This window comes from Pelodiscus sinensis, chromosome 7, assembly GCF_052426305.1.
Source record: "Pelodiscus sinensis isolate ZL-2025 chromosome 7, ASM5242630v1, whole genome shotgun sequence".
NCBI lineage: Eukaryota > Metazoa > Chordata > Testudines > Trionychidae > Pelodiscus > Pelodiscus sinensis.
The window spans coordinates 46917197-47061375 of record NC_143058.1 but is presented as its reverse complement, the minus strand read 5'-3'; the positions used below and the strand labels follow the sequence as shown (position 1 = coordinate 47061375).

Sequence of the window (144179 nt, the reverse complement as noted above, 5' to 3'; positions counted from 1 at the left end):
TTATGGATCTAGTGTGGATAAGACTTGAGAAACAAGGTGAAAGGAGTAGCCCCCAGTTCACCCTAGATCCTCCTAGTACCCAGCTCTTCTCTGTTGCCAATAGATCACATGGGTCTCGTCCATAGCATCAAGGTTCAGTCACAGGATTACAAACACGCTAAAAAACAATAGAATATGACAGAAAATTGCTTTCTTACCTCACTGCTGCAACAAGCTGCTTCTTAAATTCTCGGGAATTACAATGAGACATTTTTTTGTGTACAAAAAATACCACTTCTCTGTATGAATAGCCAAGTTATGTATGGCTAAAACATTCCACTCAAAATGTTATCCTTTGCTAAAATGAAAACTTCCCTTTTTTTTAAAAAGATCACAGGGAAAATCTTAACCTTCTGAACACAATAATACCAATAAGTTAATATTTATATACTGCCTTAAAACTTTTCTCCCAATCATTCTTCTTCCAAATAATATTTGCTTCAAACGTGCCAAACCTCGAAAGACCTTATTTTTCTTAAATATTTTAAAATCTACTCACAAGAGGGAATGCTCATAAAATTCACTTTCAGCCACAATCTGGACTACGGCCTGCCAAGCTCCACAGAAATAAATCATCAAGTCATTTTGGCATCCTGTGGGCCAGAAGGGCTATCTTCCGAGGTAGATTTAAAGCGACATTTCTCTGCAAGCTATGCCCTCTGTGAGAGAGATCGAGAAATAGGTTGAAAGGCTGTATTTTTTACTCTCATTTACTTGAATTTCTGCAAATGATCATTCTAAATAAATCATGGCATGTGTGTGGTAGGGGAAGGATGGTTAATTACAAAAAAAAAAAAATCACAGCTCCTGGGGCTGGTCATGAGAGTCCCAGTTCAGTAGGAACTTGAGGGACACTGCAGTGACCCCTCTAGTTAACTGAGGAATGGCAACAATGGATCCAAAGGAATCCTGTTCATCTGACTCATAGGAAAGGAAGATTTCTTGGGGAGTGGTCTAAAATATAAATCAGAGCAACTTGTCTTCTCCATTCAAAAAGGTAAGTGACAAGAGACCACAGTCTTTCACTAGTTTGTCAAAAGGGCCAGACCCTTTACTGAGTTCAGTGAATGGCACCGGAGTTGTGGCATAATGATAGACACAGGTAACTTGGCTTATTGTATTTGCGTTGTGCGAAACTACTGAACAGTAACAAATGCAATCCAGAGGAAAACTTGCTAATGTTGAATAGTGATAGAAATGTAGCCGTGTTAGTCTTCGGTAGTTGAAGCAAAAGGAAGGAAGGTAAGTGTCTGTGAATTGCTGACACTTGCCAACAAGGACTTAACAAGACTTTGAACTTTCTCACCCATTACCAAGACAGTTTCCCCAATTATCACCTGTAATACCATTAACTCACAAACATCCCACTCTCCCTACCTTTAATATCAGCAATTCACAGACACTTACCTTCCTTCCTCCCCCTTCCCCCCCCCCCCGCATCCCCCTTCTGTTCTGCAATGTGATTTGTCCTTTTCATATTTGTTCATTTTTTTAATTGTATCCTTTGGTATATATGGTTGTGACTACTTTCTTCCACTATTTGATCTGAGGAAGTGGGTCTGGCCCACGAAAGCTCATCATCTAATAAACCATCTTGTTAGTCTTTAAAGTGCTACATTGTCCTGCATTTTGCTTGCTAATGTTGGGTTTTGTTAGAACCTAAAATTTGGGGCTCGTTCACCAACAGATTCAGAACCGATAATCATGCATGGGCATGTTTACTTTGTTGGGACGAAAGCAAGCAAAAAGTGATGGCCTTGAATCCTGGCAAAAGACAGAAGTTTAGTCCGAGTTTTGCTTTGATTGTGGTTTTGCTGCAACTCCAAGCAAAATACTTTGGTGTGCAAACTTGCATGAACTAAAAAAGGAAAATATTTGAACTTCCTGGAAAATGAAGTAGTAGAACATTGCAATGCTCCAGCTGAACTGTCAGTGTAGGAATAAGTGTTTTAGGCCAGCTTTGGTCGGATGTAGCTGACACAGCCAGAACCTAGGAGCCATTTTTAATGGTCACCTGTGAGATGCGATCACATTAAAATAATAGTGGTCGTGCCTTCTAAAATCCTAATGGAAAATTTCCCCTTGAAGTTAAAAACAATATATGCTATGTGAAGACACTGTTTCCTATTTCTGATTAGCAGAGTTGAGCCTATGCTCCAAAACTTGGGCTTGGATCCAGATCCAAAATCAAATTTCAAATACCAGAGAGTTTTTGGTAGTTCAGAGGCAGGGTTTTGGCTGGGCCATTAAATATGCACACCAATATTTTAAAACATTGGGATCTTTTTTTCCCATCAACTCTTCTCAAAGCTGAAGTTTCAGATCATCCTAATTTATATCAAGCATCCTGTTAAATATTTTTGGAGATAACTGAATCCAAATAACATTTACCAGGTTGCGTAACTGCAGATTGTGTATCAGGTTACAGCAGTATGGCCTAATTCTACTGAGACATGACAGTAGGTACAGGTTCGACCTCTATGGTTTGGATGTCTCCAGGGTTGCAGAAAAGCTGCCCCCCCCCTCCACCTATCGACTGCTTCCCCACCCTCCCAGAGCTTCCGGTGTGCCAGAAGCTCATGGAGGGGGAGAGGCAGGATGGTGCTCTTGGGGGAAGAGGCAGGGTGGCTGTGGAGCCTGCCGCTGGGGTCAGGAAGCGCAACCCCATGGACAGTGGTGTGGGGCAGGAGAACAGCCTGGCTGCTGCGGGACTCAGTGCGCTCCCACGGGACTCTGCTCCTGGGGCTCTGAATCCACCCTAACTCTTCCCCTGAGTGCCCACGTCCTCATTCAGTCAATAGCAGCCCCTCTGCTACCACTGTAGCAGAACCCCACAGCAGGTGGCAGCAGAGGGGCTGGCTGGCTGAGGCACTCAGGAGAAAAGGCAGGATGGCTGTGGAGCCCCATGGCTGTGGGCCAGGAAGTGGAACTCCACAGCCATTGGCCAGTTCTAGGAGCTCAGCCCAGCTGCCACGGGTCTTGGTGCGCTCCAGTGGGGCTGCACTCCTAACCCCTGTCCCTGGGGCTCCTCAGCCACCATGCCTCTTTCCCTAAGCACCCCCTCCCAGGCCTCGCTTGGTCAATGGTGGCTCCTCTGCTGCCACTGAAGCAGAGCCCAGCAGTCAGGGGTAGAAGAGGCGCTTGCATTGACCTCCACTACTGTGGCAAATTCCCTGGTTCGGGGCCAAGGGTGCCGGACCAGGGAGGAACAAGCTGTATAGATATCACATAGGCCCTCCTTGATATCTCTTCAATTAAACCTCTATCTCTGTAGAAGTGGCAAGAGGATTTCTGTATTGCTTGGTTGTGAGAGCATTTATGCACTTATTTCCTTCATACATTTTTGAGCTGCAAAGAGGTACTGAGAAATACATACCAGGCAGTTAGAGGTTAAGGATCATTTGCATAAATTAGCAAGTTTTGCAAATGAATTCATCTAGTGAAAAGTAAGACACGGGACACTGCATTTTAATAATTGACATTCCACATGAAATGCAATGTTCTTGAGGAGGAAATTGAGCTCCAGGTTGCTATTAGACCCAGCGGAGCAGCAAGAGCTGGAAAGAAATGCCATCTCGCATTATGAGAGTTACTGCTCCTGCATAACAACTATCTTCCATTCCAATGGACTTCTTTTAATAAAATTACCAGTAGGCATTTTACATAGAGAGGGAATCAGGAGAAATCCAGGCATCAACAATACTGGACAGGAAAGTAAAATGAAAGAGGTCTTTACGATGTGGTCTCAGCATCAAGCCATGAATTTATTACTCTGCCTCAAAGACAACCTTTCATTTTCCATTTTATTTGACAGCAAAAATTGCTTTACTTTATAATTTTACTAAATACTGATAAGATTACTTCCAAGTATGGAGGTCTGAGTGGAAATTATAAGTTATTTAATTTTTTTGTTCCCTGTCACAACATAGGTTAAATTACAAAATAAAGATAAGTGATCCACTTATCTGCCTCCTGCTGTCCTGATCAGTTTAAGAACACATTATGTTACAAATATTGGTCTGGCTACAAAAGTAATGACTTTCATAAGGTGCTAGTCAGTCAGTCAATGTCACAAAACCTACAATGTGTGCCATAAGTACAAATTATATTCAGGAAGAGTTGGAAACAAATCTGGCCTTAATGTTTCCTAGCATAATTTAAAATGAGCTTAAAGTGAATTAAATCATTTTACTCAATGATATACTTTCCTAGGTTCATGTAGAGTAACTATGTCATATTAATTAAATCTCAATGAACTGCAGCAGTTGATATAATTTTCCCCATTGACTTGCAATATTCCTAGATATTGATGGGAGAGTTCTTGTCATTAATCTGAGTATAAACCTGAAATCATGTAGGGAGAGTGCTCTGATAAACTTCCTGCATTGGAAACATAAGCTGATTAACTATACTAGATATACACTATCTTTACCATGTTGCTGTCCTTTCCTACTGTGAAAATTGTATAATGCCAGCCTTTTACTTTTATATATGTATTGTGTTATCTCCATATCTGCAGGTAATCTGCTAGTCAGTTAAGAATGGTAGGGTGAGAGAAAGATTCTGTCCATCCAGAGTTTTGGAAATATACTGCAGTGAATAATGCATTACTGTTAGCAGGATGGATAAGTTCACCTAAAAGGTCTTTTGCAACTCTAATTTCTAGGATACTTTGGTTTTAAAGAATTCTTGAAGGCTTTTATTCTTGAATATGTTATCTTTTCTTCAGCAATGACCCCTCAACCTTGTTAATGATATTTATTATGAAAAAATTAAGACTTTTAAACTTTGGAATACAGATACTGAGATTCCTAATTGAAATGAGTTTTGTGGTCTCAGTACTCTGCTGAGTTGTTATGAGTCTCTTTAGACTCAGAAATGCCACAGATATTATGTAGACAAATTACAGTGCATGCTGAAGAGTGAATCCATTCAAAGTGAAATCTTAGTCCCCATTGAATTCAGGGGGAAAATTGCCTCTGACTTCAGTGGGGTTAGGATTTCAACCATAGAGTGAATCCTGTAGCTCTCAACCTAATAAGTATTTTCTGTCTTTTGGGTATATGGCAATGTTTCTTAAGGACAGTTTACCAGCCTATGGATAAATAGAACTTCAATTCTTAAATCCCCCACAAATATTAATAGGCATGTTCATATAGTTGTTTTTCATTTTCTTGAAAAACAAAGGGAATCTCAGATTTTTCACCGTAGAATAGTTTCATATCTTTTCCTCATCAAAGTAACACTGTACCTTAGACCAATTTAGCACTACAATGTGTCGTGTGCAAAAGAAGCAGTCAGCTGGCTGGCCAGATGCCCTTAGCTCCATGGATACTTTAAGATCGTGGTAGCAGCATAACGAGTCTTTTCGCCAGTGTATTGCTGATGGATCTGAGTTGTTTTTCATGTATGCAAGCTACCGACTCCTTAAATTTCTACATTCTAATAACAGTGAACAGCATAAATTATCTCTGATTCTTGATTCTGCAAGGAAGCAGCCATCTGGTCTAATACCACTGTGACAGTGATATAGGACTGAACACTCTGTGCTTGGTCTGTTGCACAGAAAAGGACAATAGGACATATTTTAAAATGTCAGGATACATCAGAACCATATTCAGGAAAGTTTGCATTTATGAAAATTGATTGTATTGGAGATATATCATTATGCAGATCTAATCATGGATGCTAGTATGGCGAATTAAATTAAGAGCTGATTTGAATTTTTCTAATTAAAGATGTTCTTCCTTCTCCCATCATGCTTTTATTCCCCATAAAGGAAGCTTATCTAAACAATTTTCAGGAAAGCTTTGTGGGACAAAAAGCAACAACAGAGAGTACTGGATTCAATGGTCACATAGGTGTAATGAGTTTGGTTGCCTTAATGCTGTATTCAATGGGCACTTGTTCATATCCCAGAATGATCACTGGTATTTGCATAAAGCTTTTTAGTTGAACTGAACAGGATTGGTAACAAATATATCACAGGTACTGCAATGTAGTATGGAGGTACATAGGCAGAGTGGTTCGGAGAGCCTGCATAGAATACAGGAATAGCTTTCATCTTAGAAAAATCAGTTTAACCTTTGTCCCAGGAAAGATAATAGCACAAGTAAATAAGGAATTCATCTGCAAACACCTGGAAGATAATAAGGTGATAGATAACAGCAAGCATAGATTTAGAAAGAACAAATCATGTCAACCCAATCTGATAGCTTTCTTTGATAGGAAAATGAGTCTTGTGAATAAGGGAGAAGTGGTGGACGTGATATATCTAGACTTTAGCAAGGCATTTGATACGGTCTCGCATGATCTTCTTATCAATAAACTAGGCAAATACAACTTAGATGGGGCTACTATAAATTGGGTGCATAACTGGCTAGATAACCATTCTCAGAGTGTAGTTATTACTCATTCACAATCCTGCTGGAAGGGCGTAACAAGTGGGGTTCCACTGGGGTCCGTTTTGGGACCGGTTCTGTTCAATATCTTCATCAACAATTTAGATATTGGGATAGAGAGTACGCTTATTACATTTGCAGATGATATGAAACTGGGAGGGGTTGCAAGTCTTTTGGAGGATAGGGTCATAATTCAAAATGAGTTGAACGAATTGGATAAATGGTCTGAGGTAAATAGGATGAAGTTTAATCAGGATAAATGCAAAGTATTCCACTTAGGAAGGAACAATCTGTGTCACACGTACAGAACGGGAAGCGACTGTCTAGGAAGGAGTACTGCAGAAAGATATCTAGGGGTCATTGTGCAAAAAAAGCATTAACAAGAGTGTTGTGAGCAACACACAAGAAGTAATTTTTCCATTCTACTCTGCACTGATTAGGCTTCAATTGGAGTATTGTGTCCAGTTCTGGGCACCACATATCAAGAAAGATGTGGAGAAATTGGAGAAGGTCCAGAGAAGAGCACCAAGAATGATTAAAGGTCTAGAACATGACCTAGGAAGGAAGACTGAAAGAATTGGGCTTTTTAGTTTGGAAAGGAGAAGACTGAGGGGGAACACGATAGCTGTTTTCAGGTATCTAAAAAGGTGTCACAAGGAGGAGGGAGAAAAATTGTTCTCCTTGGCCTCTGAGGATAGAAGCAATGGACTTAAAATGCAGCAAGGGAGGTTTAGGTTGGACATTAGGAAAAACTTCCTAACTGTCAGGGTGGAATAAGTTGTCTAAGGAGGTTGTTGAATCTCTATCTCAGGATATATTTAAGAGCAGGTTAGATAGACATCTATCTTGGATAGTCTAGATGGTACTGGGTCCTGCCATGAGGGCAGGGGACTGGACTCGATGACCTCTCAAGATCCCTTCCAGTTCTAGAGTTCTATGATTCTATGAAATCATGGAAGTTGGGAGAGATTTCAGAAGACTGGAAAAGGGCAAATATAGTGTCGATCTATAAAAAGGTGGTGAAACTATCTGCATCAATGAAATCACGGATCTTCCAAGTATTGAAAGAATATCATAAAAAAGCAGTTTGAACTTTCTTTGACTACCAAGAGAACTTCACCACTTATACAGCTTAATTATTAACTCCAATTCAGTGTGCTCTCAGATTTTTTTTAAAGCATACAGTTTTGAGAGGAGGAAATGGAAATAAAAGGATAGTTTCAGTATATTTTCTAATTAAAAGATTTCTGCCACTCTTGGAAGTAGTTAATACTACTTCCTTCATACAGAGGAGGAAGTATGTGAAACACAATGAAGTTTACTGGATGTAAGAGGAAAGGAAAACATTATGAAACATGTAATATGGGAAATGTAGAGAGCAGAACAATACAGAGGCTGGATGGTTTTATGCTATATTATATCTCCATATTTTAAAAGTCTGAAAAATATTTTTTCTGGATTAGTGACATAAATAATACATTTTTGTGTTCGCTCAGTAGACTGTTAGCAAACATTTTCCTTTCAATCAATCACTCAAGCAGTCAAAATCTTTAGCCACATAAAAGTCTATCGAGAACAAGTTTTATTTACAGTGGTGACCTGGCCAAGAAGGTGCAGAAACTGCAATATGTATCATTACTTATAGACATACAAGCACTGTTATATATTATTAGAAAGACCCAAAACATATCACCATACATAAATCAATTATATAAAATACCACAAACATCAAATAAAACAATAAAATAGAAAAGGTCATAACACCACCAGACATGTCATGAATAACTGCTACTAGCATCAGCCAGTGATTGATCCAGACTATGAATAAAAAGACCAAGAAATATACAAGTTGCTCCTGTTGGATCCTTTTGTGCTGTGTTCAAAAAAGTGCTGCAACCTTTCATGTTGTCTGTGGCCTTCTTTACTTTCGTCTATGTTTCATTATAAGACATTCATTTTAAACCTTTGGTATTTCTCAAAACTGGGTTTCACATGTTTTGTATAACGCTCATTTTTAACAGGTACATGTTGCTTTACAATTCATATGTTTTAGGCTATCTTTATGAAGATTAATAATACCCGGCAAGTAGTAATACTGTCTGAGTGCTTGTAGAACCATTTATCCAAGAGAATTGGTCAAGGAACATTGTTGGTAACACTTTTCTAGATAAACACATTTTTCCATAATTCAAAGTAACTGCTTTCAAGAACACTGACAGTCTGAAATAATATGGAGAGGTTGAAATGAATGGAAATGGTGGGTGCTCATGGCCTCGAGGGCTGTGTCTAGACTACATGGCTCCATCGATGGAGCCATGTAGATGAGGGTTGTAGGCAAAGGGAAATGAAGCGGCGATTTAAATAATCGCCGCTTCATTTAAATTTACATGGCTGCCGCGCTGAGCCGACAAACAGCTGATCAGCTGTTTGTCCGCTCAGTGCACTAGTCTGGACGCTCCCCTGCCGACATCAAAGCCCTTTGTCGGCAGCCCCGTTATTCCTCATGGGATGAGGTTTACCGGGGCTGCCAACAAAGGGCTTTGATGTCGGCAGGGGAGCGTCCAGACTAGCGCGCTGAGTGGACAAACAGCTGATCAGCTGTTTGTCGGCTCAGCGTGGCAGCCATGTAAATTTAAATGAAGCCGCGATTATTTTAATCAACGCTTCATTTCCCTTTTTCGAGTACACAAATCTACATGCCTCCGTCGACGGAGGCATGTAGTTTAGACGTACCCTAAGAATCTGGCTGTTTGTAATTATATGTATTTGTCTTAAGTACAGACAGACAAATAGGAGATATAACAAACATCAAGTCAGTGTTTAGAGAGCTGACATAATCGGCATGTTTGAGTTATTTGCAGAGATAAAAAAAATCATGGCTAATGCTATAAATGAAATTTTAAATACAGGACCAGCATTTTCTTAGCATGGATTGTATTAATTTGTATGTCCTATTCTCAGGTGCTGGTGCCAAATCTCCACAAGCACTAAAGGTGCTGTTGCCCACTGCCTTGTACCTTATGAACTCATTTACATCTGTGTAAACCAGTTGGTCTCAACCAAGGGTACACACACTCCTGGGAGGATGCAGAGGTCTTCCAGGAGGTGCATCAGCTCATCTAGATATTTGCCTAATTTTACATGAAGAACACTAGCAACTTCAATACAAACTAAAATTTTATGTAAACAATGACTTGTTTATATTTCTCTATAAACTACACACTCAAATTAAGTATAATATTTCTATTCTTTTTATAATTGGTAAAATATGGTAAAATGAGAAAGTAAATAATTTTTCAGTAATAGTGCACTGTGGCACTTTTATTTTTTTCTGTCTGATTTTGTAAACAGGTAGTTAAGTGAGTTGAAATTTAGGGTACACAGACAAATCAGATTAATGAAGGGGTGCAGAAATCTGGAAAGGTTGAAAACCACTGTAAAGCATAGGCATAGTTTGACTTCTCTGTTTGGCTGGGCCAGTGGGCTGCCACGTGGTGGGAAAATTCCATGCCTGCCCAAAGCTTACAGTTTTGGAGGGGTGCCCCATTTCACACCAGCTATGCCTGTGGTGTAAACTTTGCCATTCTCGTTAGTAGCATCTTACTCTTGCTTTGCTCAAGCATAAACAACCTCAGATCAAGACAATAGAGAATCAAGTGCTGATATTAAATTGTTTGGTATCTTGGAGTTTTTCAAAATTAGAAAGCTGCATATGAAATTCAGAATGCAGCATGTATAAAAAGATTTATTTAGCACTTTCATTGCACAGTATGAAAATCATGTAAACATGCACCAGATGCTAATCAAATGTGCCAGTAAATCACGTAGCATGTTGCATCACTAGGTTGTACGCTCTCAGCAATAAGACCTGACATAAGTCAAAGCTCAGACCTTTCCAGTGAAAAGTCCAGCTATTTATATTCTAATAATGTGCAATTCCTGTTCTCCTACCCTGGACAAAGTTCTTTGCTAAGCTAGAAACTGAAGTGCCCTGCTTGAAATAGTATTCATTGATTTTTAAATAAAATCAAACAAAAACCTACCATCTTTGTTACTGCACCAATGGTTTGTTGAATGGAAGGGTAAATGTGTCTGAAAACAATAGCTCAGATAAATTCCACCTCTTTCAGCTCTAAATATGACCATATATTTTATACTGAAATTCAGAGAAACAGGATCATCCAGATGCTGATTCCATATCTCCAGGCTTCAGCTGGTTCAGGGGAAAAAAAATTAGAATGCTAAGCGTTTTGGACAAAATAGTGTTGCTTCATCAACGGCATATGCATTTAGAAACAAATGCTGCCCATTTAAAAACAACAATGATCTCCTACAGTTTACCAATATGGAACCCCCCCTTACATACAGAGCTTGAGCAATCTGTTTTGCAACATGACATGCAATATGATTAAGAAATGTAATACATACAAAGAAAGTCTTAGATAATTTACACTATGTATTAAAGTGTTTTGCATGACAATATAGTATGATGCAGACAGCAAAAGAATTACGCCTTTCATTAAAAGGTTTGAAACTCAGTGTGCTATGATATAACTATAGCAGTTTTTCTGTCTCAGTGAAGGCTTTTTATTGAAAACCAAGGGATGCATATGCAATAGAACTACTTTAGTGATATGTTTAACTGAATATCACCTCTTTGTAATTACATGGTGTCAGTTTATCTCATGTCCTGGGGTTATGGGTGAACAACTATTTCTATGAAACTTTCAGATATAGGGAGGGGAAATAGAGCATGATTCACCTGAAAAGATAGCTCACATGTTGGGGGAGATCCTGGCTCTTATGCCTACTTACTCTGTACTGCTTGAGTGGTACAAAGCAGATGAAAATTTGATTTACCTGCATAGGATAACCCCCCTGGAGTATACCACATGCATAACTTGATCATACCCCTATCCCATCTTTGTTGCCCTGCACAAGGATGGGGGAAGTAAAGGAATATGGCCATGATGTTGCTGCACTTACTGGCAGAACTGCCACCCATGCACCTCAATGTCTTGAGGGAAGTTGATTGGGTTGGTAGTGAAGAGGAACAGTCCCAGCAGTGAGGGAGGAAGCCACTCAGTGAGGAACACTGGTTAGCTCCTCCCTCACGTCTTAGAGTTATTGGCCAATCAGGGGAGGTAGATGGTTTGTGGGACTCTGGTCAAGGGTATGACTGGTGGTCCTGCAGGTGCCCATTCAGGGAACCATTCTGAAGGGGCCAGGTGGCATGCTCTGTCTCCTCTCAGGATGATGGGGGGTGGGCTGGGCACACCTAAGTTTTGTGTGCTGAGTGGTAGAGGCTGGTGCCCTTCTGTCACTGCTCCCGACTCCCTCAAACAAACAAATGATCAAAACCGCTCCACTTTACCAGAATGATCAGGGAAATGAAGGAAGATTTAGCAATTTGAGGAAGATTTCTGAAGGAGTTTAACAGGTGTCGGGATGATGCTCAGACTGGTTGCTCAAAGCCAGGCTTCAGGTATATAAGCCAACACCCTGAGGAGTGGATTTTTTGGTAGGGAGGGTATTTTCAAGGTAAGGGATGTGCTCAGAAGTGGTCAAAAAGTTGGGTAGCGCAGGGCATTTTAGGGATGTCACCTTGCTAAAAGCTGGAGACAGTCACTATTTCTGGGGTAATAACTTATCTGTGTAACGCTCCATATTGTAAGCACACCATTGGCTAAGAATGCTTGGCTCATGGAGCAGGTGAGGGCTGTCATTTTACATTGCCTGGCATTAAATATCTTTTCTTTTAATACATGTACTGCTGGTCCCATGAGTGAGTAATGGTGCTTCTGGGCTCTATCTCTATTTCAGGATGGCAGATTCTCACCCCACCTGTAAGCAAGGATGTGTGGATAATGCCTTTAGATCCTGGGCAGCTGTGGCACTAGTGAGGGCTCAGTTGCTCTGTGGACTCAGTGGGCCTTATAAGAAAGAGTTCATGGAATTTAGGCTACAGTAAGGGTTTCATCACAAATGGCTTATACTTGTGCACCGGGTATATAATAAGTGCATATGTGGTGTTTTTGGCTCCCTCCACTATATCCCACCATCAACAATCGGTACCCCATGTGGGCACCTCACTGAGCAGACACTCTTAATAGGTTGTCTAGAGAGAACAACAGGTATGTGCAACAGTGGAGACCGTGTATTAAAAGCTCTTGTGTGTGCAACTGTGGTAGGGAGGCCATTTTATTTAGAGTGGCATTTGTTGCTGTCTCTTTTTGCACTTTCAGAATCAGTGAGCTGGAACTTTGGGATCCTTGTGGGTAAATGGAGAGTATGGGTGAAAGGATTGATAGTGCCCTCTCCTACGTCTAAGTTAATGCATTAAAAGTTCTGAATTGCTGCTTAAAATCCATCTATGTGTCTGGTCATTTCACTGTTGTGCTTGGAGCAATCTTAGAAGAGACAGCTATAAGTCTCTGGCCTTTTGTGTGTATTTTAATGCTATTCTGGAAATCAAATCCATTGGCATAAATTCCATTTGCAGTAGCATTTTTTAAAGTAGTACATTGCCATTCAGGTGATTTCCTCTCTTCCCCATTCCAGGCAACTCACTGCTGTAGCTTCTACGTTCTCTGTTGTTTTTGCCTTCTCTAGTCAGCCTCCTACTTTGAACATCTCTCCTCAAGTTACAACTTGTGTGTGTAATGCCTAGAAGTGTCTTGTGTTTTTATGATAAATACTTGGAATATAATTAAGAAAAACTTTCCCCTTACTTACTATCAGGAAATGCATATGGAAGTCATTCTTTGTCTTTCTCATGTGTCATCTCCACAGAGAAACTGGGCATGTTTCCATCGGCTGAGGGCTCCAGGGGCAAAAGCCAATCTTAAGGCTGGTTTTGGGCACTGGAATTAAGAGCAGGGATCCTGTCTCTCTTTTACTCAAATAGTATGTAAGAGGAATCCCTGTGATTTGAATGTGAAAGGATAAAATCTGGAGTAGAAGGAGGGAAAGTACTGGATTTGAGACAAGGAGTCTGATAAAACCAGGACTGGAAGAAGGTAAACATACTGGCTAGGCAGGGAGATTGGGAGTGGGGAAGGGAGACTGGGACTGGATGGGCAAGAAGACAGGCTATTAACTGGTAAGAAAAGGGGAGTGACTGGGGGCAGTTGGCTGATGGGGAGAAAATGGGATTGGGGAAAGAGCTGGGATGGGAAGACCGGGAAAAGGAAATCGAAGGGTGAGACTGAGGCTGGATGAGGAGTGTAGGGAGGGCCAGTGGGGTGAAGAATAGAACAGACAAATCTGACAAGGCACTGGGAGCAGTAACTGGGAATGGCTAAGCAAAAAGATTTTGACTGGATGTGGAAATGGGGAGAGACTGGTACTCAGCAAATCTGAAGGGAACTAGGACTGGCTGGAAAAGGAGACTGGGTAGTCAAGGAGAGTGGGACTGTGAAGAACAGAGGGTGCGGAAGAGACAGAGCTGTGAAAGGGACAAGTTGAAGGGATGGGCAGAAGGGGATCCACCTTAGGGTGAAATGGGCAGATGAAACTGTGCCCACTACTCCCCTTCAGAGCCTGAAAAGGAACCCAAGATTCCCGAATCTCACCATTCCTCTGCTTTCAGTAAATACCTGTGAAACCCTCTGGCAAAGTGAGTGCTTCATTCCTCTCTAGTGCTGGTCCACATAAAGAATGACAACATACTAGTGTTATTGGTTACTCTGTGCGCTCAAGAAGCAAAGATCTTCTAGTGTTGTTTGATCTAAACATTTTAACTCTGTTGTGACCATGTGGGTGTCAAAATGATGCCAAATAGTGGAATTTCTATTTGTTCATTTTTTTCCAGTTTGTACTCCTAAAAACCTAGGAAATTATACATACATAAACTACATTGGAAGGACATTATTAAGGTTGGAAAGTCAAGCACTCAAAAGTTAGGATATGCGAGAATTAAGATTGTCTGTATGACCTTAAATTAGTCTCCTTGTGCATATGCATTATCATGCTCTCTTTAATTACAAGATCATAAGCTATTTTCCCGATATGTCCCCTGCCTCATTCAGTGTGTAATTAACAAACATCTATTCAGTATATTATGATAATTGTACATGCAATTCTGGCATTTTCTAACTTTGTTGACTATGTGGCTTTGCAACCTTAGAGTATGACTACGCCGTATAGTTGTTTCAGAAAAACAGCTGTTTTTCCGAAAAAACTTCACTTATGTCCACACTGCAATTGTGTTCTTATGGAAAAAAATCAAAAGAACAGAGGGGGTTTCCCGACATTGGTAAACCTTTCTCTACTAGGAAGAAACTTTTTTCTGAAAGAGCTCTTTCGGAAAAAGGCATGTGTGGACAGGGAAGAGGGAGTTCTTTCGAAAGAAAAGGAAAGAGGAAAAAGCACAGGTACCCTGGTGGCCACTCCGTCCATAGTAATCACAGCTGAAATGCAAGATAGCATCCATTCAGTGTGAACTCTATCTTTCGAAAAAGCAGATCACTTTTTTGATGTGCTTTTGTGTGTGGATGCTCTCTTTCAGAAGTAGTTTTTTCAGAAGATCTCTTCTGAAAGAAGCCTGCAGTCTAGACATAGCCTTAATGTAGCTTTTTAGTGTGATTATTATTTCTCTACATATTTGTTGTGACCTTGAAAATCGAACTTGATTTCTTATAATTAAGGCTGTAATCAATTTCTTTTGACAGAAAGTAGTAGGGAACTACTAATATTTCACTTAGTCTATAAATGTAACCAGGAGCAGTCTATGCTTCTACTGATGATTATTTGTATCCATAACTAATTATGAACAATTATCAATAAAATTTAGGGAATGTTTCTTCTTCTATGGTGTGAAGTTTTATATAAATCATTCAGCTGAAAAAAGAAGATTCCCTAGAGATATACAATATGTTGAATTTTCAGAGGAAAATTATGTAAGTGTTTCCCATTTGATTCAGTGATCGCCATGGCAAATGAAACCATTTTAGAAAAATCTGTATTTTACATAGATTATTATTCTTATTTACTTTTTTCCACATCAAGGAGTCTTAACTTTGTGAGAAGGAAGTTTCTCTATACTTCGATTATCCTTATTTAAGTTTCAGGCCTTACATGTATAACAGTTTGCTTTCTGCTTTCTGGTAGGTTGAATTATGAAGATTCAAGATATTGAGGTGTACAATATTGAGTGGAGACAAACTTAGGGTTCTGAATAGTTGGCCCTCAGTGTTGTTGTCCTGAGATGGGAGATCCCTTTTTTCTTTTTCAGGACTTGGCTTTTTCCTCTTCTGAGGTCTATAAACTTCTCTCTACTGGAGAGGAGGTTTTTATGGAATGAAGGGATGTTCACTTCTGCACTCAGTTTCCTATGCCAGTTACTCATTACTGGAGATTTTTTCATCTAAACTGATTATGTTAATCCTTTTATCTGGTATAGTACTGTATTTCTCAAACTCTTGTATAAATGGTGAATGATGGACTATCAATCCCACTATGGAACCAAATATACACCCTGTGGCATCTGCCTACTTTTTTTTTAAATGAAGAATCACTTAAATTTCAGAGACATTAAGGGCATTAAGGGCATTTGTGCATCTTGATTGGTATTATTCTGCACATATCCATTGCCACCCATCCTAAAGAAACCACTTCACATCATCTGACAAATCACATACAATGTTCCTTTTTTGTCTCAGTCAAAGGAAATGACATAAAATGTATGACTGATCCATTACATGGGGAGATGAATATATAATGCTGCCTCAAAATAAGATTGAATTTCAAAGTTTCACTAATAAAATCTGAAAATCAAAATTAAGGTTTAAGTTTGTTTAACTGATTCTGCTGTCATCCGTTTTTATCAAGGATGTTTATAAGTAAAAATCTATAATATAAGGCCTTTTATGGAAATGTGCTGAGCACCTGAAACTGAACAGGAATTGCAGGTATTTAGCATGCTATAAAATGTTATATGTTTCAGCACAAAGTTTGAAGCAGAACACTCTGTAGTACTTGACTTCCTGCTGACTGACTCAGAGACAGGAACCAGTTGCTCAAACTGGGACAAGAAACAGAGTCAGGCTAGATCATAGCAACACCAGTAATGTGTTTACTTCAGCAGTTATTTATTGCTATTAGCTAATTCATAAATTATTTTAAAAGCTGGCCTCACTCATTACTGAAATATTATGCCCCAAATTAAGCCAATTAGAGCAAAATAGCCCACTATTCTAAGATTTCTGAAATACATAAGGGTATGTCTACACTAGCCCCTTAGTTCGAACTAGGGAGGCTAATGTAGGCATTCGAAGTTGCAAATGAAGACCGGGATTTAAATATCCCAGGCTTTATTTGTATGTTCCCATCCGGTCGCCATTTTAAAATTCCACTAGTCCGAAGTAACTGCCCGGAGCTACACGCGGAAGTGAAACGTTAATTCGAACTAAGTCCTTAGTTTGAATTAACTCTTACGCCTCATGGAATGAGGAGTACCCTAAGGGTGTGTCTAGACTACATGCCTCCTTCGACGGAGGCATGTAGATTAGCCAGATCGGAAGAGGGAAATGAAGCCGCGATTAAAATAATCGCGGCTTCATTTAAATTTAAATGGCTGCCCCGATCTGCCGATCAGCTGTTTGTCGGCAGATCGGGGCAGTCTGGACGCAACGCGCCGACAAAGAAGCCTTTCTTCATCGGCACAGGTAAGCCTCGTGAAACCAGGTTTACCTGTGCCGATGAAGAAAGGCTTCTTTGTCGGCGCATCGCGTCCAGACTGCCCCGATCTGCCGACAAACAGCTGATCGGCAGATCGGGGCAGCCATTTAAATTTAAATGAAGCCGCGATTATTTTAATCGCGGCTTCATTTCCCTCTTCCGATCTGGCTAATCTACATGCCTCCGTCGAAGGAGGCATGTAGTCTAGACACACCCTAAGAGACTATGGTACAGTGGCCTTAAGTCTATATTTCTTTGTGTGTAATCACTTTGTTAGATCTTTAATTTTTATTCTTTGTTCTTGCTCTTATATATTCTTGTTCAGCTTGCACTGAGATGCCAATGTCACCTTGATGGCAAAAATTTGCCTTGCTATTAGGTTGGCTTTGTACCACCTCTTAATTATTATCAGACTTCTATACACTAAGAACTATGGAACAGGTTTTGAGTTTGCCTTATGCCTATAATTTATGTATTTATTTGAGCAGACCTACAAATTGGACATTACAGTATCATAACAGACATTAGATATACTGAGTTCCCCAAATTTCACTTATCATATAAATAGAAAAACTGGGTTTTGTTTTTTAGAAACTGGTATCATTCTTCTGCCAGGTATTGTTAGCAGCAGCAGCCAGGGCCAGGTTCAATATCTTGGGATTCCTCTCCATCCATCCAATATAGAACTGGCTCGAGCCTCCACTCAGTAACTTGGGAAATTCACACACCACCCCTGGGCACCTCTGAGAGGCAATGATTCCTCACCCACAACCACTGAATCTGAGTGAGGAAAAGACACTTTTAATAAAAAGTGAGGGAAATAACGTTGCATTAATTTGGAGAAGCACCACAGAGTTAATAAACAAAACCATGTGTAAAAGTCCCATCCCATGTAGATTGGGCAATGTCCTTTTCCTCTCAGGTTTTTAAGTCCAGAAATGCAAATGTCCCCTTCACATGCCCACCCTTCTGTGCACCCACTCTCAGTTGCTACCCTTGGTCAGGGCTGTCCCAGACTTCAGAGATGCATCTGCAGAGTTCACCTCCCACCCCAAGTGCGGGTCACTCTGCTGGTCACTCACCATCTGCCTGCTCGCTGCTGATACCCTTCTGGCCATTTGTCTCACTTCTTTGCTGCCGGCCTGCTGGCCACTCATTACACATCTCCATTGCTGCTCTGCTGGTTGCTCATTGTGCTGCCTCTGCTATGCTGCCCGCTCGTTATGTCACCACCCCTTTGCTGGCTGCTCCTCACATCACTCTGCCACCAACCTGTTAGCTCTCAGTCACCTTCCACTGCCATCCACTTCTGGGCTGTGACTTCTGCCCATCAGTCTCAAATGCCAGACCAGAATAATTTTCCCTCACCCCTTACTTGTACAGAGCTTTGAAAAGTCGAGCTTCTGCATTTGCATTCTTTCTTCTAACTGAGCCCTTTCATTTGGAACAATGTAGCACAGTCCTACTTTTCTGTATTCTCACAAAATTACAAACACTGGTAACCATATTTTAACTATCCCTGCGTTTAATGCAAACATAACTGGATTTGGGTCACAAATTAATTACAGTAAACAAAATACCATTTCATCTGCTGACTATCTAACACATCTAAACAAAGCAGGGGCAAACTGTATTTACAAAGACACATCCGGCATATCTCTCCCATTCCACCTAGCTGTAATGGAGGCATTCCTTTGCAGCCTGCTCAAACTGGTAAATATGATATACGGTCAAATATATTGTCTTAGGCAATTAGAGAGATCCCTAAAAGACATGCTAAAGCAAGCCTTGGTCTTTTCACCATTTAGAATCTATTTCAGTAGCACAAAAGGAAAAATAAAGGCCTCTATTTCTGATAGTTGGCAATATCCCTCAGATCCTGAAGTCTGCCCTAGGGCCTTGCGGAATCTGGTGCAATGTAATCTGCTAGTTTGAAAAATGAAACAGAGGAGACTGATGTAATAGTTCTATCACACATCTCAGTGTACTGTACATTAATATTTATGTGCAGGGAGTCTATACTGCACTGAATTGCAGCTCCATTGACTTCCTGTCACAAGGTGGCTGGCCTCAGTAAATGAAGTAGGTACAGCTCCCCTATAACCGTGCATGTCTATCCATGTGGCCAGTTAGGAGATGATGAAGCACCTTGGGCTTATAAAAGGTCAGGGAGAGACCAGTGAGTCCCAGTTAGAATAGCGTTTGTCAAATCTCTGGGGAAAACTGCAGAGTACGCCACAGGCACTCCTGGGGAAGATGCAGGAATGGGATAGTACACTGGGACCTTATGAGAAGACAGCAGATATACAGGAGGAGTTTCCTGGCTAGCATCCCAGAGCCTGGGCCAGAGGGCCAAAGATAGGAGGAACAACAGCAGGAGGAATTGCTCAGTGGCTCTAAGCTGGAGAGCTGGGGCCAAGGGATGAGGGAGGGTTGAAGATGGGGGACTAGCAGAAAAACTGCTGACATAACCATGGCTAGAGAGCTGGACCTGGAGGAACTTTGAGAGGGAGCCGGGTGAGTAAGAGACACTCCATCGGTAGCCATGATCCCAGCAGACAGGCTGTGGGGGTTCCTGCTGGGAAGAGTGGGGTTGCCCCACAGTTGGAAGGCTTGCGATGGTTGTCCTGGAACAAGGACAGGAGAGATCTGTGCTGGAGAGCCAGGGTAGGGTAAAAGATGCCAGCGCTGTATAGTGCATGTATTAAGACTATGCTGAAGGGACTCTGGAATATGATTATGTAATTTCTGTTATGATTTATATGCATGGAACTGTTGTAGTAAATAAACTCCGTGAGGGCTGACCTTATACTTCGGAAGATTCTGTGGACTAATTCTGGCAGCTCCGAAAACTGCAGTGGACATGTCTTTCATGCTGTAAACAGCTGTAGGAGGGTGCTCTGGATGAGGTGACCCTGTGACACTTCCAAACTTTCTGTAATAATTTGGCCTGGTATTTACCAGTGGGTTATTTACACCATTGGCTCTCAATACTTCCAGACTACTCTACTGCTTTCAGGAGTGTGATTTGCCTTGCATACCTCAAATTTCATTTCACTTAAAAAGTACCTGCTTACGGGATCAGATATAAAAATACAAAAGTGTCACAGCACACTTTTACTGAAAATTTGCTCACTTTCTCATTTTACCATATAATTTATAAAATAAATCAATTGGATTATAAATATTGTATTTACATTTCAGTTTTTATTATTTAGTGCAGGATAAACAAGTCAGTGTCTGTGTGAAATTTTAGTTTGTACTGATTTCACTAGTGCTTTTTATGCAGCCTATTGTAAAACTAGACAAATATTTAGATGAGTTGATGTACTGTGAAGACCTCTGTGTATCCCTAAGGGGACGTGTACCCATGTTTGAGAACCACTGATTTTACACTATCTATGGGTACGTCTACACGGCAGCATTATTTCGGAATAACTGAGGTTATTTCAAAATAACAAAATGCGCATCTACACAGCAAGCCATTATTTTGCAATAATGCCAAGTAGGAGGACCTCTTACTCCTGTAACCCTCATTTCATGAGAAGTGAGTAAAGTTGAAGGAAGAGTGTTCTTCCTTCAACTTCCTGCTGTGTACATAGCACCAAAAGCTGAAGTAAGCTATGTTGGCTTCTACTACACAATTGACGTAGCTGATGTTGCGTATCTTAATTTGACTTTTTCCCTGCTGTGTTGAAGTGCCCTATTTGATTATCTATAACTATAAACAATATTGTTCCCTTCAGTCCAAAATATGCTGAGGCCACAGTCTTGCAAACACTTGCACATATGCTTGAGTTCAGTGGGCTTAAAGGTAAGTATATCCATACATATAGCAGAAGGGCCTTACTATGTCAATAGGGGATGGACTATTTCTGTTTGTTTGGGAAGAAGCCTGCTCAGAATCCAAATGGAACTTTTAAAACTGGAATGTCTTTATCCACAATGAAAATCTTCGCTTTGAAGCAAACCATGCTTTTGAAGTTCTGCCTTCGGTTCCATATGTGGAACTCCCAGTGGTGTCCAGGCATGGTGAATTAACTGAGGACGGTCAGCCTCATCCAAGCCCATGTAAGCCAATGGAATAATTCCCACTGACTACCGTGGACACTGGATTGGGTCCTACAAGGCTCAAAGAGATCATTATAAAGAATTGCTCTATAACAGTGGACCAAAAGCGTTAAAAGGCAAAATTCTTCTCTGTCATGTGCATTGATATCTGCTTATCCAGGCTACTGATCATATAGTTCTGTGTATTCTACACAGAATTATCAGTGTCATCAATATGTGAAATGAGTGCATGAATTGTGAATAGAAATTCCACTAAGGACATGTTATTTTTCTTTCTTTCTTTCTTTCTTTCTTTCTTTCTTTCTTTCTTTCTTTCTTTCTTTCTTTCTTTCTTTCTTTCTTTCTTTCTTTCTTTCTTTCTTTCTTTCTTTCTTTCTTTCTTTCTTTCTTTCTTCCAAAAAATACTCAAAAACCTATACTTTGGAGTCAGACAGCACTCAGAATAAAGCCTTGTTTAATGTAATGCTTGCAGGGTTATTTGTTTTATGTTGAAGGTGTACATCAATATGTTGTAGTTGATTGAGGAAATGTGTCATAGGCCGTGTCCAGACTCAGGGGTTCTTTCGAAAAAAGTAGCCTTTTTTTGAAAGAACTTCCCCTGCGTCCAGACTCAAGCCGCGTTCTTTCGAAATTATTTCGAAAGAACGTGGCTTTTCTTTCGATGGCGGTAAACCTCAATTTACGAGGAAGAACGCCTTCCTTCGAAAGTTCCTCTTTTGAAAGAAGGCGTTCTTCAATGTAAAGAGGCCGTCTTCGAAAGAGAGCATCCAGACTCGCTGGGTGCTCTCTTTCGAAAAAGCGGATTTCTCTTTCGAAAGATCCGCCTGCAGTCTAGACGCGATCTTTCGAAAGAGGCTCTTTCGAAAGATGCTTTCAAAAGAGCCTCTTTCGAAAGAAGCCTGCAGTCTAGACATAGCCATAGTGAATTCAGAGTTTTTCTTCCAGAACACCTTTTTGTGTTGGCAAACATAACATTTAAATGTGCCTTCTCTCATAAAGTTTTCTTTGTCTTGGATCATGCATATACAACATTACAAATAAATTCACTGAGAAAAAATAATTATTGATTGATTCAGTGCTAGGCTATGTCTAGACTGCAGGCTTCTTTCGAAAGAGGCTCTTTCGAAAGCATCTTTCGAAAGAGCATCTTTCGAAAGATCGCGTCTAGACTGCAGGCGGATCTTTCGAAAGAGAAATCCGCTTTTTCGAAAGAGAGCACCCAGCGAGTCTGGATGATCTCTTTCGAAGACAGCCTCTTTACATTGAAGAACGCCTTCCTTCGAAAGAGGAACTTTCGAAGGAAGGCGTTCTTCCTCGTGAAACGAGGTTTACCGCCATCGAAAGAAAAGCCGCGTTCTTTCGAAATAATTTCGAAAGAACGCGGCTTGAGTCTGGACGCAGGGGAAGTTTTTTCGGGAAAAGGCTACTTTTCCCGAAAAAACCCCTGAGTCTGGACACGGCCCTAGAATAAGAAAAATGTGGGGATTGGAAGGGACCACAAGGTCATTGAATTCATCCCACTCCCCCTGATGTGAAGCTGGTTCAAGTATACCTTAAATATTCATTGAAGCTAATGGACTCTTTCCATTGGTGTCAATGGTCCCCACTAGGCACTAAAATCATAAAAGGGTGTGTGTGTGTCTGATTCACTCTTTTTCATCTTCAGAAATACAGCACATTAATTGTCTAAAGGCTTGTTTTTAATCTTTATTTATCATGCTATTTGGGCCACCTTGCTGATATTTGTAGTACCATCCAGTCTTAAATTGTGTGTGACCCAAATTAATTATACAAATCCTGAACATGGGTATAGTTTGGAAGGGAATGGGGGAATGTTGCCCCCACCCTAGATGGCAAGCCTTAAGCAAGTGTGAATTTTGCCCCCACCTGCGGCCCCATTGGCCTGACTGGCACTGATCCTCTAAATCAGTGGTCTCCAACTTTTTTAAGCACAAGATCAGTTTTTTAATGTAAGAGGAATCCAAGATATACCTCAAACCCAAATACCCTTGCCCCGCCTTTTTTGTGCCTCTTCTCCGAGGCCTCGTCCCTGCTCATTCCATCCTCCCTCCCTCCCCCATCCTCTCTCAGTTTCACTAGGCTGGTGCAGAGGGTTGTGGTGCAGGCTCTGGTCTTGGATTAAGGGATTGAGAGTGTGAGGGGCTCTGAGCTGAGCTTGTGGCAGACAGTTGGGGTACTGGAGGGGGTTCCAGGTGCAGGGTCTGGGGGTATATCTAAACTGCAGAGTTTTTCAGAAAAATGTCTGTTTTTCTGAAAAACTTCACTTATGTCCACACTACAACCTCATTCTTTTGAGAAAAAAAAAATCAAAAGAACAGAGGGGTTATTCCAACATTGGTAAACCTCTTTCTATGAGGAAGAAGCCTTTTTCCAAAAGAGTTCTTTCAGAAAAAGGCATGTGAGAAGGGAAGTTCTTTCGAAAGAAGAGGAAAGAGCAAATAGCACAGCTGCCCTGGTGGTTACTTTGCCCATAGTAATCACAGCTTAAATGCGAGATCACGTCCATTCAGTGTGGACGCTATCTTTCGAAAAAGCAGATCGCTTTTTCAATGTGCTTTGTCTGTGTGTACATGCTCTTTCGGAAGACATTTTTCAGAATCTCTCTTCTGGAAAAACTTCTTCCGAAAGAATCCTGCAGTCTAGACGTAGCCTGGAAGCGCATGTGGAAGCAGGGGTGCTCAGGAATAGGGCAGGGGTTTGGGGTGCAGGAGGGGATCCATGACTGGGGTAGGGTTTCAGGATGTGGGCTCCAACTGAGCCCTACTTAGCTCAGGTGACTCCTGGGTGATGGCACAGTGGGCCTAAAGCAGGCTCACTCCTGCCCTGGCCCTGCATCACTCCCAAAAGCAGCTAACAACTCCCTCCATCTCAAGCCCTGTTGTGCCCCCTGCTCTGTTCTGTGCAGATAAGATACAAAGGGGGAGGGGGCACCCTGATGTCAGCACTCCCCTTCCCTCCCCTGCCCTGCCCAGCAAGCTGGGGAATCCCGAGAGGAACAACTCCAAGGCAAAGGGCAGGAGGTGCGAAGCGGTCAGGAAAGGGGCAGCTGAAATGCCAGCACTTAATAGCCTCTTGGCGAAACCAGTCAGGATCACCTGTCAGAGGCTCCAAGATCTACCAGTAGATCCTAATCTACTGGTTGGTGACCACTGCTCTAAATATAGAAGTCGAACTATGCTTATGCTTACTAATGCAAAACTCCCAAAGAGTGTAGTGGGAGTTTTGTCTTAGGATGGCAAGACCAGACTCATAGTAGTTTCTGAAAGATGGGGCAACCCACAATTACTGGAACTGCAAAGTAGCTCCATGTTAAGTATACCAAACTTGCTTCAGCATTGCTTCATTGTCTGTTGATAATGATGCACTTAACTCAGATCACTGGTTATATAACATGCTACAAATAAAGAGCTTTGGAAAAACATACATTCCAAGTGTGAAATTTTGGCCCCATTGATTTTGATGATGAAGCTCTCAGGAAAACAAAGCTCTCTGTGTTGTAAAATCTTTTGAGTCCTTTTGCAGTCAAAACTTCCCTTGTATTTAATCAAATTTAAACGCATGAAATGGTCTGCAAGATCAGGCCCTTAAAATTTTGCTGTTCCTGAAAAGATTAGTATCTATAGACCCAGTATTCCAAAATCCAGCATATCTATATTCTAGCTTGTCAGCATGTAAGACCTTTTATCCAAAACATGTTGAATGATCTTTCCAAATCTGAAGTGAAATGTTACTTTTATCTAAATTGCTTTTCCCACTCTACCTTGAACTTCATGTATTTGAGTACACAGATATAAATTCCCAGATAAATTAATGCATTGGAGAGAGTTCTAATTTTTTTGTTAAGTCTTAAGGCTGTGCATGGTTTGCCTGTGTTTTTATTGTAATTTAATTATTTAATTTAAAATGCAATTACTGTTGAAATTCCACTTTCTTCACATATATAAAGGGAAAAACGCCAGTTTTATGGAATTGTTTTTCCAGTGGTGATAGAGAACTGAGTACAACTATGACCACATATATACATGATCTTACGCAAGTAGTGTGTTAGCCTTTAGAATCAATCCTTACTAGTGAAATTATAGAAGCTTGGATGGTCAACAGACTCCAAAGAAGATAATTACAACTTTATCAGGCTGTGCTCAAGTAAATACAATCGCTGCCTGAACCCGGGAATAAATTGCATTGATCACATAGGTTACCGAATCTCTTATTGGTATCAAACAAAAGACATTATATTTTGACAGTGGTCCCTCCTTTGTCAGCTTCTGGAATTGTTGTACTGTGCTACTTTGAATGACTCATTTAATAAATGTGTGTACATTTTAAAGATGAATATTATTACAATCCATGTAAAATATTTGGACCATTTTAGAACATTTAATTTTAAAGAGCAACTTCAATTAGGTAATATTTCTTAACTACAATCATGATAATATTATCAATATTTGTTTGTTGCAAGGCTTTTGCTAAGTACACCAATCATACAAGAGTGTCATATGCAATATTATGTGATCAGTTACTGCGAGTTTGGCAGGAGCAGTGAAGAGAACAGTCTAGGGGTGAAATCCAGGCATTGGAGTCAATGGGAGTTTTCCATGTTTATTTTATTAAGGTGCCATTCCTTTGTAGACTTGGGTTCATTAACATTGTTGTGCTTGTGCAAGGAGATATAGATTAAGTGAACAATCTTAGTTTTTAATCTGATAGCATATTATTGATCTTGTCACACAGGACTAGTACTCAGAACACAGTTATGTGTGGCTAAAATATTATGTGATTATATGTATTATATAACAGTAGGCCTGGCTTAACATAGTTTCTTGCTTCATTTCTTAGTGAGCATAATTGGGCAAATGAATGGACAGTTAAGTTGTAAATATTAATTGGTAAACAGTTAGGCTGCGTTAGCTAAAATAAGGTGCAGCACCTGGATGCTAGGGAATATGGATCAGATAAATATAGAATGTAAAGATCAGATTCCAGGTGAACAGGAATTGATTACTGCAAAGTAATCAAGCCAGTTCAAAAATGTGTAGTCTAATGCACAGCAAATGCAGTCTGACATGTAAATAAAGGAAGAAGTTCTCTGTGTAATTTTGGATGTGTGCGGTATGCCATATCCTATACTCAAGTCTGATCAACTCACAATGGCTACGTCTACATTAGCAAGATTTTGTGCAAATACTTTTAACGCAAGAGTTTTTGCATTAAAGGATTTGCGCAAGAGAACGTCTACACTGTCATGTGCTTTTGCGCAAAAGCATCCATGCCAGTGTAGACGCTACCTTGCACAAGAACGCTCCAATGGCCATTTTAGCCATCGGGCTTTCTTGCGCAAGAAATTCATGTTGCCTGTCTACACTGGCCTCTTGCACAAGAACAGTTGCGCAAGAGGGCTTATTCCTGAGCGGGAGCATCATAGTTCTTGCACAAGAAGCACTGATTTCACACATTAGAACGTCAGTGTTCTTGCGCAAGAACTCCCCACCAGTGTAGACAGGCAGCATATTTTTGCGCAAAAGCAACTGCTTTTGCACAAAATCATGACAATGTAGACACAGCCCATAGGTTTGCTGTATTGCAATGAAGGAAACCTGAATGATAAAATCTAGAATTAAACAGTGTATTGGATCTCAGAAGTGAACAAAATGTTCTGGATAAATCAAATGGTAACATTTGGGAGGAAATCTCAACAGCAACATTATTCATTTCAAACAACAAATTGGAATTAAAAGGGAAGTTATAGCAACCCCCCCACTATTTAGCATGTGTAACTGTTCAGTACATATTTTCCATATCTGGCACCACACATACTATGAGAGGGCCCCTTAAGCCTTATATAGAAGGAAAGCTGTCCAACTATCTCAGTCTTTAATAAAGGGACATATTTCTTCAACTGCATTCCCTTGCTATGCCTTTCTCGTGTGAGGGTTACAGGTACAGATGAGGGGAGTCTCAATCCTCATTCAATGAGACTGACAGTTGACTTGCATAATATACCACACCCAAAGCTTCCTGAGTTTATTTAGGCTATCAGTTTTTTAACCAGGAATTGGAAAAGCCACAATGCACAGAGGGTACCTGCAAAAGTTGAGACATAAACATGCATAACACAAGAAACTATAATGTTCTGGCTGCTGAGGCGATGCTGCAAACCCATGCTCTGCAATTTTGGTATCATGGGGAGAATTGCTTCCTAACCCCAAAATGCCATTGAACTCACTAGAAAAAAAATATCCAGCACTAAATACATTAAGTAAATCACAGGGTGGAAGGAACAGTGGATGTCAGATATGGTAGTCAGTGTAACAGATTCTCAAATTTCATTGTGATGATAAAATTTACTACAAAAGCCTGAGCCCTGTTATCTACGGGTACAGCTAGACTACAAGTTTTTGTCGGAAAAAGGTATGCAAAATGGATTCCACATTCTGCGTACCTTTTTCCTATTCTTTTGTTGGAACAGGCTTTTCCAATATTTGGCCCATCTAGACTGGAACCAAATGTCAGAAAAAACCCTCTTTTGGATACCTCCTTCTTCCTCTGAGAATGAGGAATACAGGGGCTTCTGAAAGAGAGCGTTTTCTTTTCCACAAAAAAAAGCGGAAGAGCAAACACATTCCCTGGACGCAGTGGAATTTTATCAGGATATTGGAGGTATCCTGAAACCCCCCACAGTCTACCCATACCCTAGGGCTGAAGCCCTTCAGTTTCAACTTTGTTCCAGGACTCTAGGTCTCAGGCTTCAGCTTCAGCCCTGTACAATGGGGCTCGAGCTTGCGCTTCCTCAGTATGTCTCACACCAGTCCTGATGACCTTATTACAACTGACTTTGGGGGTCCCAAATTAGTTTGAGAACTGCCGATTTAGGAGAACAAAGAAATCCCTGAAGTAATGAGAAGTCCACTTCTTTGGTTGTTGGACACTCCTGCCCCACAACAGCCAATCAGAGGCTGCTGGGCATTCACACATCTTCCACCATGACAAGGTGAACAAGAATGTAGAGCAAGGGAGGAGAACCTCCAGATTCTCAACATCCTTGACCAAAGCCCCACTTATGTCTGGCTGACCAGCTTGCACTCCTATCCCTAAGAGCAAGGCGGGTGTTTTTTGTTGCCCTTTACCATTCAGAATAACATTTTTTGCCAAGATCTCCATTTTGTAGCCTCATGTTAAACTGTAAAATGTATATTTCCATGGTTTTCATTACCACATCATTTATTGGAAGACTAAAATTTATCTCTTTACATGACCCGTCACCATGGTATCAGTATGTTATTAATCACTAGGATGTCTCATATTAATTCTCCTATTTTGACTTGTGCTCTTCCTGTTCACAGGCTGTGGGCCTGCTAGTCTTGAAGTGAACTTTGGTGAGAGCAGGATCATACTCTTTATTGCTTCCCTTATTTTTTATGACTTTTCTCAGTTCACTAAGTCTCCATGATGGTTTCCACATTCATATCTGGTTTCCCCCCCACAGTTTGTATGTGGTAGTATGTATACTTACCAACATGTTGGCAGAGAACCAACAGATGGAAAATGTTTAAAGTGAGCATGTGGCTAGTTTTGAGCATTGTCATTAAAACAACTGGCTTTCCCATCCAGAGCTCAGTATTGATAAACACAGCACAGACTGATATGCATCTAATATTTCCGTTCCTTCTTAAAACAGAAAATCAGATCTTCATTTCCTGGTATTTATGCCTAGTCAACAATGGATATTTTGAAGCAATGGATTGTGAGTGTTGAATGTTTCAATGTATCTTTTTCTGAGTTTCTTAGCTATTTCTTAACTAATTTGGCTCCCACTTTTAAAGGAGCAACGTACCACATCAACTATCTTAGCTGGCTTCAATAAAGAGTGTTTGGAATTCAAAATAAACTGTCCCACGGGGTATGCTTGCTAACAAATTTCCACTAATTGACATTAAACTGGTTAATTTCCATATAATAAGTGTTGACTGATTCAAGGGCTTGACTCAACTGACTAAGAGTTTCCTTACAATGCTCACATACAGGCAACCTGTTTGGAACGCAAGAGTGCAATATTTAAGATCTTGCCAAATTTCAAAGATTCTGGGACTTAGAACAGTGTTTTTAATCTTTAGCTCTTTTGGCTACTAATTATGTGGCAGAGGTATAAACTGGGTTTTGCAAATCATTATTTCCATTAGAAAGGTGTTGGAAGCAATTCCACTGAGGATTTCCCTCCTATTTTTGCAGCTGTTACTCCCGAGGGAGGAGGCCATTGCGGTCCTGGCTGAAGCATGGGCTTCTGTTCTGTTTCCACAGCACTTGGAAGAAAAACAAAATAGGACTAATGAAAAACACACACGGGAAATGCTTTATTATTTCATCATCCTCACCTACTGAGATCTGGCACCACTCTGTGTTTAGGAAGAACTCCTCCCGCCCTCTCACTCTCTCAGAGCATGGTTATATAAGGCCGACACTCTGTCATTTCCTGTCAGATCATTTAAGAGGAATTTGCTCTTATTTCCTCCCAGCCTCATCCTGGCCTCAGCATTGGCTACATGCCCCAACACCCATGCTGTGTTTACTTAACCACATGGAGTGCTGGGCAGGCTATGCTAGAAGTTCTGGGGCACCATACAGCCATGTTAGTGAGACATTGCAAAACTTACCCTTCTGTTCTAGAATTTATATCTCTGTAAGGAAAACACTCAGGGTCCAAAACAAACTTATCCACAGTTTACTCAGATTCGTTGTTGGTGGGTTTAATCTTATACACAAAATTCTGACAAAAAGGTCATTCAGCCAAAATCAGACTTCACTGGATTTTAGGCATATCAACAAAGCTCCTCAAGATATGCATCTTTTTCTTGACAATTATAGCTGATCAAACATGGATAATATGTGTTAAACATATCTATACATTTTTGGATTCAAACAGCGTTACTGACCAATTAATCTGACCATTTAAAAAACCAAATAAAATTAGATATTTAAATAGCCTGAAATTAAATTGTAGAAATACTTAAAAACCCGATGAATTTATAAAAATAAACCAACTGGCAATGGGACATTTATACTTAACAAATGAGGTTATTCAGTGCTTAGAGTGGTCACAGTTGGGTGCCTTAAAAAAAGATTTAAGTTACTAATAATCTTCATACTAAGATTTATGGTAAGGGAAGGAAAAAGGTAAATTATCTGACTGAGGAGTCATTTCTTCCTTGTCTGGAAGTACAGGATTTGTTTAAAAGCTGTTAGGAAAAGTCCAATTAAAATAATTTCTGTCAGAAAGCTAGGATATATGTAGCTCCGGCCCCAGTTCAGTGGTCTTCATCTGGAATGACAAATCTTTACTTAATTGGTACTTAATATGGTTGTGTGGGATTGGTGGTTCTCCAGGATAAAAGAAGATGGGAAATAGAAATCTCTTGCTGAGACTTAAAACAGTGGAAATTAGATTAATAAGTACTTCCCTCTGAAGTATATAAATCAGCAGTCATGATTTTCAACATGGCTTATGAAATACTAGGTAATTAATGCATTTTATGAGATCTTTTAAATGGCAGTTAAACACAAACACCTATCTTCAATGGAGAAAGAGAAACTAATTCCTACCATTCCATTTGTTCATTCAGTGTGTAGAGAGGGTCTCGAGCAGTAAGATCATGTAATCATTGCACATCTATGAGAGTCTGTACTTCTATTGCCTGGAGACTTCCTAGTGGATCTGTGACACCAGTTGAGATCTGAAAAAATTATAGTTGCCCTATTGATATCGTTTTTACATTAATTTATTTTACTTTATCGCTTTTAATAAAATGCATTTAAACATAATAGATTCAAACAAGAAAATAGCATACAACATTTCCATTGGCACAGTATAGGTTTTTTAAATATAATAAGATAGCAACAGAATTTTTAGAAATCATCAGTGGTCATTATAAATACTTAAAACTGATATTAGAAAAAGTTTTGATAGCCAAAATAAGAACACACCATAAATTCTAACATAGGTGGAACCTCTCTAGTCTGGCACTTTTTGGTCTGGCAACATCCGTGGTCCAGCATGATTTTAGTTAGCTGGATGTCCACTTATTGTGGGTGTGGGTCAGTTTCCTGCAGTCCCATATTGTGTGTTTACAGCCACCAGTCTTGGCTCTTAGTGTTCTGTGCTGTTATTTTGCTGTAATTTACCTCTAAATGTCTGCTAAGAGCCCAGTAAGCAGTAGAATTGTTGGTAATGCTCCTAGACAATAATGACTTCCTGTGGTTTGGCAAATTCTCTGGTTCGGCACCTGTCAGGTCTTGAAGGTGCCAGACTAGAGAGTTTCAACTGTAGTATCAGAGGCATGTCTCTCTGTGTTTAAATATTTGCTGCCAATGTAATATTACAGCATCATTATACATGTACAGGACTGGATTCTGCTATCTTTAATCACACTGAGTAGTACTTACCAATAAAACTTCCTATTTAAATGAATGGACCAGCAACTCGACCTGAATAAGAGTTGCAGAGTCTGACCCATAGCAACTACTGATGAATCAGGTCATATAGTCTTCCTCCTACTGTACTAGTACTTTATCCAGTTTCAGATGTCCTAAGAGATGGGACCCTGCATCACTTACCATGGAGAGTTTATTACACAGTTTAATTGATCTCATTGTCGGAGTGTTTTTCTTGATATTCATCCTAAGCTTTTTATCTTATTTCTTATTATATTTACTCTGATGCTCTATTATTTAATTTCATACCACTGTTAGTCCCACTCATTTAGGCAAGCTATATATATGGAGCACTCTTGGTCTTTCTTCATATTTCAGTCCTTCTGGGTTCTCCTAGTAATTAAGGTCAATCAAAAATATTTTGTGTTTTCAGTGAATTTGTTTGTTTTTGAATTGAAAAATTCAATTCCACAGAAAACTGAATGCAAGTATAACATGTTATTGCTGGATAACATTGAGCAAATAACTTATAACCCATTTTTTATTGGATGTAGTAAGCCTCTTTTTCTGATCATGGCAAATCCCTTAGTTGACAGTGATTGTCTTGAATGTATTCAACAACTCTTTTTACCTCAATGACCTGATCGAGAACAACTTTGCTGAGAGTACTCACTACTTGATAGTCAAAATCTTAGCTAAGTGGCTTACTTGTGATTTGGCAGATAAGCCCTATCAGTCTTGCTCTCTTTGTATTTATGCCAAAATCATCATGGTCCTAGAGGAGAATCTTAAAATAAAGCAAAATAGGTGATTTATTGCCAGACAGTTATCTCAGTCATCTGCGCCTGTAATAGAGTGTCTAATCTCTGAATGGATGAATGTGCAAGGCGAAGGGGAGAAGAATTTATTACTGGAGTATAGAGGTACCTGAAGGGATTTGCACCTCCTCACAACTTCATCTTGTACTGAGATTGGTACAAGCCATGAGAGAAGTTTCCTGGAAACAAAGTGCAGTCTACACAGGGGTTTAGATTGGTATAAATACGTCATCTAGGCGTGTGGATTTTGCATACCCCCTGAGTGACCTAATTATACCAATATAGGTCCATAGCATAGACTAGACCTCAGATAAGTATTTGAAACACTACATGACCAAAGCTAAAGATCAGATTTTTTTTAAAAATATTTGCTCAGTGTTGATAGTATGCTAAGTACCAGGAAACAGAGTTCCTATTCTGAAAAGCTTCCAAATAACTATGATCTAACTTCTTTCTGGCATTTCGTCCATTATGCCTCTTAGCAGCCAAATTCTGATGCATATTATTTTCTTTGGGTATGTCTACACTGCAAAGTTATTTCAAAATAACAGCCATTACTGCAAAATAACTTTACTAGTGTCTACACAGCCAAACCGCTATTTTGAAATTAATTTGAAATAGCGGAGTGCTTATTTCGAATTTGGTAAACCTCATTCCACGAGGAATAATGCCAAATTTGAAATAGCTATTTCGAAATAAGTGCTGTGCTCCAGCCTTCCCAGGGTGCTCTCCAGACTCAACCAAGAACACTCCTCTCCCTCCCCCCTCCCCAGAGCCCTTAAAGGGATTGACTCTGGCCAGAGCGCCTGTGCCAGCTCCAGGCCTGCCAGCCCAGAGCCAGCAGTCACTGCCCCTGACCAGTGGCCCCAAAACATGAGCCAGCAAGCCACTGGCAGCCAGACCCTCCACCGCTCCCCAGGAGCAGGCTGCCAGCTCCCAGGAGTCTGCCAGGGCCCAGAGAAGACGGGGTCCAGGGTGGAGATCATGGATCTTATTCAGGTTTGGGAGGGATGCCCCCAATGTCCATGATTTCCTCACTAGATGGAGGAACATGGCTGTCTATGATAGGATAGCTGCCAGCCTGGCCACCAAAGGCCACATGTGAACCCAGGAGCAGGTTTGCATGAAAATCAAGTTGGTCCAGCGAGACCCCCAATTCTGAGCCCTGAGCTTCTCCTCCCCCTTCTTCCCCTTGCTTCCCCCTTCCAGCTCCCTCCTCCCAGGTTTTCCCCTCTCCAATCCCACCCTCTCTTCTCCCCTTTCCCACCTCCTTTCCCCAGTCTCACCAGAGTTTTATTCCCCCCTCCCCCCAGTTTTGTTAAATAAAGAGAGTTTGTGTTCATGAAAATTCGTGTATTTTATTTTACATCAGGAAGGAGGGTTACAGAGGGGTAAGTGGAAGGACGTGAGGGAGGAATGAGGCACAAGCCTCCAGTGGGGCAGACCAGGGAGGCTGTTAGTGCTCCTCAGGGTGGAAGCTCTCCTGCAGGGCCTCCTGGATACTGACAGCTCCCCACCATGGACATCCCAGATGGCAGCCTGCAGAAAGTGCAGCCAGGTTCGCAGCAACACATCCAAGAGAAGCACCAGAGTGCCTGGGGCAGCTCTGGCTCCATGTTGCAGAGTGCTGTGGTGTCCCAAGTGAGGGCAACCAGAACACGCAGAGACAAAATGTTTTGCTGTCCCTCAGCGAGGTAGACAAGCAAGCAGGGAAAGCTGAGAACTGGCTGTCCGGGGGCGGGGAGGGGTCCCTTTAAGCACAGGCCTCAGATAGCCTCAGACAGGAGCCACACAAAGAACTCCTGATCTGATGCCCTGCCGGACCTGGTTCCAGCTGGCCTTAAATTTGATTCGGTGTCCACTCAGTTTGGACGCGCTATTTCGAAATAGCAAAATGCTATTTCGAAATGCATTTTGTGTGTAGACGCATTATTTCGAAATAACTTATTTCTGATTAACTATTTCAAAATAACGCTGTTGTGTAGACATACCCTTTGAGAAAAGTGATTCGTGGCAATGTTTGTTAAGCATTCCAAATTCACTATACCAGAATATGTGCACATACATTGTGATGACTCATGTTATTTAGGAATCAGTTTTGCACTCTGTCTAGTTGAGGCTTGGTGGTGCTATGCTTTAAACAGAGTAGTATTCAATCTTGTTACACCAGTATAAGATAGAATCAAGCCTTGTAGGAAGTCTGGTTATGCACATTTTATATGTTGGCTATAAAGACATTACAATACTTCAAATTTAATGCAAAATAAGATCCATTTGATTACTTTCAAATAGGAGAATGCTATATGTACAGTAAAAGTATATTGCTTCAACAAACTTGTATAGGGACTTGTTTTCATTAATTCTGCCTTGAATACAATTTAAAATAGTTTTCTTTTTTGTCTTCCTGCCCTTAACTATTCCTCTTCAGTGTGAAAATTCCACTGCCTACATTTGATGTCTTCAGCACACTGGAATGCTTTTAAACTTAATGAAGAGTTGCTATAAATCAGTACATTTCATTCTGCTTTCTGTCATCTACACATATATATTTTCTTTGGCATTAATCCCCTCAGAGATTCTTATAAAACAGTAGCACAAGTTAGAAGTAATTGTTATTAACTTATAAAAGTACAATGCTGGCTTCAGACTTGATAGTTATCATGCTTTCTCTGAAATACCAGTTTGATATTGCCAAATTATTAATTCTTAGATATTACAAGTAAAACAGCATAGGATAGATTATGTCATTTAGTCCAGCCCTGCTTTGAGATGATGAAGCCCATCGGACTTCTCATTGTACATAAAATTAAACATGATCATGAGTGTTTGCAGAATTGAGACCTTAGATTTTAAGCTATTTAGGACAGGGACTACAGGCAGTCCCCGACTTACGTGGATCCGACTTATGTCGGATCCGCACTTACGAACGGGGCTTTCTCGCCCCGGAAGTCGGGGCTTTCTCGCCCCGGAAGTCGGGGCGAGAAAGCCCCGTTCGTAAGCTGCTCCGGTGCCCCTGGTCTGCTGGAGACCGTCTCCAGCAGACCAGGGGCACCGGGCGGGTTCCCGCGCTTCTGAGGCTTTGCCAGAGCAAAGCCTCAGAGGCGCGGGGAACCGCCGCTGCTGCCGCTTCAATCTGGGTGCCTGTGGTCTGCTGGGGACGGTCCCCAGCAGACCACAGGCACCCAGATTGAAGCGGCAGCAGCGGCGGTTCCCCGCACCTCTGAGGCTTTGCTCTGGCAAAGCCTCAGAGGTGCGGGCCCCCCCCCCCCCCGGCTGCGGCTTCAGTCCGGGAGCCTGTGGTCTGCTGGGGACGGTCCCCAGCAGACCACAGGCACCCAGATTGAAGCGGCAGCAGCGGCGGGTCCCTCGCCTCTGAGGCTTTGCCAGAGCAAAGCCTCAGAGGCTCTGCTCCCCGTGTCCCTGGTCTGCTGGGGAGGGGGGGGCAGCTAGTGTGCTCCCCCCTCCCCCCAGCAGACCAGGCTTTTGTTTTGGACTCTGGGGCAGAGCAGCTGGGGCGCTGCCGATTGGTCCTGCAGCGCCCGCTCTGGGCACTACTGGACCAACCCGGCAGCACCCCAGCTGCTCTGCCCCAGGTCCTGATTCAGCCGCTGCTGGTCAGTTTCAGCAGCGGCTGAATCAGGACGCCTGGGGCAGAGCAGATGGGGTGCTGCTAGGTTGGTCCAGTAGCACCCAGGAGCGGCGCTACTGGAGCAACCCAGCAGCACCCCAGCTGCTCTGCCCCAGGCGTCCCCAAGTCAGCTTCTGCTGAAACTGACCAGCGCTGACTACAGGAAGCCCCAGGCAGAGTTGCTCTGCCCCGGGCTTCCTGGAATCAGCTGCTGATCAGTTTCAGCAGCAGCTGACTTGGGGACGCCTGGGGTTCTTAAGTTGATTCTGTATGTAAGTCAGAACTGGCGGTCAGTTTCAGCAGTGTCTGAATCTGGACGCCAGTTCCGACTTACATACAGATTCAACTTAAGAACAAACCTACAGTCCCTATCTTGTACGTAACCCGGGGATTGCCTGTATGTCTAACTTTGTGCTTTTGTTCAACAGCTAACATAATGCATCCTGATTGAGGGCTCTGGGTACTACTTTAATATGGGTATGTCTACACTACAAAGTTAGTTCGAACTAACGGACGTTAGTTCGAACTAACTTTCATAGGCGCTACACTAGCGCTCCGTTAGTTCGAATTTAATTAATTAATTAATTAATTAATTGATTAACTAATTCGAACTAAGTTAGTTCGAATTAATGTTGTAGTGTAGACATACCCATACTAATTGTAATCATACATCTCAAACAGACTTTGTCAAAATTTCTGCTATATCTTAGTTCCACGCAAGCAGCAATATTTTCTCTAGATATTTTAGTACTTACCCATCTGTGAACACACAGAATAGGAGGTACAGATGGGAGTGAACCAAACCAGGAAGTGATGAAATACACTAAGAATTTAAAAATAAAACACACACTCATCTCATTGGCATAATTTGAACCTCCTGATCAGTTTAATTTGGGATAAAAATTAGGGCCGTCAATGAACATCACAATTAAAAAAATTAATCACAATTAATTACACAATTACACAATAGAATATCAATTGGAATGTATTAAATATTTTTTATATTTTTCTACATTTTCAAATATATTGACTTCTATTACAAGACAGAATACAAAACATATAGTGCTCACTTTATATTTTGATTACAAATACTTGCATTGTAAAAATGATCAATAAATAGTATTTTTCAAATCATCTCATACAAGTACTATAGTACAGTCTCTTTATCGTGAAAATGTAACTTACAAATGTAGATTGTTTTTATTACAAAACTGCACTCTGAAAAAAAACAGTGTAAAACTTTATACCCTACAAGTCCACTAAGTTCTGCTTTTTGTTCAGCCAATTGTTAAGACAAACAAGTTTGTTCACATTTACAAGAGATAAAGCTTCCTGCTTCTTATTGACAATGTCACCTGAAAGTAGGAACAGATGTTCACTTGGCACTCTTGTAGCTAGTATTGCAAGGCATTTACATGCCAGATATGCTAAACATATGCATGCCCCTTCATGCTTTGGCCACCATTCCAGAGGACATGCTTCCATGTTGATGAGTCTTGTAAAAAAAATGTGTGAATTAAATTTGTGACAGAACTCTTTGAGAGAGAATTGTATGTCTCCTGTCCAGTTTCATCCACATTCTGCCATATATTTAATGTTATAACAGTCTTGGATGATGACCTAGCATGTGTTTGTTTTAAGAACACTTTCATAGCAGATTTGACCAAAAAAAGGTACCAATGAGAGATTTATAAAAATTGCTACAGCTCTCAACCCAAGATTTAAGAATCAGAAGTGTTGTCCAAAATCTGAGAGGGATGAAGCATAGTACATGTATTAACAGGCTTTACAAAAAAAAATCAACTTTCTGCTGTTGGCAACAGACTCAGATAATGAAAATGAACGTCAGCCCACTCTGGTTTGGATCATTATTGAGCAGAACCTGTAATCAGCAGGAAGGGAGGCATGTGCTTTGGAATGGTAGTTTAAGCATGAAGGGACACATGTATCTATAGCACATTTGGCACATAAATATCTTGCAACACTGGCTACAACAGTGCCGTGTAAATGTCTGTTTTTATTTTCAGGTGACATTGTAAACAAGAAGTGGGCAGCACCATGTCCTGCAAATTATAACCAAACTCTTTTGTCTGATCGACTGAACAAGAAGTAGGACTGTCTGGACTTGTTGGCTCTAAAGTTTTACATTGTTTTATTTTTGAATCCAGTTATTTTTGTATATAATTCTACATTTGTAAGTTAATATGTCATGATAAAGAGATGGCATTATAATATCTGCATTAGGTGAACTGAAAAATATTATTTTGTTTTTATAGTGCAAGTATATGTAATAAAAATAAAGTGAGTAATCTACACTTTATATTCAGTGTTGTATTTGAAATCAATATATTTGAAAATGTAGAACACATCCCAAAATATTTAAATAAATGGTATTATGTTATTGTTTAACAGTGATTAATCGTGATTATTTTTTTAATTGCTTAACAGCCCTAATAAAAATTCAGGTGAACTCTTGTACTATCAGCGCTACTTTGCCCACCTCTCCTCCTGGTGACAAAATTATATCTTAGTCTAAAATGATTAAATAATGCTCTTCTGTGACACTGATAGTCACTGGCTATGAGGGTTTACTCCCATGTCTAAATAACAATAGTAACCTATTAAGTAAAAGTGAAAACAGTGAAGAATGATCCCATACACTTCTTCATTTCTCTTTTCAACCTGTTTTATTATATCCTTTGGTGAAAGGAGACTGAATATGCGCTTTTTACAAATAAGAGTCTATTTTGTAAACATTTGTAATGTGCAGAGCCTGTGCAAAGTATAAGCAGACTAAACAATTGCTTAGGGCCCTGAGAAGCTCTAGGGGGGCCCCCTATTAATTATTATAATGTGGTGTTTGTGTGGGCAAAATATTCTTGCATGGGGCCCCTGATGGGCTAACACCAGCAGTGATTATGTGATGTGATGTCTGACGTCTTGATGATCTGAAATTGTAAGTCTACTAGGGGGCAGTGCCCCTTGCTTGCTACACTCACCAACCCCCATCTGTGGGGGTAAGCAGTCCTAGCCTCTTGTCCCCCCTGCCAGCAGCCAGGGAGAGCCGGGGCCACACCAGCCCCAGCCTCTCAGGTCCCCCTGCCAGCCACTGAGGGCTGGCAGTCGCACCAGCCCAAGCCTCTCAGTCCCTCACCTCTCCAGCTGCTGAGGCTATGACAGTCCCTGGGTAGGTAAACCCGGCTCTCACCCCAGCCAGCCAGCCACAGGGGAGGGCCAGGGATGTGCCAGACCTGGCCTACCACTTCTCCCCACCCCCGGCTGCTGGGGAGGGGAGAGGAGGGCTGGGGCCTGTGCCAGACCGAACCACCAGGGAGGGTCAGGTCCATGCCAGACCCGGCCTATTAGCCCCTCCTGGCTGCCAGGAAGGGGAGGGCCAGGGGCCATGCCAGCCCTGTCCCCTCAGCCTTACCCCCCTCCTCCCCAATCGCATCCAGCTCTGGCTGCCAGAGGGCCAAGGCTGGGCCAGCGGGCAGCAGGGGCAAGGCCAGCAGCTCCTTGCTATGCTTAGGGTTGCCAGATGGTTTCAACAAAAATACTGGACACACTTGATATTGCATCACAATCTACATTACATCTTATTTAGAAAATACCGGACATTTTAATTTTCTCAATTTGTTTCCCCAAACAGAAAGCTCAAATACTAGACTGTCCTGTTCAAAACCAGACATCTGGCAACTCTAGCTACGCTCAGGGCCTCAATGCTCCAGGACCCAGTGGGGAACCGCTGCCTCTGAATGCCTCGGGCCACAGCCAGGAGTGTTCCAGCCTCAACTCTCCTACCCCCTCCAAGAGCAGCACACCAGCTGCTTCCTGTGGGGCAGAGAGGAGAGGAGAAAGCCATGAGACTTTATACTGGAGAAGCAAAAAGGAGGTGGAATCTTCCCAGGTCAGGCTGCCAGGCAGATTTGCCAGTCCCTGAACAGGGAGGCCATGCAAGGGCAGAGGCTGTGGGACACGGTGACATGATGATGTCACTCTGTTATCCCACAGGAAAAACTTTTTTATATAGATAGACAGATAGATTTATTAACCTATGTTCCACAAGAGTCTAAGGGTACGTCTAAACTACATGGCTCCGTCGACAGAGCCATGTAGATTTGTTGTTTTGGCAAAGTCAAATGAAGCCGCGATTTAAATGATCGCGGCTTCATTTAAATTTACATGGCTGCCGCGCTGAGCCAACAAACAGCTGATCAGCTGTTTGTCCACTCAGCGCGCTAGTCTGGACGCTCCCCTGCCGACATCAAAGCCCTTTGTCGGCAGCCCCGGTAAACCTCATCCCACGAGGAATAACAGGGCTGCCGACAAAGGGCTTTGATGTCAGCAGGGGAGCGTCCAGACTAGCGTGCTGAGCGGACAAACAGCTGATCAGCTGTTTGTCTGCTCAGCACGGCAGCCATGTAAATTTAAATGAAGCTGCGATCATTTAAATCGCGGCTTCATTTGACTTTGCCTATGTGTCTAATCTACATGCCTCTGACGACAGAAGCATGTAGTCTAGACACAGCCTAAGATATTAAACTCTAAAGTCATCACATTTTTTGTCTATTATAGCTAATTTAGGTCATATTTAGAGATGTTTTGTTTTTACTTGTCTCTTCTCTGAGTCCTGGACTCGAGCTAACTCAGGCACCTAACTTTTAGGTAGATAATACAATAAATAGTTCCAATAAGCATTTTAAAACTAATAATAAAACATTTCTAAAATAGCTATTCTGCAGTGTAATATTTACATACAAAATGTTTGATGGCATAAACAGAATTAAAGTATTATTGGCACTTTGGGATGATCTGCACGAGAGCTTGAACTGGGGGATAAGGAGTGAGGTAAAGCTGCGATTTATTAGTACTCTGACAGACTCTACCCACATGAGTTAACAAAGGGTGTGTCTATACTACAGGTTTTTTTTTTTAAAAGTGACCTTTTTTTGAAAAAACTTCACCTGCGTCTAGACTGCTGCCGCGTTCTTTTGAAAGTCAATTGAAAGAACGTGGCAGTTTTTTCAACTGCGGAAAACCTCATTTTACGAGGAATAATGCCGTTTTTCGAAAGTGCCCTTTCAAAAAAAGGCACTATGTAATGCAAACTGTGCTTTTTGAAAGAGAGCATCCAGACTGCCTAGGTGTTCTCTTTCGAAAAAGCGGCTTGCTTTTCCGAAAGTACTGGTTGTAGTCTAGATGCTCTTTTTCAAAAGAGGCTTGCAGTCTAGATGTAGCCAAAATGAGCATGTAGCATAGGTGGTAGAACTAGGAGTGCAAGAAGGGGTGGGGTGGGTTGGGGAGGTGGTGCTGTTGCATCCTTTGGGTTGAAGTGGTTTCCATTATATATATAGGCTATACAGTTTTGGTTCAGTGTCTCTCAGCATCACCTTTATACAATTTTTTTCAGTACTCCTGCCAATGCAGGTGTTAATCAGACAGTGTCCACTTGGCTTCCTCTCATTTGGATCAGATGCACCTTTGGACAGGCCAGATTAAGATACAGGTCTAGATCCTGGTCTTTCAGATTTGTGTGATGATCTCAGAATCTAAGTTCATTTTAAAATATTTTAGCCCTCGTGGTATTGAAGAGTCTCAAAATGAGACCTAGGTGTAATGAATATATCAACGTCTGCCTGACTCTGCTAACAGCCTCCAGCAGAAGGCAAGGAGTAAGAACATGTCTTCATATCCACAACAAGAGCATTCTTCAGTGGAGGAGAGTGCTAGCTTGTTGGATTGATTCAATGTCGCATATAGCGCTGTGGCAGTGGCTATCCCTCAGAGTGATTTGGATGATGCTCTCTTAATTTCTATAGAATTAGCTCTTTGGTGAGGCTTACATACGATCCAGGGCTCTGCTCCACCTTTTCACTCCACTCCCCCGTCCGCCAAATTATAACCACTTGTGCTACCAAAATAAGACAAGACTCCCAAGGCTTGTCTACACTTTGGAAAAGATGGATTCTGCCGCAGTCAATGTTCTGGGGTTCATATTAGCAGGTCTAGTGAAGACCTTCTAATTCAAACTAAGAGGGCACTCCCGTTGGCACTGGTAGTCCTGCTCCTCATGCGAGGTAAGGGAAGTAGACAGGAGCATGTGCTCCCATTGACCACCAGCTGTGTGGACAGTGCCAAAATGCAATTTAAGATACTTTGACTCCAGTTACATAATTAACATAGCTAGAATTGCGTATCTTAAGTCGACTTTCCCTTTTAGTGTAGACCAGGCCCTAAAATGATGATCATAGATCTGCACGTTCCTATGTGCTTAGCTAGCAGTGAAATTGTTCAGCGTATAGTTTAAATTATCTCTGAGCATCTAAGTTAAAACTCCATTTTGATTAAATGAGTATTCACCGACCTCAGAGCTAATATTTCAGATTTGCTGAGGATGAAGGTATGAAGCACTGCATTGGTTTACACTTCTTTCATATTTTAAAGGTTTTATCAAGTCATTTTTTTAAATGAAAACTGAGATTAGGAGAACAATACAGTAGCCTCAGAAAACCTGGAATGACTTATTTAGGCCAATTTGAGCCTTCATCTCCATCTTTCTCTTGCGGCTTCTGCAGTGATCAGGAATGTGGCCATCCCAAACTCATGCCAATAAAACCTATAAAACTCAAAACCGAAACGTTCTTAAAACTATTATTTATTTATTTATTTATTAGCTGTTGGATCCCAAACAAAACTTTTAAGATTTGTGATAGTGTTATGTTATGTTACTTAAGATACGTTACCTTAAAGATGATTGTGATGAATGGCATCTACATTGTACAATAGACTATAATTTAAAGAGCAGAGTACTTGAATATTAAGAAGTACTAATAAGAAACTTTAGAGCTTTGGAACACCCACTGACTAATCAACTCTTTGCACATGTGCAAAGAAATACCTAGGTTAAAAGGTTTCCAATTGTCTCTGCTACTAACGTATGACAGCTATACTTTATGGCTGTGTCTACACTGGGCCACTTATTCCGGAAAAGCAGCTGCTTTTCCGGAATAAGCTGCGAGCTGTCTACACTGGCCCCTTGAATTTCTGGAAAAGCAGTGACGATTTACTGAGAGAAATCAGCTGCTTTTCCGGAAAAACTATGCTGCTCCCGCTCGGGCAAAAGTCCTTTTTCCAGAAAACTGTTCCGGAAGACAGCACAGTAGTCTTTTCCGGAAAAAAGCCCCGATCGCGAAAATGACGATCGGGGCTTTTTTCCAGAAAAGCGCGTCTACATTGGCCACAGAAGCTTTTCCGGAAAAAGAGCTTTTCCGGAAAAGCAGCCTGCCAGTGTAGACGATCTTTTTCCGGAAATACTTATAACAGAAAACTATTCCGTTTTAAGCATTTCCGGAAATTCATGCCAGTGTAGACGTAGCCTATGTTTTGCCTTAGGCTAAATCCATTTTCTTTGGCTACATTGACAGTTCTTAAGTTCACTTTGGGATTATGAAGTTTACATTTTATAGATGCCAATGTATAGATACAATAGTTAGCTAGATGTTTTATAAAAGGAGTCTGACTCTCCTTTTGTAGGCACTGAACCAGATCGGCTCTATTAGTTTATTGCCCAATACTCTGCACACTGAAGTATTTAGTTTGCTTGTTTGTAAAAGAAAAGAAAAAGGAAAACAGACTGCTAGTTTTGTGTAAAATCACAATTTATGTTGAAATATAGGTTTTTGCCATTGGTTTGCTCTTTATTTTTGTGTGAAGATAACTGTGTAACAAATGGCTGGATTTACTGAACAATTGTAGTATTGTTGCACTTAAATTGCTCCTAGAGGCCCATTTTAGTCTGATTAAAAATTTTAAATGAATAAATTAAACTCTTTCAATGTACAGGCATTTTACTGCAGCTAATAACTTCAGAATTTATCTCCTTTGTCTTTTTTTTTTAAGTGTGTATATACAGCACATGAAGAACATGCCAAGGTTTAATTACTTTTTATATCCTGTGTTTACTGAAATTGTAGATCTGAGATACACTGTATCAAATTCTGCTGTATATTCCCTGTGTGTACAAAAGACCAGGAATCCCTGTGAGGGACCCCAGAGAACAGAATTTGCGCCACTCTGGGTTTTTAAAAAAATGTATTTTAAAATAGAGCCCTATTGAAAAGTTAAAATTTGTTAAGTAATCCTGCAGGTTATGCAGTCCAATTTTAAAGGACTTTTTTTGAAAGCTTCAGATTAGTAACAACATCTTGCAAATGTATTACATAGAGATGCTCTTTTAACCAGGCACAGAACAAGACAGAGCTAGGAAAGAAACTATCAATTTGTCAAAAACAGCCTAGTTTGAAATATATGCAATACAAACTTCAAGAATTCTTTGTGCTATAGAGGAGAATATGTGATGAACTGGAAAGGTTAGATCTTATTGAAGACATCATTTAAACCTATCTTCTTTTATAGAACCAAAGGTGTACCTACCACTTTTACAGGCATATAAAAAGACAAGGTAATTATCCTGGTGCTTAAGCACTTTGATGGATCGGGGCCTTAATCAGCCCAAACTCTCAGTAAAAATGAAACAGAAAATTGTGGGTTGAGGAAAGAGCAGTAAATAGGAAGTGAACACTACTCTTGGAAAAGCACCCCCTAATCATATTAGATGGCACGGTACAAACCCCAGAGAAGACAGGGTCTTTACGTCAGGAGCTTACATGCATAATTTGACTGACAATGCATGTGAAACATATTAGATACCAGATAACCAGAATATTGATCAAATCAGTCCAGACATTTCTTTTCCAACAAGCAGATTAATAGTGCCATGCTTCATGGAAGAAATGTGATTTTTAGGTTCTTGGGATGAATTTGAATGAAGGGATAGGATGTTTTTTTCAAGGAACATGGATTTAGATCCCGTTCCAAGCATAAAGGGAACTATGAAAGGAGGCATGAAAATGAGAAGGATAAGGGTACTTTAGGGTCCTGCCAGAATGAAGAAAAGGGTACTGTGACTGGATGTGCATACCCCGCACTGCATCAGGTGGGGTTAAACCCTATGGGTGGAGGAACACCCGCCCCTCAACCCAGATTGGGCATGCTCCAAATACTGGCCACCAAAGGAGAAGGGCGTCCACCAGGAGTACCAGAGCTGCGCCAGCCAGAGACTCAGACAGTGGGACCCAGAGACCTAGGAGACCACTACGAGCTACCAGTGCCAGAGGCGGCCCAGGGAGAGGCCCCCAGGCCCAGGGAGAGGCCCCCAGGCCACTGGCCCTCCAGGCTGCCTGCTGGCTCAGCTCCCTGCTGCTGGCAACCTCTGTGGCTGGAGCTCTCTGGCTGAGCAACATCCATGGTCCTGCTGGACCACAGGAGTTCAACCTGAACTTTAAAAAAAGGGGGGCAGTTTAAATTTTTGTTTACAAGATAAGAGACTATTTATGTGCTTGTTTAATTTAAGTTAAGGATAATTTTTTTCTGTATTGTGAAGGAGCAAAGCTGGATTATATCAGTGTTCAGTTGTAAACTTTTGAAAGGACAATTGTAACATTGTGTTCAGAGTTATGAACATTTCAATTATGAGCAATCTCCACTCCGGAGGAGATTGTAACTCAGGTTCTATGGCATGTCCTTTTAAATCCAGTCATTTATAGCAGGCTTATCAGTTTTCTGATCAAGTCGTTATTGTAATAGGCATAAATTTAACATTAATGTTTTGAGAAATAATATTATAAATCTCATTTAATGATAATCAGGAAATCAAAGCTAAACTAATTTTCACCTACATTGCAGTTAAACACAGAAAATCCCTCAATTCTTCTATTTCTGAGTAAAATGAATTCCTTGTTGTACTAGGTATGTGTTCCACAGCTAGCACATTGGGCCGTGGTGCAAGCCTCTAGGTGCTATCAAAATGCAAGTAAATAATGATGGTGAGTAAAAGTAACTGTCAGTCTCTACATATAACCGGCAACCCACTGCATTTAATTTTCGCAGTTATGGATTTGTGTCCAAAGCTTACCTGTGACTGCTGCCTCTTAATCACTCACTCCCTTGAGAGTGGAGGAATCAGGTCTACCTGAACAGCCTTTGTGAATATATTACAGAAAAGTGCAAACAACAAACCTGGTGCACAAAATGGTATAAATAACTATGCGAACTGTGTATCATCAGAGTAGGCAATGAACACAAAGCCACCAGTTTGCGAGTTCAGCTCCAGTGAAGCCTCAGCTACTAAGGCAGCAATTCAAAGCAAATGAGGTCCCCATTAGCTGCTTCTTAACAAAACCAAAGAAGTAACTTCTAGGTATTTAAACTTAACTCACTGATGAAAACTGTGCCACACTGACCATGCAAAGTTGTAAAATGATCAAATATCCAATTTATCTGCTGGTCCCCAGATATGTCTGCTTTCAGAGGTACCTGAAGTTCTTTAAACTAGGTCATTTGAGTCTATATTAACTGTAAAAGAACAAGCTATCAAAGAAGTTAATATGAGTGCTACCCAAAGACTGAACATTGGGCTTCAGTAAATGCCTGGGAGATTAAAAAGGAATGGCCACAACCATTACATTGTTTGTATCCCCAAACCTGGCAACCCCCTAATTCCAACCAATTGTGTGGTGACAAGAATGTGCAGAGAAAGAATATGTCAGCTATGCAATTAGCAGCAAAATGTGCCACATATACTCCCACAATGGTCAATAGGGGTACATCTACATAGTTGCATTATTTCGGAATAACTGACGTTATTCCAAATTACATAGTGCGCATCTACACTACCAGCCTTCATTTCGAAATAATGTTGAGCTGGAGGACCTCTTACTCCAGCTCATGGTAACCCTCATTTCATGACGAGTAAGGGAAATTGAAGGAAGAGTGTTCTTTCTTCAACTTCCCGCTGCATAGACATCTCCAAAAGCTAAATTTACCTATTTTGACTTCAGCTACGTAATTAATGTAGCTCAAGTTGCGTAGCTTAATTAGACTTTAGCCCTGCTGTGCAGACGTATCCTGGGAGAGGTACATGGTGGCACCCTGAATAACGTAAAACCAAGGATCTCTTTTTAATAAGCTATCTGCATTCTAGCAACATTCTGTGCTCAATCATCAAGGCTTCTCAAAATCTGGGTTTTTTCTAAAGGCCATTAGTTTGTAAGACTCAAAAACTTGTCCATGAAAAGATGAATTGGCTCAGCAGACTCAGCCAACAATTTAAGTTACATGCATCACACTGAGCTATGTGCATACAGAGGTTAATAGACTAGAGTACAAACAATGCACAACAAGCTCTCATAGTATAAACAGCAGTGAGATGATGCGACTAACAGTAGACTGGAATCCCTATGTGGGAATCTCTCCTTGCCAAGCTATATACCTACAGGGCTCTCTATATTCCCAGTCAGTGCTTCCCACATCTACACTACTGTTTTTAGCAGTGAGAGTCCTTCTGCCTCTCCCACCCCCCCATGGCCAGTCCTTTCAGTGAAGCCTGCCTTTCAATGCATTGTGTTGCTACCTTGCAGCTACATAATTTACACGCTGCCTTAAATACAGGCAGTCCCCGGGTTACGTACAAGATAGGGACTATAGGTTTGTTCTTAAGTTGAATTTGTATGTAAGTCGGAACTGGCTCCAGATTCAGCCGCTGCTGCTGAAACTGACCAGGGGCTGACTACAGGAAGCTGGTGGCAGAGTTGCCCCCCCCTCCAGCAGACCAGGGACACAGGGACACGGGGAGCAAAGCGGCAGCGGCGGCGGGGTGCCGCGCCTCTGAGGCTTTGCTCTGGCAAAGCCTCAGAGGCGCGGGACCCCTCCGCCGCTGCGGCTTTGCTCCCAGTGCCTCTGGTCTGCTGGGGACCGTCTCCAGCAGACCAGGGACACCGGGAGAAAAGCTGCAGTGGCGGCGGAGTCCCGCACCTCTGAGGCTTTGCCACAGCAAAGCCTCAGAGGCGCGGGACCCCTCCGACTCCCCGGCTTTGCTCCAGGTGTCCCTGGTCTGCTGGAGACGGTCCCCAGCAGACCAGGGGCACCCAGAGCAGCTTTTCTCGCCCTGGAGGTCGAGGTGGCGGGACCGCTACGCTCTGGGCGGTCCCGCTGCCTGCGAGCTCCGGGGCGAGAAAGCCCCGTTCGTAATTGCGGATCCGACATAAGTCAGATCCGCGTAACTCGGGGACTGCCTGTATAGACAAAGCCTAAAAGTAGTGCATAAAATCTTGGGTGGGGGTCATTATAGGGGTACTATATGGAGCACAGAAGCCACTAATTGAGTGCTGGTGATTGCCTGGTGGTTGCTGCAGTTGGCCCTAAATGAGAGATGTTTGAGACTACTGTAATTTTCATTGGTGGGGGATGCATGGATGAGTTGCTCCCCGAGGCCCCAGAGTGAGGTAAAGGTGGCATAAATCACCTTTGGCCCCCTACACACTGGGCTCTTCTGATGCACATAGCTTGGGGTGGGCCTAAACATGGAGGAGGGGAGAGAGCGAGAGATAGAGAGACAGAAAATGGGAATGAAAATGGCAAACAGGCTAGCTGGAAAAATGAACAGAACTTACATAGCCAGAGCCATCACTAGATATAAGCAGAGTAAGGAATTGTGTGGGGCCCCTATTAATTATTAGTATATATTGTGTGGGCAGGAGGGGGCCAAAAATATTCTTCTTGGGGCACTCAGTGGGCTAGCGCTGGCAATGTACATAATAAGAGGAGAAAAGATAGTCACAGGAAAAGCAAATACGCAGAAGCATGTGAAATAAACTAGACTCATCCCCTCTTTATATGTCCGTATGAAAACCAAGTTAGCAACTGCTAACTCAGCCCTGGCACCTCTCACTGACTTATACTGTAGGCTTCCACTTATCTGCAAATCTATGCTGTCATAAAAGGAGAGGTGTCCATCATGCAGAGAACATTTGAGGAGACTTGAGAAGTTTCTAGGGAGAGGCAGGCCCCTAGCTGCACCTATAGCCCCACTTCCTCTGCTGTGGCCCCACCACAGGAAGAGGAGGAGGAGGAGCAGTGCATCTTCCCACACCATAGAGAGGGGAAGAGCATATGTGCGTGCCCCTCAGCATCCCTGGAGTAGTGGGGAGGGAAGAGGCCACATGCCCTGAGCCGTGGGAGAGGGAAGGAAAGGGAAAGAGGGAAGGGAAAAAGCATGCGTGTGTGTGCCCCAGCATCCCCAGAGCAGCAGGGAGTGAAGAAGACGCACACAGTTGTTTAATCTAAGGGTTCCCCTGAGCAAAGCAGGACATGGTCAGGGAAAAGAAGCATGTACAGAATGGCCATGTAGCAGCTTATGCCATGGTTTACTGTAGTGCTTAATTTGTAATGAAAAAGGTGTTGGGGCTCAAGCAATTACTTTACTTTCATAACTGACACAGCAAGCCCAGAGGTGACAGGGTTCTGAAATGCCAAGCTTAGATGTGCCAGGACTCAGCCTTGACAAGCCCTAGCACAAATTAAGTACTGGTTAGCTCTTTTGTAGGGTTAGATGGCAGCCATTTATATTCATAGGCTGCTAGGCCTCTTCTGTCCATATCTAAACTTCTTTACCCTAACATTATTGGGGCGCTCTCCTATCATAAATTACTTTATTTACCTCAAACTAATAAGCATATGTTAAGGTAACAAATTGATTTATTCTTGTGTTTGAACATCTGCTGATGTTCCAATCTTAAAATGTTGAGTATCTTGTGATTGCCTAGCAGAAATTTAGTCATACTTCTTTATTATGGCATTTTCTGTCTTACGACACATTGTGATAATAAGGTTATCCCTCGTTAGCTACCTAAGGCATCTCCAGCCTTATAGTTAAATTTCCTTAAGCTATTGGCTTCCATGCTGGGAGACCTCTTTACATTACTGTCTTGAGTTATGACTAGTGAATACCTGTATCTCTGGATTTCAGTGTCTTCCTGAAACAGGAGGAAACAATTAGCGAACAGGACATCTTTGCAGAACTGCTACTTCTGTAGTGCTTCCAGAGATGATGTCTGTATGCATTACAGTGTCTGTCTCATGAACGCTGGCTGTGTAAGTTAAAGTCAGCTGGGGAAATGTTAAATTGTGATCTTAAAGTTTTCAAAAACATTCCAATGCTTTTAATCATAAATTGGCATCTTTTGATCATTTATTGACCTAACTTCTCATTCTGTGAGCCTCTCAGATTTCAAAAGCTAAGCAGGAGTTGGGCCTGGTCATGAGTTAGTTGGAAGACATCTATATGTAGTACATAAGTGTTGCAGAAAATGGTGTCCAGTAGGCAGCACTCTTCCATATGAGCAGGCACAAAACCAGTGCCCCAGTATTACGTTAAGAAATGTTCTTCTGTGCTGCAGGAAGTACCATCGTCTACACTGGATTTAAGGCCAACATCCTCACCACTGGTGGTCATTCATGATCACAGGTAAAATTTTCAGAAGTGCCTAATTAATTTAGAAGCCTATGTCTTATTTTCAAAAGTGACATTCTCCCATAATGAGACAGGTCCCTAAAGGAACATATTTAAAGGTATTTAGGCAACAGAGAGGGACCTAGTGATATATTTCAAATGGGAACTAGGTACTTAAGTCCCTTTTGAAAATGCCACTAGTTGTCTATTTGCAGCCTTAGGCACCTACATACCTTTAAAAATCACACCCCAAATTCTTACATCAGTTTTGAAATTGAGATTCAAACTCCTACATCACTGAAATACTTTTTGAAAATTTTACTCCACATGTCAGTTTTCATAAAAGTTATATTTTTTAAAATCAGAACTGGGTGAATATTACAAAACAATTTCATAAATTATCAGTAGAATTCTTAAATAAATTTGCTTGATTGTGCTCACGTGCTTTCTGTGTGTGTTTTTCACAAACATTCTAATTGGCAGGAATGTTCCTTAAAGTAGAAATTTTTAAGCTGTTATTGTAAAAAACACTTTTCCAATTAGAGACAGATATAAATCAATTTTGTGAGCAGTATTACAACTAAGCAGCATGGATATTGATTTGTGAATTTCCCATACTCAGCAGTATTCACAGCAATTCGTGTTCTGCAATGTGTTCCATATAATATTTGATGAAAAATGTCAAAATCAGCACATTTGTGGAAATTGTGGAAATCAGCATATTCATAGGAAATTCATGAATGAAAAAAATTCAGGTTTACTCAGAGTTATTGGTTAACCATGATACCATTTGCCTATTGTACCTAAATTCCCTCTGCTGTTCAAACTGTGAATGGTATACTTATTTCCTCCTTCTCCAAAATCTGTAGTTTGCACACCATTTAGACTCGTGGGTAAAGTAATTTTCTGTCTATAGTTAGGTTTTTTATATAAAGTTGGGCTTTGGAATTCTTAAGGATGAAAGTTGTAATATAAATACAAAATACTATTAGGTATGTTTCCATTGTATTCTAATTCTCTTTCTCTACTTTTAGGTAGCAAAACTCACTTTTCATTATCACTTGTATATTGTGTTATTTACCAATTACAATATAAATTAAACTGAAGAGGCCCATAGCACTATGCTTTTTATGTAATATACATGAAAATTTATCTTAAAGTGATAAGGAAGATTCATAAATTGGGTTGTATTCCTCAGTGTGTATACCTAAACTCTGTTTCACAGTGAATAGGGCTCTCACTGACATTTAGTTAAATAAGACTGATTTCACTAGATTGTATAGATTCAATTAAATCATCTGTTATTCTGAAAGTCAGAATATGACACCAAACTCCCACTGTTCATTAAGAAAGTGTGCAACTAATCTTTGATGTATCTGCCATCCATTATGGTGTGCACTATCATATTTTATCAGGGCATATTGAGTTGTGCCACATTGTATTAGTTTGGATTCCATCAAATTCTGGCTCACCTTATTAATATAAGAAGATGTAGCAGTTCAGCTGAATTTTCTCTGTTCTTCATTCAGGATTCTAAACAGTCACTAAGCATTGTTTCGGATTCAGAATGATGAGAGGGCTGCCTGAAGTTCCTAGATACTATTTTCCTTTCTGTCTGCAAGCTCATGTTTAAGGAGAAGTCTTGTGTAAATTATTTCACACCATTATATGATATTTTATCATATTAAACAGATCACCTGCTATTATCCAGATGGTCTTTATGCAGAATTTATTGAGTACCCACAAAACATAAACTGGTTGTAAATGGTATTGTTATAGCTTGTGAATTCAGAAATAAGCTCTTGAGTCACTCTATTGTTCTATCCCCATACTGTAAGTGTGAGACTGGGTTTAGTGCCAGCATAGAAGAATGAAAAACATACACTTGCCATTCATTTTCCTATGAATTGCTACCAGATCATGGGTAGTGAGATTATAAAACAGCCTCTGAAGGGCCATTGAGGAGGGGAGCGGAGGATCCATAGTCTCACAACCTCCACCCCCAACAAACTAGCCAGCAGCAATCCACTTCCCTTCTGAAAATGGGAACTAATTTATGAGTTACAGTCTGGTTCTTGGCTTGCTCCTGGGATAGAAAAACTCTTTGCGTCCCTTACTCAAGGTTCTTGGCAAAGCTGAAAAAATGGTTTTCTGGTCCCTCAAAAATTATTCCTGACATTTCGGAGGTTACGTCTGAAAACAGACAAAAGTAAAATCTATCTCAAATAGAATGCTTCTTAAAAATTAATGATTTACAAAATAAATTCCTGATTGCTCACTGTTCAGACTCCTATACCTTATGGGGAGAACCATCTCTTCAGCTTATAGGGAGACTCCTCTGTATCATTTGGTAATAATAGAAGAATGTGTAGAATTTGACTAATGTGCATTCAGAAGCCTAACTTTAAAGAGATGTAGGTGAACTAATTGTTAGCATCTTGGTGAAGAAGATGGCGTTAGTTTGATTTGCTCAGTCTATTGCTGATATTTATTTTCCTAAGGTATTTGTCAACAAACCTTATCCCACTTTAATCATGAATGAATCCTCCACTTGTTATCTTGAATTAATTTTACATTTATTTTTCCTGGTGGTAGTGACAATGAGCTCAAGTTAGTTTACTAGATAATTTTGCAAACAGGGAGCTAATTATCTCTTTGCTTTGAGGGTAATAGTTAAGTCTGTATTATCATTTTAAACTGGATTTGTGGATTGCCACACAGAATTAGTTTTAAGATGCATGCTGAATCAGTCTCTGAGAAATATGTTAGCAAAAAGTTGTCTTAGTAGGCAAATTTTAATGCAGTCTATTAAAAATGTAATCAAAGGAGAAATCCTTTGTTTATTGTATTTGATCTTAAGACAACTGAAATGTACAAATTAAATTGTATTTCCAGAGCTCGGTTAACTCACAGTATCCCAAAATCAAAAGATTATTTTCTTTGTAGTATAAATAAAATGTAGATCTAATTTTTAAGCAGTTCTCTAGGATAGTTTCTAAGTAAGGTGAAATGTAACATATTCTCTAGTCTTTTGATGTATATCAACACTTGCAGCCTTTTCAATATAACATGAATTGCTGCAGTCATTCTGTGGTGTCAAAAACTGTTTGGACTGCAAGACAGATGGGACTTTCAAAATGAAATGTACCTATGACTGTTTGCTGCTATATATATATATATAATGTCTCATTTAGTCTCATCTGTGATTTTCCAAGAGGAAAATGTTACCAGAAGTAATTTATCTCAGTCCTACAGGTTTGGAACATTGCATGACCATCTCCAGACAGGGCTAGCAATTGCTTTTCTATTTTTTAAAATCAAACTTATGCCTTTTTGCCTGATTTAACATTAACACTTTAATGCTATTTATGAAATTAAAGTTACTAATACATTGACAGTCTCATTATAGGATATTGAAACAAGCCTGTGTAAAGAAAACCTGAGAGAAATGGCAGTTATTTAACTTCAAGCTTTCAGGACCCAGTTAACCAAATTACCGGTATCTATGTGTGTGCATAACATTAAGCATTTTGAGCAGGATTCAAGAAACCATTTCTGTTCAGCATAACCACAAGCATAGGCTTTAATGTTAAGTGCTCTTTTGGACTGGGCCTCACGCCCTTGATAGTTTTACTTGTTATACCCACCTTTGGTTATATAAATGACAATGTGCCAATTAATGTAATTTATCCCACTAACTTTACTTTTGTTAGAGGGCACAAGTGTAATTAAGGGTAAAATTTGTTCCATAATCTCTAAGGCTAAATCTAGACTGCGAGCCTCCTTCGAAAGAGGCTTTTTTGAAAGATACTTTCAAAAAAGCTTCTTTCAAAAAACAGCATCTAGACTACAACCAGTACTTTCAAAAAAGCAAGCCACGTTCTTTCGATTTACTTTCGAAAGACCACGGCAGCAGTCTAGACGCAGGTAAAGGTTTTTTTTAAAAAAGGCCTTTTTTTAAAAAAAAGCCTGCAGTTTAGACACACGCCCTAAAATACAGCAAAAGTTATGTGCACTCAGCATTGTTTTAACACTCTTACATGTGGATATATTCCATTATTATTTACTGCTGGCTTTGGCCTTGTCACCATAGGCACCAACTTGTGAAATTATTAAACACACACAAGTGACTTAGAAGCCTATAAATGGGATTCATGAAGACGTGCAAAGGACTAATTCCCATTGAAATCATGGTGGATAGGCACTTAAGTAGCTTTGTGAACCTAAACCTAAAGTCTTCTTTTCAAATCCCAAATGGGGAAAATCCCATTGCTTTTCATTTGCATTTAATCCACTTGGATTAAGCTAATTCAGAATAAGGCACTCTTACCCAAGAACAAGTATGTCCACATAGGGAGTTAAATAAGAATAATTAATGAGGAAGAGCTATTCAGCTTTAAATGCACTCCCTCTCTTTACCAGAATTAACTTCCCTGAATAGGCAAGTCCTGAGGGGTGTTTATACACAATGGGGTCTGTACCATTATAGTTATATCACTGTAACTATGTTGACATAACTCTGCAGCAGGGGTTTTCTGTTGATTTGGAACACCACTTCCCAAAGCTATGATTGAGGAAAGCACTTTCCCACTGATCTAGCTGCACCTACTTTTGGGGACAGATAAATTGACATAGCTATATCACATGAGGGTTGGATTTTTCACATCTCTGACAGAGGTCAACCTACATTTTAAGAGCAAACCAGGTGTTATTCTCTCTGTAGAGTCCCTTCTGTGAAATGGGTTTGATAGTGTGCCCCTAACTCAGAGAGGTTACGAGGATACATAAACACATTGAAGATTGTGAAGTGCTCAGATATTATGGTGATAGGAAAGTACCAATAGTATGTAGGTCAGTCACTTGAGGTCTTTTAAAATTTTACCCCAAGTTTACAAAGGTCTGGTTTACACACAGGGTAGTTCCTCTTCTTCTCCCAGTTTATTGTTGAAAAGGTTAATGGAAGAAGTGCATTTTGAGAATGAAGAAAAAGTTATTGTTGCTGCATACAAAAAAAGGATATGGTTTCAAGCATAGAGTATACCAACTCATTCCCAGAGATTATCAGGGAAACTCTTCAGGAGTCACATTACATCTGAATAAACAATTCTGTTGAAATCTAAAGAGTTCACAAACTGGAGTCAATTTTACCAGAAATTATGGAAGAAAACCTAAAAAAAAAGTTATAGCCATGCCAAAACACCCCACTTGGGCAGCTTTTGAAAGAAAGATTTTAATTTTTCATTCTGATATGGTTATTTGCTTTGAAAAAACTTAATTTTTGTATCATATTATCTATTATAATAGAAAATATAAGTAATAATCAACATGAAATATTTTATTTTTGTTGAAATAAAACATTTTGATCAACCCCTGATTTTTTTTTCTTGAGAATTTGCCTTTGCAGAAAATTTTGAAACATTTAATTTTTGTTCCAGTTAGGAATTAAACCAAATTTAAAATCTCAAAAAGCCTAAATTTTCATCTTCTGCTCAGCTCTAATAATTACAAGAATTACCTTGCAGATAACTGAGTATCAAATGATTCCTTCTTTATGAGCTATCACAATGTATATGTAAGTAAACAGAATGGATGTCTAACTTCAACCTGCAACAAGGGCTGATCACAAGGGAGTAAAAGTGGAGACACGTGGTTCTGTCTCAGGTCAAATCTTTGTAGGTCAGAGTAAGGTCACTAAATTTGTATTTCAGAAAAATAATTCACTTGCCGTAAACTGCTTCTTGTCTTATCTATGGAGTGTTATTCTACCCTGTGAGGCAGCACACTTTGAATCCAGACCCTTGTTCAACAACTTCAGCAGTCACCCTAATAATTAATCCTTCTTTCAATGATAACGAATGAAAGGATTTTACAGGCTGCAGTAGAGGAAATGGAAATTTACCTGGATAAGAGGAAAACTGATTTTTTTCCCTCTTGTTATTTTTTGTATCAGAAAAAAAACCTGTTCAGTGAGAAATAAATTGTTATATGAATACTGAGACTTCTATTTTGTTTCCAGTTAAGTTGAAGTTGCTCCCTTACGCAGTTTAATTATTTGCTCAGGATACTAATGCTGTGTTAAGAGACTTTTTTATATAGACTTCCACTGCAGAATGTGAGTACAGCCTTGTAAAGGACATGACTGCAGTGGGTCTTCCTTTAGCTTCCCAGGAAAAACCCTCTAATAATATACTGACTTAACACCACATCCCCTTTATTGTCAATTTTATGGGAATTTCTGCAGTAATTTTTTATGAATAAAGTAGATGTTGATGCCTGGGGTTTATGTATACATTTTGAATGAATGTAGTCCTTCTATAAAATAATACTTTTTTAGTTTTATTCAGCTATATTTTATTTCATGTTCTTTCTTTCTTTCTTTCTTTCTTTCTTTCTTTCTTTCTTTCTTTCTTTCTTTCTTTCTTTCTTTCTTTCTTTCTTTCTTTCTTTCTTTCTTTCTTTCTTTCTTTCTTTCTTTCTTTCACATGTACATGTACTTTCCCTTTTATTTTGCATTATATTATTGTGAATGCTGATGAGTGGAATTTGGTTTATAAGGATTTTTCCCTATTCTTTCTTGAGTAGAGCTCGTCCCTATATGAGAATACCTGTTTTTAATCTTTTAGCTATAGTAAAAAAATAAGCAATGAATAAAAATAATTTAACTTGCATTTCCGGGTCATGATAAAAGGAAAGGGGGTGTCTAGCAAAGCATCTTTTTCTATTGCAAAAGATCCTTGATACTGAAAAATATCAGGACAGAAAAAGAAAACTGCCACCAAAGAACTAATTAAGAAACATGTCTTACTCCCTATCTCCCACTGCCAGACGAGTCTCTTATGCGGAAGGAGACACTGAAATTTCAATTACAGAGGGAATACAAGGATGCTAACAGTACAGATAGAGCATGCAGAGAAGGGAGTCTAGGTCTGGGAGTTGGGAGTTGACTTCTACTCCGATCTGTCAGTAATTTACTCACACAAAACTCCCATTCAAAGCAATTGGAGTTTTCCCATGATTATATTCTAGGTGACTGAATCCTATACCTGGAATTAATCACAGGGCAAAAATAATTTAGCAATGTCATTTACAAAGGTGGGGAGAGAGGAAGGACAGGAAGTACCCAAATAGGAAGGCTGGGAACTTGAAGTTTCTTAGTGTTTTCCAGACCAATAGTAGTATGAACTACAATGTGTTGTTAATTTCTTCTTATTTATACAAAGATTTCTAACTTGCACCCATCACTTCAGCACACAGGCACCTTACAACAGTAAAACCACACTCAAAACTGGCAAAAATTAAATATTTTGATACTCAGCTGGATTGGTGAATTCATGGGCTATACATGGGAGGTTAAATGGACACTTTATGCTATATTCCTTTAGCTACATATCATTCTCTTTCTCCTTTGAGACCCAGGCCCTGCACACTGTGTATATATCTCATCAGTCCCAGTGTAGTTAGTTACAAGCCAGACTCTCACATATACAGAGGTCATGGAGTCAATAGAATTCACATTTCTTTCTGGCCACATGTCCTTTCTTTCTTGGCAGAAAAAAAAGTAATTAGCTCTCCCCTCAGCTCCCACACACAGAGGATGGAGTTCTTCATTTCCTTTAAGAGGAAAGGGTTATGCATCCTTTTTCTTCTGGGTGATCATCAGCAAATGAAAGTCATTAGTAGGTTCAGTGGATTTATTCCACAAAGATTTGGTGAGCTTTTGTTTTGTTGTTTTGTTTTGTTTTGTTTTGTTTGTTTTTGAAGGGAGGGCAATTCTGTTCATGTGGCTTTGCATCTAAAATTTTGGGTGCAAAAGGAGCCTGAAAAGCTCAGAGAAAAACTGGAGATGAGAAGTTATACCTAATTTGAGGTAGAAACCATACTAAGATCCTGATTCTGTACAGGAAGGGAGAACTCTATAGTCACATGAATAATTCTATTGTACTCAATGGGAGCACTCACATAGTGTTAGCAGTTCTATGAGCAAAGCTGATCAATTTTGCATGGTTTCTAGACAAAGCCTTAAACAACCCCCTTTCTTCTCTTTCCCAAGATGCTTGCTCTGGTCCTAACAGAGCAGAACTCTTTTGCAGTTTTCTCAGCTCTTCCAGTCCCCTCTACCATATACAGTAAAAATTGGAAAAATACAGTAAAAATAGTTATCACCAATCTCATCTGGTGGCTCCCAGATCTATGCTCAGAATTTCAGTGTCCATATTCCTTTTGTGACAATACCAGACATCAAATACAGACTATTCATTAAAAAAGTTTATGTAAAAAATGGGGGCTAACTGAAACACCTGAAAAAAATTCAGTTCAATTAAAATGGAAATAAAAATATTTCAAAATGTTTCCTCACATTGAAAAAGTAAAAATGTATATATATTTTGAATCAACCAAAACATTTGAATTGATTTCAAACAAACAAAACAAAAATCAAGGTTATCATTTTGGTTAGGTCAATGTGGGTTTTTCATTCCACCCTTCTTAAAAACTGCCTGAAATTGAAATACCATCTAAAAAACTCAAAACATTTTGACTTTTCCTAAAAAATTTCTTTGAAATGAAAAAGTTTCAACATATTTTAAAATTTCCAGCCCCCCCACTTGCAATTGTAAAAAGAAATCACTCAGCTCTATTAATTAACCATCACAACAAACTTTGCTTTGCTACTTTTATTATGTGAAAATAATTGTGAGTACGTCTACTTTATTGTATATTATTTTCTTTTTTAAGAAAATATGAATCTAAGGGTACGTCTAGACTACCGCGTTTTGTCGACGGAAGTTTTGTCGACAGATACTGTCGACAAAACTTCCGTCGACAATTTGCGTCCAGACACATGGAGTTCTGTCGACAAAGCAAGCCGCTTTGTCGACAGAACTCCGTAGTCTGGACGCAACGTTACAGGCAATAACACCTTCTGTCGACAGAACTCTGTCGACAGAAGGTGTTTTGCCTCGTAAAATGAGGTATACCAGCGTCGACAAAACCGCGGAGTTCTGTCGACGTTATGTCAACAGAACTCCGCGGTACGGTAGACGCTGGTATTGTTTTGTCGACAAAAGTCCACTTTTGTCAACAAAACTAGGTAGTCTAGACACACCCTAAGTTCCTGTCTTCTTTGAGTCTCTGACTAGCCATGTTCCTTCTCCTGACTCATTCCTTCACCAGAGTGATATTATATATGTTTTCAGCAACAAATCATTGAAGAGTCCCCTTTATTCAAACTTCTAACAAGGGGACTAGAATCCAAAGAATCAAATTATGATAGCAATGCATATGAATATCTCTAGCACCATTATCTAACTCCCTCTGCAAACTGGATAGTTAAATGGAATCACTTCTGGTGATCAAAGACCAAATGTGAAATCTCATGCTACTGACCTGACTAACTTTTCAGTTACGGGAGAGGGATTGGAATAGAGAATGGAGCAAGGTTATTGGAGGGTGAATGAGACTGTGGAGACTGTGGAGAATGTAGAAAATGCAGCCAATGTTGCAATCATTTCTTCCCTGTCTTCTCTTGAGGGATCCGCTTACTGGAGAATGTAGATTCTTAACAGGAACGTTGTGGCAGGTTTCATCTTCTACAGAGTAGTTTCACAATGGGCTTCTCTTACACCAGCCACATATGAGACCAATTCTGGGAACTGCCACTTATTCCTTGGATTGGCTGATATATAAGGATCTGGTAAGCCCTTATGCTATAGAGGAGGAGGGCTTTGTCATCTGCCTGCTGTGATCACCAAAAGAGGACCTGTTCCCATGAAAACAGTGAGATTTTTGTCATTGACCTCAGTTGGATCAACAGCAGGCCCTTATGAACGGTAATTTTAATGTTATAAAGTCCAGGGCCCAGTTTTGCAAAAGGTGGCGTCTCCATATCTCCCATTGATTTCAATGGAAGTAACTGGCGCTCAACAACTTGAAGGATCAATGAACCCCAAGTTAATAAAAATGCACCTTCATTCAGTTTAATATTTTAGGGAAAAAGGAATGTCCTAAGACTAGATGATACTATTATAGTACAGTACAGGTGCCATTTTTAAAGTAATGGTGGATCACTGAGAATTGAATTTGTCATTCATTTTCTGTAGCAATTTAAACTATTTAACTAATCTAGCTTCCTTCTTTTTATTATGTTTTTTGCAGTACACTATCAGTTTAGTTCACTATTTTTTGTCTATATATGAATCTGATGAATGCCATTGCTAGCTGTCTAATGGATTGCATTGTATGAAAAGCAGGCTGGGCTATCTGGATAAATGAAGTAAACATCTACAGTGAACTTCAGTATGAAGAAGAGCAGGAGCATGGGCTTTCAAGTTATAAATACAAAGGTTTAGTTTATTTGCTTTTTAAAACGTTTTTTTTCTGTTTCTTAATGTATACTCCAATATTTTGTCTGGCTGTAGACTGCATTGTTTGAAAAAGGTCTGCCTGGAACAGGAAAACACAGACAATATGAAGCAACATACTGAGAATCATTAAGCTGATATTTCAGATCAGAATGTAATCAGATTTCCTTGAGTTAGAAAGGTTTAATGTATTCCTATGTGTCAGACCATAAAGTAGAACCATATACCAAAATATCATCTCTTTGTAATGCTTGAAACTGAAGAATGTGATAACGTCAAATAAAATAGGCTTAATTCTTAGCTGTGGCAGGACAGATGGGGAGAAGTGTGTCTCTGAGCCAGTTTTCCATTTCCTTGATCTTGCATCAGCCTGTGGCCAAGATGACTCTTTGTGTAAATAGAGACAGCCTAAGGACTGCTCTAAATTACCTAGCCTGCAGCAGGCCTTGTAGCAGTGTTTACTCATGAATGCCTGCATTGTATCACCTCTGAGGCAATCTCTTGCTCTCAACCTCCCTCCTCTCCTTCACTGGAGGTGTAGAACTGTTGGAAAAGTAGGAATCCTCAAATACCCCTTTAGGGCAACTTTCTGAACTGTGCCCAATGATGAGAAGAAAAGAATTAGGGCTTGCTACTGCCATTTTTTCATTCGTATTAAGCAGCAGCTTACATCACAAGCAGTTCCATTGATTTTATTGTGAAGTAAAATACTAATCAATGTACATGAAGGTGGCAGAATCTTGCCCTTAGATACCTCAGCTTCTAATTGAGTCACTTAAGTTTGTGTTCTATGACTATTACTTACCATTACTTATTACATACTATACAACAAACAGAAGAAAATCCAGAAGGAGCTTTCAAAACTAGAGAGTCTCATAAGAAGCCAAGCTTTCAGACAAACTCTCACATGGCTGAACTTTACAAAAACTAGACAAGCCACTTACAACACTCACTTCACTTCCCTACAGAAGAAAAAAAGAGCAATAAACTATTTAAACTCCTACATGACACTGGGTACTATCACTTCAGTACCCTCAACTCATCTAACAATATTGTTAACTCTATCCAACCACACACTTTAGCCTGGCAGAAGAGTCTGTCCTATCTAACTAAGAGACTCTATTTCTGTCCCACCACCCTCACACACATTATGCAGTATACACAATCTGAACTTCTACATTGATTGTTTCCGCAAATGTGCATGGATGACATTGTGAACAAACAACTTGTGACATATAACCTCAGCCATGCGAAACACAATGCTAGCCACAGCCTCAAAAACAACTCTGACATTATAATCAAAGAGGCTGACAAAAGGGAGTGCTGTAATCATCATGAATAGGTCAGATTACAAACAGGAGGTTGCTAGACAACTCACTAACACCAAATTCTACAGGCCTCTGTCTTCTGATCCCACTGAGGAATACCAAAAGAAACTACACCATCTGCTATAGCTTGGACCAAATCCACAAAAACATACCCCCAGAGTCCTGACCAGAAATATTCTATCTGATACCAAGATTCATAAACTGGAAATCCCAGACGTTCCATCATCTTCAGCACTGGCACCCTTACAGCAGCATTATCTGACTAAGTTGACTCTCTCCTCTAACCTATCTTTGAGACATCACTGACTTCCTGAGTAAACTACAGTGCATCAGTAATCTTCCTGAAAACATCATCCTGGCCACCATGGATGCAGAAGCTCTTTACACCAACATTCCATGTGAAGATGGACTACAAGCTGTCAGGAACCCAGCTTGTGACTTTGTCCTCGTCCACAATTATTTCCAATCTGGGGAAAATTTCTACCTTCAAGTCAGCGGCATTGCTCAGGGTGCTTGCATGGCCCCATTGTATACCAACATTTTTATGGCTTACCTCAAACTACGTTTCCTCAGGTCTCATCCCCTAGCCCCCTTTCTCATCTTATGTGACACTGATGACACTTTCATCAAATGGACCCAGAGGAAGAAGACCCTTGAAGAATTCCAAAGGGATTACAACAATTTCCACCCACTATCAACCTCAGCCTGGACTAGTCCCCATAAGAGATCCACTTCTTTGACACTACAGTACAAATAAATAATAGTCACATAAACACCACCCTAAACTGGAAACCTTCTGACCACTATTCTTACCTACATGCCTCTAGCTTCCATCCAGGACACTGCTTCAATTCCACAGACAGAGACAAACATCTACAAAATCTTTATCAAGCATTCTTAAATTTTAAGAATGTGCATCACTAACAATCTACATACAACTTGTCCTGGAAAACAATTCCTCACTCTCACAGGCCTTGGGAAATAGGACAGTCCTCGCTAACAGAGAATCCCCCCGCCCTACCTGAAGCAAATCCTTTTCAGCAGCTACATATCACACCTCGGATATATTCACCTAGGAACCTACTCTTGCAACAAAATCTGTTGACAACTCCAGGGGTGGATGAGAGTTTTGCGGGGCCCAGGGCAGCACAATTTCGTGGGGCCCCCCTTTGGAGAAAAAATAGAAAAAAGGCGTCAAATGCGCAAATTGAAGACTATTTTCATATTAAATGTAAATTGGGTAAATTTGATAGAAACCTAATTTAGTTTGATAATTTTTATTTTAATTATATTGTAAGTCATTCTTAAACAAAATTCTGCATTAATAATTAAAAATTTTCATCTGTATTTAAGTCTCCTCCCCCTCCTGCCTCACTCTCTCTCTTTCTCTCCTCTTCCTCCTCCTGCCTCACTCTCTCTTTCTCTTCTTCTCCTGTCTCACTCTCTCTTTCTTCTCCTCCTGCCTCACTCTCTCTCCTTCTCTCCTCCTCCTCCTCCTCCTGCCTCACTCTCTCTTTCTCTTCTCCTCCTGCCTTACTCTCTCTTTCTCTTTCTCTTCTCCTCCTGCCTCACTCTCTCTCCTTCTCTCCTCCTCCTCCTCCTCCTGCCTTACTCTCTCTTTCTCTTCTCCTCCTGCCTTACTCTCTCTTTCTCTTTCTCTTCTCCTCCTGCCTCACTCTCTCTTTCTCTTTTCCTTAGTCCTCCCCCTGCTGCCTCCCACTCGCGGAGCCCAAATGGCCATTTGGGCCCCGTGCGGCGTCCCCGCTGAGCGGTGCAGAACTAAGCCAAGTGCCACGGTGGGAGGCGAAGGGGTGCAGGGCAGTGATGTACTCGGGCAGAGGGCGGGACCTGGAGCCTCTGCCATGCCCTTCGCCTCCCATCCCCTGGCAGTGTACATCACCGCCCTGCCCCCCTTCGCCTCCTGCCATGGTGCTCGGCTGAGTTCTGCGCTGCTCAACCGGGATGCCGCGTGGGAGCAAGCAGCTCAAGCAGCCATTTGGACCCTGTGAGGCGGCTCGGAGCGGGGCCTATTACAGCGCGGGGCCTGGGGCAGCTGCTCCACTTGCCCTGCCCTATATCCGCCGCTGGCCAACTCTGTCCACATATGTTTATAAGTGATATTATCACAAGACCTAACTACGTAAGCCAGGGGCTTAGCATCAGGGCCTCATACAACTGCACATCCTCTATGTTATTGTAACCCCTCCTGTTGGCTAGCCCAGTGTGAGGTTATTCAGCATAGGGGAAGCTTGTGACTTCTTACACCACTGTGGGGGGAGGGCTAGGCCTGAGGCTGCTTGGTGTGCTTTGCGCTGTGTATGTGTGAGTGCACCTCAGACCAGACCCACTCCAACACATCACCAGGAACAGGCTTTATTCTGTAAAAAACATAGAACAGGAAAACAGTTCAGCAGCCCCTTCTCTCAGCATGCAGCCTGTGTGCTGCTTCTAGCACAGTCCTTGCTGAGACCCTGCTGGGGGCGGAGGGCACATCCTGGCAGGAACCAGGAAGTTCTCCCAACATGCCGCAGTTTGTAGTCCACAACTTGTAGTTCCCAGGGCTGCTGCTGAAACACACTGGACCTTGGGCTACATTATATATTCCTCGAAGTACCAGCAATGACCCTATGCCATGTATATTGGCTAAACTGAACAGTCTGTACAACAAAGAATAAATAAACGTAAATCAGACATCAGAAATTGTAAGACCCATAAACTTGTAGGGGAACATTTTAACCTGCCTGGTCACTCAATCATGGATTTAAAAGTAGCCATTCTTCTGCAACCACCCAATTGCAGAGAGAAACGGCAGAACTGCAATTCATCTACAAATTTGACACTGTTACCCTGGACTTGAATAAAGACATTAATTGGTTAATGCACTACACAGCCAATTTTCCCTGCCTTTAACATCCACATTTTCACATCAAAAACTACGAATGGGACACATCCAGCCCACTTAATTAACCTCATTAATATGAGTCCTACAATTGGACAGGTACTTTCTTTGCTTTTATACATATCTTGTTTTCTGTTATTTCCACTCCAGCTCATCTGAAGAAATGTATTTTACCCATGAAAGCTCGTGATACTATATATTTTGTTAGTCTCTAAGGTGCCACAGGACTACTTGTTGTACTTAATACCATGTTCTGCCATATACACACCTGAAAAAGTAAAGCGTGAGTTCTAGCTGGAAAAAATGCTCCACAAATCTGCCGTGTTCAGAAGTATACACATCAAAAGATTACTTTTTTATCTCCAATTTATTCTGAAAAAAACCACTCTGGGGATTTTATTTCAAAAGATGAAAAATGGACCAAGAGTCAGTGGTGCACAGCTACTATTTATCTGTTTTACAGCTATCAATTTGAGTCCTAGAATAACACTGGAAAAAGGAGATGCTTTCCTGAACATGGTATAACAAACACTGTATTAATACTAAGTGAATGTAAATTAAAAGCAGAAAGCTAAGTCTTAGATGCTAGACATTTTTTTTCTGGACAGTAACTCTATTTTCTCCTGACAGTATATAAACATGCTTTATTTACTTTTGCTGAACTATTACATAAACTGTCTTTTTAAAAATTTCATATTGGTCTAGGAACAGGGGCACAATTCAGAATTCTTCTTTGACAGCAAATCAAAGATGTTAACAGCCCATTTCCTTGATTGAAATAGTTAATTTTACCACTGCTGTCTGTTTGACATGGATTAAGATGACAGAAGCTGTTCATTTTGTTAAGCCAAGTGGGAAGTGCACACGGACACCTCTGCTTGTTACAGACACATCTGCAGAGCTTGGGAGAAGTCTTCAGATGTGACTGATGATCAGATTTCAAAACAGCAGAAACAGGCTAACAAAACACGGTTGATGGGTTATTGCATTTAAGTAAGAAAAAGAAGACAGTCATTAGAAGTTATGTGCATCCTGTCCTGTTATGGCTTTTTGAATAATCAGAGATCATTTGAAGTTCAACATGAGACACTAGTTACATTTTGACATTTTCTTTCCAATGCAAATTATGTACAAAATTCTCTTATCACAAGCTATAGCTAAAGATTTTAACTAAACAGTGGCAAGCAAAACAGGAATGTTGCTGTATTTGAAAAAAATCTCCTTTGTGATAGAAACTCTAGACTGCACACATGGTGCCTTCAGGACACCAACTGAGAATAAAGCTGCTTTCAGAAGTAGTAAGTGATTTCGTTCTATTAATGTCCAGGTGATTTGTGATGCCCATTATAGCATCACTAATGTGATAGCAAACATTTCCTGGGCATACCACATTTTCAATGTTCTGCAGAACTTAGTCAGCTCATGTGCTTGTGCAATGCCTGATTGGAAAAGACAGCCCCTGGGATTTATTCTTTTAATCAGTCAAAACTAATTCTGAAGCAAAAAAGGAGATCTAAATAAAACCACACATTGTAGAGGTATAGAAAGGTTAAGAGAAACAATCAGAAAGCACATCTATTCCATTCTACATAGGTTCTTCTACTGGACTCATCGCCCTATTATCTGAACTCTTACCATTAGCGGAGTAAGCAACTGTGTCTAACATCTGCTGCATAAACTTAAAAAACAACAAATGGTCTGGTAGCACTTTATAGACTAACAAAACATGTAGATGGTATCATGAGCTTTTGTGGGCACAGCCCACTTCTTCAGATGACCAGAGTTTTTACTGCTGCATGTTTGCTCTCCCTTCCTCTTCCTGGGGGAAGAGGTACTTGCAGTGGTGTATTTTGCTCTGAACTGTCTTAAAATATACGTATGCATGTAGAGAAGACATGGTCAAAGAAATGTGCTTTACACTTTGAACAGAAGGAGCTATGTTACTTGGAAATGGTACATTACTGGAGAACTTGTGGCATCTAAGGAACACAACTATAAGTACAGACAGACGTGTAATTGTATCTTTCACCCAAAGCACACTGAGTGTTCCAGAATTTCACTTGCCTCCCTATTATTTTCCACCAAGGGAAGTCATCTCAAACTTTATGTAAATAAAGTTGACTGAAACACAGGGATAAATGTCCCAGGCTCCCCTCTGTTCTGACAAAAAGAGGAAATATAGAAGAGAGAATGGCAGGGAAGCACTAGGAGTCATCATCATTATCTCTGTGTCTTGTGCCCCCCAATCCGGAGTCTGGAAAACCCTGTATGCTAATACCATGTTGCGGAGAGTCTGTTGCTATGGAATGGCACCTCAGATGGTCAAAACTGAAGAGCAGCCATTCTTTACGCATGATATCCTCAAATACCAATAGAGTTAATACAATGAGAAGCAATATTGACTTCTCCCTAAGGAGATGTGTCAGGGACCAGGGCATGGTCCAAAGTTGAATCAGCCAGAGGGGTGAGAGGCAAAAATGTAACATGGCTCCCAAGGGAATTGTGCTGTTATTGAACAACAGGAGCAGCAGAAAGGACGGGTCTCCTACATAAATGTCCATGGATATGTGGTGTTGATAACTAAGTTCCCAGCAATTTTCTGAACAGCAGGAGAGAATGAAGCAGCACTTTCTGCCCTCTCTGCTAGGCCACAAACAGGGAAAATGTAGCAGAAGTTCTGTGGGGGTCATCTGGTCCAGTTTCTGTGAGGCCTCTTTCCAGTTCTCACTGTGATTACTGTAGGAGGATATGACATGAGCCCAAGTGATTTCAGGTATAGGAATGCATTGAATTAGAGATTCTGCTCCATAGTGAAAACCTATGAGAAATTATGAGAGTGTTGCAAAGGTAAAAGCAAGCCGTTGGGCCATCCTGCCTGTTTTCTTTTTAATTTTTCCTTCCATGACCATCAGCCTATTTGGTCATGGCACAAAATCGCCACTTCCTACTGAACAGAAAACAAGCTTTTGTTCTGGTTTGTTTTTTTGTAACGTCAGCACAATTATCTATTGGTGATCCAAAATTATTAACTAAATCAATGGGATTTTAGAATGAAGATAATATATCACTTTATACACTGTATTGAGATTTGGATCCTATGTAAAACAAGACAAATAAATCTAAAAAAACCCCAGTAAAATCAATAGTGATTATTAGGAGTAAAAGTGCTGTAATTGAGGCTGTAAAATCTTTTAAGATCCAAGGAAAAAATTTCCAGTAAAACTACAATAAATTACTCCTGAGTAACTAGGGGTACGTCTACACTACAGCGCTAGTTCGAACTAACTTAGTTCGAATTAGTTAATTCGAACTAAGCTAGTTCGAACTAACGCATCTAGAACTAAAAACTAGTTCGAACTAGCGTTTTGCTAGTTCGAACTAGTAAGTCCACATTGAGTGGACTCTGAACAGGGCTTAATGATGGCCGGAAGCAGTGCCGGCAGGGCATAAAAGGAGGACTTAGAGCATGGAGATACTGTCTCAGGCTAGCCGAGGGCTGCGCTTAAAGGGTCCCGACCCCCACCCCGGACACACAGTTCTAAGGGGTGCCCCGCTTGCAAAGAAGTTCTGGCTTGGAGTGCCCTGAGTGCCCACACTGGGCACATCACACCACTCGGCCATCAGCCCGGCTGCACTTGCCGCAGGCTGCCATCTGCGGAGAGGGAGTAATTGGGGGGCTGCAGGAGAGCTTCCACCCCCAGAAGCCCGCAGAGCCAGCCCAGTCCTCCCCATCGGGGGCTCGTACCCCATTCCTCCCTCACCTTCTTCCACTTGCCCTTCCCTAGCCCCCCTTCTTATTGATGTACAAAATAAAGATAACGTTTCTTCCAACATTGACTCTGTCTTTATTGAAAAAAACTGGGGGAGACTGGGAAAAGGAGGTGGGAGAGGGGAAGAGAAAGGCTGGGAGAGGGGAGGGCAACTAACATGATCAGGGGTTGGGAACAGGTCCCAGATGAAGAGAGGCTACAGAGACTGGGACTGTTCAGCTTAGAAAAGAGGAGACGGAGGGGGGACAGGATAGAGGGCTCTAAAAGCAGGGGTTGGGTGGAGAGGGTGCATTCAGAAAAGTTCTTCAGGAGTTCCCATAAAGAAGGACTAGAGGACACCAAAGGAAAGGAATGGGTAGCAGGCTTCAAACTAGTAAGAGAAAGTTGTTCTTCACAAAGCAAATAGTTAACCTGTGGAACTCCTTGCTGCAGGAGGCTGTGAAGGCTAGAACTAGAACAGAGTTTAAAGGGAAGTGAGATCAAGTCATGGAGGTTGGGTCCATGGAGTGCTATTAGCCAGAGGGTAGGAGTGGTGTCCCTGCCCAAAGTTTGTGGAAGGCTGGAGAGGGATGGCACGAGACAAATGGCTTGGTCATTGTCTTCGGTCCATCCCCTCCAGGGTCCCTAGGGTTGGCCGCTGTTGGCAGACAGGCTACTGGGCTAGATGGACCTTTGGTCTGACCCAGGACGGCCATTGTAAGCTCAGGGCTCAGGGTCGGGGGTCTCAGTGGACCCCCTTGATTTTCATGCACACCTGCTCCTGGGTGGCCAGGCTGGCAGCTCTCCTGCCCTAGACGGCCACTTTCCTGTGCCTAGTGCGGAGATCGTGGACGAGGTCCACGATGTCCGCACTAGCCCAGGAAGGTGTCCGCCTCTTGCGGTCCAGGGCAAGCTCCCGGGAGCCGCCAGCCTGGTCCCGGCAAGAGGGGGTGGGCTGGGGGGCATCGGGTGGGTGGCTCTGTGCCGTGCCAGGTGCAGGGTCTGCTAGCTGGGTGCTGGCAGGCTTGCACCTGGCACGGGCACCGTAGCCAGCCCGTGCCCCTTTAAGGGGTCCGGGGCCGGGAGGGGGGCATAGAGTTTCCCTGGTGTTGGCCAGAGTGGCCACCAGGGAAACCTGGGGAGGGCTAGCCTCCCACTAGTTCGAACTAAAGGGCTACACAGCCCTTAGTTCGAACTAGCTAGTTCGAACTAGGCGTTAGTCCTCGTAAAATGAGGTTTTCCTAGTTCGAACTAAGCGCTCCGCTAGTTCGATTCAAATTCGAACTAGCGGAGCGCTAGTGTAGCGCATAGGAAAGTTAGTTCGAACTAACGTCCGTTAGTTCGAACTAACTTTCTAGTGTAGACATACCCTCGAATATTTGCAAGACATTTAATGTCATTATATCAGACTTTCTTTAATAAAATAGTGTATTACTATTTTTGCCATGAATGCTATTATGGGCATAAGTATTAGTTTAGTATTATTTTAGCAAGTTACCTTTTAAACTAATATTTCATTACATTCTACAGGAACCTGCTTTTCAAATCTTTCAGATGCTTTTAAGATTGCACTTCCCATTAGTTCTTGTTTTCTGTCCCTTTGACCTTTCCAAATATGACATCATAGTGTTCTTATTATATGACAACAAGAGTAAGCGCATTTAATTTATGGAGGGCCCCAATTTTTATAATCTGATATTGGTATGAACTATAAATCTTTTTAATGACTGATAGAATAAGTGGAAATCTAACATGACATTTTTATTATCACCTGTTCAATAGCCCCAATCTAGATTTTTAGTGTATTGTATTTTAGACATTAAGCAAAGAAATAAAGTCAAAATGGCTTGTGAAACTAGATCTTCTTTTGATTCAACATGTACAGGCAGTCCCTGGGTTACGTACAAGATAGGGACTGTAGGTTTCTTCTTAAGTTGAATTTGTATGTAAGTCAGAACTGGTACATATTGTAGGGGAAACTCTAGCCAAACATTTCTCCAGAGCTTAGTTTTATTCTCCTCACTTCCTCAGTCCTTTATTCTCAAGCTGAGGTGTCTGCTGAGAAAAGCCGCTCCGCGTCTCTCTGGTCTGCTGGGGGGAAGCAGCTAGTGCGGGGTTGCCTCACCCCGTTTGTAAGTAGGGATCCGATGTAAGTCGGATCCATGTAACCCGGGGACTGCCTGTATAGGCTGATTGACCACTGTGTTAATCCCATTTTATGTCAGCACATCTTGCATAGCATGGCAAGAAAACCCATCAGTGATGAGTGTTCATGTCTGTTTGTTGATCTGGTTCATGATTCTAGGGCTTCAGCTAGTCTCTGAACTGCAACTAGATGATCCAGTAGCAGTAATCAACGACTTGGTCAGTTTTTGTATAATTTACATAGAGCCAAGTGGTTGTGACTGTCATCACCCAAAGATAAGATGCTGTAATGCTCTCTGCATAGGGCCAGGCTATAAAACCATAAAAAACTGCTACAGAATGCAGTGGCCTGCTTGGCAGGTACATCATCTGCACTGGCTTCTTGAGGGTTTGTGTGTGATGTTTAAAGTTTTAGGATTGACTTAGAAAGCCCTAAATAGCTTAGAACTGACCTGAGACACTGCTTCTCTTCTTGTGCCCTTGTGCTGCAGCTGAGATCAGCAGAGATACCTGAGCCGAAGCCCACAGGTACAGATGAGAAGGGGCTGTTGGCTAGATGATGTGGTTTCACACTTTGGAATTCACCCTGACTCTTGGTCTAAAAGAGATGGAATCTGATGACTTTGGTGATACAGTGCAAATATAATCTTTTTTGATTGCCCTTAGACAGTGGGGAAAATTGCCAGTGTTGGGATTGATCTTTAAAACTTCTTGGTGGTGGATTATTGTGATGTGTACTGATGCACTTAGGGTGTATCTGTGATATATTTTTAAATTCTGTCAAGAGAACATAAAGCATATGAATAGGTGTCTTTTCCTAGCATTTCTATTCATCTAAATACATAAATAGTAATATAAATAGTGAAGTGACTTCAATTTTATGATGGCTTGCCACAGTGTTGATCTTCATTCTATACTATGGTGCAGCTTTTCCACAATCCTAGTATATGTCTACACGGCACGCTTATTTCAAAATAAGCTATTCCAGAATAGTTACTACAAAATAGCTTATTTCAAAATAGCACATCTACACTGCAGGGAAATCTCATAATTAGTCCAAGGCAGGCTTCCCCAATGTAGACGCGCTATCTCAGTTTAGAGCCCCAGGAGGCACTGGGAGGGAGTAACTTAGAATGGCCCTGGTGAGGGGCTATTTCAAAATAGTAGCAGTGGAGCATCTACACACGCCTTATTTTGAAAGAGCTATTTCAGAATAGGCATAATTCCTTGCAGAATGAGGTTTACAGATTTTGGAATAAGCTGTCCATTATTTTGAAATTATTTTGAAATAACGGAATGGCTGTGTAGACGCTCGCATTGTTATTTTGAAATAACGGTGCAGTGTAGATGCACCCCCAGAGTCCAGCTCAGTAGCATGCTGGGCGAGGGGCGTACATGCAGGAGTGTGCATGAGAGAAATCTTCCCCTCTAGGATCAGAAGTAGTTACAAAGCTTGTCCATGGAGGTTGCATCAGCTACTGGCTGAAGTAGCCCTCTGTATAGCTTCTGAAACTTGCTGTAAGCAGAGGGCAGAGGATTCATGCCACGAACGAGTCTTGTGGCCAGCCTGGCCTCATTTCAAAGGCACAAGAAGCACACACCATGGGTGGGTTCCCCATCTCCTGTACCTCTTTGTCTAGACGAGGGTTCCTATCCATTGCAGTTGACAGCTTGCTAGTGTTTGCCACTTTACAGAAATAGAATGCAGGAAAACCAAATATTTTAACTTCATGACATATCAGTGAGAAATTCTTCATGGCTGGAATTTCAACCCAGGAGCCTGTGAGTGCAGGGTATTGATGCAGGAGTTGACCTACAAGTGTAGCATGGATTTCCTAGGACTGGTTTTTTTTTTGTTTTGTTTTTGGTTTTTGGGGGAGGGGGGTTGCATGTGTGTGTGTGGTTTTGCACCACTTGGTTCATTTTAAATTGAGGTTCATTTGCGCCTAACACGGCGAAGGAAAAACTTAGGATGAAACTGGCGGATTTTATTAAATTAATTGGTGGTTGAGACAGCCTTCTGCTCTGCAGCTCCTGCCATCTGGAACAGCCTTTCTTTATCTCTCTACCTCATTGACTCTCAATCTGACTTCAAATCTCAGCTGAACACACCTCCTGTGCATATTCTCTGTACTTTCTTTCTTCTGCCTATTATTTCTTATTTAATTCTAAAATGCTTTAGATAAAGTCTCAGAGATACCACACAAAACACAGTAGTATTGTATTGTGATTTTAATCTAAGGTGCATCAAGCCAGACATTGGTAATTATATGTATATTATAGTTTGATTTTTAAAATAATATTAACACATTTAGGTTATCCAGATGTTTGTCAATCTTGTCATTTCATCTGGATATTTTGATTGTTGGTTTGATGGATTTACTTCTAGGAAGGTTTTTGTTATAAATATTTTAAATCTTAAATCTCAGGCACTCCGAATAGCAATGTCTTTGGGTTTATTTTTGAAGAAAAGTGAATCTTGTGGAAATGTCCTATTTGTTTACTATGACTGGCAAATTTGATGTAGAATTTTAAAACATAAAACAAAAACTGAATAAAAAAGAAGTTGAAAACTAATATTAAAGTTTAAGTGCATTGTAGTAAATCAACTGTGCCATTTAATATCTGTTGCACACATTTTAATGGAGAACGTAACTAAGCAAACTTTATAATTCAAAGTTTAAAAAAAAAACAAAATCCAGAATTGAGTAGCATCATCTTAGTTACAGGTCTCATAGAGGCCCAGATCCTGAACCCTAGCCAGCAGTTAGGCTGTGAGTAAGGTTTGTTGCCTGGGCAGATGAGGGAAATTTATGAAGCCATAATAGCCTTCAGAGCTTTTGTGTTGCTTCTTCCTAAGGAGACCAACAGTTGGTGGCCTTGTTCTGAGGTGGATCTACCATCCCTTTTTGTGTCCTTAGCCAACATCTATCTCATCCCTATGGGTACGTCTAGACTACATGCCTCTGTCGCCAGAGGCATGTAGATTAGGCTACCAGACATAGTAAAATGAAGTGGCGATTTAAATAATCGCTGCTTCATTTACATTTACATGGCTGCCATGCTGAGCCAACAAACAGCTGATCAGCGCGATAGTCTGGACGCGCGGGTGTTGACATCAAAGGTATTTGTCAACCACCCAGGTAAACCTCATCCCAGGAGGTTATTTAAATCGCCGCTTCATTTTACTATGTCTGGTAGCCTAATCTACATGCCTTTGGCGACAGAGGCATGTAGTCTAGACGTACCCTAAGTGACTCCATAGTATGCAGGCAGTGCTCACCCTCTGTATACTTTCCACAAAAGTCCTGCCCACCCTTTGCAGTGGGACTGAATCATTTTGCCTCATCTGGGGCCCACCACCACAGTGGAAGACAGGATTTTCTCCACTGCTGTCACTGAAGTCCAGGACTGAACTCTTAGTAGCTCCAGTAGGACTAGGATTTAGCCTATAGAACTATGTGCAGCATGCAAATAGTACCACCTTCCCAGATTCTTTGGACAACGTTAACCTGTAGGAAGACCTTCTTTGAAAATGATAGGCTAATCAGCTAATTAAAACTAGACTGTGGACAGATGCAGAGACATGTTTCTTGCAGCTGTATAAATGAGTGTGCATAACCTATGAATGTGTTCCCTTAAGATGGGACTGTCCCAGGCAAGCCAGGACATGTGGTAGAGTAATGTGCAATGGGCTGAAACCAGTGATCATAAACCATCTTGAAAAGAAAACTACGTGCAGTTTACTGCCAGAGATTACTGAGACCAAAAAAACCTGTTTTAAATCAAGAACTGGAGCCATTTCAGTCCTTAAACTAGCTGCATGTTAGCCTTGAAGAGAGCACTGTTTTATGCCCAAACCAATAGATTTAATCCTCTATAAAGGAAAGTATTATAACAAATGAAACCCAATATCATTTCTTTACATTTTATACATTTCCACTGGCACTTGAGATCAATGCCTTTGGTAGTGGATCATTATTTGCTTAATCGAATATTATAACTTGCTGGTAATAATTTAAAACCCAACTGTGCCACACACTAAGGGTACGTCTAGACTACATGCCTCTGATGACAGAGGCATGTAGATTAGACTACCCGGCATAGGAAAATGAAGCGGCGATTTAAATAATCGCCGCTTCATTTACATTTACATGGCTTCCACGCTAAGCCGATCAGCTGTTTGTCGGCTCAGCGCGGTAGTCTGGATGCGCGGGGGTCGACATCAAAGGCATTTGTCGACCACCCAGGTATGCCTCCTGGGATGATTCTAATAGGAATTGAAGACACTCAGAGCTAGCTTCACAAAGGGATTTAAGTGCCTGACACTTTAGGTGCCTATATCCCAGAATCAGCACCACTGTTATTAACAAAACCTCTGTTCAGTCACCACCAAACTCCATAGGCACATATATTCAATGGCACCTACATTTTTGCAGTAAAAGCTCTGTAGGCCCAGATCTACACTAGGGAGCTATTTCAAAATAACTCCTCTTATTTCAAAATAGCCAGAAGAGGGTTCACACTACCAAGCCTACCAAGTTATTTCAAAATAAGGGGTGGTTATTTCAAAATAATAAATCCTGCTTTCCATGAGGAATAACGCTTATTTCAAAATAGTTATTTCGAAATAGCGGAAGTGTGAATGCTCCACAGTTGATGTTTCAAAATAACTACTTCCCAGATTCATTCAAAGTAATTGCTCCCCAGTGCTTCCTGGGGCTCTAAGTCGAGGTAGCATTTCTACTTTGAGGGTGTGTCTAGAGGGGTTTTTCGAAAAAAGTGGCTTTTTTTGAAAAAACTTCCCCTGCGTCCAGACTGCTGCCATGTTTTTTCGATATTAAATTGAAAGAACACGCCTTTTTTTCGACCACGGTAAACCTCATTTTACAAGAAAGAAGCCTTTTTTCGAAAGTGCTCTTTTGAAAAAAGGCGTTCTTGAATGCAAACAGGGCTTTTTCGAAAGAGAGCATCCAGACTGCCAAGGTGCTCTCTTTCAAAAAAGCAGCTCACTTTTTCGAAAGAAGTGGTTGCAGTCTAGATGCTATCTTTTGAAAGAGGCTTTTTTGAAAGATTCTTTTGAAAAAACCTCTTTTGAAAGAGGCTTGTAGTCGAGACATAGCCTAAGGGAGCCTGACTTGGACTAATTTTGAAGCTTCCCTGTAGTGTGGGTACACTATTTCAAAATAAGCGGTGAGGAGTCCTGTGGCACCTTATAGACTAACTGAAGTGTAGGAGCATAAGCTTTCGTGGGCAAAGACCCACTTCGTCAGATGCATGTAGTGGAAATTTCCAGAGGCAGGTATAAATATGCAGGCCAGGATCAGGCTGGAGATGACGAGGTGGATCCAATCAAGGAGGATGAGGCCCACTTCTAGCAGCTGATCTGGAGGTGTGAATTCCAAGAGAGCAGAAGCTGCTTTTGTAGTTAGCAAGCCATTCACAGTCTTTGTTTAATCCAGAGTTGATTGTGTCAAACTTGAAGATGAACTGTAGCTCAGCAGTTTCTCTTTGAAGTCTGGTCCTGAAGTTTTTTTGCTGCAGGATGGCTACCTTTAGATCTGCAATTGTGTGTCCAGGAAGATTGAAGTGTTCCCCTACATGTTTTTGTATGTTGCCATTCCTAATATCAGATTTGTGTCCATTGATTCTTTTACGTAGGGACTGTCCAGTTTGGCTGATGTATATAGCAGTGGGACATTGTTGGCACATGATGGCATATATTACGTTGGTAGATGTGCAGGAGAAGGTACCAATGACAGTATGGCTGTTTGTACTTGTGCAAGTTTCTTCATGAGGTTGATAGATTTTCACTCCATACGGCTAAATGCAGTGCTTTGCATGGTGTCAAGTATCAGAGGGGTAACCGTGTTAGTCTGAATCTGCAAAAACAGATTTTGCAGATTCAGACTAACACGGTTACCCCTCTGATACTATTTCAAAATAGTTATTTTGGGAGTTATTATTTCAAAATAAGTCATTTCAAAATTATTTCCTAATGTAAGACATGCCCTAGGTGCCTAGGATCTGCTTCTGAGGGGTGGCACTTCTCGGGGATGCTGGAACAATTTTTATTGTGTGGGTGCTGTGCTCCACAGAATCGAACTGGAAACCTTAGATATGGATGGGAACCACTTCAAGCAGGAGGTGCTGCTGTACCTCTCACACCTCTAGTTCCAGTACCTATGGTACTACTGCTGCCCCATTCTAAGCATCCAGATGCCCAACCTTGGAGTGGGGAGGAGAGGCTCATGACTGGGGCTGGGAGTGGCACCTGCCTCTGGTGGTCCCACCGCCTTGTGTGCAGGGCCCTTGGTGGCCATGAGGGTGGGGGAAGAGGCGGGTAGGGGGAGAAGCAGGAGGGGCAGGAGCTGGGGCAGGAGCAGGCACCAAGGTAGTATAGAGCAGTGCAGATGAGCTGGCCCTGCTTCCTCACCTCCTGCCAGGCCTCGTGGCACAGCTGCAGGTCCTCCTCCATTCTGCAGTCCTGTTGCTCCATGGAGCACTGCAGGGCTTGCAGGGCAGCAATATACTCCCTCTGGAGGTCCTAGTGTGGTCTCCAGTGCTAGTGGGTCATGCAGGGTGGGAAGGCAGCCAGGGGAGAAGTCGACTGAGCCCTTCTCGCAGCTGGTCCGGCTGTGTAGGACAAAGAGAAGGTCAGTCATCCCTGGAGCTTGCCCTACTCTCTGAGCTGAACCAACGGTTCTTGAGTCAGACGAAAGTGATGTGCTTGGAGCAAGGCCATCTGTGGCCTTGACAGTGGGCCCTTTCCTACAGGGACACAGATGTCCCGGGGTGGAGCCTCACTACCCCCACGTCCTAGGGACAAGATGGCATGGGAAGGTGCCAGCCAGACTGAGAGCCCGTGGGCAGGAGGGGAGCCATGGAGCAGCTGGGTTTCCCACTGTGCTGTGCACACGCCGGGTCTGGCAGTGGCAACGATGGGGGCAGGCTGTAGTGGGGGGAGGTGTGTGTGAGATGCAGACGCTCCTGCACTTCAGCCTGCAGTCCCTGGGAGCGGGTGCTGCCCTGAGCATGTGGGCATGCCCGTGTGCTATGTGTGGCACTGTTGAGTGTGTGTGTGTGTGTGTGTGTGTGTGTGTGTGTGTGTGTGTGTGTGTGTGTCCAGGTTCCCAGCTTCCTTCTAGTTGTGGCTTGTGGTGGGAGGGTGTCCCACCCCAAGAGTGTCCCACCCCAGTATTAGGAGTATGGCAGGCCCCTCAGAGCAATAGCACAAGGGTCCTCTGTTGCAGCCTCCTGGAACGGTGTGCCTCAGACTGGCACTCCTTCTTCCTGTACGTGCACAGGCTGCTGTACAATCCCCAGGCCGAGAAGGCCAAGTGAGGAGCGTGCCCCAGCCTCTCGCTGCCTGCCACCTCCATCCATGTGTATGTGTAGGGGATGAAATGACACTCACCTGATGGGCCTTCCCCAGCTTCTGACAATGCCTGGGAGACATCCAGAGTGTGGGGTACCAGCTCCAGGGCGAGCATGAGATCCTGGCTTGTGGGCATGGAGATAGTGCTGGCCTTGTCCTCTTCCTCCTCCACCTCATTCGTCTCATTAGCTGTGCCCCCCTGAAAGGGTGATGACGGGCATCACCAGCCCTGAGTCCACTACAAGGGGTGGGGAAAGGGACTGACCTACACCCCAGAATGCAGTGGAGCGGGGCATAATGTGGGCAGGCCTGCAGCACCAACCTGGAGCAGAAGCTGCACTCCCTGGCCCTGGCATAGGCCTGCCTCAGCTCCTTCATTTTCATCCTGACATGCTCCTGGTGTCCCTTGGTGTCCCAGCTCCTTCATTTTCATCCTGACATGCTCCTATGTCCCTTGGTGTCCCAGCTATCGGCCATCCAGCCATAGACATTGGCATTCCAGTGTCTGGTGCAGTGACACTGGAAGTTTGATTTCTCGCCACAGACCTCAATGAGGTCCAGGATCTCCACACCAGACCAGAAAGGTGCAAGTCTCTTTCAGTCCCTGTCAAGGTCCTGGGATCTGCCTGAGGCAGAGCTGGCAGCTGTGAGGGGCTCAGCTGGAGAGGTGGGCTCGGCCACGGCAGCAGGGAAAACTGTGCAAGATCCTGCTGTGTGGCATGATGTGAGCAGGGCCTGCTTCATACCACAAGCCCTTGCCCTTCTGCCTGCAGCTTTAAGGGCGTCAAGGGAAGGGAAACTATACAGTTGTGATCAGTGTGGACAGAGCAGCCAGCAAGGCACCTGCGGGATTCCCTGGAGGCCCCTTAAATTCTACCCACCCTGTCTACACACATACTATTCTGAAATAGGTATTTCAGAATAATGTTATTCCTCATAAAATGAGGGTTAAAGAATCTGGATTATGCCACTCGTTATTTCAAAATAATGGACTTGGGGTATGTCTACACTACCCCCCTAGTTCGAACTAGGGGGGTAGTGTAGACATACCCATGCTGTGTAGAAGCTTGCAAGGTTATTTCAGAATAATGTCAGTTATTTCTAAATAACGCTGCTGTGTAAATATGCCTCAAGTGTGCCTGTATTCCTGAGCACTACTTTGTCAGCAGAACCAACTGGAAATAAGACAAGTTCATGGAAACCTATTTTTCTTGAAATGGCAGAAAGATCAGGTATGGGAATAGTTTGCCTTGGTAAGTGGGTCTTGTGTTGGATGTGGTTAGTTCCCACTGAGTACTAACAAGAAGGAGAAGGGGCATCACTGAGATACAAATTCACAATAATGTTTCTCTGTAAACTGCATTTACTGTCTATCTCACCTACTCAACATTCAGCTGCTAGCCTTCTCGGAAGAAGAGCAATAGCTATATTGTGAGACTCTGGGTAGAGGATCTGATCTGATCAGTTCAGCTCTGGCTCCTCTTAAAACACAAACAAAAGCTTGATGCTTGGGGAAAGATCCAATGAGATGTAGCTGAGAACTGAAAAATCTCCATTCTGCATGTTTGTAACAAGTCCCTCTACTAGGTGGTCAAAGCTCGAAAGGAAAAAAACCTGTTAACTACAAAGAAGGCCAGTCCATATAGATTTGTATTAGGGTTCCCATGTGGCAATAGCAATCTGTGTCTGATTCAATGTCCCATTTTTCAGTAATCTCACCTAGTGATTTTGGAGCACAGGAAAAGCTGATGGGTTACCAGCTTTTACACAAAGGATGCTAAGAATCACAGGTTCATAATTCAACAAAATTAAAATGACACGTTAAGTGGTAGGGAATTTGTAGGCCCTATTTTATTTTTGTTAAATAGACTCCGGATACAAAATGGGTGTTTACAGGTGATCATGATAAATGGTATTAAACGCTAAAAAACCAGCATTAGGGATCTCTAACAATCTGTGTACAATGCAAATGTCATCACTCATGCCAGTCTCTTACATGTTCTAGGATCCTGACCATTTGCCACTAATAATTGTCTGTATGGTAGACAATTTTACACATAATTTTTTTGGTTTACTTACTGTCTTAGCCCAGTGATAACACACCACTGCAAAGCATGAACTTCTGATAGATAAAATGGAGGCTTTGAGGCATTCAGAAACCCTCCCTCAAGAACTAAACTTAAGGAAAAGGTTCAATTATGAGGCCACAGTATTGTGTAGAAAATTCCCAGATCCTTTCTATTATCCTGGGTAGAAGCCTGTAGTTACTGTTACATCTGATGTAGATAAAACGAACAATAGCAAATGTAGCATTATATTTATGGAAGGTTTTGTTATATTGCTAAAGGGAAGATTTTGACATAAACATTTATTCTTTAATAATCCTAAGAAAACCTAGCTTTGGTTTCATATAGCTGTTGTTCACTGCAAGGTTTATGGAATGCAAAATGTAATTTATCTCTAGACAATAACTAATTATTACTGATTACAAACAAATAAGTCAACAAAGATATTTTCTTGTTTACATTCTTATCAGACTGTATCAGGACCATCTGTATTTTCAAGTCCTTTATCCCAAGGGATAAATCATTTGCATTGTTCACTGAATATATGCATGCAAACATGGCATTTGGATTTGATGCACAGTTACAAAGCCATAGCCAAAACACTTTGGTGGGAAAACACTCATTAATATACAGTCAGGAAAACACACACAAAGGAGTGGAACCTAAACACCACAGCAAATTGATTGCTGAGCAAATATATAAGGATCTGATTGTACTGGAGTAATGTTTGTGTTTGAAAGCTATTCGGTGTACAATTATCTCCACGTTCTGCAGATATTTGTGCAGATTATATAATCATATTCATATATCTATATCTATATATACATAGATATTAGATGTGGCAGTTGCTTTTAATTCAATACTGGCATGTTATCCAAACTGCTGATCTGGAGTAGGAGGCATGAAATGGTACAACTTGAACTTTAAAAACTTCAAGGATGAGTCTGTCCTGTGGGCTCTAGGCCGTGAGACAGGAATATATTGATATCCTATGTCTCTTGTTCTGTCAGCAAGAATTCCCAATTCACTGCTGCTTCTTTTTCCAGACTAGTCTGCTCCCTCAGACAAAGCCCTCTCTTGCTCTCTGCTGAACTGAAAGGCCTCTTCCCCCTTCCAGCAGGCCAAGATTTTCAAACTTCCTGCCACACTCTCTGCTGCCAGCTTCACTTACCCCACTCTCCCAGCACTCACAGGGTGCTGACATAGCAGTGGTGGTGGTGTTAATTATTTCTTTTATAGAACTGTCCTGACTTTTTTCCATACCTCTTTCCTGGCCCAAAGGAAGGGTCAGAAACTTGGAGGTTTAGTAAAAAGGCAGGGTATGTCAGAAAGGCTGAGTAAGGTAGAGGAGTTTCCCAGTGGTAGGCAGGACAGCTCAGATTTGAACTAGCCGTGAGTTCTAGCTTTCCCCAGCAGCCAGAAACCCAGCTAATGGCAGAGTATTTGGTTTCACTTAAAACATGGCAAGTCTCCATCCTGTGAATCAGGGGGTCTCCTAAGCATTAATTTTGTGTTTTATAAGAGATGCTGAAAAATACTCTCCAGGTGTATATTATTATTATTATTATTTTCATCTTGGTAAATCCCCAAAGTGCACAAGGCCCTGAAAGGTATAAAGCTTTCAAACCAGAAAAAGCTTTACTTTTATTTCTTTGTGCTTCTCTGTTTACTGTATCCTAGGTCCTGTCCTGACACAAGTAACAATAACTAACAAGCTGTTCTGACGTGAAATGGAAATGGTAGCTATGTATACACTTTGGCTGTGTCTAGACTGGCCAGTTTTTCCAGAAAATCAGCCACTTTTCCAGAAAAACTTGCCAGCTGTCTACACTGGCCGCTTGAATTTCCCCAAAAGCACTGACTTCCTACTGTAAGAAATCAGTGCTTCTTGCGGAAATACTATTCTGCTCCCGTTCAGGCAAAAGTCCCTTTTGCACAAAGCTTTTGCGCAAAAGGACCAATGTAGACAGCTCAGATTTGTTTTCCGCAAAAAAGCCCCGATCGCGAAAATGGCGATCAGGGCTTTTTTTGCGGAAAAGCATGTCTAGATTGGCACGGACGCTTTTCCGCAAAAAGTGCTTTTGTGGAAAAGCGTCCGTGCCAGTCTAGACACTCTGTTCCGAAAATGCTTTTAACGGAAAACTTTTCCGTTAAAAGCATTTCCAGAAACTCATGCCAGTCTAGACGCAGCCTTTATGTAATACCTGCCAGTTCCCATGCCCCCGCATAATTATACAGTCATGATCATGCCACCCTAGGAGCAATATGTGGAGACAATTTGCTTGAATATCTTGGCACCTGCTACAAAGTTCAAGAACGGCAGTGCAATAAAATCATGATGCTCTTGGAGCCTAGATATGGTGTAAAAATGTACATATTTCACTTACCTGCTATTACCCATGAGTTAGCCTCTTAAGTCTTATCACTTGAGCCAATCAGATGGTATTAAAATATGCCTAATTGAAACCTAGGGAAAATGCCCTTTCTAGGGATCATTCTCACCAATACTCTTAATGGGCTAGAGGGGGACTCTGTGTCCTGAGGAAGTAACAGGCTACCTCATGGCAGTGAGAGGCTGGCCTGTGCGCTACACAAGGCTGATTAATGGAGTGATTAAAGCACCAGAGGGTTACGACTCTGGCAGCTGGGGCATCGGAAATGGGCATGGGAGAGGGGAAATATACAGTTTCCAGAAATCATGAGGCTGAGTTCCCCTAGCAAATTCTTTGATGTTAGAGGTGGGAAGGAAGAAACACATCAGGAAAAAAAAAAGGCAGAAAAGCACTTAGATGTCTTACGCTTACGAGGGAAAGCTCCCAACTTTACACTTGCTTAGCAGAAGGCAGTAAAATTGCCAGTTGTGAGGCTTGTTTTGACGTATTGCTAACCAATCTCAGGCCTGAGGTTGTGGGTTCAGGCATCAGAAATCTGGTCCCTTGGAACAACAATACAATAAATACCGACTGACAGATTCTCAAACCCAGCAAGGCCAAATAAAACACATTGCATAGGTACAGGCAATGTGTGCTTCAGCCACATCTTGTACTTTACCTATTCCCTGGTCCAGTTCCTCTGTGCATTACCTTATTCATATATCACTAAACTTTTAACTAGAGATGATCCAAGATCACAACATTTGAATATAGATATGAGTTCCCTTAAAATTGGAGGTTTGGATCCAGTGTTTTGGTTTAAGTCCTTTGTATGGCAGTAGATATACAGATGGGTTTTTTATTTGGTGCATTATACACATAAGGACCACCACAGAGCTGGAATCTGCATCCGGATTTAAAATTCTCAAGGTTCAGAGAGGTTTACATCAGGTATCTGGGAATGGAGCTCTGCATTATAGCCCTAGACATCTGATCTAAAATAACTAAACTTGTATCTATTTTAATGTTAGCTTCAACAATTAAAACAAAACAAATCAAAACATGGGAATCTTCATTCTTGGGTGCCTAACATAATTTCTCCATGCTTTCCAACGTCACACTTGATAAGAAATACTTTCAATATTAACATTCAGCTCCTGTATCATGCATGAAGGTTAATAGCCAAGAATACCCTTAGAGAGAAGGTGCACTGCATTTAATAAATGAAGACCAGAATGGGACATGAAAGGAAAGTAAAATTCACCGTCAAACCACTAGAGGGTGGCTCCCTTCAGATAAAAACTGAAACACTTCATACCAGTCTGAGCAACTGTCTGCTTTGTTTGCCTGCACTTTACTTGGCTTGCCAAAAAAAATATTAACATTCATTTCTCTGTGTGTGTGTCACTCACACACACACTCTCTCACACACACATATATTCTCGCGTGTGCACACACCCACAAGCTAAGCTTCAGTTTCTAATTTAATAAGCCACAACAAAACATCACAATTCCGTAATGACTCTGCTACAGCGGCATAGGAAATTAGCATACGAGGACAGTATGTATCTCAAATTACATTAGCCATCATAACCTTTTTTTAAAAATAGACAACCGGTCACTAAAGCAATGGATTTACTATGTTATATGGATTAACAGGTCCTCATGTTTAAATGCCCTTTATGTTTAGTGGTATTTGTAGACTACAGACATTTTTTATGAAATGGATCATTCATAAGCATGAGAAGGAAAGCACATATATTATATATAATGCAGCTAGAAATCTACGCCGCCTTCAACATGCCAGCTGTTTCTCTTTATGACACAGAGTTCTTCATGAAATCCAGAGAGACATTTTGTAGTAAAACATGCTAGCTACTTACTTTTTAAGCCGCTGGTGTTGCCTGACCATCTAGCTAAATAATTAAGGAAGCAATGTAAAATTAAACATTATGTGCCATCTCACTTTCTTCCCCTCATCAAAACCTCATGGTAAAAGGAGGCAGGAACTGGAGAAAAATATGGCTTGAAGGGGTTGCTAAGATGTTGCTCTCATATGTACAGAAGGTAAAGAGAATGATAATATGTGTTTCTGGCTAAAATTGTGTTCACTGTTCAGTGTAACAAACCTTTCTGCTCGCTGCAGTACAGTAAATGGGGTGTTTAATTTGGGATTCAGTGTAGTCTGGAGTCAAGGTGCAGCAGTTTTATTACAGACATACAATTTTATTGGAGGTTGAAGGTTTAAATTCCATCTTACATATATTTATATAAACAGAACTTCAGTTCTGCAGATGTGCAGAATATATGTGTGTTTGCGTATGTATAGTGTGCTCTCTAATTTCTGAATTTGAGGAGGTGGAAGAATGATGGTGTAAATACATTTATTTCCAAATATTTATAATACAAATGCACTTACAAGCATTCTAAAATTCAAAAATAAAAAAAAAATGCTCACCAGGCACTGTTTCTCAATTTCTCCTTACATTTTAGAGAACACACTTGATATCTCTGTTTCTAGTTTATGACCTACAAAAGAATTATGTTTTGACAAATATTTTCTTTGTTTAGTTTTTCCCAATAAACAGCACCAAAATCCTAAGAAAACGTATTTGGATCATGTAATTGCTTCTTTTATATTTATCTCAGGACAGTGTTTTTTCTGTGCAATGATTTTCTAGCAAGATTACAATTTAATGTATATGTTTGGAAATCAAATTATTTAGAATTATGACCATGTCATCAAAACAAGCCATTTTGAAAGGCACTGCCAGCTCACAAAACAGATTGTGTGGGGAAGAAATGGATAACACTTAGCTGGAATGCATAAAAATCTAAACACTGAGGACTATTTCATTTTATTTTCCTCAAAATATAAATCTCAGATCATGATATTTAAAACTGTTCCTGGGGTGGAGCTCTTAGTGCATGAATTTTCATTGATTTTTATCAACACCACATTCTGCAATTTAACCACCAGGTGGTGCCCTTAGTTTATGGACATCTATCCTGTCCCTCATTCCCAAAGATACAGTGAGATTAATAATATCCGAGCAGGAATCCTGTTTCAGACAGGGGATTTAACACCCACAGATCAAAAAAAGGAAAGCTTCTGCCTATACTGGTACAATAAACCTGGCTTTAAGAACCTTGTTACTACTAGATTTAATAGCCTACACATTTTTTCCTCTGTTTACAATCCTTGCACACTGAAGACAGAAAACAACATGGTTGCATGGGCCATAAATATGTTGTTGTAGATCTATTTTCTACAGGGTGAACTGCATACTGACTCTCAACTGTCAGCATATTTCTGTTTCATTGGTAGCTGCTTGTGTGCTGTGAACCTCTGCTTACTCCAGTATAGTACAGTAACAGTGGAGCTGAGAAAAAAGAAATTATCTCTGGGCAGTGAAATGAAGATGCTAATTCTGCTGTGGGTAATCAGTGGCAATTCCATTTCATTTACCATTTTTTCTAACTCTCCTTTTGCACTACTTCAAATCTAGCTAGTGATCGCCCACTCTTACAGTTTATTATGGCTTCTGTTTAGTCACACAATATTTACACTGAAAAATGTAATCAGCTTCTCATCTCTATTTTTTTAAAATAGTTGATTAACTTACTTGTGAAGGAAAGACACTGATAGTCTAAAAATTAACTCATGTATTCATACATGTACATAGCTGCAGAATGAGCTAACTCACAGTGTCTTGCCAATGACCTCAATCTTGATCTGTAGGGACCATTTATTAACAAGCAAAACATTTATCTTCAATGTAAACTGGTTCTGAGATTGCTGACTGTGTGACATCTGGGGCTCTATGAATAACAGAAATACACACATCCTCAAAGTTACTATGCTTATCCTTGTTACTTTGTGTGGGTATATGTAATGTACACAGTTACCTGATCATTCCTGGGGAACTATTAATTTATAGTCAGGCTTTGTACATTTCACAAAGAAAATGTGGATTTGGATTAAATGTGGGGAGATGCAGGGCTCAGGAAGTATCCTGATATAGACATGAAGCCCACCATGTCTATTAGAAACCTTCTTTATTTTTGCCAGTGCAATGAAATATTCCATGATCTTACAATGAACATGTTACATGTTCTTGTTAAGGAAACTCCTAGTAACCACCATTTTGCTGTCTACCCACAGCAGCAATAAAATGGTGGTACAGAAGAAAGCTAGGCACATCTAGCACGGTACAAGAGTTCCTCTGCTCACACTAACCTCAAATCCAACAGAAACCCAGCAAACATAATGTAGTGGTTGTTATTAAATAGCAGGAGTATTTAGATTAGAGAAAGACAAGGAAATTATAAAAAAAAAATCAGATATGCATCAGCAAAACACACTGAGTAAAAAATTAACCTTGACATTGAACCCCTCCCCCCGCAATGTATCTATTCATTTGAAAGCAGCCCTCCAGTGAAATAGTTTAATAACTACAACAAGGTAAATTCTATTTTGAAAGTATACAAACCTCCAGCACTATATGTGACCTTGTGAGGGTGCTGAGGTAAGGAAAGTATTTTAAAATATAAATTCAGAATGTAGAAATAATTATATCCAAGTCCAAGAAGAAATTAGACTCATCCTTGCAAATAACACACAATATTTTTGGCAATATTTGGAGTGTAGCTAGTCTCCTTTTTTCAGGGGTCTGTTTACTGGACATCCATTTGGGGAGATAATGGAGGGTTAGCCAATTATACACGTGGAAAGAGAATTTTAGTGATTAAGAAAATTGCAGGCTGAGAGAGAGAGAGAGAAAGAGAGAGAGAGAATGTAATTTCTCCCATTGAAGAGAGAGCTGTTGACAATGTATGTGAATGAAACACATTGCTCGTGCCTATATGTAATATGTAACACAGTCCACCAGGGGCTGAACTGAAACCACTGCTACTGTTCCTTGGGGCCATTAGTTAGTCTTAAACCAGGTGTCAAAAAAGGAAATACCAGAAATACCTAATATCACTTAGGTTATTCCAGCCACTTCCTTACCTTTTTGACATTTTTTCCTTCAAAAGAAAACATAGCTCATAACACTGGGCTCAAACCATCTCAGAGGAACTAAGAGAAGCAGTGTTTTTTATCATTTTGGTCTCTGACCTAATAATACTTTCCAGTTAAATTTAGGTGTTGTCTGCCACTTCAATTCAAAGCTAAGGAAAAACCCTTAAGCTTAATTTTTATTAATTTTTCCCTGTAGAGCTGGGTTTTTTTTTCTTTGTACGGTTAATTTATTTGGTATTAAACAGTGAATTCAAACACACCTAAGATCAAATTGTATTTCTGTGATTTCTTGACCTAATGGGGCAATTATCAGGGGAAAATAAGTTCCCTTTACAATACTGAAGGCAGTCTTGTGCCTTGACATACACTAATTTTCATTGGATCATATAACTGAAACAAGAATAGTTTGCCAGCCTAATAAATCAAGGATTCTGGGCAAGAAATAAATGTGGTGTCAATAACCCTTTAGCCAGATAATAGAAAGGGGATTATGTGATTATTTTGTTAAAAAATTAGGTTTCTTGTTTTTAATTGGTGTCATATCCTGTCGAGAGCCTGTCGGGTTTAAATCACAGTCCAACATGTTAGACGGAGAAGGAAGCATTATAGTAAATCCTTTCATCCAGTGGTTTCTGGTTTTTATGTGTAGCCCTAATTTCTGTTAAAATACTTCCTGGGAAAGATAACAGGAAACAGTAAACATGGCAACACCACAAAATAATTTTCTGATGCACTATTTCTATCAGTGTTCAAAGAATAAGTTGTACAGGCTGGAAACAAAACTGATGTATCATTAAAACCCATACAGACTAAACCAGTCCCCCTTTCACCCTTTTGTAAAAGGACCTCCCTCCCCACCATATCTCATAAATCTTTCAAACGAGGCTAGAGCCATGTATTGATGCTGCCTCTTGCATTAATGGCTGGAAACTGTTGTGCATCACTGTGCTGCGTTCAAAGGGAATCAAGAGTATTTAAAAACAACTTCTGGTGTAGGATGCAATTATAACTGACAACCAGATGTCTGCCTTGTCTGGCACAACAAGCCCAGCAGAGATTGCAAATGGTCTTGAGACCCTTGGATCTAAACAGTGCGTCCAGAGTGACTGATATTCAGATAAACAACAATACCACAAATCACTGACACAAACGGAGGACCTGCTAGAACTGATAAAGATTTTAGAAGTCAGGAAGCAGCTGACCCCACTGCCCTTGCTCCACTTACTTTTTACTGTGCCAAACCACAGTGTATTAGTGAAAAAGGACCCAACACATAAAGCATGTTTATATATCCACTGCCAAAAGTTCATCACAGAGGGAAGTCCTAAGGGTAAGTGTTTAGATGGACTCTACGCTTTGGTTAACTTACTAAGTTCTGGAATATTTGCATCAATCTCTATATTGCATTTAGGTTCCTTTACCAATTAAGTATTATCTACTGGAAGTATTTAATAGTGCGTTTACATCCTAAAGATAAAAGCAAACCCTTCATCTAGCTGAAATCTAATTTGATCATTAGGAAATCTGACATGCCGTGGGTATAGATTTGATATGAAAGTGCACTTCCAATAGGAGTTCAGGCAGTTGGCTAGAGATTTGCTTTTCTTTACTCAGCACCTATGTTTTCTATATAAAATACACTCACAATACATTGCCTAGGGAATTTGTGGAATCCCCATTGTTGGAGATATATTAGAGCAGGTTAGATAACATCTATCATGGATGATCTAGATGGCGCTGGATCCTGCTGTGAGGGCAGGGTCTGGACTTGATGACCTCTCAAGGTCCCTTCCAGTTCTAGTATTCTATGAATCTATGAAAATCAGTTTGTGCCTAGACACACATTAATACCCAGAGAATCATGAAAAGTTGCAATCAGACCACAGTTTGTGAGAGGGCAGAGCAGCAGAACTCGTCTGTCTTCGTATTCTTTCTCAAAATATCTCGGTGGATTATTCTTTGTGGGCCCCAAATAGGTAGCAGGTTTAAAACAAACATACAGGAGTACTTCTTCACAAAATAGTTAAACTATTTGTTTTGAACTTATTGCCATAGGATGTTGTGATGTCCAAAGGTATAACTGGGTAAAAAAAAGGAGTTAGATAAATGCATGGAAGCAGGGCCGGACTAAGGGGCAGGCGAGCTGGGCAGCTGCTCAGGGAGCCAACCGATGGGGGGCGCCTGATGGCAGCTGTAAGGGGTGCGTGGTACCCCTTACAGCTGCCATCAGGCGCTGTGCGCCCAGTTCCCGGTGAGCTGCAGTGGCCACACGGGGCAGGAGCCGCATTAACCCCTGCAGTGCCCTTCCCCCCGCAACCGCGGGGCCCTGAATGGCCAGGTGCGGCCCGCCCAGGCACGTCAGCGGCGGTGGCTGGGCAGCGCATGCGCCATGCACCTGCCCGCGTGCCCTGGGAGCAGGCTCACACATGTGCCGTGTGCCCGGAGACGGGCCCGCGTGCCCCAAGGGGGCAGGCTTGTGCATGCGCCGTGCACCCAGGGCACGCCACCCACCCGGGGCCCAGGGCACCAAAATGGCTCGGGCCAGCCCGGCATGGAAGATAGCTTTTTCAGTGGCTAATAGTAAAGCCCTACTAAATTCAGAGTCCATTTTGGTAAATATCATGAAGAAAGCAATTTAAAAATATTAAATTTCACAGTTACAGATATTTAAATCTTAAATTTCACAGTGTTACAAATAGTAAATATGTATTTAAAATATACACTTGTAAAGCCTTTAAGTCATCATTTCTCAAATTGAGACTCATGAGCCAAAATGGGGGTCTCAGGACTATTAGGGGGCAGTTATGGTATAGTCACCCTTACTTCTGCTTTACCTTTAGAGATGGGTAGTTGGAGAGCAGTGGCTGCTGTCCACAAGTCCAGCTCTGAAGGTAGCTCTGCTGCCTGCAGCAACTCAGAAATGAAGGTGTCATTATAGTGTACTGCCACCCTTACTTTTCCACTTCTGTCAGTGGTGATGCAGAAGAGTGGCAATACCATAGCATAACACCCGTGCTTCTGATGGATGCTGGCAGCAGCTCTGCCTCCTGAGCTCAGCTACCAACCAGCAGCCACTGTTCTCCAGCGACCCAGTTCTGATGGCAGTATAGAAGTAAAGGTGGCAATACCACGTTCCCCTATAATAGCAAGATTTCATGATGGAAACCAGATTTCACATACTGAGATGCGTTTTTCATGGCTGTAAATTAGGGAGGGCCCTAGCTATTAGCCAAAATGGTCAGGGATGCAACCATCCCATGTCCTCCAACTGTCAGAAGCTGACGTTGGACAATAGGAGATGAATCACTCAAAATTGCCATATTCTGTTCATTCCCCCTGAAGCAACTGGTTCTGGCCACTTTCAGAAGACAGGATACTGGTTGATGGACCACTGATCTGATCCAGCATGGCCATTCTTATGTTCTTAATTCAAAGCCCATTAAAGTCAATGAAAACACACCTGATTTTTTTCCCCATGAACATTGGATCAGTCCATAAATATCTTCTGTGACATTTTTACAAGAGTATGTTATCAAACTGACATTCTTTGAACATATCACTATTTTAGATGTAGACAATATCTGTACGAAAATTTGAACAATCCTAGTTTGAAATAGGGGATCGTGAAAGGAGTTATAAAAAAAACTAAAAATAAGCTAATTTGTCTTCACAAGATCTTTTAATTGGATTTTTATTTTCATCTATTTTAAAGACAATCTTGGTGAGATATTGCTATTGTCTTTTTTTAATTATCTCATTTATAAAACATTTCTCTACTTTGAACCCTCTTATTTTTTGTAGTATACATCTGAGTTACAGACATTAACTCCAAAGGATCTGGGATCCTTATATTTCAGTAAGGAAATACACTGCTTCACTTTACCTCAAATATTCACTGTGTTAAAAAAGCCAGTCTATGCAGCATATAATTAGAAGGAAGCTAAGGGACTCTGTAATACAAAGATGGCATCAGTGATAGGAAAACTGCAATTTTGAAAGGGTCCCTATTCCAACTATCAAACTTGAAAGATGTAGTGTCTTGAAACATCTCTCTGTTTGGAGCAATGTCACTGTGACAAAAAAAAGATGTCACCCACATCAGAACAACAGAACAACAGCTTGTCCTGTTGAAAAAATTGCCCAAGGTATTATTCAGAGAACTGATATGGCTAATCTAATAACCAGTCCAATTCTTTGCTCACTCTTTGAAGCAAACTTTTTTCAATGAGTTGAAAATGCATGGTTAAGGACTCTACCCATGAAAGAGAACCCAAAATAGCCTCTGCTCTCTGTCCTTATTCTTCTTGACCTCAAGTTTGGCCTCCACTTCTCACAGCCACCCTGCAACCCACTAACAAACCCTGCTCTTTGTCTTTTGGGATTCTAGCGCAGTCACTCTCAGAACCTCTGCTCTGGACCAACATGCACAACATGGACGCTTAGCTCCATCGCATGAAGAACTTATATTAAGGAGCAGTGGAGAAGAGTAGAAAAACTAACACAGCTTCAACCTAAGAAAGGGGACATGAGAGCATGGGCCTAAACTGCTGAGAGAGTGGGTGGTTGGTGGGGAGAGAACTGCAAGCTAAGCCTCTCCAAAAGAAGCTGAAAAGTACAGACCTCAAGTTTCCTTCAACAAGAAAAGGAGCTGCCAGGAGGCTTGATATGAAAGGAGAGGGAAGGAGAGAATAGCTGGAAAGCAAGGATTTGAGCCTTCTTCTCAAAGGTAGAGGCCTGAGGGGAATCCCACTGAGGGGGAGAAGTGGAGCCTAGTGAGGACTGCAATCAATGGCCAGCATCAAATTCTAGATAACAGTTTAGCAAAGCTTTAAGTAAGCATCCAGAAGATTCCATGAACCAAACTAAACTATGAAGTTATTCTTGGTTTTGTGCCTCACTACCTATTATTCCTTCATCAACTTGATATTTACACTGGGCCTTCTGTTTGTCACCATAATCCTAAAAACTTCCTTTTAATGTGTCACATTTATATTTACTTACTAGTTTTAAAAATGTATTACATTTATATATTTATGTATGTATTTATTTATTTATTAATATTGTACACGGGAGAATTTCTTTCTGACACCTTTTTTGTTGACATTACAGAATTTTAAATAATATCTCTTGCCAGTGTAACATCATACTGACACTATTATAGCAATCATTACTGGCCTTTTTAGATTGGGAATCATTAAGAAAGGGATAGATTATAATGCCCCTATTTAAATCCATGGTACACCCACATCTTGAATACTGTATGCAGATGTGCTTTTCCCATCCCTCCCAAAATATACTGGAATTAGAAAAGTTCAGAAAAGGGCAACAAAAATGGTTAGGGTATGGAACAGCTTCCAAATTAGGAGAAATTAATAAATGTGTGATTTTTCAGTTTGGAAAATTGAGTACAAATGAGAAGGATATAATGGAAGTCTATACATTTATGATAGGTGTAGAAAAAGTAAATAAGAAATGTTACTTACTCCTCATAACATAAGAACTAGGGGTCACCAAATAAAATTAATAGGCAGTAGGTTTAAAACAAACAAAAGGAAGTATTTGTTCATACAACATACAGCCAACCTATGAAACTCTTTGCCAGAGGATGTTGAGAAGGCCAAGACTATAACAGGATTCAAAAAAGAACTAGATAAATTCATGGAAGATGGGTCCATCAATGGCTGTTAGCCAGGATAGCCAAGAACAGTGTCCCTAATCTGTTTGCCAGAAGCTGGCAATGGGCATCTGGGGAATGGATCACTTGAAGGTTACCTGTTCTGTTCATTTCCTCTTGAGCGCCTGGCATTGGCCACTGTCAGAAGACAGAATTCTAGGCTAGATGGACCTTTGAGCTGACCCAGTTTGGACATTCGTATGTTCTTTGTACTGAAATCTCATATATATAGTGAGCCTGAAAGTCTACTCAAGTGAGTGGCATGCATCAGAAAAGCAGTGCACCTAGTAGATCAAGAGGTAAGAAAAGCTGCAAGAGACACCAAATGTGTCTTTTGCTTAAGCCCCACCCAATGGTATATAACTGAGACACAGTCTATGTTGACAGGTAGTGTGGTCTGCATGTTGTGGACAATTCCAGTGTGCAACATTGTGCTTCTCCCCTTCTCCTCCCTCCTTCCCACCACTTCCTCCCGCTTCAAGCAAGCTGTATAAGAAAAGTGCATTCACAGAACAAGAGGTAAAGTTGCCTCACATTCCTCATAAAAAGACCAAAGACTACCTTTGTCAATAAACAGCTACATGGGGAAGATGGGCTGTCCAGATATTGCACTAAAGAACTAAGTTTAGAAATCATGGTACTGTAGTCATAATACTAGATTTGTGGAGGAAACAACTTTGTATCCAATTTGCTATAGTGAATCACAAATTGAATCTGAGCCAACGTGATGCTGTTGCAAAAAAGGCTAATAACATTATGGGGTTTATTAACAGGAATTCTATATGTCAGACCCAGGAAGACATTGTTCTGCTCTGCTTGGCATTGGCAAGACCTCAGCCAGAGTAGGCTTACGGACTTTAAGGTCACAGGGGACCATTGTGATCAGTCAGTCTGGACTTCTGCATATTTCAGGCCATAGAACCACACTCAGTCACTCCTGAAAGAGACCCATGACCTCTGACTGAATTACTGAAGTCCTTAAATCATAATGTAAAGACATCAAGGTACAGAGATGTCACCATTTACACTAATTTAAATCTGCAAGTGACCCATGTCTCCTCTGCTACAAAGGAAGATGAAACTCTGCCCCCTCTCCCAAGTCTCTGCCATTCTGCCTGGGGGAAAATTCCTTCTTGACCCCAAATATATTGATCTATTACCCTGATCATGTGGGCAAGACACCCCAATCCCCGGCAGATACCTGGAAAGTATTCTCTGTAGCAACTCAGAGTTCAATGTCCAATCTCCAGTCATTGGGGATTTTGGATTCCATACACTGTAGGAAGGCCCATCATACCATCCCCTCCATAAAATTATCATGCTCAGACTTGAAGCTAGTTAGGTTTTTCCTCCTGCTGCTCCTCTCGAAAAGCTGTTCTAGAACTTTTCTCTGATGGTTAGAAACTCTTCATCTAATTTTGAGCCTAATTTTCTTGATGGTCACTTTATATCCATTTGTGCTTGGGTTTTGGATGCCACACTTTAGGAAAGATGTGGCCAACCTGGAGAGAGCCCAGAGAAAAATCAACTAAAATTATACAAGGTTTAGACCTAAGAGGAAAGGTTAAATATGGGTTTATTTAAATTGAAGATAAGAAGACTGATGAGAGACCTGATAACAATTTTTGAATATGTTAAAGGCTGGAATAAAGAGGAGGGTGATCAATTGTTCTCCCTATTTGGTGGAAATATGACAAGAAATATAATCTTATTATCTGCAGCAAGATTAGGGAAAATGGCATAACAATAAGGATAATTAAATAATGGATTAGGCTTCCAAGGGATGTTGTTTAAGCACAGGTTAGACAAAGAGCTGTCAGAGCTAGTGTAGGCATACTTTGTCCTGAATCAGCGTGTGAGATGGAGATGATGACCTCTTGGGGTTCTTTTAGGTCTACATTTCTATGATTCTGTATGGAAGCTTGGCAGCTACTCTGTGTTGATTTGTGTTTACCAGCTGCATATTTCACCATCAGTGGCTGTTACTTGCAGCCATTTCATCTGCCTGGGGATTATTTGTTTGAGAAAGAAGACGATTTGGTGAAGGGGATGGAACAGGGATCTGCTCACTTTTAAACACCTCCAATGACAGCTAGCCTGGTAGCAAACATCAAGAGGAATGAGATGCACAGGAAACTTTGCTTTTGCATGAATTTCATTCAGGGGATGCCTGAGACTGGGAATAATTTCTTTACATAAAGGAGAGGGGGAATTAATATTTATAAATATGAAGGAAGAGGCAAAAGAAAAAAAAGGCGAGAAAATAAATAGAAAAAAGAACCACAGCAAAAGCCAGGCCAATTTGGTGTCGTGAAAATAGTGACCTTCAATTCCTTACACCAATTTCCCCCTCTTTGCACTGGTCACTAATGGTTTTTACTAAGTAGAAGATCATAACTTTTTCCCCTATAGGAAATTGTATCATCCCCTCATACAGTTCTCCCTCCCCCTTAGAACTGGCTTTTCATCTTCTCCCTGCCACCAAAGAATCAAAGCTGAATCCCTGTTGCATGCTAAGCATTTACTCTGCCACCAGAAGCGCTAGTCAAACCCTTCCTCTCATTTACCACCTCTCAGCCAGAGAAACTCTGAAGGACATTGCCAAGTGAGATGTAGTGACATTTACTTGGTGTGCAACATAATATAGTAAGAAGAGCATAGAATGGATTTGATTAACACTATTAAGCTGCTTGTGAATGATTTTGTTACTATGCAAATTGGCAACATCTTTCTCAGAATATGACTGTAATTAGCAGTGAACGCTGCTAGAGCAGTGAAAGCTGTTACCATTTGTCATTGGTCATTTTGATATTTATTTCCTTACTATGGAAACCAAGAAGTTGCTAAATCTAGCGATAAAATTGCTGAAGTGGCAACCATGGAATAAAAGTTAATTATAGAAGATGGCACCCCATGCAGTGAAAAAAAGGTCTAGTGGTTAAGGGGCTAGCCTGGGACCTTAATTTTCCTAATATACCATTTACTTATAGAATCATGGGGTTGGAAGAGACCTCAGGAGGTCATTGAGTCCAACCCCCTGCTCAAAAAAGGACCAACCCCAACTGAAGCATCCCAGCTAGGGCTTTGTCAAGCTGGGACTTAAAAACTTCTAGGGATGGAGACTCCACTACTTCCCTAGGTAACCCATTCCAGTACTTCATCATCCCTCCTAGTAAAATAGTTTTTCCTAATATCCAACCTAGACCTTTACCACTACAACTTGAGACAATTGCTTCTCGTTCTATCATCTGTGACTCCTGAGAACAGCCTCTCTTCATCTTCTTTAGAACCCCCTTTCAGGTAGTTGAAGGCTGCTATCAAATCACCCCTCATTCTTCTCTTCTGTAGACTAAATAAGCCCAAATCCCTCAGCCTCTCTGCTCCAGCCCCAATCAATTTGGTTACCCTCTGCTGGACTTTCTGCAGTACGTCCACATTCTTTCTGTAATGGGGACCCCAGAAATGGACACAATACTCCAGATGTGGCCTCACCAGTGCCGAATAAAGGGGAATAATCACTTCTCTAGATCTGCTGGCAATGCTCCTCCTAATGCAACCTAATATGCTGTTAGCCTTCCTGACTACAAGGGCACACTGTTGACTCACATCCAGCTTCTCATCCACTGTAATCCCCAGGTCTTGTGGCAACAACTACACTGTGCAATTGGAAAAGTCACTCTCTCTGGGTTAGATTATTAAAGATATTTAGGTGTCAAAAGAAGCAGATAGACTCCTAGTGGGATTTTGAAAAGTCCTTTGGTGCCTAACTGCCATTGGTTTCAATGGAATCTGACACTCGGTGCTCCCTCTGAAAATGAGGATAATGGGACTTACCCGTCTCACAGGGCTTGTGTGTTAAAGATTGTGAGGTGCTCACATATTATGGTAATAGGGACCATGTTAATTACCTTAAATAGCATTGTCCCTTTGTGATCTTTTTCTTCAACTAATGCACATTTTGCCTTACTAATACAGCGAGATTCTGCACTGATACTTTTCTTTTGTTCTCCGAAAGGACTTCCCTGCAGTTCTGATATTGCCCTTCATCTGTACTTATTAGTCATGTGCACTGAGTTTTCACACAGGACCCTGTGATCATGGGGGCCAGTATGTATGTGGGGGGGTGGGGTGGAGGAGGAGTGGGAATAAAGTATTATGGTGTTCTGAAATTCCTACCTGATCAGTTGTCTGAACAATGTAATTTGGTAGAACATTTCAATTTAAGGTATAATAAAGTTCTCCAATTACCCTTATTTTGCTGTAATTATTTTCATTTCCTAGGGCAAAGGGTTGCCTCTCTGGACCCCTCTAATAGTACCAAATAGTGTGCTTCGAAGGTGGTCTTATTAGACTCTGTTCCTCCCTTTATCTTCTACTACTGTTACCATAAATAACATAGCCTCCGCAAGGCAGCAAGAAACAGACTATCAATAAACATTACCTTTTTTGTTGAATACTAGTAATGGGCTGTGTATGGTACAAATATATGAAAGAAAAATGGGACCATGCTTGAAATAATAAATAAGGAAACTGATATGAGAATGACCACTGTCTTAAGTACATACAGAAATATCCAACTCAACCTATATTGAATTATAATTGATTATCATGTGCTTAATTAATATATAAATCTAAATAAATACATAAATAAATAAATTCCTAGCACCTCTCTTGAGAGTCACAATGCTCTTTCCTTTCTGCCTTCAGCAGGCAAACCCATAGCCTAAGTGCTATCAACTACCTCAGAGGGAGAGCTGAGTCTTCAAACTCATTAGATGAGCCAGGGGTTTGCCTCCACCCTCTGCTCTAAACTAGGGTCATAGAAGAAAACCCAAGGAACTAGGCGAGTATTAAGTTGAATAGATGCTTTGTTGTTTAGTCGATAGCTAGTTTTCCACGCAGTTTTGCTTATCTCACTTTCCTCTCGGGAAAGCCTTTTTTATACGATACATCCTGTTAAGGGCTCTTTTAGCAATTGGAATGCAGCTAGCACCATGTTCATTGGCATATGGGCATTAAATTGCACAGCTAGAACTTTCACTGTCTTGTTATAACATTTTTAGTGCACATCATCAGCATGAATTTTTGCCCTATTGTGTCTGTTTCCAGCATTTCTATGTACTTGGGGATGTGGGTTTATCATCATTTCCACACCTTGCATTTTCAAAGAGCCAATTGTGACTTAATCAAACAATTCACATTTTAACCAATAGGAGTTCCGTGGCAAAATCCCAAGCAATTCTTGTAAACCATGTTATCTTCTTTAATCAGAGGTTTATGGATTGATTTTCTTTGTTTATTGTTTTTGCAGTTGTTTTTAAAAAGAAGCTGTTCTGGAGAAGTGTGTGTAAAAAATGGGTGTACACACACTCAATTATTATTTAGTCCATTACATCAGTCCATAGCATAGTCCTGAATAATGTCCATTGATATTATGACCCCATAATAATGTTAGAGTAATGCATATTAACAATTGTCACTCACAATGGCAAGTGAATGGTAAACCTTTCCACATCTTCATTGGGAATTGGCCCATTAAGGTTATTAATATGAATGTATCTATGTCTCAGACCTACACTGCAGATGTCACCTCACTCTCCATTCACTAAGTACTGCGCACTCCCTCTGACATCACTGGGTGTTCCAACCAAGTGCAGAATACGTTGTTGAAATGACCTTACACCAATGGTGGTGATGCAATGCCATTCATTAGAATGGTATTTGTGGCGGTTCAAGGGTCAGAAGTTTTTCTGCAGAAGCTACTCCTTTCCAGCTATTGTAATGAAACCAGCACTTCAAAATTCTGCTCTCCCATTTTACACCTCACCTGAGCCACCATTCCAGTCATTGTCTTGCTCATCCTCCATTTCTTCACTCTCCATGGTAGTGGGGCTCAGTCCTCAATCTCTTTCTCCATCTTCTTTGGGGCTTTTGAAGAAAATCCAAGATGCTGTGGAATGTTAAATCAGATGCTTCATTGACTAAATAATTTGTAGATAGTTTTCATATTTACACTCGAGTTTCTCTTGCGCTCTTTGTCTCTTTAAAGGAATAATTAAAAACTTCTCTTGCAGGGTTAATAATTTCAAGTCCATCATGCCTTTTTGTACATCATTTCCTCCTGCAGATTTCCAAATCAATGGTTACTAAAGGTTTAAAAAGTGTAATTTGACCTTGGAGTCCATAAACAAATGATTTACAGTTGTTGATATTGTTCTGGGATAACTGAACTTTTGTCTTCAAGCAAATCTAAATTAAAAGATTTGCTTTGCTTTACTTACACTGGGCTAGAGTCTGATGCATCACCTAACACTGAGTAATACCATAACATTCCCCACACCCACCCCTAGCACCTTTGATTTCAAAAGCATTGCCCCAGGAGCTAGGTGCCACTCAGTATGGACAAGGGTATCAGAATGTGTTCCACTGTTACTGGAGAAGGAAAGTCCTTTGTTCTTAAGATTGTGATAATTTGAAAGATAAACCATTTGATTAATTTCCCACTCTTTATGTTCTTTTGCAGAGTAAGTTCATGTAAATTCTTACAATGTGCGTTAAAACCAAATTAAAAAGTACATTTTTCTTTCAGAACATCCCTTTTAGCAGAATCATGGGCACCCTTGCAACATCACACAAGTGTGTATGTTAGAGGCAAACCAAGCAGGTATATTTGAATATGAAAATATATTTTAGTTCTAGACTTGCAAGGGACTATTTTAAACCACAATTAATAAAATAATTCTTTTTAAAATGATCGACTGTACCTTGCTGATGTGTCTCTGAAGCTGAAACTTTAGAACTATGTTTGTTAGCAAGACAACACTAGCATTTAAAGAAGTGTGTCTTGTATCATCGGTCTCTTTTATCCTTTTTTTTTTTGGCATGCTCTTTAGGAAACAGAAGAGAAAGAAAAATATGAAACTGAACACAGCAAATTTAATTATAAAACAAAGCCACCCACCTTGCTTTCAGGGTCAGGAAGTATAATCGCCTCCTTCTGACGCAAGAATGAGTTTAACGGCATATGTTAAATGAACAATTATTTAAAATAAAAGGAAATGACCTTAAAAACAGCTGCTGTATCTCAGACTTTAGAACAGAAAGCACTGCAGAAAAAATATCCCATTCTAGAACTCAGACATGCACACCACCAGAGTTCTCCAGTAACTGTACCCTTTCAAAAACAAAAAGCAATTGCTTCAAGAATATTGCAATACACCTTGTCTATATTTGCTCTCACCACTATCGTCTCTCTCCTCTTGCTGCAGGAGCAGATCAAAAGTCACTGTTAGCTGCCAAATGGTGCTATAAAAGTGTATTTTCCAATAAATGTTTTTACTGAAGCTTGCGAGCACTTCTGCATTAAAAGCCAACTAAGAAGAATAAAAAGAAAATAGCATATTGCAACAGAATAAATTTCATTTTTATTGAAACAGTCAGGAGTCACATGACCAAGCATCTAGCCTTTAGGATAGCAACAGAACTAGCTTGAAATGGTAAAGGAATTAACCAGTCTGCCTCCTCCTTCCACAAAGCTTTTTCGCCTGTCGACGCGTTGCATGTCCATATCCTTTGCGGCGCATCTGTAGAGCTATTAAATTGGATAATCCCTCTGGCCTTTGATACATTTCTGGACATGATTATTTCATTACATGCAGTATATCAGTAGGATCATAATAAAAAGGACTTCTGACAACCTGCCAAGAGTTTTGTGGCCTTGTAAACACAAAAGTGCTCTAATAAAATTTTATTAAGTGTTAAAAAGTCATAAAAAGTGAAATAACATAAACTACAAAATTTACTGTCCTCAGCAAATGCTGAAAATATCGTCCATAGTAAAATTAAATTAGCATGTACTAGACAGAGAAGCAAAGAGAAGAGGGTTTAAAAGAGGATCCAGGAAAAAATTTCATTGGAACTGGGTCCTGGGAATTTAGTTTATGGAGATCCTTTCTTTTTATTGGAGGGAAGGTAGAGATGAATGAATATGCAGATTATGGACAGGGGCGTTCTAAGGTCATTTGTGTCCTGTAGGTTGTCGATACTTTGGAAGAAAAATACATTGCAAGCTTTAATAGGGGGAGGGAGGTGGGAAGTGAGTCAAGTGTGCGGTTGGGGTCCACTAGGGAGCGCTATGGGACTAGGAATCTTTATACCGCACCTAGGGAGGGAAAGGGACCTAAGAGAAATAACCCTAACGCTCAGTAGGAAGCCTCCCTCCCCCCCACATACACACCCCCGTAGAAATTTTATTTACATTTTTGGCGTTTTCTTACAAATCAAAAATGGAGTGAAAAACAATGCTGTAGGGTGGAGCTGACACAGACTTTCTCAGGGGGAAGGGAGAGAAGAGCTGGCTCCTTTGGCTGCAATGGCCATGCCTTTCTCCTGCAACTTTCAGTCCTGCCGCCCAGAGAAGAAAGAGATGCCCCGGGCCCCGTTTCAGCCTCAGGCGCTGTGCTGTCCCCTTGCTTTCCTAGCATTGCCCCGGGCCACTCTGTGGAACCAAGTAAGTTGACTCTTTTGCTTGCATTTGGTGCCCTCGAAGCATCGCCTTGCCGGGCGGCAGGGGTAGGTGCAGGGCGGGAGCTCGGCTGGTGTTTGTAAGAGCTGGCGGGTTCGGACCGGAGGCTCTCGGAAATAGTCCCGCAGTTCAGGGAAATCCACCTACTACGGCCCCTCTCCCACCAGCTGCGGGCGGTGCAGTGGGAGCCACAAACTCCTCGCCTCGCCAAGGGAGCGGCCGCTCGGGGGCTGCAGTAGCGGGGTTAGCCCGGCCCTTGCCTGGCTTAAGGCCCCGGGGCTGGGCGGAGCTGCGGGTTGCAAGGAATAGGGGGTGCTGCGCTGCGGGTCTAAAGCGCTGTGAGCCCAGCCCGCTGCGGCTGGGGGCCTACGCTGCCCCAGGCCTTCCAGTAGCCAACAGCCTCAGTCTGGCCCCTTGTCGGCCGAAAAGGAGCCTTCCCCCTGTGCAGCGGCACCCACAGCCCTTGCCTGGGCCACGTGGAGAAGGTCTGCGGGGCTCCTGAGAACGGGGGAAAAGTCTGCGGGGCGCTGAATCCAGCCTGCAACTGCCCAGCGGCCCCGAAGAAGGGCGACAGCAATCTGCTGGACACTGTCTGGTGCATTGCTCTGCTCACCCGGCTTGAAGCAAACAGGAAGTAAATGAGCAGGCAATGCCAGCGTGTCCTGTCATCGCACTCTCAGCATTTCCTTACTTGTTTTGGCTCCAGTAGGAGTTACCTGAATTTTGCCAGGAGGAAGCCAACATATTCCATTCACACTCACTCCCTAGGGTGCTGGCAAAGCTTCCCAAAAGCGAGTGTGTGTGTGTGGGGGGGGGAGGGGAGTTATAACGGATTCACGGACATTTTTAAAAGTTTCCTTTTTTTTTCCAGCTGAAAAGGATAGTTGATTTTCAGGTGACAGGGCTGATGTTCAAGGCCAAGCAGAGCAAGATACTAAGTTACTCAATGTAAAAGCCTGTTTTGTCTCTGCCGAACACGTGCTGAATGCATGCTGTAAAAGTCTACTAGAAGTGCAGCGCTACCTGTTTGTGGAATAGGCAGTGGAAATATTTGTAAGGAAAAAAAAGTTATACACAGATACAAGTAATCAAGGCCATTGCTTTTATCAAGAAAACTCCACATAAAGTTGTTTTAAGAGTGAGATGAGCATTTATGTAAGCAATTAGGGGTTTTTTAGCAACAGAGGCGTTTGAAGTAAAACATAGTTATATGCTATTATTGTGAGCCATAGAAAACAAGAACTAATGAATAAGTAAGCTGTAGGTACAGCTTTACAATAGTGCTTGCTTTACACCGAATGTTATACATTTGCTAGTTTCCAAAATAATGTAGACATTGATAGTGACTAGAATCATGTGTATACATAGAACCTTCAAGCATAAAATATACATTCCCCGCTATGTTTGAAGGATATAGTAATAGTTTAAAAATCCTAATTTTTGACCCTTTTGGCGTTAGAGATATGAGAATATTATTGTGTGTTTGAAAGTTATATTAGCAGACAAGGAAAATGTCTTTTTATGCAGACAATGTATTTGACTTGTAGCAATAGTCTTCACTCTTGATCTAACATTTGATTTTTGAAATAAGCAATATTAATGTAATATTGACAACTAATTAGCAGCACTCTGTATAGAATATTTTGCATTTGTAAGGGAAGTTAAGAAAATTACTACATCATATAGTCTCTTAATTTAAGATGCCAAATATCTTCTGCATAAAAATGCATATTTTAAATACGAAATCCAAAGAATTATTTTATATACTACGTAGGGACATTTTAAAATTTCTTTTACAAAATGTATCTTTAAGACCAAAAAATATGTGTAGTGCAGCAGGAAAATAGGATAGTCAAGACTTTGAAAATAATATCTGACTAAGAAGTCACTGAGACATATGTGAAGAATGTCTACATGTATATCACTTTGAAAGAATTTTTAAATGAAATGAAGAGGTGTTAAAATTTGCATTACTGGAAGAATCAACCCAGTCTTTAAAATGTTGGAACAATTGCCTTATTGCTCTGATTTCTGAAGCACCCTGAAAAAACTGCTTTGAACTTTGATATGAAGATGTAAACATAATTGTTCTTTTTTAATAAATATTTTCAAATGTCTCATTATATCAACTGATAAAGTATTTGCAATTATTTTGCTTTGCATTCTTTTTAAGGCCTTAATTTTGCCTAAAAATGCATGCAATTAAAACTCAATCATGCAACTAATCGTATTTACTTCAGTGGGACTGCTGACCTGAATAAATACATTACTGGATCAGGGCTTACATTATTTGAAAAACACTTTCTTTAACCTTAAAAAACAACAAATAATCTGGTAGGACTTTAAAGACTAACAAAACATTTAGATGGTATCATGAGCTTTCATGGGCACAGCCCACTTCGTCAGATGACCAGAGTGTTGGTTTCCAGAACTAAAATAAATAGGAGAAAAGGGAGGGAGATGGAGAAGGAAAAAATGATGGGGGGGGGGTGTACAGGAAGAGGCAGTAGGTAAAAAAATATCAAGGGGAAAGCCGAGCTGGAATGTAACAGGAAAAACAAATAGTCTATATGTATTTATGCTGGGTATTGTGAACATGTAATTTTGCGGGTGCAAAGGATTTTTCGAATTGGCTTCATGGAATGCAATATTGGAAAAGTACCAAAGATATGCAAATTAAATCTTAAAACAGGAATTGTAAGTTTAAATGAATTACTAAAAACACAAATAACCATGTGGCAATCCTGAATGCTGCAACTCCTATTTAAGATTGTCATTTCAATCCTGGTTGTTTCAATGCATGAATCATTATATATTTGTTTTATAGAGTGTCAAAGTGTGCAAAGCACTTCACCTGAGACTTGGCTCCTGCCTGAGAGAGTTTACAATCTGAATTGCAGGCATGACACAAGAGGTGAGGAAGACAAGCATAATCAGGGGAGAGGACAATTCTCGCAAGAGGCACTAATGGATCAAATTCTATTATCAGAATCTAAGAGGTGTGTGTACCTTATTTTTCTAGGTTTCTTTAGATACTTAAAGATTTTTAAACAATCCACTACCCAACACTGTCCCATCTCTGATTACACATACCTACATCCAGTGCTTTTTTTTGTGATGGTACTGCCCGGTACGCAGTACTGGCACCGGCACCTCCAAACGCAGTAACAACACCTCCAGTCAGAGCTCAACAACTTTTCCCCTGGAGTACTGGCACCTTTTTATTTTAAACAAAAAAAGCACTGCCTACATCTTTCTGAATTAACCAGTGGCTTTAAATCCTTCAAAACACTGTATTACAGAAACAGATAAGTGAAATCTTGGCTCTACTGAAATCAATGGCAAAATACAGTAGGGCCAGGATTTCACTCATTCCGTGTTAATACTTTACATCACATGTAAGGTAGAGATTTTAAATTATCTTTAAAATAACTGAAATTAACTGTTTTAAAAATTCTAAATGGTTGTTGACTCTTTTTTTTCTGATGGTAATAGGTAATTGAGATAAATGTAAAATATATGTGACCAGTTCTCATAACATTTTAATTTAGTTTGGCTACTGTTTAGCAGTTTAGCTCAAACTCAGTTTAGCAGTTTAGCTCAAAATCTACTGCAGTTGGTCTATTTAACATATGAAAAGCATGTAAATAAGAATGTAAAGTTGATCTAAATTAACTAATCAGAGTATGGGTATTCTAAGTCAAGGATGCTAATTTCATCCACAATTTATTCAGATGTGCAGTACATTAGTACAGGAGACAGGTTACGTAGGAAGAGGTAGAAGTTACTAATGCTTTTGTGTATTTGAGTCAAGCCTTTATTTAAATGTTTTTTCTAATTTTAATTTCCTTTGGGTTTTTTGCAGCAACATAATAATACATATGTAACACTTTTCACCTGATATAAAAAAATCAAATTAGAAAAACACAGCATTGGAGGGTTTTTTAAGTCATTTTCCTTCTACAGCTACTAACATAGACACCTCTTCGCTGACATTTTTCAGGTCCATCGGTCGTTCAGACTGAGATGGAACCAATCTTTTGTATGTCATACATTTTCAACATTAGGATGGTATTTTTAGCCATATTCATCCTGCCCATAGAATGCATTCTCCTTACATGTTTTGTTCCTGTGTAACACCACAGAGTTCCTTGTGTAAACCTTAAATTGCAAAGCTACATTTTCTTCTTTGAAATTCTGCATTGTGTTCACCTTGGGCCAAATTCGTTCTTTCGATATTCATGTACTAATCCCAGTCAAGTTAGCAAGAGCTAAACATGTAGCTACACAGGGGGAACTGAGACCAATATAACTGAAATGCATTAGGGACAGTTTGAAAGGGTTATGAAAATTAGCTGCTGTATATGCTTAATAAAAAGTAGTTTTTTGAGCTGAGTGAACTTGTCTGTAACTCATCAAATTGATTTGAGCCCTTCTCTTTCTCCACATGAAGGGAAAATGGCCTGCAATTGTTCATTTATTTTTCTAAAGTATTTAAACTATCCCCAAATAAATTCCATTTTTATTCACTTTCTTCTCTAATAAGAAAACATCTAAACAGGTTTATATTACATTTGAGATGGTGGGAGAGAGGTTTTCATTCAGGTATAGCACTTGTATATCAAGCTTCAGCCTGACGTGAAATTAAATGGCTAATCTATATATTCCTCAAAAATGTGTGCTTATAAACAATCAATACACCTCTCCTTAACTACAATAGCACTTCTTAGTAGCAATTTAATATATACCAGGTACAGTCCATTAAGCTGGAACAAAAAATACAATCCTGAAAAGACTAGCTTTACATTTTTCTGTGTGTGGGTAATTTTCCATACTACTTAGCTACCATTTTGAAAGCATTTCTTTATGTCCTGAGATTAAAGTGCAACTTAACCATTTATTGCCGGATCACTTAGCTTTCAAAAGTTCCTTGAAGTTTGTTGCCCAGAAGTCTTGGAGCCTTCAATAGAGCCCTTCCTACCAGATAGTCACTGAGATAATTTCATAAAATGTTATCTGCAGCTGTGTGATTCTCAGGTGCAAGTTACAGCCTGCAGATGTCAAACTCATAGTGTTGTTAGTACTATATGCCTAGGTCAAAGAGTCACAAATGAAGGCCTGGAGCCAGACACTCATCTGGATGCAACTGCAATGAAGAAAGTAACTTTCATAATGAAAAACTATGTATCAAAATTCTTGGTTTTTCAAAGCAGAGGCAGTGTGCTTTAAGAGCCTGATTCTGTTCACGCTGAAGTCAAATAAGATTCTACCAGTTATTTCAACATAAGTAAGACATAAGCCTTGGCATTTTATCTAGATTCCAAAGCATAATCAGAATCCAATGTATTCTAGATTCATAGATTTTCTGCAGTCTACCCATTGCTGAAAAACTGTGTGGTAGAATTAAAGCTTAGATTAAACTGTTAAGAGCATGTTGAAGTCAATAGAGCGTCACCAATTTACACTAGCGGATATTTTGACCTTATATTTCCAAACAGCCTTCCAAATATGAACCCAATGCAAATGAGTCTGCAGAATAGTCTGAGAAGTGTGAACTGTGCCTAGTAACTTCAATGCTGTGTTAATTTAGATGCCTAAATAATAATCTTCACCAAGATGGATTGAGGTATCAGGAAAAGATACATAGATAGACTTTGTTCTTTATTCTTTCATTGGAGAACCTGTCTTACATCAACATCAGAACAGATCACTATAATTCTAGTATAGGACTAGGCCATGATATTATAGTTACTTTAAGATTCTGACAGTTCACAGGAAAATACTGCATGTCATGGATGGGTGCATCAACCTTTTCATGGGTGGTGGGTGAAGGTAGAGCTGGGAAAGGCAAGCCACCCAGTCCTGCTCTCAGCCCCATCCCTTCTGCTCAAGCCATGCCCGCACAGAAGCCAAGCCCCATCCCGTACATGGAGCATGATGGGGAGATGCATGGCATGCGGCTCCTGTCTCTCTGGCCATGGAGCATGGAGAAGGCGGGTGTTTGGAAGCAACACTTCACCCCCCAGTATACCTACAGCAAGCATTCTGGGGGAGGAGCCTGGGTGGGGCCAGGCTGGTGGTTTGTGAAGGCAATGCCTTCCCCCATCTATTATACCTGCCGTCCCTGAGCCTTTGAATCTTACCAGTTTTAGCTTCTTTGCCTCAAAACAAGTGCTGTGTCTGAGTCACACAGTTCCAATTCAGACATGAGTCCCCTAAACTAGAGGATCATGGATTTTGGTTCAAATCATCTCTAATGACATCTTTTATGTCAGTAGTTTTCTACCTTTGTAGACTACTAGAGCCTGGTTTGTTGTGTGCATCCCAAGTTTTACTGCACTTAAAAACAATTTGCAAAGTCTGACATAAAAACACAAAAGTGTCACAGAATGCTAGTACTGAAAAAATGCTTACCTGCTTATTTTTACCGTGGAATTATAATGTAAGTTCATTGGAATATAAATATTGTATGTACATTTTAGTGTGATATTTGAGCCTGTTTTTCCTGTGAGTCTTGTCTGAAACCTGAGCACTACTGCTCAGGGCTGAAGTTGGTAACTTAACTTCATGAGGCCCCCTATGGCGTGTGGCCCTGGACATCTGCCCTCCTTGCTACCTCTTACTGCCAGCTGTACACTTGCAACCCCCCCCCCCCCGAACCCATTTCATGACCCCCCTCAGGTTGAGAAACACTAATCTAGAGGATCTGAGCACCCCCGTAAGATCTTTGTGTACCCTCCAGGGGATAAGTACACCTGGATGTGAACCACTGTTTTACATTATGTCAATGTAGCTTCTTAGCTGAGAAGCAGATCATAAAACTGACTTTCATTTTGCTTATTTTTAATACTGGCATAACAAGTGGAAGGAGCATTAAACCCTAGGAAAAGAAAGAAGGGATTTTTTTCTCCCATTACAATAAAAAATACCCCACAAGCTAACTTTGTGAGGCTACACGCCATCCCAAGAAGAGAAGTAGAGCATCTCAGGTTCATAGCATTTTCCACCCTCACTTCATTCTAGGCATTACATTTTCCTTTTCTTGTATTGTCAGCCCTCCAGTCTAGTGAACACACTCTGTATGAAACTCCGAGCAGAATGTCAAAAAGAATTCTCATAATGTATGAGAGCATCATTTTCAGAAGGCTTCCAGCACCTCTTTAAGTCTGAGGTCATGCTCAACCTCAGGTTCCTTAACCGTACCAGCCAAGCCACTGACCAGGCTAGTCCTACTATTTGGTCTCTTTATACGTTCACATTATTGCTCAATAAATTGTCTCGATCACCTCCATGCTCACATACCTGCATTATAAGAAAACTTGACTGGATTTTTAAAGCAGCATGAAGGAATGCCCCTTGGAAGAGCTCCTTGCACACAATTTTATTGTGTGAATAAGGTACCATCCGGTCTTTGCTTACTCTTGTTTAGTGTGTGTGTGCTGTGAAAGCCAGAGCCACAGAAGTATGATGAAGAGCTGAAATATCGCTAATGCCTCCCACAGCTTTAAACCACTTTGAAATTGTAGAGCTGCTATTTCTTTCCTATGATTCCCAAACAACAACAAAAGTAATGGCTGTGTTAAAAGCATCCATCGGGCTATTTAATTGGATAATAGTTGTCTGTGTAATTTCTTTTTCTTCTGGTAATTTAAAATGAAGAGGAAGAAAGCTTGACATTTTCATGAAGACCATAAAATGTGTTTTAGTGTTTTAGTTTAGAGACCAAACTAACTCTACAATATTTACCAGGTGTACATGTAAATATTTTAAAAATACAATAGGCATTTTTAAAAGGAGCTATGTCACCCACTTCAATATGTACATTTGTGGTCATATTACATGTAATATGGTAGATTGCAGGTTCAGTGGTGACAATGGCATTTTTCATTTGCATCTCTGATTCTGTAAGTGTATTACACATATTAATTATATTCTCAGAACATCAGACTAGACAAGTATTTACTCCATTTAAGAGATGGATACAGTGAGGCACAGAGAAGTTCATGGTTAGATTGTACCTGTTTAGCCCAGAAGAGGCTCTCTTGTCATGCTGGAGGTGTGGCTACTGCTATACCCCTTGAAGGGGTTCAGGATACTTCCCCTCGTGTGGCTGGCTAACTGCCAGCTGGTGTGAAAGAGCCAGGTCTTACCTACTCCTCCTTCACTTTTGAGGTGCCCTATAAGGGCTGGGAGTAGACTCTCATGGGTTGTGCCCATGAAAGGTCATGATACCATCTATTCTAAATGTTTTATTAGTCCCTAAGGTGCTGCAAGACTGTTCATTGTTTTTCAGGTTTTTCTGGAATATAAATGGTTTGCCAAGAACTGGCAGAACTGATAAAATACCCAGAATTCCAATACTCAGGCCCCTGCTTTAAACCCCTTTCACAATAGCCCCCTCCCCACAAAGTAATAAACATGAATGGTGCTACTGAGATAACCGTCACCATGAAAGCATGTCATGTCCACTTGAAACTGAGCTCTGCTCATGATAATGTGTATTGCCACAAGATTCTGGGATGATCACAAATTTAAACACAGATCTCTGTGATTTTAATGAGTACATTTACTGTACAGTTTGTTAGATGTGTGAATTATTTCAAGGGAGACAATATGACCTATTGGCTAATGGCCTGATTCTAATACCCTTATATTGAGTTAATATTTACTTGGCAAGTACTCCTAGGCTACGTCTACACTGCCCAGTTGTCTTGCGCAAGAACATATGCAAATGAGGTGCGGTGATGAATATCGCCATGCCTCATTTGCATATGTTCTTGAGCAAGACTGGGCAGTGTAGACGTAGCCCTACCGATTTAAAAAGGCATAAGCCCAGGTTAAGGTGAGCAAGATGTGAGTAAAGGTAGTGGAATCATACACCACAGTGCTGCACTCTACTTGCATTAACTGGGTGCTGCATAACATAGGTTATGTGTGAGTGGATCTTATTGCAGGATTGGAGCCAATATTAATGCACAGTTACTTATTTTAGCTGAAATATTCAGCTACACATTAGCACTGAAAACATATTGAGGTTGTATAATTGCTGTCCCTGCACTCCCATTTTCTAATGTACAATACTATTTATAGTTGTTATCATTCAATGTCAATTAGTAAACTGGAAAACATGGGAATAGCTGTAAAAAAAGTTAATAGCATGGTATGCATGAAAACTGCATTTTGTATCCCAAAGCCTCATCCATTGTAATGTGTTCTTTTCCCCCACCCCCGAATAATAGAAAAAGAAAGCTACTTTAATGCACAGGTCTACATTTAAAAAAAAACCACATAATTTTAAAGTGCAAAATGGTTTGATAATTTTTAATAATGAAATAACTAGCCAGAAAACTTTTTTCTATTTCATTTTTGTGCTTTTATGTAACTTTAATATCCCACATCAATTTAATGTCAAATTCTATTAAAAACATATATTCTCATTTGAGGTTACAACCAGATACATCACAATCCAGAATTAATTTTTTGACCAAGATATAATCCCCTGAAACAGGGTCTAATAATGGAAATGCTGAGACACCTTTAAATGTAGCATCGTGATTGGCATCGCTATCATATTGAAACCAATACACAAATAAACTTAAGATAATTGCTACATAGTTTAAGCAGCAGTGGAGCTGCCATAACTTTTATGTATGACCACATTATAACCTTTAGATAAATTGCTTGATGGAAATCAGCAGTGTAGGGCCAATTTATTTTTGTCTTTCTTAAAAAGGGCTCAGAAAAACATCATTCCTCATCAAATGATCACTGAGAAGACAACTTACAGTAATACATGGAGATAAAGAATGGGCTGAGGGAGGAATGTGCTGTCTTATCAGGATGGGCTCAGTTGTCCCTAGCAGCCAATGTAAAACTGAATAAATATTATAGTAAGTGATTTAATTGTTAATTAACCTGATTGTTACTTTGTCGGGCAAAAATGCTGAAAATTTGCAAACACTTATTTTATGAGGCATTTAACTCGGCAGTGGTGCTGTTCTCTCACATATGTCAATATGCTGAGGAAGCCTACAGTATCTATGGTGCATGTTTCTGTACTGTATATGGTTTTCTGTGGTAGGTCTATCCCTGCTGATCATATGTCATGACAAATTCTCCCTTTTACAGTACAGGGGTTTTTCACTTTAGAGCCACATGAACTGGTTGTATTTCATGATGCGTTGTCTCTAGGGCTTTGTCTGCACTGCATTCCTAGCTTGACTTAAGCTATGCAATTTGAGCTACACAAATTGCATAGCTCATTTTGAGTCAATCTTGAAATAGCTTTATTTCAAAATTTGGCTCTGTCTTATTGGAAATAAATTGCTATTCTGAAACATCCCTTACTCCTCGTGGAATGAGGTTTACAGGCACGTAGGAATAGCGAGCCCTTTATATTTTGAAATAACAGGATATCCTGAAATAGATCTGCAGTGTAGACGTAATCTGGCAGAGGTGAAAGTAAGCTAGTGTGGCACTCCGGCAAGAAGCCGGCCAGCTGGGGCACTTGGCTGCAGGGGGAGGGACAGTGCTCCTAGCCCAGTTCCTGGCTTCCTGAAGGCTGCCATGCTAGAAGCAGACAGACAGGCAGATTACAGGGGCTGGCTGGGGGTGCCCTTACCCCCGCTAGACTGTCCCAATCCTGATCTCCCCTGCTACCATTTTGAGGTTTGGGGGTGGAGGGGATGCAGCTGCCCTTACCAGTCGCTGCGTGGTTTTTTTTCCCTATGTTTGCTGATGAAAACTGGGAGCGAGAGGAACAGCAGGCTCTGCAGTGCTTTGCCCTCTCTCCCTAATCACAGCAAACACAGGGGAAAAAATCCCACAATGATAAGTAAGCACAGTCCCCCACCCCCATAGCACCTGGCCCTCACTAATCCCTACACTCCCAGCCCCTGCCTTGACTTCCTCCACCCACAGCCCCCTGCCTTGAGCCTCCTGCCCTGAATCCTGCATTCCTACACTTCCCCTCCTCTGAGACCCCCCACTCCCTGTCCTGAGCCCCTCCTCATACTAGGGATGTTAAATGTAGATTAATCGGCTAATTGAATCGTTGATGCAATTCGATTACCCAATAAGGGCCAGGGCTGTTGCTACATTACAAAGATGAAAGCACTGCGGGGAGCATGTGGCCAGTAGGGGATTCAAGCTGGCCCCTGCTAGCTCCATGCTCCACGCAGTGTTTCAAAGCAGCAGCTCTGCATGGAGCCTGGGGTCATCGGGGAAGTCCCCAGATGGCCCTGGGCTGCACTCAGCGTTTCAAAATGGCCTAGGCTCCATGAAGCGCTGCTGCTTTGAAGCACCCTCTGCTCATCTCACCCTTGTTGCCTTTTTCTGATATAGGCGGGGGGGGGGGGGGGGGAACGGGAGAGGGAGAAATGGAAGAAGGCAAAGAAAGCTGCACTGGTGAAAGTGTCCTTATACACAGGACTTGATTGTATTATTCCAGTTTTATAAAGAGCTAGTTCCATTAAGAATAACAGAGCTACACCCATGTCAAGATGGATTCATGCAGTGGTAGATCTGGGCCGTCATTGCTACAAACAAAACAGCTATTTTTTTCCAAACAGAAAATCTTAGACATTCAGGTAGGGAGATGTAGTTCAACCATAGAAGGGCATTGCTCCTTGTCCACTCTCAGAAATTGCTCAGATCATTGAGGAGAGACTCCCGTGTTCTATACACACAACTGGCCCCGGCTTTTAATGAGTATCGTCATTCCTCACTATGGCTGTGTCCAGACTCAGGGGTTTTTCCAAAAAAAGTAGCCTTTTTTCGAAAAAACTTCACCTGCGTCTAGACTGCAGCCGCGTTCGTTCGAAATTAAATCGAAAGAACGCGGCTTTTCTTTCGACAGCGGTAAACCTCATTTCACGAGGAAGAACTCCATTTTTCAAAAGTGCTCTTTCGAAAAAAGGCATTCTTGAATGCCAACAGGGCTTTTTAGAAAGAGAGCATCCAGACTCACTCGCTGCTTTCTTTCGAAAAAGCGGCTTGCTTTTTCGAAAGTACTGCTTTCAGTCTAGACGCTCTTTTTTGAAAGAGGCTTTTTCGAAAGATACTTTCGAAAAAGCCTCTTTTGAAAGAGGCGTGCAGTCTAGACATAGCCTATCTGTCATGCTACTACTGCTGCTCGTATCCCATCAGCACGCCACAGAACATCGTTCCTTCTCTCAACGTCTTATGTCTCATCTGGTCATAGGCATCTTTCACATGGCCTAACGGCAAAATGCCATCATTCATCCATTCTAACGTAATCACTAGTTAATTCTAGTTAATTCTCATTTAGAATATCAGATCCCTTGGGTCACTGAGGGGTGAGAGTGTGAATTGTAAGACTGGGAAATGATCTGCTCCAGTGACAGGATCTGCCCCAAAACAAAAGGAGTCCTTATTAGTAAATAACACATATAACTCACATAATACTTTTCATTCAAGGATCTCAGAAGTGTTTTATCACAATTCATTCCCCCAACAGACCTGTTAAGATGAGTATGCAAAAAGTAAGTGACTTCTCTGGGGGTTTGATTCACGGCAAGATGTCATGTAAGTCTTCTCTGATCTACCCCACTTTGAAATGGGAGGAGTTTAAGGTGTGCTGTGAACATTTTGGTACACATTAGCAGGGTCCTAATGGTGCACAGTAGGCTAGACTTACATCCCTGCTTGCCACTAAGTGTGTATGTAGACAAAGACTGAAGGTCATGTGCAATTCAGAAGCATAACTTTGGAGTCCTACCTTGCTATCAGACCATAATACCTTCCAAAAATGCTGAAATGTTTTGGAATGTTTACCATAATTTTCACCCCCTTTATTGAGTTTCAGATATAAAAATATTAAGTCTTATTTTGATAATCAGTAATAAATATTCTATGTGGAAGTTAATTATTGCGGAAACTAATGAAAAGAAAAAATATTGGTTATTTATCAATATTGAAAGTAGCTGCTTGGGCAACATTACATTTCTGGGGAATCTGGTCTGGTTTGCACTCTGAGGACAAATGGATTCTTGTAATGTGTCCACTCTGTACAAATACCATTATGTTCCTTTCATTCTTATAGTGCCATTGGCTCGTCATTCTGCTTGTACAGAACACCATTTTTTCTGCTAATAGAGTTAGATCGCAGATGTGACCACTTCATGCTGAAGCACTGAAAGCCTACTGGGTGAATCTGCTGCAAGTGTCTTATAGTTGTCCGGGCCTGGGTCACACAGATTCAAGTTGTGCTGCTATTTCCTGTGGGGAAACCCACAAAAAGAATGCTTGTCCAGTTACACCTCACTGTAGTCAGCACAGTTGGAGGGAGGGTATGTGTAGCTTATTCAACTGATATGTTCTGCTCAGCAGAGTGGATCTGAACTCTGATTTTCAATGTTTTGTCAGTACACACTTGCCATTTGATACACAGAATGGATCTCAAAAGGAGCAGGTGAAGTTTGTCTTTGGCTTGACAACAGTAGTATATCTGGATTCACAATTTGAGAAAACAGCTAAGATCACTCATCTTGGTAGACTTTGAATTGGAACAAATAACCTGATAGTATGGAGATCCCACATGGAGGTCTATAGTATGGAGGTTTATAATGCACCATTATTTTGACATAACTAACGTTATGTCAAAATAATAATGTGAGCGTCTACACAGCCATTCTGTTATTTCAAAATAATTTTGAAATAACAGACTACTTATTCCAAAATCTATAATCCTCATTCCACAAGGAATAATGCCTATTCCAAAATAGCTATTTTGAAATGAGGCCTGTGTAACTGCTGCTATTTCAAAATAGCCCCTCACCAGGAACATTCTAAGTTATTCCTCCCCAGTGCCTCCTGGGTCTCTAAATTGAGATAGCACATGGACATTAGGGAAGCCTGCCTCAGACTAATTATGAGGTTTCCCTGCTGTATAGACGTGTTATTTCAAAATAAGCTGAAATAGCTTATTTTGAAATAAACGTGCAGTGTAGACGTACTCATACTGTTTAGGTCTTCTAAAAAAGAAACCAACGTGTCTGATGAAAATGTACAACTTCTCAGTGCAGCTGAGCAGGAGTTCTCAATGGTTGAAGGGTGAAATCTTTGGAATCCTCTGTAAAACTGATGCAGATTGGAGTTTGGGGACATTGTGCAATTCTCCAAAGCATCTTCAAATGACACCAGGCAGATTGTTAGCATGAAAACATCTATTGAAAACAGAAGTGAAAGTACCAATGTATACCAGATAAACAATCTAATCAAATAAGGACTTGTGAATGAAAGGAAAGATGATCCAGCCTGGAAAGTGGGATACCTGGATTCAATTCCTAGTTTGACCATAGATTTCCTTTGCAACCTTGGACAAGTCTTAGCTTCTCTGTGCCTCAGTTCCACATCTGTAAAATGGAGATGATAGGACTTCCCTACCTGACTAGGAAGGAGAGATACATTAAAGATGGTGAAGTGGTTAGATTCTATGGCGATGGGACTATATAAATACTTGAGGTAAAGAGTTCTTCATTGATATACTTTTGATGTGCAATTTGATTAGACTCAAGAGATTGGCTGGTGTGCAAACCTGATGCATATCTACAGTATATCAACCTCTTTTACTGCATCTTGATTTTGGTCTGTTCTCCCTGTCACCTGAGGGTGCACTCATGAGGAACTGCAAGGGGTTTAAGGAACTGTTTGCACTGTAAACATGGCAGGATGGGGGATCAGAGGGAGGAGTCTGTAATAGACTCATGGACTTTAAGGTCAGAAGGGACCATTATGATCATCTAGTCTGACCCCCTGCACAGTGCAGGCCACAGAATCTCACCCACCCCTCCCAGAATAATCCTCTCACTTATAGCTCAGATATTGAAGCCTTCACATACTTTGAAGACCCCAAGATGCAGAGAATCCTCTAGCTGTGATCTGTACCCCATGCTACAGAGGAAGGCGAAAAACCTCCAGGGCCTCTGCCAATCTACCCTGGAGGAAAATTCCTTCCCGACCCCAAATATGGTGATCAGCTAAACCCTGAGCATGTGGGCAAGTCTCATCAGCCAGACACCCAGAAAGTTCTCTATAGTAACTCCTATCATCCCTCCATTGACCTATTTCCACTGATAATGAATGGACAATTAGTTACCAAGATCATGTTATCTCATCAAACCATCCCCTTCATAAACCCATCTAGTTTAATCTTGAAACCAGATAGATCTTTTGCCCCCATTACTTCCCTTGGAAGGCCGTTCCAGAACCTCACTCCTCTAATGGTTAGAAACCTTTGTCTAATCTCAAGTCTAAACTTCCTACTAGCCAGCTTATATCCATTTGTTCTTGTGTCCACATTGGTATTAAGCTTAAATAATTCCTCTCCCTCCCTGGTATTTATCCCTCTAATATATTTAAAAAGTGCAATCACATCCCCCCTCAGCCTTCTTTTGGTTAAAGTAAACAAGCCAAGCTCCTTGAGTCTCCTTTCATAAGACAGGTTTTCCATTCCTCGGATCATCCTAGTGGCCCTTCTTTGTACCTGTTCCAGTTTGAATTCATCCTTCTTAAACATGGGAGACCAGAACTGCACACAGTATTCCAAATGGGGTCTCACCAATGCCTTGTATAATGGCACTAACACCTCCGTATCCCTACTGGAAATACCTCGCCTAATACATCCCAAGATCGTATTACCTTTTTCAAGGCCATATCAGAATGGCGGCTCATGGTCATTTTATAATCAACCAGGTCCTTCTCCTCCTCCGTTACTTCCAACTGATGTGTCCCCAGCTTATAACTAAAATTCTTGTTATTAATCCCTAAATGCATAACCTTACACTTCTCACTATTGAATTTCATCCTATTGCTATCATTCCACTTTACAAGATCATCCAGATCTTCCTGTATGATATCCCGATCCTTTTCTGAATTGGCAATAGCTCCCAACTTTGTGTCATCTGCAAATTTTATTAGGACACTTCCACTTTTGGTGCCAAGATCAGCAATAAAAAGATTAAATAAAATTGGCCCCAAAACTGATCCCTGAGGAACTCCGCTAGTAACCTTCCTCCAACCTGACAGTTCACCTTTCAATATGACCCGCTGTAGCCTTTAACCAGTTGCTTATCCACCTCTCAACTTTCATATTAATCCCTATCTTTTCCAATTTAACCAATAATTCCCCATGTGGTACTGTATCAAATGCCTTACTAAAGTCGAGGTAGATTAGATCCACTGCATTTCCTTTATCTAAAAAATCTGTTACTTTCTCAAAAAAGGAGATCAGGTAGGTTTGGCACGATCTACCTTTTGTAAAACCATGTTGTAATTTGTCCCAATTGCCATTAGCCTCAATGTTTCTAACTACTTTCTTCTTCAAAAATTTTTCCAGGATTTTACATACTACAGATGTCAAACTAACAGGCCTATAGTTACCCGGGTCGCTTTTTTTCCCTTTCTTAAAAATCGGAACTATATTAGCAATTCTCCAGTCAAATGGTACAACCCCTGAGTTTAGAGATTTATTAAAAATTTTGCTAATGGACTTGCAAGTTCATGTGCCAGTTCCTTTAATATTCTTGGATGAAGATTATCTGGGCCCCCCGATTTACTCCCATTAAGCTGTTCAAGTTTGGCTTTTACCTCGGATATGGTAATATCTACCTCCATATCTTTAGTCCCATTTGTTAAGTTACCATTATCCCTAAGCTCTTCATTAGCCTCATTAAAGACTGAAGCAAAGTATTTGTTCAAATATTGGGCCATTCCTAGATTATCCTTAACCTCCACTCCATCCTTAGTAATTAGCAGTCCTACTTCTTTTTTTGTTTTGTTTTTTTTTCCTATTTATATGGCTATAAAACCTTTTACTATTGGTTTTAATTCCCTTTGCAAGGTCCAACTCTACCTGACTTTTAGCCTTTCTCACTTTGTCCCTGCATGCTCTAACCTCAATAAGGTAGCTTTCTTTACTGATTCCTCCCATTTTCCACTCCTTATATGCTTTCTGCTTTTTCTTAATCACCTCTCTGAGATGCTTGCTCATCCAACTTGGTCTAACACACCTGCCTATAAATTTTTTCCCTTTTCTAGGGATACAGGCTTCTGACAGCTTCTGCAACTTTAACTTAAAATAATTCCAGGCCTCCTCCACTTTAAGATCCATAATTTCTTTAGTCCAATCAACTTCCCTAACTAATTTCCTTAATTTACTAAAGTTAGCCCTTTTGAAATCAAAAACCCTAGTCTCAGATTTATTTTTGTTTATCCTTCCATTTAATTTGAACTGAATTAGCTCATGATCACTTGACCCAAGGTTGTCTCCTACAACCATTTCATCTATGAGGTCCTCGCTACTCACCAAAACCAAATCTAAAATAGCATCCCCCCTTGTTGGTTCAGCAACTACTTGATGAAGGAATTCATCAGCTAACACATCTAGGAAAATCTGAGCCCTATTATTATTACTAGCACTTGTTCTCCAGTCTATATCTGGAAAGTTGAAATCTCCCATGATTACGCAGTTTCCATGAGTATTTACTTCATTAAAAACATTAAAGAGGTCTCTATCCATATCCAGATTGGATCCTGGTGGTCTATAACACACCCCAAGCACTATCCCAGGGGAGGATCTGATAGTTTTCTTCCCCAATGTGATTTTTGCCCAAACAGACTCTGTCTTCTCCATTCCATCACTTTTTATTTCTTTACAATCTACCTCATCTTTAATATACAACGCGACTCCACCACCTTTACCCTTATTTCTGTCTTTCCTAAACAGCACATACCCTTTAATACCTGTACTCCAGTCATGCCTAGTATTCTACCATGTTTCTGTTATTCCTATAATATCTGGTTTCACTTCCTGGACCAATAGCTCTAGTTCCTCCTTTTTGTTACCTAGGCTCCTCGCATTGGTGTACAAACATCTTAATTTTTGCTGTTTGGCCTCATTCACATTCTTTACCCAATTAGGCACGGACGTTATACCTCCAATATGACCTATTAGACTAGTATCCACCCCACCCTTCCTCATGTTCATTCTCCTACCCCCAGCTATATCCTTTCTTACTTCGTTTTCCTCCCTCTCAGTGTTAAAATCTGGCGTAGAGATTACCTGGGCATCTCCCAACCGTCTCCTCCAAATTCCTAGTTTAAAGCTCTCTTAATCAGTTGAGCCGGCCTCCATCCTAGAAGTCTATTTCCCTCCCTACTTAGGTGAAGTCCATCTCCAGAGAACAGTCCTCTGTCCATAAATGCCTCCCAGTGACCATACATCCCAAAGCCCTCCTTATAGCACCACTGCCTAAGCCATCTATTGATCATCATAATCCTGTCACATCTTTGGGTATGTCTACACTACATGCCTCTGTCGGCAGAGGCATGTAGATTTGCTTATTCAGCAAAGGTAAATGAAGCCGCGATTTAAATGATCGCAGCTTCATTTACATTTACATGGCTGCCGCGCTGAGCCGACAAACAGCTGATCAGCTGTTTGTCGGCTCGCCGCTAGTCTGGACGTTCCCCCTGTCGACATCAAAGCCCTTTGTCGGCAGCCCCGGTAAACCTCATTCCACGAGGAATAATGGGGCTGCCGACAAAGGGCTTTGATGTCGACAGGGGGAACCTCCAGACTATCGGCGAGCCGACAAACAGCTGATTAGCTGTTTGTCGGCTCAGCGCGGCAGCCATGTAAATGTAAATGAAGCCGCGATCATTTAAATCACGGCTTCATTTACCTTTGCCTACAACCCTAATCTACATGCCTCTGCCGACAGAGGCATGTAGTCTAGACACAGTCTTTGTTGCCCTTCTCTAGGAACAGGCAGAATCCCACTAAAGATCACCTGAGCCTCAATTTCCTTGAGCATCCTCCCCAGCCTAGCATAGTCTCCCTTAATTCGTTCCAGCGAGAATCTAGCCGTATCATTTGTTCCTACATGAAAGATGATCAATGGATTCCTTCCTGCTCCCTTAATAATCCTCTTCAACCTCAGTTCCACATCTCGTATCTTAGCACCTGGCAGACAATACACCCTTCTATTCTCTGGATCAGCTCTGGTAACAGGCCTATCTATTCTTCTCAATAAGGAGTCCCCAATCACATAGACCTGTCTTTTCCTAGGGACAGTGAAATTCTCTGGTCTATCTCTAGCGTCCTCTGGCTGCAAGTCCTTGCCATTCCTATTTTCCCTTGTAATCCTCTTTAACCCATCCTGTATCCTCCTAATGCTCATTATTGGTGTTGTCTCCATTAAGTCTTCCCCTTTATCTATGGGACTAGCCACTCTTCTCTTCTTCCTCACCCTTCCATCTTCATGATCTACCTGCTGTTCCCCTTCTTCATTCTCCAGCTCCACATACCTGTTCTTGAGCTCTATTTTTCCTTCACTGACCCATCTTTTCCTCTGCCTGGTTCTCTGAGTCACATGCTTCCACTGTCCATTTTCTTCGCCCGGCAGTCCCCCCTCTGAGGCCCTTGATCCTGCTTCCATCTGCATATCTAAACTTTCCCCTTCAGCCACGTCATGCCTTTGCCCCATCATCTGCTCAAACCCCCTTCTAAACTCAACCAGAGTTTCTACCTGCATCTCCAGTCCTCGGATCTTTTCTTCCATCAGCTCGATCAGGCGGCACTTCATGCAAACAAAACTCCTTTCAGGTACCCCCTCCAGAATCATGTACATACCGCAGCTACCACATCCAATCATCCTCCTTGTGTTCTCTACTACTTGGGCCATGGCCACTAATGCCTCTATGTTTTATCTACTTTCTCACCAAAATCCTATTAGTCCGGTGAACACAAAAACAAACCAAAACACCCCCTCCACAGCAAAAACAAACTCCAAACAAGTCCCACAATCCAAACTCCCTTTACAAACTCCCAGTCAAACTCCCCTGTTTACAGCTCTGTTTGCTTGGCTCCTGTGCCGCTGCAGCTATCTGATGTGTGTATCTAGTCTAAGGTGGGCTGACATGTGGAGTTCCACTGGAAAGAGTGTAAGTCAAGGTCTGTCACTTGGAAGGAGCATTCCTGGGAGAGACCAAAGGTGCAGCTCACTCCTTAGCCATCCCACTACATATTAAGGAAAATATATAAGAAAGAACAAATATATATCACCACCATAAAAGGGAAATTACAGAATTACAATGGCCTCTCTTTTCAGTGAAACAGCTATGCACATCACTGCCTATAAACCATTCCAGAGAAAAGGCCAATATATATCTTTTGTTGCTGGCAGGGATGAGTTAATTAACAGAAGATTGAACATCAAACACTAAACTTAGTACGTTGGTAAAAAATCTTGGCACATACAAATTAGCTCTTAATTTCCCCAACCAATCATGTTGCTTTGCTCCCTTCTGTCCCCATCCTCCCTTTCTTTGTCCATTGTCTGTTTAGATACCAGTTCTTCACAGCAGGGATCTTGTCAGATGTGTCCATAAAGCACCTGGTACACTGTCAGCACTATACAAGCAGTGGTGCTGGAAATAGAGGTGCTGGGAGTACTGCCACAGCCCCTGGTTTGAAGTAGTAATACTGTAATGAACACTAAATATGTGGCTTCCATCATCAGCACCTTTACTATAAAATTATTCCAGCATCCATGTATACAAGTAGTAGTTAATAAATAAGTTATTATTAATAATAATAATAATAATAATAATAATAATAAAATAAATATTAAAGTAAATAATCATCATCGCCATTATCTGTATGATGCTTACTCAGCCCCCACCTCACTGTAAACCACTCTAAGCAGTACTATTACTTTCTCATTTTCATAAATACCAAATCCACGCACAAACTTTAGGGTAAAGATCTATGTTTCTTTATTTATTACACTGTATTTGACAGGCAACAATAATTATAACACACCATCTCCTCCATGCTGTTGCTGCATCATGACACAGTCATTGAGGCACAAGTGCTTTGAAATGTGGATGCTTCCAAGATATTTCATGCTTGTCAGGTTGGCAACATATTTGTGCTGCTGATGAGATTAGTCTGAGCCACAAAGCGTTAGAAGCCTTTTTCTGTTTACCTTGCCAGTACATTTCTGACCAGCTGTTCTACACTAGGAGATGTTGATAAAGCAAATACACAAATTGAAATTGGCCATAATAGTCAAGGTCATTCAGGGCCTAAATCTGTTCTCTTCTACCCAGAGTTTACAGTAGCAGTGGTGTGACCTACTCATATTTCCTCAGAATAGTTGAAATATCTCTCTGGATGTTCCAAGCATATCTACTCTGTGATGGGGTGTCTACCCCACGCAAGACATGAAGGGGTTAAAGTGGTAAGTGGGGCAATTAACTCCCAGGCTGCACCTGGAAGATGAGCCAGGGAGCAGGGATTAATTAGACACCAGACTTAGCTGAACAAGTACAGGAGGGGCTTGCATAAACCCCAGGAGCTGTGAACAAAATGGGGGCTGTAGAGGAAGCACTTGTTTGCTGGGAGCTAGTCCCTCCCTCCCTGGGAGAAGTTTGGGCTGGCAAACCAGGAGGGTAGGAAAGGCTTAAAGGGTCAAAGAAGCAAGGTAGGCAAGTGCAAGTCTTGGTTGCTGATCAAAGGGCCCCCAAGCTGCAACCCAGGTTCCTCTACCAGCCACAGAAAATGTGACATAGAACAGGCAGAAGACCTGGCTGAAGGGCTGAGTTATGCAGAGCAGGCTGTGGTTCCTGGAGTGAGAGGGGCTGCAGCATGAGAGAAGACAATGGGTGGAGAGACAGCCAGAAGGAGGCTATAGACCTAGAAAGAGTGGCCAGGACAAGGCACCCTAGGGTGTGTCTAGACTACACCTCTCTGTTGACAGAGAGATGTAGATTAGACACATCAAAATTGCTAATGAATCAGGGATTTAAATATCCCACGCTTCATTAGCATAAACATGGCTGCCGCTTTTTTTCTAAACAGAGTTTTTTTGAAAAAAAACAGCAGTCTAGATGCGGATCTGTCGAAAATAAACCCTTTTTCGACAGATCCTGTATTCCTCAAAAAATGAGGTTTACAGGATCTGTAGAAAAAGGGTTTATTTTCGACAGATCCGCATCTAGACTGCCGTTTATTTCAAAAAAACTCCATTTCGAAAAAAAGCGGCAGCCATGTTTATGCTAATGAAGCACAGGATATTTAAGTCCCTGCTTCATTAGCAGTTTTGATGTGCTTGATTTGCATCCCTCTGTCGACAGAGGGATGCAGTCTAGACGTAGCCGAAGGCTGTGTCTACATTGGCACCCCTTTCCGGAAAAGGGATGCTAATGAGACCAGTCGGAATTGCAAATTCCGCGGTGGATTTAAACATCCCCCACAGCATTTGCATTTACATGGCTGCCGCTTTTTTCTGGCTCGGGGTTTTGCCGGAGAAAAGCGCCAGTCTAGACGCGATTTTCCGGAAAATAAGCCCTTTTCCAGAAGATCCCTTATTCCTAGAATAAGGAAAGTAGGAATAAGGGATCCTACTTGAAAGTAGGAATAAGGGATCTTCCGGAAAAGGGCTTATTTTCCGGAAAATCGCGTCTAGACTGGCGCTTTTCTCCGGCAAAACCCCGAGCCGGAAAAAAGCGTCAGCCATGTAAATGCAAATGCCGCGGGGGATGTTTAAATCCCCCGCGGAATTTGCAATTCCGACTGGTCTCATTAGCATCCCTTTTCCGGAAAGGGGTGCCAATGTAGACACAGCCCTAGTGGTGAGTGAATGCCATCACTGCCTCCAATAATAATAGAGATGTAACCGTGTTAGTCTGGTCTTGCTGAAACAAAACTACAATCAACTGATTGTATCGGTTTGGTATATATGGTCATGCCAATTTTCTTCCATAATTTGATCTGAGGAAGTGAGTCTGGCCCACAAAAGCTCATCATCTAATAAACCATCTTGCTAGTCTTTAAAGTTCTGCATAGTCCTGTCTTTTGTTACTGCCTCCAATGATACTTACATGGCTTCAGACTAGATGTTGGCTGGCAACTCATGTGGCACTTCAAGCAATACTTTGTTTTCCTTTCCAGGGGGTAGCCGAGTTAGTCTGTACAGGAAAAACTTAAAACACAACAAATAGTTTGGTAGCACTTTAAAGACTAACAAAACATGTAGATGGTATCGTGAGATTTCATGGGCACAGCCCACTTCTTCAGATGATCACAGTGTTGGATGGCCAGAAGTAAAATAAATAGGGAACAAGGAGGGGGGGAGGAAAGAAATGGAAGGGGGGGAACAAAAAGAGATAGTGGGTATTTTCCTTGTTATCATTTCCTCTATGTTCGTTCTTTGATATCTCTGTCTCTGTTTATTTAGGTTTTGTTACTTCTATGCTCAATTTCTTATGTTATTCAAGCATGGAAGAGGGCAGTCAATCCATAGTAGCACCCGCTTATCCTGTTCTCTCAGCTGCCTTTGGAATTCCACGACTTGCATGGTTTCTAGAACAGTGTTCTGTGTAGTGTTATCTTCATGATCATCACCATCAATGTTTGGGTACATATCACAAGATTTAAATTATACAGCACACAAAAAAGGAAGCATATGCCTCTAGCAAATGAACCTCAGAGGGAAACCTAGTCAGTAGTCAGAGTACAAACCCTGTAGTTAATACAACACCTGGATAAATAGGTGTGGCTTGCATCCAAGCAAATGTGTCCAGTTTTTTAATCAAACATGTTTAGAATGTGTGAATTCCAGAAGCAAAAGCCCATTGCTGTGCTGTCCTGAGGATTTATGGGCAGAACAATTAAACTGGTGTCCCTATTTCTGATGGCAGCTGCGTGGCCCAGGATGATTTTTTAAATATGTGATTTTTATAGTCCTCAGCAACACACTAATGAAATATTTTTTTTTTATTTTAACTAAGGTCCTGTTGACTAACATACTAAATTCAGAAATGGACAGTATATACCTGGGGCTGGTAAATGCCTGTTAAATGGTTTCCTTAACATTTGAGTGTTTCTTTCACAGGTTCGATGTTCTGCTAATAGGTCTGGCAGACTTTTTTACTTTTAAGTTTACTAGATCCTCTCCTGAGGAGACAAAGCCACAGAACAGGGATAGGAAGAGGCAGGTAGGAAGACATTAAGACCCAGTTGTGCTTCAGATTTCAGATGCTCTATGCAACTGCATATTCTGCATATGAGTAAAGGCAGCTTTGGCTCATTGAATAGAGCATCTACTAGCACTGCTTCTAGTAAGCTTCATGTTTGGGTCTGATAGCTGAAGTATTTCTGCTGGCTTTAAATGGCATAATGGGGCACAGAGAGAGAGAGAGAGAAAGAGTCTCTGAGGTAAGAGGGTAGGACTTCATGGGTACAGAAGAGTAACTTGAATTTCCCTGGAGATTAATTGTGAATTAGTACAATACCAAAGCAAAGATGTAAGTTGCTTCCAACAAGCTGTCTGACTTGGGACACAGGCAGACATTTCCAACTGAAACCTTCAGGTGACTTTGAAGTTGAGTTTTGGATAGATTGTATCAGTCAAATCTTGAGATATGAAGAAGCATAGATGACTGAACTGAAATCCATAGACAGAAAGGGCAAAATATTTTGGACAGACGATAGAAGGCTTTTCTGGATATTGCTTCTCTCTGGAAATCCAGGATCAGGGAGGAGTCTAGTCAGACCCCAAAATGAAAAAAGCAGAGCAGTTCTATAGTTACATAAGAAACATTCCTTCTCATGTTTTATTCTTGATAGACAAGGAAGTATGCTCTGTGTGGCCTGGTGTGCTAAAAAAGCAACTCACTGCAAAATGTGACTCGAATTTCTAGGCACAAGCCAAACCCTCAGCTCTCTTTGGTCTGCTGAAAAAAAATCTGCAAATGCCAAAAATTATGGGCATGGCTTAAGAAAGTATGAGAGGAGTTGCTGAATACTGTACTAAGCATGTTAATGTGGGAAAGTAACTTACATTAGTAAAAATAAAAAAGGATAGTCAAGGAATGCTGTGCTGAGTCCTATTAACTTTGTCAGCCAAAAAAAAAAAATGTTTATGTATAGTTCTCAGCAGAGCAGAGCCATCTTCTGACAGTGGGTGGCCTGAATCTCAAACTGTAAAAGGCTCAGAATGGGTTGCTGTGCATTCCTGTATATCCGGCCTCTCTACTACAGATGTTGCCATATGTAAACTGCTCTACATTTTCATAACACCCATTAAAGAGCTTGAAACCTGTAAGCGCTGTGTTTTTAATCATGATGACTATCCCTTTTAACCACTATTTTTCTCTCTTTTTGGATGACATTAACACACTAGTTTTCATACAGATCGAACCTCTCTAGTCCAGCACCCTCAGAACCTGACTGGTGCTGAACCAGAGAATTTGCCAGACTATGGAAGGTCAATATTCTCTAGCAGTATTACCAATACTTCAGCTGCTTACTGTGGACTCTTAAAAGACATATAGGAGCAAATGAGAGAGCTAAATAAGAGCACAGAACACTGAGAGCCAGAATTGGTGGCTGTAAACAAACTTTATGGAATCGCAGGAAACTTGGCCACATCCATGACAAGTGAGCATCGCGCTAACTAAATTCATGCCTGACCATGGATGTTGCCAGACCAGAGAGTGCTGGATGAGAGAGGTTCAACCTGTAGTAATTGCAGAGGACACTTGTCCTTTCTGCCCTATAAAGGGGGAAATATGGGGAAAATATGGCCCCAAACACTTCATGAGAAATGGTAAGTGATAGTTTCATATTTGGTAGGAGACTTTAATCTTGTGACAGCTCTGTTGCTAATAATATGAGCAGCTTTCAACAGACTAAAAGTGTTTGTCTACGTCTACACTGGCATGATTTTCCGAAGCATTTTCGGAAAAGCGCGTCTAGATTGGCAGGATGCTTTTCTGCAAAAGCACTTTTTGCGGAAAAGCGTCTGTGGCCAATCTAAATGCGCTTTTACGCAAAAAAGCCTCGATCGCCATTTTCGCGATTGGGGCTTTTTTGCGGAAAACAGTACTGTGCTGTCTACACTGGCCCTTTTGCACAAAAGTCTTTCAGAAAAAGACTTTTGCCCGAACGGGAGCAGCATAGTATTTCCGGAAAAGCACTGACAATCTTACATGAGATCGTCAGTGCTTTTCCGGAAATTCAAGCGGCCAGTGTAGACAGCTGGCAAGTTTTTCCGGAAAAGCTGCTGATTTTCCGGAAAAATATGCTAGTCTAAACACAGCCTCTGAGTAAAGGGGTTTCCATTGGATTGCAGAGGAGCTGCTGCTTCCTTCTTTCCATGTTTCTTGAGTCATCTGCACAGAGTTTATATCACCCTGCCCCCCTACCTGTATGGATTATGTGATAAAGTCTTGTAAATAAACAAATCCAAAAACAATGCTTTTAGGCTGTGTCTAGAGGACATCCCTCTTTCGAGGGATGTAAATTAGACCCTTTGAAAGTGAAAATGAAGCGTGGAGAACAGGATCTTTCGCAAAAGCCTGCAGTTTTACTTTTCGAAATGGCGCTTGTTCGAAAGAGTGCCATCATGCAATTATGCAAATGAAGCATGGGATATTTAAATCCCCGCTTCATTTGCACTTTCTAAGTGCCTCATTTACATCCCTCTGCCGACAGAGGGATGTAGTCTAGACGTACCCTTAGAGAAGGGCTTTGCCTGACCCGCCTCCTCCACGAAGGCCTTACTACACCCAAATTGTGACTCATCCAGATCTGAATGTTGTGGATTAGCTTCAGCCTCATGCCTACCCAGTATTGGTCTGAACCCAATAAACTATCATTCCAGTAAATGTTTTTTGTTTTGTTTTTTGGTGACATTTCAGCTTTTAGCTACACTAAAGTGAATGAACTCAACATTTAGCATCTGACTTAAAAAAAAGACTTTGAAGGTAAATATTAAATTATTTGAAAGCTGCCATCTGAGGGAAATTACATTTTCAAAGGATCTCAGTATCAATGAGAACATAGTCTGAGCCGTACTGAATACTTTGAAAAAGCTATTGGCTTTGAACATTGTTATGTAGAAAACAAAGGGTTTACAGCTACATCCTGGGACTGATGCTGAAGACAACTTGCTGTGCCTCTGGTAGGAGGGGACAGACTTCTCTGCTCCACACCTCTGCCTAAATGATGCATTTCCTAAGCAAGTCAGCAGCTCTGAGGATCCTTATTGGCTGATTCTCAGCACTTGATAGACAGATGTCCAAGTAAGTGCTCTGGTCAGAGGACAGATCACCTCAGGAGATTCTTTAGGGAATATATGAGAGGAATAAAATCCAGAATAAAAAGCCTATAAAGCCAACATTTCAGCTTTGTAAACACTGGCCACCCTATGTCCCACAAAAATTGAATTGTAGACATAATGAGCTGTGTTCTTTCCAAAGCTTAGCCAGCACTGCTAAATAGGGTTGAGGCTGATTATCATGTCTAGCTTGTAGATTTTTGATCTATGATGTAGCATAAATACTGTTATAGCTACTTTACTTACCTGTATTTATCACTTTGAAAAGATCATCTCTATTAATCACAGATAACAGCATTGCCTATTGTGCCCCTTTCAGTTACAGCACTCTGCCAGCAGAACTGAAGCAAATGCCAAGATGAAGGAAATGTAAGACTTCTGTACAGTCTCATTTCAGAAAACTCTGTGCTCCAGTGTGATTTGGATTCTTTTTGCATTTATTGCCTTTAAAAATGAATCCAAACATATCTGAATTGTGGCTCAAGATACAAACACTGGGGACTGGGCCTGTCTGTAGCAGCCATCACAAAGTATTTCAGGCATCTCATTTGTGCCTCTATGTCTTTGGGACTCCAAGCAGAGATGAGCTACTGTATGTCACTGGGGCTCTACTGCAGAGAACTTTTTAAAAATGTGTAGAAGGGGCAATATTTTCAGATTTAAGCATCTAAGATTAAGCAGCTGAGCGAGTAATCCCATTTTCAAAGGTGATGAATGCCCACAACTCCTGATTACTTTTTCTCAAATTCTAAGCACACCAATATCTTGGAGAGTTTGAAATCTGAATCCAGATTTTGCAACTTGAGCTCATCTTTTCTTAAGCGTCTATACAAAGAAGTTTGTAAAATGTTTAGATCTCATTTATCATTTAGATCTTTATTTGTCACTGTAAAAACCACTGATTATTTTACTATTAAATGTAAGGGTTACTCATATACAAGAGTCTGGACTTCATGCTCTAATGGTCCTTTGTCTTAAACTATGTATCTATAAAAAGTTGACAACATCAAACCATACATGATAACAATGAACAGTAGCAGTGTCCATACTTAATACATCACAAGCTGGTGTGCTATACACTTACAGCCTGGCTTGCCAGTCACACACTAAATCTCCATGTAGACAAGCCATACCTTTTTTATTTATTAAAAAAAAAATCACCTGTAAAACTAACAAGATGGCTGCCTTACCATTGCATTGTGTTTATCATTTCTCTTCTCACCTTTATTTGAATGCTGTGTGCTCTTCAGGGCTGCAGCCTGATCTTCATACACATCGGTAACTGTCTAACACACAACAAAGAATGTATGACATTTGATGTAGGGAACATCTTTTTGTTCTGTTTGCATAGCACCTAGCCCAGTGGGGTCCTTGTCTTTGATGGGGACTCATGGATGCTGCTGCAATAAAATAATATTAACATGAAATAATATTGATGTTATATAAATGTATTAATTATAATTAGTAGCTGCCTTCAGTGTGTTGGTAGCTATAAGACAACTGAAATGTTTCCTGCAGAATTTGCCTGTTAAATGGGTAACTTATATAGGGAATTCTATTCACCAGAAAGGAATAAAACTATGTGAACAAGACAAAACATTTCAAATATTTTTTCTAAGAAGAAACTGATTAATTTAGATCAGCGTGGAACCTGAATACTAAAAGTGTTTGTTGTAAAAACACTTGAGACAGACAGCACATTTTTAGAGTGTGGGTGTTTAATTTTCCTGTGTCTGAAGAGAAAAAAAGTTTACATTAGGTAGCTGTCTTTTTCCTATATTTATTTTTAAATCAGCTGGGTTTTGACAGAAAACAATAGTCTCATTTTTCTGTCCCTGTATGTACTTACACTCTTACTTCACAAAGGTTCCTATGTGAAGAGGTTTATAGTTGTAGTGCTAACAGCAAAATCAGAGTTTGTAGAATGAGGTAGCTCTGTATAGTGCAGCAATTGTGTGGGAACCAACAATAACATTCGTCATTTTTATTTCAATGAAGTTTACCTAGTGATACTGACAAATTCACTATGTTTTTCAGGAAAGCCTTATCCTTATATGCACTAGTCTACTCATTTTAAGAGTTAAAACCCAGCACTAGGCTTCTGATCACAGTGAAGCCAAGAAGCCAAACATATTTCTAGTCTATGAAATCTACTATGAAATTACAGTAGCAATACTGTATGAACACTGGATGATTAGGGAGCTGTGGGTTATGGGGGAGTAATGAGTTAAAGGAAGGGGGTAACAAGGCAACCACTTCTCACATTTGTAATGCTGTCCAGAGTTGGTGCTGCTCAGAGTGAGAGGCAGTGCACCAGAGAGAGGAAACGGCAGCTTGGATCTTCAGTGAATCAGTCATGCTACTAGGGAAGGAAAGCGTATGGGAAAATGAAGGCGAGCTGAATACCTCGCCATCCAAGATGAACCGCCTAGATCTGTGGGGCATTTTCCCCACTGGTTTTTGGGCACTCACATCACTTGCTCCTCTCAGGATCTCCACATGTCTACTTTAGCAAAGGGATGATGTGTTGCGAGCCCTGCAGTGTTTACAACTATTTGTAGTTTTCTGGCATGCTCTTTCCACCACAAAATATTTTCCTCACAGGAGGAGAAAATTATTGTTTGGAAAAGAGGCCACTCCCTTTCCCAAATGAAAAGGAAATCTGAGGACAAAGAATTCAGAGCTACTGGAAGGAATTCTCAAATCCATCTGTCCAAAGAAGTGCATGCTTTCCGATATTCACTTTATGCTTTGTCAACTGGATTTTCTTAGCTGATAAAATTTCATGTTCTTTCTGGTATGTCTGAAAATACATCTGCAACCTACACCTGATGATCACCCTTGTTTAGCCTTCATGAAAATGACAATTTAAGGCAAATCATAGGAAGGTAAGAATGATCATACTAAGGCAGGTGCAGTGATACATCTAGCCCAGTATCCTGTCTCCTGGCAGAGGCCAGTACTGGATACTATAGAGGGAATGAACAGAACAGAGCAATTTTAGTGAGTGATCCTTCCCCTGTCATCCAGTGCCAGCTTCTGGCAGTCAGAGAGTTAGGGACACCCGGAGTACAGGATTCCTAACCATCTTGGCCCACTGATGAGCATATCCTCCATGAAATCTAATTCTTTTTTTAACCCAGTTATACTTTGGCTTTTACAACATTCCCAGGTTGACTGCATTGTAAGAAGAAGTATTTCCTATGTATGTTTTCCATCTACTGCCTATTAATTTTATTGGGTGGCCTCTAGTTTGTATGTTTTATGAATGAGTAAATAACACTTCTGTATACATTTTCTCTACATCATTCATGATTTTATAGACCTCTATCATAATACCCACCCTGAGTTGTCCCCCAAGCTGAACAGTTCCAGTCTGTTTCATCTCTCCTGATATACTAAAGCTGTTCCATTCCCCTAATCATTTTTGTTGCCCTTCTCTGTACTTTCCAGTTCTAATATTGTTTTAGAGATCTGGCAACCAAAACTGCAGGCACAATTCAAGGTGCTGGTATTCCCTAGATTTCTATGGTGTCATATTTTCTGTCTTAGTATCTATCCCTTTCCTAATCAGTCCTAACATTTTGCTTTTGAGTACTGCTGCACACTAAGCAGGCATTTTCAGAGAAACATAGGACCAAGCATTAATGTATTACTACCCGATATTTTTTTTTAACAAGGTAACCAATTGTGGTCTGGCTAGGCCTGAACGGACCAGGTCTCACTCACATGTGAAGTCAATAAAAATTTTGCCATTTGACTGCACTGGAGCAGGCACTATAAGGAGAAAACCCACAATAGCATAATCATTGCATTATTCTGCTAATGGAATCACTAATTGTACATGTTACCATGCGTAAATTTTATCTTTTTAGATATAATATAGTTGGTTAAATAATATATCACCCCATTGGCAATAAATCTTGGCTGAAGACTGAAGGCTAGTAGTGCTGCTTAAGCTTAAGTGGTTCTTAATAATTAGAGAAGATTCATAAGTTTATATATGATGTTACAACTAATTTTCATTCTGGGTGACATAATAGGTAGCATTTCAAATTATCAAGTCTTTTTCTCTCCCTGTAAAACTTCTCTTTACAACATATTTGGAATACAATAGTAAGATGGATATTAATTGAGACATTAAGCAGCACTTACATTGAGTCCTTTAAAAGTGCTCAATAAATCAGTTTGATTTAGAAACTTTTACTTGGAATAAATGACACCTATGATCAATTGGTTTCCAAACAATCCAGAGCTTTGGAAAGGGAGAACATGTTAGATCCAAGAAAAGCATTCTGGATTGTCAAGACTAGTAAACAGATAGTTGAAAAAACAACTACATGACAATTTGAGGGACATTGCAGAATGTAGGTTGAAGTCTGCCGATAGCTTGTGAGACTTGATGCTCAGGGGACCGGTAATAGGATGAAGTGTATTTCAACTACAGGTAAGTGGGTTGAGTCTATGTCAGCTCAGTAGAGACTGAAACTCATTACAGTGATGTCTGATCATTGGCCTATGGGAAATGAATCATCAACATCAGTGCCTTTTCTAGATGATGGCAGTTTACAAGACAATTGGGCCCACTAGTTAGCAGTCTCAGAAGAGGGCCCAGGACTGAATACAGTTGTGGCAAAGCTGAACCATGTTCCTTAGGCAGAGTGGGGAAACTTAATCTGCCAGTGGTTGAACCATAAAGCAAAGATTTAGGATGCCTTTGTTGTAACAAAAAATCAGTTTAAACAAATATGTCCGGAGTCATTGCCTAGATGATGGTGGTTGTGGTCCTGGAGGTGGCTGGCATGTCCCTGAAGCCCCTGGGAGGGTCAGCATGGAGGGTCTCCATGTGCTGTCCTTGCCTGCAGATGCTGCTCCTGCGGCTCCCATTGATCAGTGTTGGAGAACTGTGGCCAGTGGAGGCTGTGGGGTCGGGGTGCCTATTTATCTTTGTGGGTACGTCTACACTACAACGTTAATTCGAACTAAGCTAATTCGAACTAACGGATCTAGACTAAAAAACTAGTTCGAATTAGCGTTTTGCTAATTCGAACTAGCATGTCCACATTAAGTGGACCCTGAACCAGGCTTAAGGATGGCCGGAAGCAGTGCCAGCAGGGCATCAGATGAGGACTTAGAGCATGGAGATGCTGTCTCAGGCTAGCCGAGGGATGCCCTTAAAGGGTCCCGACCCCGACCCTGGACAGACAGTTCTCAGGGGTGCCCCACTTGCAAAGCAGTCCTGGCTTGGAGTGCCCGGAGTACCCACACTGGGCACATCACAGCACTCGGCCATCAGACCGGCTGCACTTGCCGCAGGCTGCCATCTGGGGAGAGGGGGCAATCGGGGGGCTGCAGGAGAGGTTCCACCCCAAAAGCCCGCAGAGCCAGCCCAGTCCTCCCCATCGGGGGTTCGTGCCCCATTCCTCCCTCACCTCCTTCCACTTACCCTTCCCTAGCCCCTTTTCTTGATGTACAAAATAAAGGACAATTGTGTTCAAAAATGGAATCTGTCTTTATTGAACAAAACTGGGGGAGACTGGGAAAAGGAGGTGGGAGAGGGGAAGAGAGAGGCTGGAGAGGGGAGGGCAACTAAAATGATCAGGAATTGGAAACAGGTCCCATTTGAAGAGAGGCTAAAGAGACTGGGACTTTTCAGCTCAGAAAAGAGGAGACGGAGGGGGGACAGGATAGAGGTCTCTAAAAGCAGGAGTTGGGTGGAGAGGGTGCATACAGAAAAGTTCTTCATTAGTTCCCATAAAGAAGGACTAGAGGACACCAAAGGAAAGGAATGGGTAGCAGGTTTCAAACTAGTAACAGAAAGTTCTTCTTCACAAATCAAAGAGTCAACCTGTGGAACTCCTTGCTGCAGGAGGCTGTGAAGGCTACAACTAGAACAGAGTTTAAAGGGAAGTGAGATCAAGTGATGGAGGTTGGGTCCATGGAGTGGTATTAGCCAGGGGGTAGGAGTGGTGTCCCTGCCCAAGGTTTGTGGAAGGCTGGAGAGGGATGGCACGAGACAAATGGCTTGGTCACTGTCTTCGGTCCATCCCCTCCAGGGTCCCTAGGGTTGGCCGCTGTCGGCAGACAGGCTACTGGGCTAGATGGACCTTTGGTCCGACCCAGTACGGCCATTGTAAGCTCAGGGCTCAGGGTCGGGGTCTCAGTGGACCCCCTTGATTTTCATGCACACCTGCTCCTGGGTGGCCAGGCTGGCAGCTCTCCTGCCCTAGCCGGCCACTTTCCTGTGCCTAGTGCAGAGATCGTGGACGAGGTCCACGATGTCCGCACTAGCCCAGGCGGGTGCCCGCCTCTTGCGGTCCCGGGCAAGCTCCCGGGAGCCGCCAGCCTGGTCCCGGGAAGAGAGGGAGCGCTGGGGGGCATCAGGTGGGTGGCTCGATCCGTGCCAGGTGCAGGGTCTGCTGGCTGGGTGCTGGAAGGCTTGCACCTGGCACGGGCACCGTAGCCAGCCCGTGCCCCTTTAAGGGGTCCAGGGCCGGGAGGGGGGCAGATGAGTTTCCCTGGTGTTGGCCAGAGTGGCCACCAGGGAAACCTTGGGAGGGCTAGCTTCCCACTAGTTCGAATTAAGGGTCTACACAGCCTTTAATTCGAACTAGTAAATTCAAACTAGGCTTAATCCTTGTGGAATGAGGATTACCTAGTTCGAACTAAGCGCTCCGTTAGTTCGAATTCAATTCGAACTAACGGAACGCTAGTGTAGCGCCTATGAAAGTTAGTTCGAACTAACGTCCGTTAGTTCGAACTAACTTTGTAGTGTAGACATACCCTGTGTTAGGTATATTGGAAATACCTTAGCAAAACAGATTAGATGTCGTGTGTTCTGCCCCCATAAGACTGACAATGTTTAGTTAAGTATTGCTTAAGATAACTAGGTGGAAATCAGGGAGATCACGATTTTCAGGGCTTATTCTAGTGTCCCTGTCAGTCTTTACTATAAACCCCTTTCTTCTGCTCCCCAAGCCCTCTTATGCATACCTCCCACACAAGCCACCCACACCATTGCCTTTATATCAGCACACACTCCTACCACTATGGTTGTCCTCGTTATTAAGCCATCCTGCTAATGCAGCTGCAGTTTTCATAACTGTGACTGGATAGAAGAAGGAGGGATGGGGCAAAAGAGGGGACGATCCTCAATCCTGAAGTCTCCTGATTTCCATGGGAGTTTGTCTGAATGTGGACTACAGGCCCGGGCCCAGGGTAGACTGGTGACATTGCTTTTTTTTCCATAAAAATATTTTGTAAACATTATATCACTGGTCATGGTGAATAGAAGGACATATTGTAAATATGTAAAATAATGCATTAGTGCATTAACATAAATAACACTAAAATCGCAAAGCTTTGTAGCACAACATTGCTAATGGACTAATGTGCAGTTTGTTGATTCGTGGAGTAGGCACCAATCGTAAATATTGTGCATCAGTGCAACTGCTAAGAGCACGAGCTAACAATAAGCTTATTTAAACTTTCCTTTAAGGACAGGATTAATTGATCTTTGAGATGTGTTACTTGATTCCTGCAGTAACTGACATTACTTCCCATTTGTCCCTGGCATTTCAGGAACAGGACAGAAGCTTCTACATTTTATAATTTAAATCAGTCTCATGATGGCAAAGGGCTGCCAGATTATCCATAGTATTTACTCACAAAACAGGACCAGAGCACACATTAATCAACCCGCCTCAATCCAGTATAATAGGACCATCTCTAGAGATGAGCATAGAATAGTCTCTGTGCATGTTTTGTTCATGGGTTCTTTATGGAGGCTACCAATAAGGATGTCAATTAATGGCAATTTTGATTTAAATTGATATGGACACATGACTCTAATAACCTGGTCTTGAGGCTCCATTCATTTTACTTAAGCCACAGACCATGACATACAGAAAATGATGGTAGTTTTCACTTTCTTTCAATGTGGGCTAGACTTGAACATAGTACAGATGAAAACACAGTGCCTCCCACAGATAGTTACTTCTGGGGCGGTATATCTCCAAATGTGCACTTGTACCTAAAGGACTTGATGCAGCAAAAAACTTGATGGAAGAATACTTATATGTTCAGTTGTGCCTCTTGGCCCCAATTCAGTGAGGTAGTTCAGCATGCTCCTGTCTTGAAGTCAGTATTGCTCACATTTGTAAAGTTCATCACCTTATTGAATCAAGGCCAGAAAACACAATTGTTCACAAGTTCTCTTCCATTAAATAGAGATCTTATAGGCTATCAGGTTAATTGTGTACCACTACAGATCTGATGAAGGAATCTTTTCCTTACATTAAGCACATGTGGATACAGTGAAAATAAAATGTAAGAGCCAGAATGTACCCTGCAGCCTTGTGAATTTGATCCAGATTTTCTTATTAACAAATGAAAGTGCTCTAAAGCCAAGTTACATAGATGACTTGCAAAATGAAAGGCCTTGACTGCTGATATTGTTGTTGCCAGATAGAACAAATTGGCCCTGAAGGAAGGGAAATCTCTAATTCCTCCGCATGTTGAATTTGTTTACGGTTCACTTGACATGAAATATTTTTCCCCTCTGGAAATGAGTTCTTAAACCAGAAGCAAATTTTGATATTAAAAAAAATTGGCCTGTAAAAATAACACTACAAATTAACAGGAATGAACACTTTCGCACAGGAAAAAATGATTCATTAACTGCTCTTTCACTGTTGGAAAATAATGCATTTTTGGCTCGTCCTCAGAGTCCAAGGATACTTATAATACAAGCAGCATTGAGAAAAACTTCATTACATAGAGAAAATTCCAGGCTTCAATTTTTCTTCTTGAGAGAGTTCAGTAGTTGCTTTATTTTGTGTGTGTGTGTGTGTGTTTATACACAAAATTAGGTTCTAGCAAAGGGAAAGTGCATTTATGCAAAAGCAATTCATCAACCACTCCTGTGCTCAGAATTCACTGAGGTAATTTAGATACTTTAATGGCATGGTAGTTTAGGTAGATATGCAATAAATGTTTTCCCCCAACCCCGACAAACAGCTAGAGTAATGGAAAATGTGTGCTTTAAATGAATCTTTTGAGTAAAGTAATTCTTGTTTTAATTATTTAGCAGTTACCAATATGAAATAAAATTACATAGCAAACTTCCTTAGTATAGTGTCTTACATTGTGGGAATACTCTTATATTCAATAGAGTTTTCATATTGGCTGTAATTAAAAGGCTAACATCATACAGTAAGCCTCAATAATCTGTTTTTCATAATTTTAAATGTGGAGCAAGCTCCTACCCCTCTGAGAAGACCCTCTGGATCCATTATTTGTGATTTTTTTTAGGTGGCCTTGACCTAAATGATGTCAGGCATATATTATATCAGCACTATAATTTACTATTGACATCATGGATTAAATTTGTTGTTTCAGCTAATGCAACCGAGCAAGCAAAGGTAGATTGTGAAACAAAGCCAACTACTGAAATACGGCGGTTGTCAAGTATAAATTTACAAAAGATATTCAGACTGAGTGCAGAAGACAAAAATAAATGGACAGAGAAGCTGTTTTTGACAGACTGCAAGGGGATACAGACTTAAACTTGAACACTGTAAATCCAAATGTCACAAAATGCTGCTACAGAGTGTGAGACATGTCTATTTCTCAGGAATATAAATGGTGATATGAAACCAAACTTTCAAGATGCTGTGCATTTTTGAAAACTATATCTTTACTGCCTGATAACAAACGTGACAGTCTTTTTTTTCTGTTATCTTTAAAAGCATGAAAATGCATACTTTCAGTCCAACCGCCAACAAATTAACAATATTTTAGACAGCTGTATGAGAAAATTAGCAAATCAGTTCTATGGTGTTTTCTATTAAACAGAAAAATAAATGGATGATTACTCAAAATTTAGTGTGTTACATGTGTTTAATTAATTGTGGGTTTTTTCGTGCGCAGAACACAAAAGTTAGTATTTACTTATCTATTTTATGACCATTTTATGACGGGGCTATACAAATGTAAATTTTTCACTATTTCACATTTTATTTTATCTCGTAACTTATAATGTGTCCTTTTGAAATGGATTTACTGCAGTTCCATGCATGTTAGTATCTTGCTGTCTATTGACAGGACTCAATAAAATATGACATCCAAAAATTATGGGTGTGCAGAAATTCTTCTGCATGTCTGTTGCTATATCCTATTAAACATTCTGCAAATACTTTCTTTATTCCAGATACTACAATCATAAACAGAATAACCAAGGCAATAAACACAGGAAGAGAACATTCACCAAAGCTTGTAGCTCAGAGCTTTCCAGAAGGTGCTTTCTCTTCTCGTTACAGTTTTGGGAATAAATCTAACATGAGGAAATTAAAATACTGGTTCCATGACCTAAATAAATTGTCAGCATAGATTTAAGAGGCACATGTTGTAGAATAGTCACAAGATCATCAATGAAACAACTGTGAGCTCTACCAAAATATAGAGCATTGGTCTTTTGGGAACTGTGGACGGAATGGCACCTTTTTGTGAGAGATATAGAATAACTAAAGTGGCCTGCATATTTCACAATTTTCTGATCTTACTGATGTGATGACTCCTTTTGGCAATAAAAGGAAAGGATCTTAAATAATGTGTAGAAAAGATTCTTAATCTCTAAGGGCACATCTACACAGCAGGACAAAAGTTGAATTAAGATATGCAACTTCAGCTACGTCAGTTGCATAGCTGAAGTAAAAATAGCTTAATTTAGTGTTTGGCGCTGTCTACACAGCAGGAAGTTGAAGGAAGAACACACTTGCTTCAACTTCCATTACTTCTCATGAAATGAGGGTTACAGGAGTCAGAGTAAGAAGTCCTCCATCTCGACATTATTTCAAAATAATGGCTTGCTCGGTAGATGCGCATTTTGTTATTTTGAAATAACATCAGTTATTCTGAAATAACGCTTCTATATAGACGTACCCTTTAAAAGGGCCTTGCTTTTCACTTCTTCTGCACCCAAAACTCCCACTGACTATACATAAATATAGAGTAAGGCTTTGACACATGATGAAATGAAAAGTTAAAACGGACACCCTTTAGCTCTTCCCATTTTGTCAAAGACCTTGCAAGCAATGATCAATGTAGTCCTGCGCCAGATAAGTTTTGTGCACAATTGACTGTGAACACCTCTTGGGAGCAGCTTTTATATGGTGTGCTTTAATACCTAAGGACAGCAGCATGAGTTTAAGATTAATTCCAAATGGAGTGTCAGGAGTTTTGGGATCAAGCATTAAATGTTAATTGTAGCACTTTCTGGAGCTAAATGATTTATATCATCTGAGAACGTGCTAGTCTTTAAGACCTGTTATACAAGACAAAATTAGATAGGGATATTTAAATCGGCAATGTTGTATTCATATTTATGGCTTCATTCAGCGTATAGATTGATTTTCTTTAATCTCCCCCATACGGTAAATCTTTTACATTGACATACCTGAAGAGTGGATATGTTCAGTCAGTATACCCGCTAATTAATATAACATCATTATTTTGTAAGACTTGTATCAACGTAAATGATGACTACAGAAGGGTTATTATGATCCATCTTTAACTGTTATATCTTGCTTTGGTAAATGTTGTATGGGAGTGCAAAATACCAAAACTGTGGGGATGATGAGGAAAAAAAGAATGGTATATTACTTTTTCTAAGGTGAGCAAAGGTTATCCCCATTTATACATCTGGTATAAATATAAAATAAATGAGTTCCATCTTTAATTTACCTTTTCTACCTCCATGATATTCCTAGGTGTTAGAAAAGGATTGTGTCGAGATGCATTCACTAGACAAAAAGTGCTTCTTATTATTAATGGCTGGAGGAGCCCTCTGTGTAATCAAAAGGCACAGCTGCAGTGATATACGGCCAGTGACAAACCCAGAGATCTTTCCTTCTCAGTGCTACAAGCCTATCAGCTTACAGCAAGGAACTTCCACTGCTGTATATCTGCAAGATAAATAGCAAAAGATATGAATATATGTGGTGCTTACAGTCTTGAGAAGCATTGTTATATCCCTCACATAAAATCATTCTAAATATGACTCAGGTGCATTTTTCACAATTCCAGTGTTATCCTGGCTGTGTGTGAATAGAAATAGTTTCTCAGAAGAGATTTAAAGCCCTTTCTCTTATTCTGCTGCTTTCTGAAGTCTGATGTGGGAACCAGTGCCTCTGCAACCGATGGTGTCAGCAGAGTGGCTTTCATAAGATTCACAACCCTCTTTTACAGTGACAAGCAGCAGGGAACTTATCAATGATAGAAATCATCTATGCACACACCAGAAATCATTTGTATTTGTGTTGCTCAGCTGCATCTCTTTCAAGCTTAATAGCAAGAGATTGCCAATGAAAGCCCAGGCTAAAAATAACGTTTGATTAATACAAAATGATGGGTTCTTGTGCCTATCAAGTCCTTCATTGCTTCTGGGATGGCTGAAAAATTAAAATAAGTGAAAGTTCTAAATGGGAAAGAGTGGCCCTTTCATCAGATCAATGGCAGAAACCTGTCCACACACACATTGGAAGTCAATGCAGCTCTGTGACCTTTCCATGAACTTACGAGGAGATGGAAAGATCATTCAGGGAGGCAAAGGTCAGCATTCATGCTGGTCACAAACAAAAATCAGATTTAATCAGGCACGGAAAGATAGTTACTAGGTCCTCTGCTTACTTGAACAAAATACTATTTGTGTATTTTTGGGCACCGCTGCAAAACAAACTAGTTTAGTTTTTTCCGTGTTAGTGTAGCACATCGCTGCTATAGTGAAGTTGCTTATTGGAGAGTATTCTAATTGATCACATGTAATGTATCTTCCAAGGGGATAAAAGGTTTCAGTAATGTGATGAAAGTGGCACACGATGAAAAAAGTCTGGAATTCAAAGTAAACAGAGATACACTCCTTCAGTTGTCCTATGAAGGAAAAGATATTGCAAGAGATGGAGATCAATATATGGAGTTATGTGCTACAATACTCATGAACAAAAGCATGACTTATGCATAAAGTGACCATAAAAAAAACCATTACTCTATTATTTGGAATTAACTTTAATGGTTTATAAAGTCAATGGAGTCTTTGTTTAAATAACAAAGAAAATTGAGATGAAATAATCTTGTTTTTGGCAGGTCATAAGTGAAAACAAATAAGATGTTCTCAGTCTTTTGTGGTCGATAACGGACCACATTTGTCCACATAACTCCACCCTATATGATACATGGTGAACTCTTCTTGAGACTCATCCAGCATTGGACAAGTAGCTGAAATCAGGACCAAAGTGCACTCAATACAGATGTGTGGGATGCTTGTATAATACCACCGCATACCACAGCATGTCCATTCATTTTGTTAAAGGCCAAATCAAAAGCAATAACTCCTTATTTAGCACTAGAAGATTTACTTGGCATTGACTGCATCCTTAACTCACATATTTTTTAAAATATAATGAAAAGTACATGCTTTATTTAAATCATTGCTGTAGGTTGGGGTTGGGCATGAAGGGTTCAGTGTGCAGGCTGCCCTGGGAAAAGAGGACTGCCTCTGACCTTGCTCACTGCAGCAGCTTGGAGCCATCGAGAAGCACCTCTCCATGGCCACTGCAGCTCCAGCAGTCACAGTCAGGGGAGGGTTGCATGTCCCCTGGTTGGGGCAAGTCCAGGTTCGTCTGCCCCCTGCACCTTCCAGTCAGAGTGAGGAATGCAGCGAACTGAACTTTCTCCTCATGCCCTAATGAAGGGGAACAGCCAGCAAGGTCCCTGTACGAATCAGGAGGGAGCTCCCTCTGCCCTCCCAACAGGTGCTTAGGGGATGGAAGTCTCTTCAGGGCTGGGGCAGTGCTGGAGGATGGCTCCCACAGCCAACCTGTTTCACCTTCCTAGTGATTCTATCTCTTTTCTGTATGCTTCTATGAGATGCCATCATGTCTCAGGCACATCCCATTTTCCTGGTACAACCAAACCCGTACCTTGCTTTCAGTTTTGTTAAAAGAAAGCTAATTCTCTGGCCAGTGATACATAAACGGTTAGACTTAATTATAATAATGGTCTCTTCTGGTCTTAAATCAATGAATCTAAAAAAGGAAAATCAGCCATAACGTGACCTTGTAGAGGCTCATTAAATAAAGGGGAGGTGGGAAGGAATGAAGCTGGTTACACATTATTCTGCCTTTGCAGCTAAAAAACTGCATGCATATTTAGAGAAAAATCACTTGTGAAACAGGTGAGGCAGGGGGAAGGAGGGTAGATTTAAAAAAACCCAAAATTTTCTTACCATTGTTCTTTCTCCTCATCCATTCCACACAATGAGCCTAGGGACAGATTTTTGACGTGTGCCATGAACTTCCAGCTTGGCATCATTGTGAGGTGGTATATGGCTATGGAATCACCAAAGAAAGTACACGCAGCCAACCAGAATGCAACTTCAGACAATCAGTATCCCCAGCCATATGCTGGTAACTTCTGAGCACTCACAATAGGTACTTATAAAGTCTTAAATAAGCTTGACAAATACCATCTGCGTCCTCTATAATATTTTGACCCCTAATGCACAAACAGCTGCTGAATGAAAACATCCGTTGCAGAATTGCAGGGCTCTTTGGGCATGTCTACACAGCAGGGCTAAACTCGAAATAAGATACGCTAATTGTGTATCTTAAGTCAAAATTGGACATTAGGAAAAAGTTCCTAACTGTCAGGGTAGTCAAACACTGGAATAAATTGCCCAGGGCAGTTGTGGAATCCCCATCTCTGGAGATATTTAAGAGTAGGTTAGATAAATGTCTATCAGAGATGGTCTAGACAGTATCTGGTCCTGCCATGGGGGTAGGGAACTGGACTCAATGACCTCTCGAGGTCCCTTCCAGTCCTAATATTCTATGATTCTATGATTCTATGAAAATAGCTTATTTTAACTTTTGGTGCTGTCTACACAGCAGTTATTTCCTGCAACTTCCCTTATTCCTCATACCATGAGAATTACAGGAGTTGGAGTAATCAGTTCACCAGCTCAACATTATTTCGACATTATGTCAAAATAACTGCTTGAGTGTAGACACAAACTGACATTATTCCGGA

General features: G+C 40.9%; 2 long non-coding RNA genes across 3 annotated transcripts; one reads left to right on the top strand and one right to left on the bottom strand.

Moving 5' to 3' along the window:
* Nucleotides 1-25089: 25089 nt before the first annotated feature.
* LOC106731725 (uncharacterized) lies at nucleotides 25090-100794 on the bottom strand. Of its 2 annotated transcripts, XR_003088616.3 has the most exons (4): nucleotides 100384-100794; nucleotides 99250-99372; nucleotides 30807-30937; nucleotides 25090-29509 (listed from the first exon to the last, which is right to left on the bottom strand). It is a non-coding gene; the product is annotated as an uncharacterized LOC106731725 (long non-coding RNA). The 2 variants fall into 2 exon arrangements; XR_016350050.1 differs by lacking the exons at nucleotides 99250-99372; nucleotides 100384-100794 and adding an exon at nucleotides 84606-84771.
* A 60-nt stretch (nucleotides 100795-100854) lies between these two features.
* On the top strand, nucleotides 100855-139730 carry LOC142830197 (uncharacterized). Its single transcript, XR_012905230.2, has 3 exons — nucleotides 100855-101931; nucleotides 104774-104945; nucleotides 138495-139730. It is a non-coding gene; the product is annotated as an uncharacterized LOC142830197 (long non-coding RNA).
* Nucleotides 139731-144179: the final 4449 nt, after the last annotated feature.